Source organism: Mytilus edulis, chromosome 12 (genome assembly GCF_963676685.1).
Source record: "Mytilus edulis chromosome 12, xbMytEdul2.2, whole genome shotgun sequence".
Lineage (NCBI taxonomy): Eukaryota > Metazoa > Mollusca > Bivalvia > Mytilida > Mytilidae > Mytilus > Mytilus edulis.
In genome coordinates, this window is record NC_092355.1 from 63,028,187 (window position 1) to 63,134,115 (window position 105,929).

Here is a 105,929-nt window from a genome sequence, read left to right on the forward strand (position 1 = left end):
TCTGTGAGATATCTACATGGGTTTAACCAACATAATTACCGATACTTTGATATTTTCATTCAGTTATTAACCACACAATAGTTCGTCACACGTTTTTCGAAAATCTTTGCACTTGATTACGTTATATATTGACAAACAGCTTTGTCGCTTTGACATATTCACCATTTCCTTTCTCAATTTTATTGTAGCAATGTGTTGTAAAAAGTAAAATAAAAGAATAACTGAACTCCAAGGAAAATTCAAAACGGTAAGTCCCTATTGAAATGACAAAATAAAAGCTCACACATAAAACGAATGGATAACAACTGTCATATTCCTGACTTGGTAAAGGCATTTTCTTAAATAGCAAATGATGGATTAAATCTGGTTTTAACATGTGGGTGGTTATTTTGATCTGTCTAACAACTACGTTCTTGTCGATGGCAATTCTGAATGACGATTAGTGCTTAACTTAGCGCGACAATGCATACATTCTTGTTTTGTATCGATTACGTTTTTTTATGCGTACAAATTCAGTCATGTACGTAAAATATTGCATTGATATGTATAAAATTTCAATTAACCTTACGATAATATTCTTTTGAATGTGTTTACCAAATAAGCGTGACATGTCTTTAGTTTAAGGTCAATGTTCTAATTAATTTCCTTCTTCCGGATTTCATATTAGCGAATATAATGAAGAATGTTAGACTTTTTAATCTCGTCCTGACGTCTTTATTTATATTGTGTGCTGCAGTCGCAGGTTAGTCATTACACACATAAAATAAGTAATGTTTTACAAGTATATACATTGACGTCTTTTGTAGGCATATTGTCGAAATACTATTATATATTTAATAAGTAGTGAATGTTCGCTTTATTCCCTGAACTACATTTTGAAAGGCGATTTTTGAATTTATATACTGCGTACATCTATGGCATTTGATTCTGTGAATAATCTATGCCATAGCTGCACAATGAAATTTTTTCCAAAGTTTAATATTATAATAAGACATTGGAACGAAATCTAACAGTTCAGTTATTTGAATCTTAGATTGAATTTAAAATTGAGATGAGAAGAAAATTATCGCTCGGTTTATCTAATAGAAAAATGCTTGTGTATGCTATACTTGTATCAGTAACTCTCCGTGGATAGAATAAACACGATTACTGTATTTATATTTTATGTTCATCGTTTATGTTACATGAGTTTTAACCTTGTTGATTACTCAACACTGGGAGTCAGAATTGTATGTGTTTGCACAAAAAATACACAGAGAGGCACGTCTTTCTACCCAGAGACAGTTTAAATTTTGTTTGAAAATGTAAGATATTTTTACCATCTTCTGTTTAAGACATATTAAGATAAGCAACAGAAACCGATGCGTTCAAGTTGGGAACATAATATACGTAGGTAAGGGTTTCCCCTGTAATCAACGTACTCATATTAACACAAACATCTTAAAGAACGTTTATCAGGAAATTAAGGATACTTATAAAAACATCAACAATTAAATATAATTTGCATATTTTAATAAAAACCAGATTTTTAACTTCGTTAGCAAATAAGGAAGAATTAGTTGTTGTTATCTAGCAAGTGATCTTTACCTGTAAAAATACATGGTTTATGTTTCTGACACACGCAATAAACATGACAAAGAACATTGAGTGAAATGCAAATCCTTTGGGTTAGCTGTCTAAACAATTATACAGATTTGATTCAATCACAAAAACAAGTAACTCAATATATGGTTCTTTATTATTTGTTTTTGTTTTGTTACATTGATCAGTTTCTTCTTATTCGATTTATGAAATTCAAACATCGGTAAACTTCAGTCGTCTTCATTTACGATTTACATGAATATAGCTCTTCGTATTTCTACAACTTTGTGGCCCTTTTAAAGCAGGAAATTTGACATTAATTCAAAATGTTAAACGTATACTGATTTATATGTTCGGAAAATAGTTATCAAAAGTACCAGGATTATAATTTAGTACGCCAGACGCGCCTTTGGTCTACATAAGACTCATCAGTGACGCTCATATCAAAATATTTACATAGTCAAACAAGTACAAAAGTTCAAGAACATTGAGGATCCAAAATTCCAAAACGTTGTGCCAAATACGGGAAAACAGTATTAATTAAAATAAAAGTACTTCAATGAAAATTCAAAACAGAGGTCTTTATCAAATATCAAAATAAAAAGCTCAGACACATCAAACAAATTAAAAACAACTGTCATTTTCACTATCATATATCAAATATGTTATTTCAAAATTAAAAATGCAAGACGTGCATATCGATATTAATGCTAATTTAGCCAAAGCTATGGAATAATCATTTTATTTCAGACAGTGATACTCGAGTGACATATGCTGTCAATGGTACTGACATTCTGAATTGTACGTCTGATAAACAGTCGAAGATATATATTGACTCAGTCGATTTTAACTCATCATTGTGCAACATTACTGATACAGCAGTTATACGGCACTTCAGATATATATCCAATGGTAAAACCGTGTGTGGATTTAGTACTATGAATGAAATCAGAGACCTTAATAGTTCATGTTCTATAAATGGGACGGACAGTAATCTACCTGACGTTAACTATCACTGTGTTCGTAAGTATAATTTGTAAAGATTGTACTACGATAGTAGACCTAAGTTATTAAGATAAACCATCTCACATATTTTGTCTGCTGAAAGGCAGAGTTAAATTTTGTTAACAATAATTCATGTACAGCAACTTAGTAAATTTCAATTATGTCTTATTAGATATTTGAACATTTCAATGTATATCTAAAACAATGTTGTGGCTATCTGTATATTGTAAACTGCTTAAGCCTATTTTTTTAAAGACAAACATGTTTACCAAAAGTTAAGCTAACCTGCATCGGCAAGTGAAGCTTTTTATGTTTGTTTGATGACTGCTGATACTAGTATTTTTTATCTCAATATTTTGAAGAAAAGATAAAACCGATTGCAGTCTTTGTAAATAAAATCTTACAAATTCTTTTATACTTGATGCAACCAACACACATTGTCGCTTATGCATTTTCTAGTTTCCAATAGATTTAAATTCTGTTAAAAATACTCTGAATATAGATTCGAATAAAAGTGAATAGTTATAAAAACAAAACTCATAATATATACATTTCCCATTTTCTTTCTTAATTTTATGGTTTCAAAATATAAGTTCTCATGCATCGTAATGTTTTAAAAATCGATATATGATGAATAATGTAATCTGAATTCACTTTCGCTCTTCCTTTTTTTTTTGCCAGTGTGTGAGTGTATATTTTCTCGAAATAAGTAAATGGTGCATAAAATCTTTTTACTTTTCGTGTGCAATTGTTTTGTTTAGGTAATGGCATGTGGTCAAATTGGAGTGACTATTCCATTTGTTCTGTCACGTGTGGTGGAGGTATACAAACCAGGTCCAGAATGTGTTCCAATCCAGCTCCAAATGAAAATGGTCAGAACTGTTCTGGTAACAATGTAGACGGAAGAAATTGTAACACACTAAACTGTTCTAGTAAGTCTCGATACGTTGTTACAGATATGCTGCATTTACACTAAACGTTTGATACAGTTTCGGACATGCATCATTTAGTTCACACCTTTACCAATTTTAGAAGAAAACAAACTACTGTTTTGTAACTGATCAATGTTAAAGTTTTTAGTTAGTTTGTTCATCCTCGTAACGTGTCCATCATGCTTTCCCATTTTTGTTTATCTTAATAGTTACTCAAGAAAATATTTAATCTAAACAGTTCAACTTTCATTACAATAGCTTCTCTTCAATGTTATAGATGTTGCTGTTTTCATGAGACAGAAAAATAGAAAGAAAAGATTACATTTGTTTTTAATATTTCTTGCGAATCGATTTACTATAACTGCTAGAAAATTTAAGATAATTTCAAATTACACTTAAAGTTAATAATTGGGTATATATATGTACGTGATGTATAATTTCAGATCCTTTCACTAAGCACTATATGGAGGAAGAAACAGCTTATCTAACATGCTCAATAGAATTCAACGAAATAATGAAAATAACAACTATCGAATATAAAAAGGGAACCTGCAGTCACAATGATTTATATGGTATCGGGAATATGTGTAATGGAAGGACAGAATGTGCTTTTAATGTAACAAACAGTAATGTTGGTAGTTCGTGTGGTGCTAATGGAACGGCATCTCTTGAAATTACGTATAATTGCATACGTGAGTTATACCTTCATTTATATCTTTTAATAATACGGCAATGTATTTTCGTCCAATACACATCAGATAATGTTGGTTTTTTCAAGACCAAAACATTGAATAATAGTCATGCATAAAAAAAGATGTGAGGCAAACGTTAATAGGAGTACACCCAAACAATATAAAGCGTAAAAATTAGACAGCTATAGTCCACGTTTAAAACAACACTTACCTTTGCATTCATTAAATTTATCTTTACATATGTTTCAATAAACATTAAAAAAAAGGATAGATAAAACGGCTGCTATAAAAAAAAAAATCTATTACATTGAGCGTTTAAGCCAGAGACAAGTCTTCTAATTTGTTTACAAGTTTGGCAATTATCTTATAAACCATTTATGCAGGAATTTAGAAGAAGAGCTAAAGATACTAGAGGGACATTCAACTCATAAATCAAAACTAAGCTGACAACGCCATGGCTTCAAAAGAAAAAAGACAGACAAACAATATTACACAAAACACAACATAGTTAAATAAAGATTAAGCAACACGACCCCACAAAACTGGGGGTGATCTCAGGTGCTCCGGAAGGGATTAGTTTAAACATATTTTATTGTTCAAAATGACAAAAGGATCAGACACAAGTTTTACAACTTAGTAACATCTTCTCCAAAACAAATACAAAATATACACATTAATTAATGAACACATCTATTATTTCATACTAACAAATAATTTAAGAATAAAGACATGAAAACAAAAGGAAACTTTTTGAAGCGAATCAATGGATTTTAATCGAGTGCATCCTTTTACAGTATAAATACGACACAAACACACCGAATAGTTAGTGGAATTACCTATGCGCAAATTTTGTTCTTGTGGACATAACTTAAATAAGTGTGTGTTTTTCTCATAATAAAGCGTGGGATCTTAATATATTATCCAAGTTTTCGACAAGGATGTCAGCTGCACACTGGTAAGTATAGATTTGAAACTTATTCTTATATTCTTTCGTTAAAATCCATTGAATCGTTATTGGTAACAAAACTTAACAGTAAATATTCATCAAGATCATTCGATTATTGTCATTACACGTATATAGAAATATCTTTAATTTCATGTGTTGTAAGCAGAATTAAGGTTGTCAATGCAGAGAAAAACGTTTGGTATTTTTTATATACCTTTGAACAGATAAACAAATAATATCATTTTCTTCAGTACGTAAAGCATCATCGCCAAATAATAATAAATCGATAGTAATATTTACATTAAAGACATTAATTTCGTTAAACATCAGATTTCTCTGAGCTGAAAAATTAATACAATATAATAGATAGTGTTCAACATTTTCATTAATAAAACCACATGAACAATTTGCATTTTGTATCAAATTTGCTTTGAACAAGTCAGCACGCAGTGCGCTACATCTGTTACGCAGCCTTGTGTGTAAAACAGAATATAAACGATCTCCTAAAGAACCAAATCTCGGAGATTTATTATTTTTATAGTATAGTTTGTGCAAGGTTAATTTAAAAAAGGAAAATGTAGGAATATGTCTTATACTTAAGTCTAAAGAGTTCCACAGTGCAATAGATGACGGAAAATAAGACTGTTGATAAGCTGATAAACGATTTACGGGAATAGTAATATTTTGACTGTTACGCAAATTATAATTACAACTATCTGATACAAAATCCGGAACCAAATCGTGTAAATAATCTGGCGCTTGGTTATTTATAATCTTATAAAACATAGATAATTTTTTAACCTCCCGTCTGACGCTTAATTTTTCCCATCCCGTCTCTAAATAGATACTGTTCCGGCTAGCGTAACTTGTTAATCCCGTAACTATTCGAGCAGCCTCGATTTGGATATTTTCCAACCGATCAGAATTTGTTTGTCCACAGTTATCCCATACTTCTGACGAATACTCCAAAATTGGCCGAATAAAAGTCATATAAATTTTTTCCAAATATTCCCTCTTAAGTCTAAATTTTAGTTTTCGTAAAACATTAAGCTGCTTGGAAGTTTTTTCTATCAGCTTATCAACATGCTTACTCCATTTACAATCACTACTAAATATGACACCAAGATGTTTATGCGTATGAACTGGCTCTAATGTAGTGCCATCAAAATCAAAAGAAAAATTACTTTGTATCGTTTTCATACTGAATATCATAATATCTGTTTTATTTGGGTTAAACTTCACTAGCCATCTGTTTGACCACGCATTTAAATAAACAAGATCTGTGCTGATTAAATTTTTTAAAATGGATTCATTAGGAGCAGTATGACCTATTGAAGTGTCATCTGCAAAAAGCCTCCCAAATCCAGAATAAACAGCTGCGCCATGAGCGCATGATACGCCCGACGTCTTGTGTGGAAGTTTTATGCAATGATCATAAATAGTTTCTGAGAAAGTTTTAAGCAATTACCATTTATTGCTTTTGAGACACGGCGGGACATGTGAACCCCCCACCCTGTTTTCTTTTTACAAATATCACTAAAATAAAATTTTGAATCAAACCAAAAAGTATACAGATCTTTAGATTAATATAACAAAGAAGTGTGTACAGTTTCAAGCAATAATCATAAATTGTTTTTGAGATACGGCGCGACATGTAAAAAAAAACCTCCCCTTTTTTACAAAATACTCAATAACTCAAAAATAAAATTTTGAGTCATCACCAAAAAGTATACAGATCTTTAGATTAATATAACAAAGAAGTGTGTAAAGTTTTAAGCAATAATCATAAATCGTTTTTGAGATACGGCACGACATGTAAAAACCCCCTCCCCCTTTTTTACAAAATACTCAATAACTCAAAAATGAAATTTTGAATCATCACCAAAAAGTATACAGATCTTTAGATTAATATAACAAAGAAGTGTGTAAAGTTTTAAGCAATAATCATAAATCGTTTTTGAGATACGGCGCGACATGTAAAAAACCCTCCCCCTTTTTTACAAAATACTCAATAACTCAAAAATGAAATTTTGAATCATCACCAAAAAGTATACAGATATTAAGATTAATATAACTAAGAAGTGTGTAAAGTTTTAAGCAATAATCAAGAATCGTTTTTGAGATACGGTGCGACATGTGAAAAAAAAACACACCCCTGTTTTAGTTACAAAGTGCCGTAACTCAAACAGTTTAAATCTTATTTTCACCAAAAAGTATACAGATCATTTGACCATCATAAAAAACAACTATATTAAGTTTCATGAAATTTAGATAAGTCGTTCTCAAGTTACGGTGCGACATGTTTACGCCGGACAGACAGACGGACAGACGGACGGACAGACAGACGGACGGACGGACGGACGGACACCGGACATTTGTATACCATAATACGTCCCGTCAAAATTTTGACGGGCGTATAAAAACCATCAGCTATATCATTAATATATATCAAAAACAATAACAGTCCTAATACCGAACCCTGAGGCACACCGGCGTTTAATTTTCCAAATTTTGAAAGTGAATCCGGAAGGGATTGCAGTTGGGACATTAGGAACATATCCGAAAGATGACTTTCATTTTTTATCTTAGAAACGCATCTTTTATATATATTCTTCTTAAGGAAATGGTGGTTGGTCAGACTGGAAAAACACAACAACATCTTGTCCCGTCAACTGTGGTGGTGCTTTACAAAATGTAACACGCACTTGTACAAACCCGACACCTAATGAGTTAGGATCCCCGTGTACAGGGACCAGTTTTGATGAGCAAATATGCAATGACAATGCATGTCCTTGTAAGTACAGCTGTCAACTATTATAAGTGCCATTGGCGACGCGTGAAGTGTATATCACGTACCAAAATTTACCATGAAGTTATTTCGGTTAATTTCAGTATTGTGTGTTTGCGATTTAACTACGTTATGTGAGAATAACATTGTCTATTACATTTTTGCTTATCTGTGATGTGTCCACAACAACTATGTGATATCATGTGTTTTAATAGTTGTTACATACACATTGCTGTGAAGACCTTTGTATTTAAATTGTAGAAAATATATCATGTTACCTTTTATGGTGTGTCCTTCTCGTTAAAACTATCAGTCATAAGGGAATAACATTTGTTGACATAAAAAATACTCTTTAGGATATGAAAATAATTTATCCGTTAAGTAAAACTATTTCTTTATTTTATTGATGTAAAGCACATGCAGTCTTAATTACTTTAAAGCACGCGGCAGAACGTTTAGATATAGTGACGTGTAAATATTTTTTTAGACTACTGAAAAATGCTAAATTTTATCTCAATGTATATTTGTTGATTTATGAAAATGCAAAACAGTTTATTACCTTTGACATACATCTATGTGTAAATAAGAACATGTATTTAGTTAGTTACGCCCGTAAATATATTTTCAATTGTGGATTACTTCGTTCCCTGAATACCATTACAGCCTCACCATTATAGCCTGCATATTATTCATCATGATAAGTAAGATATGCCTAAATAAAAGAAAACAGACACAAGCACAGGACATAACACAATGGTTACACAAACAGGCGTAAAACAAAATTTAAGTTCAGAAATAAATATTGGAAACATCCATCTGATTAAAAACAGGGGGTGCTCGTAGACAACCTAATTGAGCATTTCCGGTTTACTTTGTAATACCTTTCGTGTTACCCCATTTATTATACTAAAAACACTTTTTTAGTGAGAGGAACCTTATGTAAGGATTCAGGAATTGTTTGGACATGCCCTAATGGATATATAGAAATGATACGTGCACGGTGGAAAGCAAGTAACGGTTGTGGTGAACCTGGCAGTATTTCAAATGTCGATGTTGTCCGAGAAATGAAAGAGATTTGCAACGAAAGGAAGTCGTGTACATTTACAGCAAATGATAGGACTTTTAAGCTATCATGTAGGCAACAATTTAAAACATGTACCGAATTAGAATATGAATATATATGCAAACGTAAGTTATTTGATTATGAAATATAATAGTTAACAGTCCATAATTGTTGTTGATGAAACATTTATGTATTAATAGATTAAAAAAAATAATTGATCATCGATCATGTACATTTCATATTTATGACGCCGATGCCCATTTCAAATGAGTTGATCGATGCTATTTGCCACTGAAATGTTTTTTATGGATCAGGGCACGTCTATCTGTCGTGAAATGAATTTCCATACCAACCACACATTCGGTACCCCTTGGCATAACCCTACGGCAAAGGACCGAACCACATCTAGCTGATTTCAAAGATATTGACCCGGGTTCCTCGACACTTAAATAGTTTTCTTGTATCCAGGTGCGACTAGCGACCAAAGAGGTTCACAGTTATCCCTAAATAAATTTTTCATATTAGTCACAATATCTACCAGTGCTCCTTATGGCAAAATTCCTTACCAGACCAAGCATATTAAAAAAGTGTTGATTGAGGCTAACCGCCACTTAAATATTTTTCTTGAACCCGTCCCGTCTTGCCACCACAAGAGTTCAAAGTTGTTCAATACTGTTTATACTGTCTGATTACTGTCATCTAATCTACGTGAATATTTGAGCATATAAACAAAATTTATCACAAGATTCCTATTTTTAAAAGATTTATGGTAAATTTATAAATTTTAATATTGCAAATATATTCAAAATTTTAAGATTCATATATTGGGAAATATGTTGTAAAAGACAACAGACCCAAGCATTGATATAATTTGATTTTGGTGTGTTGCAGAAGCAAAATGGAATACGTGGACTGAGTGGTCATCTTGTTCTAAATCGTGTGGTACTGGTGAACAAGTTAGAACACGCAACTGTTTAAACCAGCTTAACACAACGGACGGTTATTTTATTGACTGTGAAGGATCGTCTGAAGAATCAAGAGTGTGCAATACTATTCAGTGCCCATGTTTGTATACATAATTAGAATGCAATCTACTCCCTCACATTCATAAGATATGTGACATTCTCCAGTGAAGTTGTAAAAATACCAATTACTCTTAATTTTGACTGCCTTTAATCAGTGCACAAAATTATTGTTACCTTTTATATTTTTATTGTACGATCCTTGTCAATAAATTAAAACATAAATGTATATGTATACAATTCGAAAGTATTTACAATAAAAAATGCTCGGAGAAAAATTCGGGGAAACGCGAACTTTAATTAATATCTCAATTATTTTTGATAATGATAAATGTTATAACTAGGTATTTTTCAGTTTGACTGCTTCTTGACTGAACAAGCGCAGCTTTTTGGAATAATAATATAGACGGCTTCATGTTATTATCTTGTGTCAGCGTAGAGTTACAGGTTTTTGTTAACTTTAACCCTGAGCAGAAGCACGTTTAAACAAAGCTCAGCCATTCTGTTTAACACAAACCAAGTTTATATTCGTATCAAGTTAAACATTATATTTGCCACAGAACGTTTCATATCAATCAACCATTTTCATCGTTGAATACACTATTGAAAACGTATTTAATAATAAAAAAACATAGGATATGGGGTATATATCCATGACACAAAATCAATACATGCACATCAAACAAACAAAAAACACCAAAGTTGTGATCTACGGCAACGTGGAGGTATCTATTTGATTAATGCTAATAAATCATATGTTAAAACTTTCACAGATTGCAATGGTAATACGCTTCCCAATCAGATGCCAAATAATCGTCAACTGAAAAAGGATGTCTCTACTAATTCTGGTAACATGTAATGTTTTATACTTTATTGTTATTTCACTATTTTACTGCGTTTTTACAGGATTAATATAACCAATGAAAGTTTAATCTATCTCAAAACTTGTGGAATTCAGAAAACGTGAGGAAACAGTTAATAATAAAACAGATTGCTTTTTTTCCAATCAAATCGGTATCACTTAGAAAATAACATAGTTGTTTTCAAATGCCAAAAAAAAAGATATAGCACATACGTTTTTTGATTCCATAAGATCTAGAAGAATATTGCACTAATGCACATATTAGTTTTGTTGTTTTTTGCGATTAACTTGTTATTATTAAGTGTGATTGTATGAATTTTTAAATGTATTTAAGTGTATTTTTACATTATTTTTTGCTTTTGTAATCTCTTTAGTACATTTCTCTTTTTTTTCGACAGTTCCTATTTTTTTTAAATATGAAATCTATATTTTCTTTCAATAGGAATGATGACAGACGTATACAAAATTGGATGTTGTGGTACAATTAATGCATTTCAATTCATTCCCTTAAATACTGGAGATGTCAAATTCATTGTTTGGAGGCGCATGACAGGACATACGTACAAAGCTATTAAGAAAAATGCAATATCCGTTACAGGTATGGTATCAAGTAGTTTGGAAACAGTATGCACCACATTAGATAAATTAGTTTAAACATATTTATTTATTATGGATTGGGAAACAAGTTATTGCTACTTATTTAAGTCCCTTACCATTGTGCGTCAGAATATGAGCTTTTCTTATTAAGAGCAAATGGCATGGAACAATAATTAGAGCTTGCCATACTCGCAACCTTCATACACTTTCTTATACATATATAAACCATATATGCAGCAATCGGTATGATATCCTGCATAATGAAAACGTGTAATACTGACCTCAGTGTGTAAGTAATGTGCTTCTTCAATAATTTTCATAGCAAAACTCAAGTCTAAAGTTGGAATACCAAAAATAGATAACATGATAAAAATTGTAAAATAATAGGTGTAAACAGAACAATCATAAACGTCTGAATTGAGAAAAAAAGTAATGCATGTACAAAGTCAGGAATATGGCAGTTAATTTCTGTTCGTTCCGTTGATGTAGTGATTATTTTTTTTTTTTTTTTATATACTTACCGCTCTTAAAGTTACTTTATTGTTCGTTCTTTTCTTGTTTGTTCATATGGTTATTTTTTTCTTTTCTGCGTTTGAATTAGTCATACTGCAAACGGTACTTCTTAGAACTGATATTCTACAAGCAGTGGTATCGGTTTTCGTCTGTAGGAGTATCACAATACAATGGGCACATGTACATGAATTGTCTTTAAATGAATACATAATCATATTGTTCAACATTTTAAGAAGAACGTTATAATTTGAATGATATCAGTTCCAAGCATTTTCTTTGTTGGACATTACTGCCTGCATACAGAGCCAATCGTCCAATCTTATAATATTTATTTCAGCACAAAACATTGGGAAGTATGTTCAACACAACTTGACAAATTATGAACGCATAGCTGTAGTGCATGACGACATAGTTGGATGGTCAGTTACTATGACTTCGTATTCATTTTTGATATTCTTTCGAAGCTTTCGTATAAGCACATTCATTTGTATTTGTCTTCATCTACACCTCAGGAATGTAACATATAGATAATTTAGTTACAAGTTCATTGTATTATGAAGTGAAATGAATGGGTCTAGATAATCACTGAGATACCCTTTACTTGGTGTTAGATACCTGCCTATTAGATGTATATCTTCTTTTACTAAATCGAACATTACACATGTATTACGCTTATAAATTTGAGTACATAAACTCCATCAAGTGTAAACGACTAATGAAACAATAATTTACAAAACTTACTGCATTTGCGACCATCAAATCTACAATTGACGGTGGCAACTCTTCAAGTACAGTACTGTTATTCCTTTAATGTACAAATTGCGCACAATTTTTCAAAACCTTAGTCGATAAATATCTATCTTAAACAAATCAAAAAACTTTTTATCTACAAATAGTTAAGGTGACGTATACTGTAACAATATTGCCAATTTAATAAGCGCCCTTAGATGCAAAAGAGTAAAGCGCGAAAAAAAAAATGCCGGCCTCCTTACATGTCTAACTTACCTATATGTGTGTGTTCAAACAGAATCCATGTCTTAGTCTGAAAATAAAAATATATTTCACTGATCGTATATTTCTATATAAAGATCAAGACAGATGCATAATTTAACAGTGAACTCCTTTGATTTATATAGGTACGACGGTGGCAAAAATATCATCGGATATTACGACTGTTCTCCCGACAATGAAACCTGCCTTGCATTTTCATTAATGAAAAATCCCGTAAATAATGGCGATGAGATTGAAACAGATGGCTTACCTTCTATATCTGACAAAATATTTGCATGGAACTTTTCAACAACTGAGAGTAAGTTAGTCATATTATGTAGTTGGACATTTCAAAACATAGTTAGTATCAAATTATATTACCGTTAGTAATCTAAAACCTGTACATTGTATCTTTTAAACAGCATTTTGGATAAAATTGGTTCAATATTTTTAACTAAACTTCAATCAAACATGAATATATCACACACTTCATCGGTCATTACGTAAGATTCTGAACAATTAATGTTTGCTGATCTATATTCTTCAGTAATTCATGTTATTTATATCATTCATCAACTCTAAATGATTTTTTTTTTGTTGTAGACACGGCAGTAAAATTAACGTTTACAGATGACTCTTTTGAAATTCCTGACCATTTTGCAATGGACACCTATGTGACCCATATAAGAATCAAAGACCCAGATTATGGAGATTTCATTGAGAATATAGAACTTGACTATGACAATCAGTATTTTTATTTCGATACAAAATTAAGTAAGTGTACGACGTAAAGAAGTACCTGTATTACAAACTGTATTTTATGCATCATAAACTCAACATATTGAAATTCATTAATTTAGCAAACTTTGTTATCGAAAAACTTTCTATTATTTTCTATAATTTCCAATTTTTCAGATTTGAATAAGTATGATAGAACAAATAGAAAACTTGTATAATTAATTGGAATCTGCATTGAAAAAAAATATTTTAACATATTTTCGTTTTCTTATCTTATCAAACGGGAAGATGTGAAGGATTTACATACCATTGATATGACCTTTTTTATTTCTTATTTCCCTAGTTGGTTATGTTTTTATTTACCAATTCCAGGAAATGTTTATGTAAAAGATGTCTTACCACACACAGTCGGACAGAAATTTTACAGCCACAATATTACACTGACAGTCCAGGACTCGTGTTTTAATAGGATCACAACAAATGTAACAATTCTAATATACAATGCTGTAAGTTCTTTAATTTGAAATACATGTATGTCATTATTAGGATTTCAATAAAAAAAAAAGGTAAAAAAAAAAGGAAAAAGGAAATCTCACAAGTAGAAAAAATGCTATTACAAAAAGTGATAAATAAACATGCAACGGTTTCAAACATTAATAGTATAGAGGCGAAAGATACCAAAGGGACATTTAAACGTTTATGTCTGACAACGCAATGGCTGAATTAAAGTCAAACTGCCAAACAGCATTACACAAAACACAATATAGAAAACTCAAGACTGAACAACACAAAAAACACCTAAAACTCGGGCTGATACCAGGTGCTTCGGAAGGGTAAGCAAATCCTGCTCCTCATGTTGTAACCTTCGTATTGCTCATGTAAGTGCAAATCTTGTGAGGATTCAATTCTGTATGTTACGTTGACAATGGTTGAGAGGAAAGGGGACGGGATTGTAGTTACGGCAATTGAAACATATTCATCGTCATCGCATTATCAGCTATTTTATATTTACAGCCTCCAGAGATTAGCGGATTACAAAACAGTTTAGAAATAGATCCTACTACTGTTGAAAAAGATCTATACCTAGCAAAGTTCAAAGTAAAAGACCCTTCTGGTGATAATGTTTCGTGTATGATCAACGACAGTAATGTAGCAACAGAAATGTTTTACCTACAGCTAGACGACATAGGTATGAGTAAAAATAATAGTACGAAAAAGAAGAGCAGTCATAAATTATTTTGTAAACGTAAACAACAGCTGGTACTGTAACATATCACACTTTGTTCACGTCCTGTATATGTACCCGTAACACTTTGTAAATGTACCCTTAAGGTACACTTAACACTTTGTTCGCGTACCCTAGAGGTACATGTAAGACTTTGTAAATGTATCCTTGAGGTACATGTTACACTTTGTTCGCGTACCCTAGAGGTACATGTAACATTTTGTTCGCGAACCCTAGAGGTACATGTAACATTTTGTTCGCGTACTTTAGAAGTACATGTAACACTTTGTTAATGTACCCTAGAGGTACACGACAAGTAACACTTTGTTTACGAACCCCAGAGGTACACGTAACACTTCGTCCACTTATACTAGAGGTATTCGTAACACTTTGTTCGCGTACCCTAGAGGTACAGGTAACATTTTGTTCAATTACCTTAGAGGTACATGTAACACTTTGTTAATGTACCCTAGAGGTACACGACAAGTAACACTTTGTTTACGAACCCCAGAGGTAAACGTAAAACTTCGTCAACTTATACTAGAGGTATACGTAACATTTTGTGCAATGACCCTATAGAAACACGTTAGACTTTGTACCCTAGAGGTACACGTAACACTTTTTTGCGTATCCTAAAGCTACACGTACCATTTTGATCATGTATCCTATATCGAGGTAACGTACCGTTATGCGTAACTATTTGTTCACGTAAATTAAGGATTCATGTGTACATGTTCCAGACCATATGAATATTTGGAGCGTATGCGTACGGTCCGGACCGTATGCGTATACTCGTACGGTCTAATACGAACAAGACCATATATGTATTTTGACAATATGGTTTAATTCTAGATAAACATTTATCAAAATCTGTTCACTGAATTTTCAAAGTTATCTTATAACAAGTAGATGAATAACGTGAAATAATTACATTAGATGTATGTTTCATTATAATACTTTATTCTGATTGGCTAACTGCTGCAATAGTCTGCACATCACGTGTTATTCCTTTAGCACTTGCATTACTCAATAAAACTTATCATTCATGATAACACGTGGTCCCACAAGTCAATAAAGTGCAAAGGTGAATTAAATAAAAAAAATATTCGTGTTTTCATGATCATAGCTAAAAAATGTAATTATAAGTATTGAATGCTTCTTTTTACTTCATAGGGTTGTAAAAGCGGTGACCGTGCGCACATTTTTAGAATGAAGCGCTTCCGCGCTTCATACAAGATGTACTTCGTTCAACGCTTTTACACCCCAATGAACTTACAAAAAAAAGCATTCCATTCTTAAATATATCATCAACCCTACACACTAATCAGGGAAAATGATTGATTGATTGACTGATTGTTGGTTGCCTTACGCCGCATTAGCACAGCAAGGATATATCGCGGCGATCAGGGAAAATGCTATCAACAACTGGTATTATTAGAGAAACATAGCTACAGTACTGTATTCATTCTTTGCATTAGTTTTCGACACGTTTTTATAATATTTTCGACGTTTTTTTTTATAAGTTTTTTTTCCAGTATCTTTGACGATTTTTATGTAGTAAAAGTTCCTAAATACTCCTAAATCTTTTCTACAAACATTCCGATAACTTTAATTTCAGTGAGCATAATTAAATACTATGTATAATTACCGACATGATAAATACAGGAGCTAAGCAAGTTAAATTAACGTGACTTTTTTAAATAGTTCAATTATAAAGTTTTTATTTCATTAACAATTAAACTTTTTAGATTAATTAGAGATTTCCTTTATGTTGATCAGTAATATACGATTTCATCTAAGAAACTTGACCAACATCTTTAATAAGACAACTTCTTGTTCACGTATGTGGAATAATCTTTATACACTTTGCACGAGGAACTAGTACGCCGGAGAATACTAATTGATGAATTAAAGCTACCGCTGTTTACAACATTTCAATAACTAGATTTTTTAAAACTTGTCATTTTAACCCTTTTTTATATTAAACATTGATTTTGACAACAGATCGTGTACAGTAATCTTTGTTTTGTTGTCGACTGTTGCCAATTTTCAAGCGGTATTTACAGAGTTATCTCCCTTATCCAATTCACATTCATTGAGGGTATAACTAAATGATTTTCGTTTGAATTATTTCACAGATGCCGCCGTAGTACTGCACAAATAAATTACCAGTTAGTGTGTCAATATTTAGCATATTGTTTCACGTCCTCTTTAAAATGTTCAAGACTTTTTATTAAACAGAATATTCAATTCCGTGCAATCCGTTCCTAGATTATCTAAATAAAATGGCATTTGACAGAATAGTGTTCATGTACTATAAAATTATTGGACAATTATTTATTCAGTCACATTAACAAACTTAAGCTTTATTTTACAGATGTTTATTTGAAATTGGTGAATAATGTGAGCATTCAAAGTAATACAAGTTCCGAATTTATATTAACTATTACATGCGAAGATGGAACAGCAAACACAGAATTCGATCTCAAAATTCAGTTTCGACCGAAGAATGAGGGTACACCGACCATAGATGAGAACGAACCTACTTATATACCTATGATCGTAGGTATATCAATTGGTAGTTTATTTGTTATTATTATTTTGATCATACTTGCATGCATTTGGAAAAAGCGGAGAAAACTTGTTGTGAACGAAACATCGGAAGACAAACTAAACCACGCCACGTGTTCAATCGCTGCAGGTGTTACGGAGAATCCGTATCATGATATGGGACAAACTGCAGAACAGCATAACACAAACGATTATGTAGAAATGGCCGCCAAACCACCTGCAAAGGAGAAAGCATTTCACTTAGGTACGACCGAGGTCGGCGCCTATACTGAAGCGTGGAGATGATCCAATTGCATTTATGAACATTTCACTTAACACCATAAATATAGTTTCTTTTCCTCTAACTCATTTATTATTAAATTTCAAATTATTCTTCCTCAAAGACAAACATGGACGCGTATAAAGATATTTTAAAAACTGTTTGCTTAAAATTTTACTTCTGTTCGCCTACATTTTTAATTTATTTCAGCAAGGTCTGTACTTATGGGAATTTATTTCATTTGTATAAATATTTGTTAACATTTTATTTGTCTGCATGTATTGATTTTTTACTATATACACATATTAATAAATGTCATGTACTATAATTTTAATTTGTACTTCAGTTGCTATTTATTTGCTTTTTATATAAAAATAAAACTATATCCATGTTAAAAAGTCATATAGTTGATGTTCCATTTTTATAATTACGCTTGCAAAAGCTAGCATTGTTTATCAAGCTGACGTCTTTCGTGTAGTTACTATTTTTATCATAAGTAAAGATGGTCTGGACATACGTCAATGAGACAGCAACTTAACAACATAGAAAATTCTTACGCCAATGAAACAACAACCAAACAACACAGAACATTCTTATGTCAATGCGCCCAGCAGACAAACAACATGGAACATTATTATTCCAATGAGCCCATCAGGCAAACAACATGGAACATTATTATTCCAATGAGCCCATCAGGCAAACAACATGGAACATTATTATTCCAATGAGCCCATCAGGCAAACAACATGGAACATTATTATTCCAATGAGCCCATCAGGCAAACAACATGGAACATTATTATTCCAATGAGCCCATCAGGCAAACAACATGGAACATTATTATTCCAATGAGCCCATCAGGCAAACAACATGGAACATTATTATTCCAATGAGCCCATCAGGCAAACAACATGGAACATTATTATTCCAATGAGCCCATCAGGCAAACAACATGGAACATTATTATTCCAATGAGCCCATCAGGCAAACAACATAGAACATTATTATTCCAATGAGCCAACAAATGTAAACCAACAAATGTGGTAGCACGAGTGTCCTCAACATCTCTTAAAGAGTAACTGTTCTTGCTCAACTAGACAAGTGATATCCGTTGTTGTGGTGCTCATGATAAGTATAAAGAAAATCACAAGTCTTTATAACCTCATAAAAAACATGTCTCATTGGCGGAACCAGAGTATGTTCTGGCGATGTACAACAACCCCCCCCCCTTTTTTAACACCCACATCTTCGATGGGTTTTTAATTTTAAATTGGGGTTGTCTTTTTAGATTACATGGACGCGTTTCGTTTTGTTTTTGGTTGGATCCCAACCCCTTTTTTAAAAATGGCTGGATTTTTTTAAATATAACATTTTTGTGCATGCACTTTCAAGACAACTTCAAGAACTTCCTGTTTCTTACCAAGTGTACATAATTTTGTTGATGTAGAATTTAATTTGATTGACAATTGATTAATTGAATGAATGATTGGTACATTTATGTGTATGATTATTTATGAATTTATAATTCTTCATTTTGGTTTGTTTCTGTTGTCTTTTATGGAATTTCAGCTTCGATTTTAGGTTCGTTTTCCGTCTAGTAAAAACTTCAAGTATGTCTGTTTAACTATAATACAATCTTTGATAAACGAATAAAATTCATAATAAAGGAAAAATATTTATGAAATAAAATATAAAGTGCTAATTGTATTTCACTATCGCAACGTTTGATCTGGGAACAGTATATCTAACTGACAATATATATGTTCCTGGTTTGATATACCTATACAATATCAATTTCTATGAAAGTATAAAATTAACAATATAAATATTATATGTAAATTTGAGTGGTTTACCTGACTCTTACTATCACAGAATATTAGCGATGTTTTTGTTCGATAATATTAGCAAATCAACGGTAATTGGTTACAGAATTTACCTGTAAATTGTCATCTACTTATCGATCTCCAGAAGAACACCTGCTTCAGAAACAAAATGTCGTCTGATAATATCGGTATCATTATAATGTTTACTTTCATAGGAAACAGTCATAAGTCATCAAGCTTCTTACTAATGACAAAACATCATCGAGTATTATTACAATATTGACTTGCGTTTTTAGGTGGATGGTTGTTTTTAAACGAAGTGTTATTAAGATGTTAAATCATTTGTGATAGTATAATTATTTAAGTTAACAATGTCATCAAAACAGTTTTCTGAAGTTCCTTATCAGAATTTTTCTTTGATCAAACGAAACGTTAAAAGTAAATGCCGACAGGGGAAACGTTTAAGTGACGCTGATTTGTTTGTTGATCCATCTTTCCCGCCAGATTTGACGTCACTTACGTACGTCTACACAGGGGATGATAGATATGAAAAAATGGTATTCAAAAGACCCACGGTAAGTCATTTATATTGTTCTTGTATTAAATCACATAATGCATATCTCCCACTTAAATGTCGGAAGGGGACGATAAATGGCTGACCCGTGTTAAGAGAGAGCCATATCTCTTGCGCGTAAAAGACACACTTGTAGATTTCGAAGAAGAGCAGGCTAATGCCGCTACAAGGCAGCACTCGCACCCGCAAAGTGGAAAGGGATTAATATATGTTACAAAACTTGTTTCCCTATCCACTATAAATAAATATGTTTAAACTAACTGTTAGGTGTTGTACAGTTAGAGACGCTCAGGATAACTCATCGTGTATAGTTAAAATAATTATTTATTCCATTCTAAATTAACTGTAATTGAAGAGTTTGTCGTAAATGAAACGTGCGTATTTGTCTTCATGTATAAATATTTTTTTTAATAGATAAGTTTTGTAAATCAATAAAACGCATAAATAGAATTTGATTTTATTTTACGGAAAATTCAAATTTTAAGTCGAGTGTAAACTTATCAATTTATATTTTCAAATAATATGTATAGGAAATATATAAGAATCCAACCCTTTGGTATTTTGAAGAATTTTCCACGAAATAGACTAGCACATGCATATGCGATATAAGCAAACGAGTTGCTGGCATAAGTGTCAGTACACGTATACTAACACTTGTTGATTCTAAAATGCAGGATATTGTACAAAATAAATTCGGACTAAAGTGTTGACTTTATGTTCTTGACCTCTCCACAACTGTTTGTCAATAAAGGTCATGGTTTAAAAAAGTATTTGTTTGTGAAATCTGTCATTAACATCGATCTTTTTTATTCCCCACCTTCATGTACTTCTTAAGGTGCATTGCATTTTTCTGTTTTTGTGCGTCTATGTCTCTGTCCGTCCGTCCGTCCGTCCGTCTGTGTCGTTTTATTTTCAGTAGGTTACCATGAGGTTGGGATCACGTCAACTTTAAACTTTAAAATTACACATGTCCATGATGATAATGTGTTCGAGAAAAAAAAATAGAAATCTACAGTAAATTAGGGTTTTTACCAATTTTCGTTGAACACGGAACTATGATATAGCGCTAGCCTAGCGAGACGAGCATGTATTTTCCTATTATGCATTTTTATTAATTCCATTAAGTAATTTTTAGTGTTTAAATAGTATTGAATTCTCAATCTGAATCATTTCATTTTTGATACAGACTACAGTGAAACCTATTTTAACCGAACCTCTTCGGGACTTGAGATTTTGTTCGGTTTTGGCCGATGTTCGGTTTTATCAGGTTCACAACGCACGAAATTTGATATGACGGTGCCTACGAACATGTTTGGTTTATACAGGATTCGGTTTAGTCAGGTTTCACTGTATATATGATAACGATGTCTGATTAGAATATAGACAACGGATAGTTTTTGTCAATGTTTATTTATAAAATTCATGTCATTCCTTCAATACTTATAATAGTAAAAAAAAAATATCAACCAAATGAAAAACTGATCGTAATATATAATACTTCCAGTGGCGGATTAAGAAATTTTCTCAAATGGGGGCCCAATGACTGCCTGGAAGGGGGCCCGCTTCGGTCATGCTGTAGTGATTCCCTATATAATCATATAATCAACCAAATGTCCCCCAGAAAATTGGGGGGGGGGGGGGGCTGAGCCCCCACTTAATCCGCCTCTACCTTCCTCTAGGCCAAAATACAATAAGATGTGTGTTTCCTATTACATCATTGAATAAATTGAGATGGTAGGGATTTGTTTTTTATTTTACATTTTTTTTTTACATCGAGTCTTTGATAGAGAAATTCTGACTATAAAAACTTTAAGATAGGCTATCCTCAGCTCACAATAAAGGGTAGAGATAGGGAAATAGGAAACACACATATTTTTTTTATATGGCCTAATATATACTTCTATAAAAACTTTAAGATAGGCTATTCTCAGCTTATAATAAAGGGTAGGTAGGGAAATAGGAAACAAACATATAGAATCATATTCAAAACAGTGTAGCTGTGGCCATTGATTGACAACCTTAAATTATCCCATTGACTAGGGCAGATTATGTGAACGTTTGTCTGTAACAACCGCTGCTCACTATGTACTTGTTAAAGGCACTTAAACTGTGGGGTCACAAAAGGTTCTCAACACCTAAATAAAGAAATTAGAAAAACTAATCAGGAATAACACGATGTTTTGATTTATATCAATAATATAAATCAAAACAAAGTTATTCCTGATTAATTTTTCGAACTATTTTAATATTAAAGGCGTTAAGAACCTTTGGTGACCCCACAGTTTAAATTCTATAATAAGTAAGTAGTGAGCAGTTGTCGTTGCAGACACACGTTCACCTAATCTGCCCCAGTCAATGGGATACTTTAAGGTTGTCAATCAATGGCCACAGCTACACTGTTTTGAATATGATTCTATATTTTTTTTAATATGGCCTAATATATACTTCTATAAAAACTTTAAGATAGGCTATTCTCAGCTTATAATAAAGGGTAGGTAGGGAAATAGGAAACAAACATATATATTTTTTTTAATATGGCCTAATATATACTTCTATAAAAACTTTAAGATAGGCTATTCTCAGCTTATAATAAAGGGTAGGTAGGGAAATAGGAAACAAACATATATATTTTTTTAATATGGCCTTATATATACTTCTATAAAAACTTTAAGATAGGCTATTCTCAGCTTATAATAAAGGGTAGGTAGGGAAATAGGAAACAAAACATATATATTTTTTTAATATGGCCTAATATATACTTCTATAAAAACTTTAAGATAGGCTATTCTCAGCTTATAATAAAGGGTAGGTAGGGAAATAGGAAACACACATATATATATTTTTTTTATTTGGCATAATATATACTTGGTCTACACTTCAAACTTTTTTTTTCATTTAATACGTTTAATTATTCTCCTCATCCTTTGTTCCCTGATTAGTTTTACCCTAGTTGTTAGTATGTTTGTTTGTTTGGTTGTTGGTGTCATGTTATGTGTAAGATCAAACAACATTAGAATAGTAAGGTGGCAACAGGTGAATATTTAGGCATTGATTAATCTTGTTATATTACATGTATAACTGTGAATCTAATAAATAAGATATGACCTCATTATAATGTAACTAATTAATTGTTTGATTTATTGATTGATTTGTGACTGATTGGTTGTACCATGGAAGTAAAATGAAATATTATTATTATTATACAGTATTTATAACAGCGCATTATATAATATTAAAATTACCCTAAGCGCTTTACAATATATTTCCATATACATATATAAGTATTAACAATAAAATATAAAAGCCCATGTTTAAAACTTTTAAAACAAAAACATTTGAAAAACTAGCATTGATAAAACAATAAAATTTATACAAAATGGGCATGATAATTTAAGGAGATATTGAATCGGTACCAATAAAATTAAGTTAAAACTTCAAAATATTTGCTAAAAAAAATCTAAAATAACCAATAAAAGTATACTAAGTTAAAAATTCGGAAAAAAAGTATTAGCTTAAAAATTCAAAAATTACAATGATGTAGAAATATTTTAAGAACTAATAAAAGCATGTCTGAATAAATGAGTTTTCAAATTTTTCTTAAAAACGTTCACACAATGGATGTTTCGTAGATCACTTGGTAGATCATTCCACAGAACGGCTGCTGCTTTGTCGAAATATAATACTTCCACGACTGTACTTTCCTCTTTTTTAAATAATCGCAATGACCACCGTTTTCTCGTCCAATATCACAATGCCGATATGAATATATTAAAGTTCAACTACTAATTTAAAACACAAATAAAACTCAGAATGGAAATGGTGAATGTGTTAAAGAGACAACAATCCGACCAAAAAGCAGAAAACAGCCGAAGGCCACCAATATAGACTTCAATTTAGCGACAAGTTACCGCACCCGGCGGCGGCCGTCAGAGGCGTGCTTCAGCTGTCGCATAAACAAAAATGTATGTTACGGTGAAACATGACAAAATCGAATCTTGTATAAACCGAAAACCCGTATAAACCAAACATGTTCGTAAGCACCATCATATCAAATTATGCGCGTTGTGAACCTGATAAAACCGAACATTGGCCAAAACCGAACAAAATCTTAAGTCCCGAAGAGGTTCGGTTTAAACAGGTTTCACTGTAGTTTAAGATTTGTTTATACAGAAACATTTCATTTCATTTAGTTTGAAATTGTTATTGCGAGCAACTAATTATATTTCTGTGTTTTTTGTTGTATATACATGTAGCTTTTTAAATTTAGAATAGAAATACATTTGTACTTTGAATACGGACGAGTAAGGCGAGGAAGACATTTATTTATTTTATGTATTTTGAAGAAATAGTTTCTGTAGAACTAAATACCTCAGATCGTACTGAAAATGATGCATACCTCGATAGTGATTTCAAAGCTCAGCAAGTCAAAGAGGAACTAGATAACTCCATGCGTGTCTGTACATGTTTATGGTACATGTGTAACTAGCAGAGCTAAATTTCTGATCCCAATCAACATACCCTACTTTTCCAGTGGCATTTTTTTTATTTATTTTTTTTTTTATAAATAAGACCGTTTGTTTTCTCGTTAAATCGTTTTACATTTTCATTTCGGGGTCTTTTATAGCTGACTATGTGGTATGGGCTTTGCTCATTGTTGTGGGCTATAGATGTTTATTTCTGTGTCATTTTGGTCTCTTGTGGAGAGTTGTCTTATTGGCAATCATACCACACCTTCTTTTTTATTCCTGGCTTTTCAAGTGACAATCCAAATGTTCTCTCTTCAGCTCGGTGCATACAAAAAAACGAAATTGATATCAATAAGAACAGAAGTACTCTCTTGTACAATTTATTTTCCATCCACATTAATATAAATATTATTCAAGGGCTTGGTTTTCGTTAATCTGTTGGCGGCTTACATAAGTAAAAGCAATGATTTTTCAATATATAGCTTTTAATATTACACGGAACTAGCAATAAAATAAAGAAATAAAAGCTCATAATATCATTTAACATTTCTTCAAAGAAATTCCATGACTTAGATAAACCTCAAACAGTTTCTTGAAGAAAACAATCCGTGTCTTAAATTTTTATTGAGAATTGTCCTTTGCAATAAAATTGAAGTAAACTTTACCTTTCGCAATTTGTAAATTGAAAAGACACGGGAGAGGCTTGTTCCATAGACATATATATTTTGTTATAATATCATCAAAAAAGAAGATTTGATATGATTGACAATGAGACAACTCTCCACAAGAGACCAAAATGACACAGATATTAACAACTATAGATCACCGTGAGTTCATGTTTATGTCAATTCGTTCTTGTAAATTGTTTGTTAATTAGATTTGAGCTAGCTTTGTCGTTCACATTAGGCTTTGACTTCATTAGTAGTTTTGTAATAATATCATGTTTTAATATGTCAATTCGTTCTGGTGAATTGTCTGTTAATAAGATTTGGGCTACAATGTTGCATTGTCGTTCACATTAAGGTTTGACTCCACTAGTTGTTTTGTAATATTAATATCATGTTTTAATATGTCAATTCGTTCTTGTAAATTGTTTGTTAATAAGATTTGAGCTAGCATTGTCGTTCACATTAGGGTTTGACTTCATTTAGTAGTTTTCGATCATAGTTTTTATTAATATGATGATTAGATAAATTTGATGCCCCATTATCATAAATTGTTACGTATTTCTGACCTGATTATAACGTATTTCTGAGCTAATTATTACGTATTTCTCACATAGTTATTACGTATTTCTGACCTAATGACATTTGTCCATTTGATAAATGAGTATCATACTTATTACTTAGTATCCTAAAGTTCAGTAGCAAGTATTTCAGTATGTTCTATTATGTCTGCGTGATTTATCAATATATGGATATTTATTTGCATAACGTTCAGTAGCAAATATTACATTATGTTATCTACTGTCTGTGTGTTTTATTAGTAGATTGATAGTATTTTGATTTATCCATAAAATGGTAGCAATTTGTCTAACGTTCAGTGATAGGTATTTTACTGTATTCTTGAATAATTTAATTTTGGATAAAACGCGTCATCTGGTTGTCTGACGTTGTTTTGTTTATCAGCTCATTGGCATAATTTAGTCATGTGACCGTGACGTCATCAACGTTTTCCCTGGTTTACTCCGGTTTAAAATGAAATTTAGAATTAAGTTATAAGAAATAACTGTAATATTTTTTCGGTCTATTTGAAATAACATAAAAAAAAAGTCGTGCACACTTTTAAATTAATTAACCCGTTATGCGGGTTATTCAGTGTGCACCACATTTTTTATGTTATTTTTTCATAGACAGAAAAAGCATTACAGTTATTCCTTAAATATACGCCTGCTTGATAAGGATATTAATATAGCTGTTTGTCTAACGTTCAGTATGAAGTATTCATTATGCTCGGGAATGTCCGCGTGCTATATCAGTAAATTGATAGCAATTTTGTTAGTGTTCAGTATCAGTTATTTCATTTTACTCGTGTTATATTCCTTCCAAACTTTACATCGGTTCCTGACCAGATCAGAAGTAGTGACGGCTCCGCAAGTGATCATAGGAAAACGTGTGCCCCTACCCAACATACACTCACAATGTGTCCAGTGGTAATTAATAACCGACTTTCTTAACAAGTCAATTAAATAAGCAGAATCCTTTTTATCGTATTAATTGTTCACTTGTATTATTCCAAATTATTTTCATTTTCATATAAATAAGGCCGTTAGTTTTCTCGTTTATTTGTTTTACATAGTCATTTCGGGGCCTTTTATAGCTGACTATGCGGTATGGGTTTTGCTCATTTTTGAAGTCCGTACGGTAAACTATAGTGTGAAGAACTATAGCGTAAAGCAAGGATTAATCAATAAATCGTATGTCTACATTAAATGTTCAGTTTCTGCCATTAGACAGATTTTATGCTCGTTATGTAATCCTCGTTTATATCCATTATTTTAAAATAAGAGGATACACAATAATTGAAATATAAATATGGAAAATCAATAATTAGAGCTTGTTTATAATGTGGTAAATGACGAAATTACCATAAAGCATATCAAATAGCATAATTCATCATTACGATCTAGTGATTGGCATTATAAGTATCCTATTTTCGTCATATGTATGTTTAGTTTACATGAATGATTTTGTCTAACATGTGATTAAATTGTCAATGACTATCTCTTTGATTCTGATATTTAAAGAAATGTAGAATACAGGCGCGGATCCAGGAGGGGGGTCCGGGGTTGTAACCCCCTTTTTTTTGGACGGTCAATGCATTTGAATTGGGACATGTAGTTGGAACCACTGCCCTTTGTCCTGGGTTAGAAACCCCCCTTTTTAAAACGGCTGGATCCGCCCATGGAATAGCCGACTATGCGGTACAGGATTTTTCTCATTGTTGATATCCTGTGGCTGCTTTTAATTGCTCTCAAGCATCCACTTTATATTGGGAGATTTATTGGATTGTCATCTTATTGGAAATCATTCCACATGCATTTCCTTTTTTTTTTCTATATTTACAACAAAAAAGTTCTGCGTTCATGTATACTTACGAACTTATTCACTACTTTCCTGAAATTACCACAAGTTTTCATTATCAGATCGAGTCGTTAGTCGAAGTTTATAATTGCTATATGTATATACATCTGTTGTAGGGTTGTCACTGACTCAGACGTACTTATGAATATAATTATTTTCTGTGACTGTATCTTACATTAATTTGTAGGATCCTTTACTATAGATAATTTAGCTGATCTGTAACAATAACATCTTCATGCCTTATATATCATGTACTGTAGTACGCCGCTAGATTAAAACTGACGTGGAAAGGTAACACATGCCCACCGAAAGCTCTTATTTTGAGAGCCCAGGTGGTCGTGTGGTCTAGCGGGACGGCTGCAGTGCAGGCGATTTGGTGTCACGATATCACAGTAGCATGGGTTCGAATCCCGGCGAGGGAAGAACCAAAAATTTGCGAAAGCAAATTTACAGATAACAGGGTTAGACGAGTTGTATATATATATATATATATATATATATACAACTCGTCTAAACATCAACCCAACAATGTTAGATATATATGATAATTTCTGTACACTAAAAAGAATACTTTATGTATTGTTTCAGAGATCCTTGTTTAATTCCTACAAAACGGTAACACCTCCCGAAACGAAAGCTTATTTGTATAAGCTTAGTAGAGGTTAGAGGAGGGAATAAGGTCTCTGCGCAATGCTAGGCGGTGTCGTAGAAGTTAGAAATAAAGAGACTTAGAGTACAGGTTCCAGCCCCGCTCGGGGAGGAAGTTACGAATCAGATCTACTCTAACATCATAGGTCTCTAGTTGTTTAATTAAAATCGCAAATCGCCATGGATAAATTTTTGATAATAGCTATATATTTCACTACATTGTCGAATCCATTTAAGACAGTGATAACGAAGACCTCCATACCAATTTGTTTTCTTGTGGTATTTAAATGGTTGTTTTTTACGTTTGTACGTTTATTTGCTTATTGTTGAAGGCTATGCAGTTTATACCTTGTGTGGTCTCAGATGCTGCAGATAGACTTAGGTGTTCAAATCATTGACCCATGACCCTTTGGTTAGTAGGTGGATAGTTATAATATTTATATATGGTAGTCATAATCACGCTTTCGTTTTTTAATATCATTGTAAGAACGTTTATCTTCCATTACACATGCACTTCAGTTTTTCACAACTTTAAAAAAAAATGTATTGATAGACTATGCTATGACGTGTGTGCTGTACTAATCATTTTTAATAGAAGTCAGTTTGACAGTTTAGTTTTCTGTTTGAGTTAACACTATACAATACAATACAAATAGTTTATTTACGTCTCACCATTAATATTACAATACATAACATAATACACGAATACATACAATAATATAAAATATTAATGCCATTCTAAAAAGAATTATGAGAGACGGGATTAAAATATATATATATGTATATATATTGAAAATTAATAATTATAAATATCACTGTACAGCTAGATTAAAAATTTCCTTAAAATATTTATATTTACATTTAAGAAAAGGAAAAAAATAAGTTTAACGATATAAAAATCGACGTCTTCTATCTAAAATAAATTTGCAGATTTTGGCACTATAAATAATAATACTATCACAGTTACTGGCTAGAACAATAGACAATTTATCCAGGTTGGAAAAATTTAAAAAGTTTGAGTGTTCTGACAGAATAATTTTAAAAAGTTCATTTCGCAGATCATCGTACAACGGACACTCTAACAAGACATGTTCCTCAGTTTCAACAATGTTTTTACAAGTTTCGCAAGTCCGTTGTTGCACGGGTAGCCTCTCAAATCGTCCAGTCTCTAGGCGGATCGGTGCAACACTACAGTTTCATGGTTGATTCTACTAATTATTTAGATTATTATTACACAAATTATTAATTATTTAGATATATGTTTTACACTTATAATTTAGATAATGTTATTACAGGATTAATTAGATATTTTTTCACAAATTATTGACTGAAACAACACATGGACAAAGTCCGTAAATTCCACTCAAAATATTCCGATAAAGTTTAATGTCATATTTGAGGGTCTGAATTGGTCTCTCTAAACTCTGTATTCTTTAATTTTTAATCCTTTTCTTTTTTTCTTTTTTCCCCGTATTTTAGTCAGCCCTACACGTTGCACTGTTTGTCCATTAATATATTTTCTGCAAACCCTTCGAGACCCTAAGGCCTTATAACACCAACATGAGGAAATGACGTAAAATTACTATTGGTCATCGATTAGTCGTGACTTTGACATTTAATCTTATAAATTTTAATGACACCACACGTAAATCCGTTAATTACATATATACCTATCTATGTCATCTAGACAATCAAAAGATAAAGAAAAAAATAGAAACAATTGTGCGTGTAACTTTATTCTATAATTATAAGTCCTGTGTTTCTATGGACATGTAAAACTTCATCAAATAAGATAGAATCGATATTATTAGTTACACAGTGTGCTAGTGACCTAATACGGTATATACATGTATGTATGGGGTCAGTAAATTCCATATGGGGTGAGAGCGAAGCTCGAATATTTCCATATGGAGTGAGAGCGAAGCTCGAATCCCCATATGGAATTTACTGACCCAATATATACTATATTACGTCACTAGCACACTATGTAACGAATTTAATGTAAAATTTAGACTAATGACCTATCAAAATGAGCAAGTCTTCAATACAGTTAGCATTAACATGATGAAGAAACTACTTCCTTTGATTCTACAAAAACAGATGCCAACAATGACAACTTGTTAGATTTAAATGTGTTTAAGGAATTTATTTTACTGTATCATCACTTTCTTCGTCTGTTGAAACCTTTAAGATTTTTTCTCAGTACCGTTTTGTTTTTCTGAGGGGACGTAACCGCCTCCTTATTACCTTATATGGAATATAAAGGGACGTAACTCCACTACTTACCGTATATGAAATAAGGCCCGCCTCCCAACTAACCTAATATTAAATATACACGGTTTCCACCAATCATATTCCTAGAAATGTATAGGAGATATAAGATAAATATATAAATATATATATATAGAAGAAAATGGGGTAGAATTGCCAATAAGAAAACTCTCCAACCAAGTCATAGTTTGTATTAGTAAACCTTTATACGTCAAAGTACGGTCTTCATCACGGAGCATTGACTCACATCGAACAGCAAGCTATAAAGGTCCAAATGACTAACGAAAATCATTAAAACGGTAAAACCAACGGTCTAATCTATTATTTTATATTTTTTTTAAAAGCAAGAAACGAGGAACACTTATGAACCACATCAACAAACAACAACCACTAAACATGGGGCTCCTGACTTTGGACAGGGCAAACAAAATATTAGAATCATTTATCCTAAATACTTTTTGACTTTGTACTTTATGTGGTGTTTAAGTTTATTTTTAATCCGAACGTCTCTGGTATTTCTTCTGTAGGCGAAACGTGCATCTGGTGAACATATTTGGTATCTAATAAACAAATTGACAAACAGTTGTTCTACAACATAGCAACTACATGTTATATTTTTTATTAAATCACCACGGCGGTCGAAAATCAGATGCATACTTTACTCCTCTAAAATCGACCTATTCCGTTCTCCAATAGAAGGAGAGTATCGTTTACTCGAGGATTGCCAATTGGTGCATACAATGGTGTCTAGCATTCGTCTCAACTCGGCCGATTCCGTACCCTCATCTAGAAGGAGAGTAGCGGATTCTACCGAGGATTGTCGATTGATGCATACAATGGTGTCTAGCATTCGTCTCAACTCGGCCGATTCCGTAACCTCATCTAGAAGGAGAGTTGCGGATTCTAATGAGGATTGCCGATTGATGCATACGACGGTGTCTAGATGCCGCGTATAAGCATTTTATTATCTGCCCTTGGCAACTTATATGATAGTTACGAGTGTACTACATTGTAACTCGAATAATTCTGCGCCCTCTAGCGGCCTATTGCCTACTGTAGAAATCGGAGATTAGACGGAGATCGGCGGAATATAACGACTGACATTATTCGGGTTACGAGTGTGCTGGTTATAATACAAAATTCTGGCGGAAGCCAACAACTGAAAAGATTTGTGATTGTACCATATTTATGTTAATGTTACTAACCCCATTCTTAGATAAAAAAATATAAACTTATAAATAATCTTCTTATCGTAGTTGACCGGATAAGTTATGTTCTTAAATTTTTTTAATAAAGCTTTGAAAAAAGTACACAATGTCATGTTTCTTGTATGTACTGAATTAGTTTTAAATCAGCCTTTGAACTGTCCAGGCAGAAAAGCAAATAACTACACGTGGTGTTCTCTTTCAGTTGGTTACACAACATAAGTTGCAAATGATTTTTTGTATTCTTGTTAATACAGCGTATTGGAACAACCAGATACAGCCGTTTAAAGTACCTTCCAAAAGACAGGTTTAAATAAAGTTAAATTATACTTCAAATTTGACTAGAAAGTTGAATGATATAATAATATTATATATATTTGCATTATTAATATAAAGTTTTCTAACGTGTACATATACTGTCTCGTAAAAGATAATCTTTTAAGTTATCAAAATCTTTAGATAATTATGTTCTACTACTAACATATTGTCTTTCCGTATTCTATTTCATCGACATATATATAGCAACGTACGGAAAAAAATATAATGACGATGGTAACAATAACTATATTATACTTATAGGTTTAAATACGAAACAAAAATATTTTGATGATGACGACGGCTGTGTTGATGAAAAATAAAAGAAAGTCCTCATTATTTTTTTATATTTGAAACGTATGGTGTCTGCAAGACAAATGATTAAATCAATCTAATTTTTCGGAATATATTAGCCTACATATTTTTTAAAAAGCTGAATGCAAAATTGAAATGCATTTTTGTTTAGAAAATGGTTATAGACGACAAAGGGATCATAATGTGTTTTTATTGTAATAACATATTGATTAAAACTTGTATGACGTAATCATAATTGCTCTTCCATCTTTTGTAATTAACCTCGTTTTCTTAATCTAATTCACCAGCTGTGACGTAAAGTGTTAGATGTTTTTGTCTTTCTGGTCAAGGACCTATAAGTGTTCTTCATGTTTATTATTTTCCGGATGGCCTTTCTCTATTTATCATAATAATATACATTTGTAACTGAAAGTAGAAAGATTAAAAGGGAAAATTTTCATAGTCAAATACTATCAAACGTTTTATAGCCGAAACAAACAAAATAATACAAAACGAAAGGCAATATTCAATACTAGTCCATGAATTAATCTTCCATAAATATTTTTCTCATTATAAAGCAACATCCCACAGAACAATGAATACTTCTACTAATGAGACAAAATCTATGTCCAGTTTCTTGTTTTCCTTCAATATTTCTAGTAATTACAGGAATTTACGTAAAATTTGGAGGACAAAACAAACGGTGAATTATGAAGTCAGGGGATGTTGTTACCACGAATTACTTTAAACCTTCCCTACATTGTTGCTTTGATATAAAATATAATGGTTTGGAATTCCGACTGTAGTTGCTGAAATATTATTACAAAGTTTAACGGGATTCACATCAGTAATGCTAAGGTAAAGATTGCATGAAATCAAAACCTTATGGGACTGACTTGATATATAAATCTTCCGAGACTTATCACTACCTTTTTGATACACAAAATATAGTGCATTGATCATAACATTCTATACAAACTATCCATGAACATTTCAAGTTTATCGATATAATATATGTTCAGATATTCAAGGCACAAAATGATGGTACACTTTTCAAGAAAATTACATAAATGTTGCAAGGTGCAGGAATATATAATATCTGCTCTAAAATTATAAATGATGTCATTGTTAAAGTTATCTCAATTTAAAAATTGAAGTTTTCTTCTTTTGTCTAGAATTGCTGTTAAATCAACTACAACCAATGCAATATTTAGTTTTACTTCCCACTGATAAATTGAAGCAATCTTTACCGTTCAGTGCTTACAAACACTTTGATTACAATGATGCTGTTCATAGAGTCCGTAAATTTCAATTCGATCTATATGAACTTATCGGTCCTTTGACGGAACTTAATATGAAAGAATATTAAATTTACACTTTAGTAAGATATTGAACATTGTTTTTTTTTTTCGTTATTAGTATTTTAATGCATAAAAACAACAAAATATGTATGAGTACAACTGTCGATACTTTCAAAACATTTCGAATTAAAAAGGGGAATTTATCAAAGAGACAACGAGCCAACCAGAGAGCAAACAACAGCCCAAGGCCATTAATGGGTCTTTAGTACAGCAAGAAAAATACCGCACCCGTAGGCGGGCTTCAGCTGTTCCACAAAACAATAATGTTTTCTAGTTCATTGAAAATGGACGTCACACTAAACTCTGAAACATATACATGAACCAAATAATATAATATAAAAGACTTACAAATGCTAAAGGCTTCTGCCTTGGGACAGGCGCAAAAATGCAGCGGGATTTTTACATGTTTTAAGATATCTCAACCCTTCCCATATACGTGTATTTCTAGCCAATAAGGAATAAAATAACGAACACCAAAACACACAGTAAAATGTACATTTTGTAACTGCACATGTTCTTGATCACAATTAATTACTGGCTGTGTACTGATTAGACTTTTAGATGTGAAATCATTATTGATTTATAAGTTATAATGAGCGTTAAACTAATTCCCATCACCTCCCAGTACTGTAAGAACTTTTACATCGGAACGTTGTTTGTGTATATTTTGGTCTTATGGTACTCTGCTGCTTCTCCGCTGTTCCAGGTTTAACGAGGACTGAACACTATCACATGTTTAACCACGACTTAGACAAAGACTTGTCATAAGATGGTCTTAGGACACGTCCTAATCATAAGATAGTTTCGAGAACACCACCCCAAAATAACAAACGCTCAAATAACTTTTTACATGATAACTAAAACTACTGTTACCCCTCAAGTAATCTAAAACTTGCAAATTGTATTTCTTTTTATGGAAAATACATCTTGTTGAATTTCATTTATCCGCCATGATTCTACATTCCCTTTATAAAATGCAAATATGTTAGTCATTATAGTTTTAAAAAGTCACCAAACGCATTTACCGTAAAACAAGATAATTAGTAACTTAACAATAGAGAAAACGAATGTGCTTACAATTACACATGGTCGTGTGCGCTATATGTGGAGGTCATACGTTTCCCAGACTGCTAAGCTAAATCTGTTTGATGAATATCGATTGATATTTTGGTCTGGGAAAATTAAGTTGTATATAAATCAAAATTTAAACTTGAAGAACTAGGTATCAGATACAGACTTAGTGTCTTATGACTCTTTAATGATTATTTCATTTGCGTAATAACGAACTCATGGGTCAAGTCTTTTTTCATCTATTTGCTGTACTAGTAGTTGTTTTCTCGATGAGACGTAGTCGACGAGGCAAATCTAAGTAAGTTTGACGTGTTGTTTTACCAGTCAGCATCGTCAGCGTGAACAATGGACGTGTTCCCTTTGCGTTTTAAAAATGGGGATTTAAAAAAAACTCTGAGTTTTTGGTGATTAATGGCTGTTTTATGTCCAGTGGCAAGTTTAATACACTTTCAGGAAGAGAACATACTTACATATGATTATGAACGATACTTTACACTAGACCGACACGAAGAGAATCTCGCCGCTATATAGCCTTTTTGTGCTCATGCGTCGTAAAGCAACCAATAATCAATCAATCAATGGCAACAGCCCACAGGAAGACATTGTCTTTTAACCATTATTCTGACTCCAAGCCGACCAATATAACGACTTACAATGTAGAAAGAAAAACAATAGAGGCAGACAAAACCAACTTGCTATCTAATGGCAAAAAAAAAAACGAAGAACGGACAAAAAACAAGCAATAGTCGACAAAACGCAACATAGAAAGCTAAAAACTGAGCAACACAAACCCCAACAAAAAAAAGCTAGCTTTTCTTTCTTCCTGTGAGGCTAGAACAAATATGTTCCCGAAATTTTTCGTATGTTGATTTTCATGAAGATGATTTATTACAAAAAATGTCTTGTTTTAATTAAGAGTTACTACCAACTTAATGTTGACTAATTTTAAAAATGATTTTTTTTTCTCCAAAGACCCAGCAAATTTGATTTATATTTGATGTCAATTATTTAACGTCGGAAAACATAATCAGCATGGCAATTCATAATCTGTCATATTAAACCAGTTAATATTAAATTCTCGGTTGCAGACAAATTAATACAAATCAAATATTAAACCGGATCTGCTTAGACGAAGATGGATACATTTGCACAGAATCACTCTTACATGTATTTATTTTACGTTGATCAGTTTATTTAACATTTTTCAAATTGTATCAATAATATTTTTTTTCATTATATCATCACACAATAAGTAAGGAACTATCAAAATTCAATGGGGGGGGGGGTTCTTTTCTAAGTCAGAATTTTTGTCTTTCTCACTAAATGTGTATAAATTTATTTTGTTTTTCGACACTATCATTTTTTTTTTTCTTCAAAATTTAACACTAAAGGGTATTGAAAATCTGCATGAAAACATATTTTTGTCATGTGCTTGAACAAATTATTTTTTTCTTCATCAAATCGCGGATCAGATTGGGTGTTTTTAAGGACATTAAACCATGAAGTTAAATGCTCGTTCCTTAATAGTCACTAATGATTATCTTTTGGCATCCTACTTCTGTTTGTGCGAATGATACTTAGTCTACTAAAATCTACGATGACATTCACTTACAGACCTGAAGCAAATAAAAACTAAAAAATAACGATTTTGATAAAAAGTATTTGCTTTCTTTTCTCCTCATATCTTTTTTTTAATAATACGATTTTTGAGGCAGGTTTCGATCAAAAGTAAAATCATTAGAGGTTCGCAAAACAACAACAAAAAAACAAAACGCAACAGCATGCCTATGAAAGACTTTGTTTCAGAGGGTGAAACCGCAAATCCTCGCAAACATCTGGTTTGCATGATTGTTTTTCAAAATTGTCATGTTGTTGTATTGTTTTTTTTTTTTTTTTTAACTTTTTTATCCGGGCTTTTAATGTTACCTTCACAGTTTTCCTAACATTATGTAAGTTTTTCGTGAAATGTAGGTTCATGTATTTTACAATTTTACTACGACTTATTCCGTTAATATACATGTATGTATACCATGATAATGATATACTAGAAATTAAGATTTCTGTAAATAAGTTATATTAAAAGGTATCTGAAAGTGCAATCACGACAAATTGCTCCGAATCGTTATTACATGTACAAGGTTAAAAATGTTTCGTGTTCATGTTTTCCATTAATCAACTAACAAGTGTGTTGTACCAGAAAGAGTATATAATGAAAAATGACAACACAAGATTTATCATTGTCTATATGGATTTTCCTGGATGTGTGGGTATTATTGTATCCTTCTGAGAATAGCGACATTTTTATGTTGTATAATCATGATGATAGGGAAATTCTAACATGTCACTTTTACAGTGCGTTTAAAAAAAAATATTGCTTGATACTTATAACGAACATATGCTACCCATCTGGGTGCGATCATTGCTATACCTAGATGAAAATATATACTAGTAGTCATGATGATAGAGAAATTATAGCATGTCACTTTTACAGTGCATTTTATCTTTAATGATTTTATTGATACTTATAACAAACATATGGTAACTATCTGGGTGCAACCATTGCCATAGTACCGAGGAGAAAATGTACATCAATCAGAGTTAGTAAAGCTACTATAGGGTCTATATTGGATTTGAAGATAGGTGAACAATAGAAAAACGTGAATAATAAAAGGGAATAAGGACTTCGAAAAAATGCTCAATGTAAAGACAAGAGAATAATGGGCAATGGACTTTATAATGATTTGGCATTATTATTCCTAAATAAATTGAGTAGAACTTTAAAGAGACAGAATTGCATAAATATAACACTTATTTGTTTTTTTCTTATTTTAAAACACTTGTCTGTGATTGTATTGTGTCAATAGTCTTGTAGGTGTCTGATCTGCGTCTACAAATATTAGGTTTAGAAACCAAATTAGCGTATTCACTGTTTTTATATGTCACAAAAGCCAGTGAAATTAGACACCTATGAACCATTTTCTCTTGTCTTGTAGGTGTCTGGTCTATGTCCACAAATATTAGGTTTCGACGGCTATATTATGCTATTCTCTGTTTAATTTATCACAATAGCCGGTGATAAAGGGCGACTATGAACTATTTTCTCGCCTGTTTTGAGATGCATGGGATTAACATAAATCTATTAACGCACTATATTTAATTTAAAATTAAAAAAAAAAGTGTATAAAATGATGGGACATGGTGTTCGGTGACGTATTACGTGTCACACGACATAGGCTAAAAACATTAATTCATTTTTTCTTTTATTTTTTCATTTTCTCAATGACGAGAAAAGGCTGACTCTGACTTTATCTTTATGTTGCAATTGTATTATACTGGTCTCAAAACGAGCTAATGGAAACGTACAATATGCTTAAAGTTTGGCAAATGACCATAATATGAAAAGAAAATGGGTGTTATGGGGCAAATTATTTTACGCTGTATCGTAGCAAAAACTTGAACAAGAAGAACATCTGACAGAAAGTCTTTAACCTGACCTAATTACATCCTTAATTGAAGATCTTGTCAAATTAAAACGACATTGTTAAGCGTGCAAACGACCTTGCCGAATCACCAATTATAACCGGTACATAGATATAGGAAGATGTGGTGTGAGTGCCAATGAGACAACTCTCCATCCAAATAACAATTTAAAAAAAGTAAACCATTATAGGTCAATGTACGGCCTTCAAAACAGAGCCTTTGCTCACACCGAACAACAAGTATAAAGGGCTATAAAATTACTAGTGTAAAACCATTCAAACGGGAAAACCAACGGTCACATGCATATAAACTCCTGATTAATAGTAAAGTAACTAAGGTACTATTTCCCCATCATTGTTCTTTTCAGACATACAGGATGTTGCTGAGTCTATGATGCCGTGTATACATATATTGGTTTTACTACTTTGACATTTAATTTCCTTCTATTACAAAGTTGATGAATAACATTCCTGTCTAGTCACGAGACGCCGTAGATATAGTTTTGTATGTATAAACTAAGAGATTTTGTGGTGCTTAGAAATAACGGTGCAATAAACGGTACGTTATTGTCTCATTATAACAGTACATGGAGGTTTCATAAGAATCCGTAATTTTGATTGGCTAAAAACAATTACCAGACAATGCAATATATCAAATTTTATATCCGTATGTATAAAATACATCTTCAGTTACTGCACGGGCTATCCGTGAAAATGCATAGAAAAGAGCAAACGGGAAATTTGATCCAACTCTAAATTTGATGGTTGTAGAATACAATGTTATAATAAAAATTGGATGCTTCATTTTTTCATAATATTTTGGGGTTGGAAAAGCGTTTATTATGCGCACATTTTTAATATGAAACGCAAATGTGCTTCGTTCAACGCTTTAATACCTCAAAAAAGTTATAAAATGAAGCATTCAGTCCTGTAAAATACCGATAGTAGTTGCAATAGAATACGTGACTCGAACGACTTGTTAAGGTTGTACTTGTATTTGTAATTTATAAACAAGAATGTGTCCCAAGTACACGGATGCCCAATCCGCACTATCATTTTCTATATACAATAGACTGTGAAAATGAGGAAAATCTCTAATTTGGCAATAAAATAAGAAAGATCATATCATAGGGAACATGTTTAAGTTTCAAGTTGATTGGACATCAACTTCATCAAAAACAACCTTAACCAAAAACTTTAACCAAAAACTTTAACTGAAACTTTGCACTATCATTTTTAGTTCATTGGACCGTGAAAATGGGATAAAATGTCTAATTTGGCATTAAAATGAGAAAGATCATATCATAGGGAACATGTTTACTCAGTTTCAAGTTGATTGGACTTCAACATCATCAAAAACTACCTCGACCAAAACTTTAACCTGAAGCGGGACGAACGGACGGACGAATGAACGAACGGACTGACGGACGGACGGACGAACGAACGAACGAACGAACGAACGGACGGATGGACGAACGCACAGATCAGAAAGAATAATGACCATAATTGGGGCATAAACAAATTTCACTCACTAATATCTTAGATTCGCGCGTACTGAATGAAGGTTACAATGTATATCGTAGACACAGAAACTGTATTCCTGAGTTCTTCATAAATTGTTCGTTCGATCATCTTATGGTCAATCAGATGGTTAAATGTTTGAAAAACATATGTCTAAATGTGCCATTATGATATCAGATGTTGCTTCTATGGTTTTAGCGATGTTATATAACCATGTTACCTATTCTATTTTTATTGAGTTTTCAGTTTGTGTAATCGATAAAAAAAAAGTAAAATTACAAAAATTAAAAAAATACCAAACTCCGAGGAAATTTAAAATGGCTGAAACACATCAAATATTATGTATTCCTGACTTGGTAAGTAGAGCTCTCTTTAGAAACCTATAGCATGTATATTATGATATCTTGGATAAATAAATACTAAAACTAGAAAACATATAGAACGTCATTTTTGACAATAACAGGTACACACCCATGACTGAATTAAAGTTATATAACTATGCCTAAGCCTTATTTTAGTAATTGGTATTGTAATCTGATAAAGTCATGTCGATTATAAGATACACAGTTTTCTCTGCTTTCAAATCTTTCTGTTTGAACCCGTCGACCTGGAACTTATCAATTATTGGAAATATTAATTATTTGGAAAACAAAAGGTCCAGGCTATCCAGGAATGGGGTATTTTTTAATCAACAGCATTGTCCTATATTAGTTATCTTAGAAAGTCTTGCTGATTGCTGAATAAAGCTACAATAGAGAACAATTTGACAATGATTGAATTTAGTAGTGTCAGCCCTTTGATTATGACCCGTGTATATAGCAAAATCCTAAATACACCGTTTGGTGGTGCGCCAGTCAAATGCGGAACGTACAGATAAGGTAATAGCTAACAGGTGAATATACTATTGGTATCGGTATCGGATTAGACCCGGAACTTGCTAATTATTGGCAATATTAATTATGTGGAAAACAAAAGGGTCTGGAGTGGTGTAATTTTTAATCTACACCATTGTCCTATATTAGTTATATATAGAGTTGAATTCTTTGATTTATCGTTTTTACCCGATGACGGCTGACAAATTGGACCTCGTAATTTTAGTATTATAGATTCTATCCAAGTTTGCAAACATGATTGAAGCTTATTTTGTAAAATTCAGTTTGTATCAAATTGATGACCGAATAAAGAAAAACAATATGTGAAAAATAGATATTCCTACAACTAAAATTTGTTGAGTCATTGACACTTTTTCATATCTAGGGACACGTTGGACTAATATTGAACAACTATGTGTCTCTGTAAACGAGAACCCGGAAGTTCTCTTGTTCGATCGGGTCATTGTTCTTTAGAAAACCAATATATAAAGGCCTGAGACAATAGACATTAGTTCTTGATAATTCACAATACATCCTTATTAATATGAACATTATTTTCTAAATAGTCTGCAAAAAATGCTTCAAGGGTTTGGCTGTGTTTCCAATTTATTTCGAATGAAATTGATGACTGAATGTTGAAAATTATTCTCTACATTATACGTAGAGGTCTTGCTGGGGCTAGTTCAAAAAATATTTTAGATAAATCATAAAATTGAGAATGGAAATTGAGAATGTGTCAAAGAAACTGCAACCCGACCATAGAACAGACACAACATACATGTGACGATATAATACAATGTTTTTGCACTAGCCATTTTTGGGGGCCATTTATAGCTTGCTGTTCGGTGTGAGAAATGTCTGTGAATGAAGAGTTGCCTCATTGGCACCCATACCATATCTCCTTATTGAAAACATATTTAAAACTTAGAAACAAGCAAAATTGTTTTTTTTTTTACAAATCTGTCTCTTAGAGAGACAAACCGGGGTTGACAGATTATTTAAGGTATGACTGTAATATTCTTTCTGTCTATGAAGAAACAACATAAAAAATCTGGTGCACACTGAATAACGCGCGTAGCGGGTTATTTTAAAGTGCTTTCTAAATTCCATTTTAAACCGGAGTAAACCATGTGAAAATATCGATGACGTCACTGTCACATGACAAAATTATGTCATTGAGTTGATAAACAAAACAACGTCAGCCAATTAGAAGACGCGTTACATCCAAAAATGAAATATTATTGACTTATATGCCAATGCTACAGAAAATTTGACAATAAAAACAAATGAGCAAAATTGACAGAAATGATTTAGAATAGAGATTAATATAGGTAAGAAAGAGAATAATAAGAAAACCATTTAGATGATAGAAAAAATGACTTACACACATTAGAGTATCGAAATAAAAGACCCCTGATTAGACCTTTCGTACATAGTCTGCAAAAATAACAGATGCAGACTACATCTACGTATTTGTATATTAAGTGCACTAAAGGGTTATATTTATAGTCTGACGTCGCGTGATTGTTGAACATAGCGATATTTCACTCAGTGCATATACGTGAGAATGCATATTACACGCTAACTTCGGTTAATTTCACCTCTGTTTATTTCCATATCAGACATATAACGGCACTGCCGAAGACATGACTTGTTATTATTGGAAAACAAGATATAAATATATATTTTTAAAGTTTATTAGCTATTAGAAAATTGCGTTCTTTCCCGTATTTTGAAGTTCGATGACGTTCTGAAGTCGCTCATCATCACGAGTTTGCAATCATATATCTTGGTTTCCAGTAATACGTTTAAGTCTTTAGTTCAAGGATATATAAAAATAAAACTAAGAGAACTAGACATCAAATTTGGAGGCTACCTGGCGGACGTATAAAGGCCTTCATTATCTTATTTTGTTAAAGTTATAGCCAGATTTTCTCCATTCTTTTCTGTGTTTTGGCTGATGTTTCTCCTTTCTGTATATCTTCATTCTTTTTGTTGTGCACTTTTTATCCATTATTCTATGTTCTGCTCATCCCACTAAAATCCTCATAGATAAACTTGTCACCGTGGTCATAGAAAAACCTTACATTTTAGTACTAGAATAGGAAAGAATAATCAGTTAAATTTTGGAAAAGAATTTGGAAACCATAATGATGAATTTAGTATAAAGGCAATGCAAATCCATTACTTCAAATACATTTACTGGCCTGTAGTTGCTAATTCTGTGTTATTTTTGACCTCTTTCGTAGAGTTGTCTCATTAGCAATCATGCCACATCTTCTTTTTTTTATATAGAGTCAACTTTACCTGACGAAAGAAAAATCGATAAGTGTTTCAAATGAATTCACACTTATTGATCTGCAGTTGATTTTATGAAAAATACAGACACAATAATATGTCATGTCAAAGCATTGTGTGTTGACTACTGGGCTAGTGGCACGTTTGGTTCATTCCTCCTATTCCCGCTTTTTTATAAATCTAGTAAGTAAAGTTAAAATTTCATGTGGGAATAGGAGGTAAACTTGTGCAAAGAAAGAATTATACCATATAAACATAATGTTAAGGATGTACTTAGGTGAGGTTAGGTAAAAATTAATAAATTAAGAATTTAAAATTGATACTATAAGCTGTAGAGCATCCATTAAGGATAAAAATAAGCTAATAATATTGATAGGTCATGAACCTCTTTTTCGAGATATTTTTAGATTTAAAATATGGCGGAAAAAGGCTGACTCGGACTTTTACCTTATATTTGCATTGGTATTATTAGGTCTCAAAACAAAAGAAAGAAAATTAAGAATCTTCAAATTTTTGTAAATGACCTTTCATGAGCTATTAAGTCTTATATGAAAAAATAAATGGATGTTATGGGGCAAAATATTTCACATTGTATTGTATGGAAAAAAACCAAGGAGTCCGAACATTTGACACAAATTCCAAAACCTCACCTAAGTACATCCTTAACAACTTTTATAGATAAGCGTTTTTTGGATAAGTAATAGGTCATTTATGTGTGTGTGAATTAATTCTGTGTTTTTAGAATAGATATTAATGCCATTCCTTAAAGAATTCTGTTATTCAAAAAGTAACAATTCACCAAACATTACAGCTAATTTCCTAATGCATGTAGAACAAAACTTTAGTTAGCTTGCTTGCTTTGTTTGTATATTGTACAATCATTAGAATAACACCCAATTAAATTCAAATATGATATATACAGGTAAAACCATGCCTATATAAATTGTTTAAAGATGTCAATCTTATTTACAAAGCTTGAATAAACAGTTATACAAACAAAGCAAGCAAGCCAACCAAAGTTTTGTTCGACATGCATTAGGAAATTAGCTGTAAAGGACTAAATAAAACTGTGTACTTTCTAAAATATGTAGCACCAAATACAAAAGAGGACAACGTTTCTTAACTTAAAAACCAAATGTACTGTAACAGAACTCAATAAACTCATCATAGATACCAGGACTAAGTTTTGTATATACGCCAGACGCGCGTTTCGTCTATTAAAGACTCATACCACATAAGGTAATCTTATAAATCAGATGGTTATATATTTGAATAATATACATCTAAAGTTTCCATTACGATCACAGATGTTGCTTATATGGTTTTAGCGATGTTTTATTACCATGTTACCTAAATCTATACTTATTGAGTGACATGTGTGAATATCAGTTTAAAGTAATCAATAAGAAGATGTTCCTTAAGAAAAAATATGTAAAGATATCATGGATGAATAATTATTTAAACCAGAAAACATGCAGAACTTCATTTTTGACGACAACAATAATTCTCTGTCAGGTTTATGAAACTGCTTAAAGCTTTATTGGTTTTGTACAATTCAATTTGTATCAAATTAACGAACGACTAGAGAAGCAATTATGTCAAACATATCTAATACCCCTACAACTGAAATTTGTTGAGTCATCGACAATTTTGAATATCTAAGACACGTGGCACTTATATAGAACAGCAATATGTCTATGTCAACGAAAACCCGGAAGTGCTCTTGTTTGATCAGATTATTGTGTTTTAGAAAAAAACAAAATATATTAATCTAAAAGCATTGGACAAATAGATATTAGTTCTTGATAATTCACAATACATCCTTATTAATTTCAACATTTTTCTCTTTATAGTCTGCTAAAAATGCTTAAAGCGTTTGGTTTTGTTTCCAATTTATTTCGAATGAAATTTATGACTAAATGTTGAAAATTAATATCTACATAGAGGTCTCGCTGCTGGGGTTAGTTTAAACACTATTTTAGATAAATCATAACATACATGTAACGATATAATATACTTGCAATGAATATATTGTATTCAGAAACAAGCAAATGGAGAATGCAAGTTGATTTTACAATCTATCTTCTAGACAGACTGGCTTGGGTTTCAGAATAAAAGTAAATGTGCAAATACTTAAAACATGGGCAAAAAAAAGAAGATAGGAAAATTTCAAAAACATTATCGGATAGAGATAAATAATGTATACTTAATTACAGAAAAGAACAGAAAATAATAGGAAAAAATATTTAAAAAGAAATGGCCTAAACACTTAAGATTATTTAAAGAAATATCCTACCAGATCCTTTACATAGTCTGCAAAACAACTAATGCAAACTTCTTCTCCTTTTTATAGTAAGTGCGTTAAATGGTTATATCTATATTCGGATGTCGCATGATTGATGAAAATAACCATATTTTACCCAGTGCAAGTACGTGAGACTGCAATCATGCTGCACGCTAACTTCTGCTTATTTCCACATCAGATTTATAAAGTACTGCATAAGATATGTTATTATTAGAAAAAAAGATAAAAATATTTATAGTTGAAGATTATAGGCAATTAGGAAATTGCCTATTTTTCCGTAGCTAGAAGTTCGATGTCGCATTTACGTCACGCATCATCACGAGTTTGCGATCATACAACATCAATGATATATAATAAATTTTGATGAACTAGAATGAAATTTAGAGGCCATATAACGGATGAATATGGAGTCCTTCATTTCGTTATATTTTTAGGCATTCGTTTTCTATTCTTTCTCTAGTTTGTCCTATACTTATATTTTCTGTTCCTGTATTTCCTTTTTACTGCATTTTTGTTCATTGTTTTCTATCCTGTCCAGTGGCGGATCCAGCCATTTTAAAAAGGGGGGGTTCCCAACCCAGAGTAAAGGGAGGGGGGTTCCAACTATATGCTCCCATTCAAATGCATTGATCGGCCAAAAAAAAGGGGGGTTCCAACCCCCGGAACCCCCCCCCCCCCTGGATCCGCCACTGCTGTCGCCCCAGCCAGTTGAAAGGTAATACACAGGCATCATTGCAATCCAATACTGCAAAATTCATACTTTTCTCAAGAGTCTTGTGGAAAACAAATTTCACGAAAAAGACAATTATCTTTTATGTCAGAGCAGCAGTGTTGACTACTGGGCTTGTGATACCCTCATGGATAACGTTTCTCAACCTCACGACAAATCAGGGACAACGTTGTTCAACCTCACGACCAATCAGGGAAAACGTTTCCCAACCTCACGACCAATTTTTTAAACAAGAGTCAGAACACACATGTATCATAAATGTTAAGAAAATTGCGCATCACAAAACCATGACCCTTGTATGAAAGAAAAACGAAAATCTTTTAAAAAAAAATGAAGACATGACTACAAATCGCTACAAAAAAACAAAAGATTGAGCAACACAAACCTGACCAAAACTCCGGGGATGTATTGATCTGGAAGGATAAACAAATCCTTGTCCACATGTGTCATACTAGCAACAAAGGTCGCGCCTATGATGAGTTTATTTACAACCAATGGGTCGATGTCACTGCTGCTGGAGTTTTAATTCCCCGAGAGTATCATAAGCTCAGTAGTCAGAACTTCTGTGCTGAAATGAATTAACATTGATATGGTCATATTCATAAATCAACTGTTTACAAAACTTTTGAATTTTTGAAAAACTAAGGCTTTTCTACCTCAGGAATAGATTACCTTAGCTGTATTTTGCAAAACGTTTAGGAATTTTGGTCCCCAATCGTCCTCTTCAACGTCGTACTTTATTTAGCCTTTCAAACTTTTTTGAATTCGGTCGTCACTGGTAAGTCTTTTGTAGACGAAACGCGCGTGTGGCGTAAAATAAAATTTGATCCGGGTGATTAGTTTATATACTATCAATAAAGGTCGTGCCTATATCTATAGATTCCACGTAATGTCTTCAAGAAACTGCTGATCTAGCACCATTATTTCTGAATATTCTCCTCATTTTTTTTGTACATATGTACCTGATTTGAGTCATTGCGTACCACTATCAAGTAAATCACATAAATTAGAATACCAGACTGATAATGAAATAACATTGTCAAAGGTTTCTTTGTAATACGCAAACAAAAAATACAGGATATGTTTTATCAATATCATTTCAGAACGTACTACAATAAACAACATCCACGTATGTCAAGAATCATGTCTATGCAGTAACACTTATGTAATGTTCCTATATTCGTAGTAGAATTTCATTGTTTCTTCGTGCATCTAAGCAACACTACAGCATTTTGGAAATTCAATATAGTCATTGGCATGTTCAAATATATCCTCATTGTGTTATTACTGATGGATGAAAAACATTGTTGAAAGTTTCTTTTATCACAAAAATGCATGAACACCTTTCATTTATTTAAGGAATGACTGTAATATTGTTTCTGTCTATGAAGAAATAACATCAAAAATGCGGTGCACAATGAATAACCCGCGAGCGTGTTATTTTAAAATGTGCACCACATTTTTCATGTTATTTCGAATAGACAGGAAAAATATTACAGTCATTTCTTATAATTTAATTTTAAATTCCATTTTAAAAACAATAACTATGAAAAAACCTTGATGACGTCAGGGTCACATGACAAAATAATGTCTATGAGCTGATAAACATAACAACTTCAGCCAATCAGAAGAAGCGTTACACCAAAAATTAGATTATATTGTTATGTACCTTGATGTATTAGTATGCCGTTCGTCCGTTCAGGTTAAAGTGTTTGGTTAAAGTTTGTGGTCAAGGTAGGTTTTTTTTATGTAAGTGAAGTCCAATTAAATTGAAACTTAGTACTTAGTACTTAGTACACGTGTTCCCTATGATATGATCTTTCTAAGTTTAATTCCAAATTAGTTTTGACCCTAATTTTACGGTCAACTGAAAACAGATAATGCGAGTGAGGCATCCGCATACTTTGGACACATTCTTGTTTTTGTGTATATTGCAAAGATGATTTTTTGAAACAAAGGACAATAATTTAAAACGGAACTGTTGCATATATAATAATTTGTAATTTTTTCTTCAGATTTTAGAAAATGATGCAACTTTTTGCGGAGTTGGTGGAACTTGGGATGCTCCATTTCCATGGAAATCGTTTAAGAAAAGGGACTGGATCCAGGCTGCTATCGTCGTAGCATCCTTGAGCGTACGCTACTTGGAAAAATTGATGCCGGGATACAGGAATTGTGAACAAAGTTTTATCAACGATTATATTGGTTAATACATATATTACATGTATCAAAGTTGCATCAAGCGTCCTTTCATATTACTGTTTTTAACCATAACCTCTTTGATAAAATGGTTCGATTTTTGTTTGTCTATTCTATATGGAATTTGAAACGACTGTTATATAAGTGAGAGATTTAGCTAGCTATAAAACCAGGTTCAATCCACAACTTCTACATAAGAAAATGCCTGTATCAAGACAAGAATTTTCCTCGGGGTTCAGTACTTTTGTGATTTTACTTTTTTCATTAGATTATTCTACGTTAAAACACTTTTTTATTTTTGACACATTCCCCATTTTCCTTCTATTTTATTGAAGTTCTGCGGTAGAACATGTTCTGAAGTTGTCGGATCAGTTAAAGGGTACAATATCTTAGAACAGTTGCATAGCATATATTAAACAGTTCTATGATACAACGTTCAAACAGTTCTGAGTTGAAATTCGATTATAACTGATCCTTACTATACATGCATGTAAATCAATCATCTACTAGTAAGTCTTATTTTACCTAAAATTATTCTTATTTACGACACAGTAGCGGACACTTTTTCTGATTCTGTCATCACGAACTCATCAAAGAATATTATTTTTACTTAGAATCATCGATTTCACGAATGACATTAATCACAATCACACGACCCTACACTATTTTATTCTATTTAATTATATTTGATTCCAATTAAATGATGTACTAGTAGAAAGATTTTAAAGTTTATTGAGTAAAATAATGCACAACTCCTATATCAGACATTAAAGGCGTTTTCTTTTCTTTCCTTTTTACAGCTGATAATGTCTTTAATATATATTTTATTGGATGAAACTGTTATACTTTCATCTTAAAAATCGAACAACTATCTTCGTAATTTGAATTTTGTTGTATAGTTGTTTCATTTGGCAATCATACCAAATCTCCGTATTTCTATATAGATATATTTAGCATTTTTCAATTTACAAAATAGGAATATAATTCTTTTTATTTAATTAAATATTTTGAGCTCTGTAAATGTTATTAATTGTGAGATCATATATATTTGTAAATAACTGTTGCCTAGGAGAATGAAGCATGAATGATGATCTCTTTGAGTCTATTCAATTGCATTTTTTTTACAGTGTGTTCGTATGTTGTGTTGTTATATCACTGTCACTGGCTACGGTCGGGTTGAGTGCTCACTAAAAGATGTAATCCCGCAACTTTATGTATGTTCCTATATATATATATGCGGTATGGGATTCGCTTAATGTTGAAAATCGTACAATGACATATCATATTTGTTAACTTCTTTGTCATTTGGTGTTTGTTGCAGAGTAATTTTTTTCTCATTGGTAATTATTCCACATCTCTTTATATATTTTTTTGCATATTATAAATTTTCAGGTGCTTTTCGGTTCAACATATGGCGGTTTGGTGATTGGTTGGACACTATTATAGATGATAATTTACCTTGTCTACAAAATAGTCTGTTATACTGTCAGGCCTATGGTAGTCCTCCTGAATTCTGGGGACCACTTCTAGAAAAAGCTTATGCCAAGTAAGTATACATTTGTTAAAGATTTCCAATTTTGCTGCATTTGACGTACATGTGACTTTGTCTGTATTACACTGATTAATGTCAAAAGCACAGATAGAAAAGGCTGAATTACAATTAGAAAACATTTCGAGTTATGATTACTAAAAATATTGCAATTACTTAAAGTAGACTGCACATTTCCGAATGCTGCATAACTTTGGAAAATCTTAAAGCTAGTAACAATTTGCCTTCTAAAATTCTTACATACAAAAATATGCAAACAATCATAGAATTTGTTCGAAAAAGATTGAAATATTTTATAGGTACCATGAACATTACTTTCACCTTGTGTTTGTCAATACTTGCGAGTGTGTGTAAATATACCTAAAAAGCAGCACCGAAAGTTTGTGTTAATGCGAATGTTCTTGAGAGTACCAAATTGAACTTTATTGTCTAAGTTCATATGTGTTTCTCAAATTCTTATTGATACTGTTTTCTGATCTGTAGATAAAGTTATAAATCAACGTGTGGTTCGTGTAATTATGGTTATTCATTTGTCAAAATTCGATAATAACGTTAATTTTCTTTTTGCCGATATTCTATTGTGAAGTAAAGAAAAAAAGGCGACCATGTCCGATGACGTCAGGTAGAAAAAATACATCTTTTGCAGATCATTGGAAAAAAGGATTAATTTTGTCTTCATATCATCTAAATAAAGGCAACAGTAGTATACCGCTGTTCAAAACTCGTAAATCTATGGACAAAAACAAAATCGGGATAACAAACTAAAACTGAGGGAAACGCATTAAATATAAGAGGAGAACAACGACACAACATTAAAATGTAACACATACAGAAGAGAAAAAATCATGAGAGAAAAAGATTCCAACACTACGGTCATTATTATCCCCTCTCGGCAGTTGAATATTAAATAAGTTCGCGTTGTAAATTTTAAAATGTTATCTCTCTCGAGTGGATTGAGTTATATTGTTTTACATTCGATGCAGTTATAGAATCGATATATATTTAAAAGCAATTCTTATCATTCAAACTAATGAATTAGTAATGATGCAAAGCTATTACCAAAAACCACTAATGCAAGTTAATAATAATCCTCAATTGTACTTTAATTGTTTTTCGCTTTGGAAAGAAGGCCTTGTTTTAGTTTCAATTCAACTTTGGCGCACTTGATTGACGTCACAATGAAACATTCATGACAAACTAGTTCACGTGGTTGACCTAATAATTAAATAATTAAGACACTGGACATCACGTGATTGACGTCACAATTCAATAATTTATACACAAGAGATCACGTGATTGACGTCACAATCGAAAAATGCATTCCTTAAAATATACTGTAGATCAACATGGACATTTGTGTTGGTGTTTCTGGAATATTTAATCAAATCATTATAAAAGTACGTTTACATAGATCTGTTCATTTGTTAAAATCACGTTTTGGCTTTATCCATCCAAAATGGCGAGCTTTCAAATGTGCTATGCGCTATGGTCATTTTATCACGAGTATGTATTGTATTTGTGAACCTTTTCTCGCAAACACTCGGTATCAACAAAATGGCAAACATATTGCCTACCCATGTTAAAATGGGCACAGAGTTGTCTCATTGGCACTCAACCACATCTTCTTATATCTATATATATAGCATGGCATGACATAATTCGCCGTTTCAGATTCTAATGCATTGTGGGTAATATTTCCGAATGCTAACACTAAAACGTAACAATATTTTCATTTTGGTGCAAGAACAATGAGATAACCAATAGTTCTACTGATTCTGGAAAGGCGAATTAGCACTGACTTATGTTTATACGATTTGCATATTAGGAATTCATTTATATGATTGGTCGCGAGGGCTTCCAGCAGTGGCTCTTGACGTTAGTTATTTTTAGAGGGACGACTAGAATGTAAAGAAGATGACGGCGATAATAACACAGATCAGCTCTTAATTAATAGGGTTTTTTTTTGCCTTGCGTTCACCTTTAGATTAAATAATGAACACAAAGCATTCATTTGATTGATAGTTAGATATATTTTTTCGGGATTTTTTTATCAGATAGCAAATTTTAGTTTTTTGCGATAACCAAAACATGTATTCATGCGCAAGGGAAGGGCATTTAGATGACAGATATATAGATTAAACGTGTAATAGAGGTTTCGGCTAGAGAAAAATAAGAATTCCATATCTCCACTTATAAAGCATTACAATGTATCAGGATTAAGGTAGAACATGTATGGGTGTCTTTCGACATATTAGATCGATAAAAAAGAGATCCTTGAATCTTGATTTTTAATCAAATAAGAAAAAAATAATTAGAAATGTAGATAACTGATGTGAGTTTTCATTTAAATGAAAAAAATTATAAGATTTCAACTTATGAATATTAATATTTTTACAAGTGTAGATTTTGCTTCATTTTCAATATTTTTAAATTGGCATTTTAAAAGGATGTAACTCTGAAGTAGAGCATTTTCTGAAGTAATCTGCATGAAATTTTGCTATTCTATATTTGAATAATTTAATTTTTGATGTAACGCGTCTTCTGATTGGCTTGCAATTTTTTGTTTATCAGCTCAAAGACATAAAACTGGCATCTGCCCGTATCGTTTTTACGTGATTTACTCCAGCTTAAAATGTAATTTGAATTAAATTATTAATATTTGTTCTGTCTATTCGAAATAACATGTGGTGCTACGCGGTTTATTCAGTGTGTATTACATTTTTTATGTTATTTCTTCATTGAGAGAACAAAAATATTGCAGTCATTCCTTTAGTGGAAATAAAAAAAAACTTACTGTTACCTTATCTATTCTTTTGATATTTTCAAAAAAAAATCTAAAAGTTTTCATCTCATATTTTAATATATAACTCTAACATTTAGTTCAGCTTCTAATCCCATTTCCCCCTGTGTAATACATCCAAAAACTGTCATTTTGTCAATACCTGTAGGTTGAGAAAATTCTCGGTGACCTATCATTTTTATTATATTTTTGGCCATTTCACAATGAATATTTCGTTTTTGCAAAGTATGAACATAATTATTCTATCATTTTTAATTTATACCTTAAACGTAGCTCTAAAGAAATGTATTGGTGTATAAACTGGACCAAGTCAATCAAAAACAAATATTTATGATAAAAACTGACGTATTATTTTTTACGTTAATCATCAAAATCAAAATGATTATTTTGAAAATCACCAGCAAGTTAAAAAAAATCTTAAACAAATTCTTCTAGTTAACTTCTCAGGAATAATAATAAAAAATTGTGTTACTCCAAGAAATTTGCATAGCTTAAAAAGATAAGGAAAACCTATGGCGCAGGGAATTCGAACATACTTAAACCCGGTAAAAAAAAGTTCGAATGTAATAAAGGCATTTAGAAGATTCGTCTATTAATTACTGATATGGAAAGTTGGCTGATTCGTAAAACTGACTTTATTGAAAACAAAATATGATTTATATTTAGAATTTTAATAATGGTTGAAGAACAAAAATGAATCAATTATTTATATATATGGCTAGACAATCTGAATCGTAGCATGTCCCTTGACATCATGGGACATGATTTAATATGTCTATATATATGAAAATAGCTCAAACTTACTAATACCATTAAAGGTTTATTTTATTAGAATAACAGTCAGTATAACTAAGGCCTCGTGGTGAAGGCCTTAATTTGACCTATTCTTGTCAACTTTTAATGTTTATTTGTGTATTTCTCTGTCCGTAATGCTCTTGCATTTATTTGTACTGTAGTCCTGTCATATAATGCTATTATTGTAGTGTTATATTTTACGATGTCATAAAAGATGGGAGGTTCGGCTAGCCTCAAAACCAGGTTCAAGCCAATATTTTTTGTTAAAATGATCTGTACCGAGTTAGGAAAATGTCAGTGGATATCTTATAGTTTGTTTCTTTGTGTGTTGCATTGTCGTTTTGATTTTTTGTTGCACTTCAGTGTTTCTGTTGTTTCTCTCTAATTTATAGTTGATGTGTTTACCTCAGTTTTAGTTTGTAACCCGGATTTGTTTTCTCGCAATCGATTTATGACTTTCGAACAGCGGTATTCTACTGTTGCCTTTACTTAAAACATTGTGACTTGGATGTGGAGGTGTCTCATTGGCACTCATACCGCGTCTTCTTATTCATAAAATTGGGGTCTTTTGCGATGCAAAATTACCACCATGATTCGAAAGAAAGGCGGAAGATACCAATTACAGTGAAACCTGACTAAGCCGAATCCTGTATAAACCGAAAACCTGTATAAACAAAACATGTTCTGAAGCACCGTCGTATCAATTACAGTGTTTTGTGAACCTGATAAAACCAAACATCGGCCAAGACCGAACAAAATCTTAAGTCACGAAGAGGTTCGATTTAAACAGGTTGCACTGTATATACAAACGCATTAAACGAAATCGCATTAACAACTCCATGTTATTATGACACGAATAAACAACCTGCAGACAAACAGCAGTCTTAAACGCATCATCGACTAAACTAAAGACTGAGCAACATTTTAATAAACAGTTGTCCATGTCTCACGGTCATGAAAACTTTTATATCAGTGCTCCCGTCCTCAATATTTGTGCTCGAACCGCCATTCCAGTATTTTGATGCCACACGTGGAACATCATCTGCTATCCCTTCCAGAGCTGCTATCCCTTCCGGGTCACATAAGATTACCCCTAGTGTTTGGTGATGTTCGTGTTCCTCAGTCTTTAGTTTTCTATGTTGTGTTTTGTGGTATCTGTCTCCTCTGTTATAAGGAATTATTAAAATTGTATATTTCTGTAAACGAGGGACGAAAGATACCAGAGGGGACACTCAAACTCATAGATTGATAATAAACTGAGAACATTATGGCTAAAAATAAAAAGACAAACAGACAAATAATAGTACAGTAGACAAAACATAGAAAACTAAAGACAAAGCAACACGAACCCTATATACTAAACACTGGGGGTGATCCCAGGTGCTCCGGAAGGGTAATCAGATCCTGCTCCACATGTGGCACCCGTCGTGTTGCTTATTTTATTAGAAATCCAGTAAATAATCTAATTTGGTACGTAACATTCGTGGAAAGGGAAGAGTATTCGAGTTATGACATAAGGAACATATCCGATATCATCTGTGAAACGGTTATTCCATAACGGTCAAACAACTCGTTATGCCTGAAGATATACATTTATTGTTCATTTATATATATAAAGTTTATAATCGGGTTTGCGGTTATTCCGAGTAATCTTCGTTTCAAAGAATAATACGAGGGCACGGTTGGTCATAATATTTTGTTCCACGTTTCGTGGAGTCGTGAGGTTTTTTTGCGGAGAAATCAAATCTTCAGCATTATTTTGTAATTTGTGAATTCTAGCAGTAATAATCTATTTTTCATTCTTTTTTTTTTGTAGAATTATGAAGACATACGAGTCGATAGAAATTGGTAACATGTTGAATGCATTGTCTGATCTAACCGGAGATATCTGTGAATTTTATACACAAGATATAAATCCGCCAGAAAACTTATTTTACATTATGTATAAGTCGTACTCGAATCGATCACTACTTGTCTGTTGGAGAAACGACAAAAGACTTACACATACTGGATTCCACCATACGCTGGAATCCATTGAGGTAAGATTATTTATGGTCAAATAATTTAATTTTGGATGTAGCGCGTCTTTTGATTGGCTGACGTCATTTTGTTTATCATATCATAGACACAATGTTGTCATGTGACCATGAAGTCATCCACGTTTTTTCATGATTTACGCTGGTTTAACATGGAATTTTGAATGTAATTATTAGAAATAACTGTAATATTTTGTCAGTCTATTCGAAATAACATAAAAATGTGGTGCACACTGTTAAACAGGAAAAATTCTAAAATGAAAGTCCCGAATCAAATGGCAATATCGAAATCTCAAACACATCAACTGAATGCACAACTGTTATATTTCTGACTTAGAACAATCATTTTCTTATGTAGAATGGTGAATGTTTGGATATATCAGAATAGAAAAAAAATGCTTCAAGAAAGGTGCTAGATTGGTTCTTGTTTTTAAATCCCAAATAAAAGCAAAGGTGTTAATTAAAGATAAATATATAAAAATGTTGAATAAAAAACAGAGGTGTTAGTTAAAGATATATGCACGGAAATGCTTAACAAAAAGCTAAAGTGTAAGTTCAAGGAAGGTAAATGATAGGAAATGCTAAATGCTAAAAAAGAAGTATGGAAATGATTAATAATGCTCCGTGGTGTAAATTAAAGGTAAACGTTTTAAAAAACTCGATAAAAGGTTCATGCATGTAATTAAACCAGGTTTAACCCACCATTTGTTTCTATATTAAAATGACTTTAACAAAGTCAGGAATATGTCAATTTTTATTAAATACATGTAGTTCGTTTCTATAAATGTTGGCGTTTGTTTTTGTTTCACTTCAGTTTTTATGTTGTTCTTTTGTTTTCCTCTTATAGTTGATGTGTTTCCCTCGATTTTAGTTTGTAAGAAGGATTTGTTTTCTCTCAATCGATTTATGACTTTTGAACACTAGTATCCTATTATTGCCTTGTGTACAATTGATCCTTTCTATTGCTAGACAAATTAAACCAATTAAATTAAGTTCTTCAATCATGTTAAAACAACTTGCCCACTCAAACAGTTTATATTTGTTTTTGTATGCCCCACCTACGATAGTAGAGGGGCATTATGTTTTCTGGTCTGTCCGTTTGTCCGTTTGTTCGTCCGTCTGTGCGTCCGTTCGTCCGTTCGTCCCGCTTCAGGTTAAAATTTTTGGTCAAAGTAGTTTTTGATGAAGATGAAGTCCAATCAACTTGAAACTTAGTACACATGTTCCTTATGATATGATTTTTCTAATTATAGAGCAAAATTAGACTTTTGACTCCAATTTCACGGTCCACTGAACATAGAAAATGAAAGTGCGAGTTTCAGGTTAAAGTTTTTGGTCACGGTAGTTTTTGATGAACGAAGTCCAATCAACTTGAAACTTAGTACACATGTTCCCTTTGGTATGATCTTTCTAATGTTAATGCCAAATTAGATTCGTTACCCAATTTTACGGTCCATTGAACATGGAAAATGATAGTGCGAGTGGGGCATCCGTGTATTTTGGACACATTCTTGTTTTTTGTATTTTACTCGAGTATAGATATATATATGCATTATACTCAAATGATAATGAAGTAACACATATTTACCGTTATAGTTCACGAATAATAGGCAATGCATGTACAATGGCCATGAGATGATTGTTGATGAAGAAGGATTCAAGGATATTCATTTATAATTGAACTGATTAGTACATGAAATATTATTCAAAGTTTATCTACAAATAAAGTGCTATAATATGTATATATGGCCCAACTTAACGATCCATTTCTATAATTGAATCCCACAATAATAGATTAGATCAGGGATATAATTGCAAATACTATATATAGAATGTAAATCACATATGTTGTTACAATATACAAGACCTTGTTAATACTACAATATATAAATGACCTAGATTGTTGTAAGTTCACGTTCAGTTGATTCTTAAAGAGCGACCAAAGATACCAAATGAACAATCCAACTCATAAGTAAAAAAACTGACAACGCCATGGCTAAAAGAGAAAAAGAAAAAAAAAAACAACAGACGATATCCATGAAACGACATAAACACCGAGATTTGAAAATCGAATCGAAAATATACACGCACACACAAGTTTTATAAAAACAAAACAAAATTTAAACAAAGTGAATGGCAAAATAAAAAGATAACATATACAAGTTATAGACTGATGAGTCTTATGTAGACGAATCGCGCGTCTGGCGTACTAAATTATAATACTGGTACTTTTGATAACTATAACCAGGATTGTTTAATCATATTTCTGGAAAAATGCAGCATCGTAGTGAAACGATCTCAAAGCATACGTGGATGTTCTGACACGCGGGAGAACTGCTGAGTTATACTGATGAATTTTGATATCAATTAATTGATAAACCATGAAGATAACTTCGACTTTTTTATTCATCATTTTGAATGTTTCTATTGCATTAGTTTTTATTCTTCCTACTTCTAAAGAATGCAATTTTGAATTTTCTAACAGTTTTTCTTACGACGTATCCGAATCTTAACAGATGAATTTAAGAGCTCTTTCTTTATTTTTTTTTCTGTTTATTCATTTTTGTCTGCTCTGTAGTGCCAAATTACTGGACAATAGTTTAAATTCGACCAAATACATGACAAGTGTGATGCTAGCCTGCCTAGTCTGTTTACAAAAATGGAAATCAACACTGTTAAATAATTTATTGCGTCCGAAGCGCTTTACTGGATTTACCTTCATTAGGAACACTCAAAGCCAAATATTTGAAATCCAAAGATGAATAAGTATCGAAAATCGTTGAACAGCTATATGTCAGAAATACCTAAAAACAAGAATGTGTCCTCAGTACACGAATGCCCCACTCGCACTTTCATTTTCTATGTTCAGTGGACCATGACATTGGGATAAAAACTCTAATTTGGCATTAAAATTAGAAAGATCATATCATAGAAAACATGTGTACTAAGTTTGAAGTTGATTGGACTTCAACTTCATCAAAAACTACCTTGACCAAAAACTTTAACCTGAAGCGGGACAGACGGACGATCGGACGCACAGACCAAAAAACATAATGCCCCTTTACTATCGTAGGTGGGGCATAAAAATAGCCAAATTCATCTAAAGCCAACTTTGCTTGAGGGAGTTTGTCCACCCATTCGTATGAAATATTCAATTGTCATCATGACATGATTTAAATAGTTATTGTCTGACTCTGCCTCGATCACTTGAAGTCTTAAATATATGACGATTGGTAGATAAGTACGGCTAGAATTCACCCAATACGAATACTGCTTTTTTACGTTTATTGAAGCCGCCAAAAAACGTGGAATAATGACATTTGTTATCACGACTGTATAATTATCATTATTAGTAAGGCAAGGAAAAACCACGAGGGCAATACACAAATCTTTTTTTATATGAAACAAGAGAAAAAGAAAAACAGCATGATCGAAAGGTAAAAAAAAAACGAACTAACAAACAACAGCCCACACTTTGCCTGATCTGTTTATTAGTTATACTTGGCTTGCAACTGGCTGTCGGTAACTGCGAGTACTCAAATATTGGTCCTTTTTATGTTTCTTTTTTGTATTTATGACGATCTGATGATTTTTTTAACGGATTTTCATTTTTGTTCTCATGTAAAATTATTGACACCGATAAGAAGATGAATGAGCCTGGAACACATGTTATGCCCGTCCGAAGTCAGGGCTTTGCAATTCAGTAATTATCGTTGGTTGTTATCTATCTTACTTGTTTTTTCGTGAACTATTTCATAAATACATCATGCTTTTAGTTTTTATCGTTTAAACTGGTGTAACTTTTATTATATTGGATATATAAAAAGAACGTATGACTGTCAATGAGACAACTCTCCACAAGAGACCAAAATGACAAAGAAATTAACAACTATAGGTCACCGTACGGCCGTCAACAATGATCGAAGTCCATACCATATAGTCAGCTATAAAAGGCCCGAAATGACAATGTAAACCAATTCAAACGAGAAAACTAACGGCCTTATTTATGTATACGATATGGATCTTGCTCTATGATAAGGACCATGTGGTGACATATATATTTCTTTACTCTACGTCATTGCATCTCTGATGGATAAATGCATCAATGGCAGTTATACCAAATCTTCTATCTTTTTATATATTGCATATATGATTTAGATACGCATACATTAATGGAACAAAATAAAATCTTATGAATAGGTTGTCATGCCCATTACCTAATCTATGGTAACTTTTCTAATTATCTTTATCTAGAACACTAGTTTTGAAGAAGAGAATGAAGACCTTACACGATATCTACACATTATAACGGCTACGACGAAGGTATAATATTTAATTTTGTTTTTATTTATTTTCCTTTTTAATGAGGGTATTTACATTTTTAATTGCTTACCATATCATTTCGCCTTACAAATTCAAAAGACAATTTAGTTGGATTGGAAAAACAATATGCAACAGATGCTAGATTAATAAAATGATATTCAAAATAGAGAAAAAGGATTACAATTTTAAACGCCATGTGAACGAGTCAAAAGAAAACTTGGCAATGGCCTGATCTATATTTACCATATACTAATTCTAACATGTTTTTTTTTAACATAGTTTCCTACAACCGATGGACGATTGATAGAAATGGTCAGATTGAAATGTCAATTTACAGCAGAACCAAACTGGCATGGAAAATTTTCAGACTGGTATTTATATTATTCATTGTATTATCTAGTTCAAACTGGGACATAGTCTGATGTATTCCCAGCATCCTAAATATCTAAATTTATCGGGAACACACACTGGTACTAAATATATTTTTCATTTATTTAACACTACACACTTTGATATAGTCTTAAAAATTATCAGCATCCGTCATTATGTCTGACATTAAATGTCAGGCCCTTATTGGGGGACAAAGACTGGTACTTTCTTTTTCATTTTATTGTATTTAATAAATCATTCATTAGAATACTTAATGATAATTTATTTCTCTTTTGTATACTGAAACACCAGCGTTACCTCAAACATTAGGCTGTATATAATGTATGCCTTTTATCTGAAGAGTTCAACTCACTTTGTACTTTATAAAATTTCAAAGGATGAACATGTGTGCAATATCGTTTTGAAGAGTCCAAAACTGATTCTGCTTTTTTCTCGCACAAAATATGCCTTAGATATATGTCGCTGAGAACAAAAATAAACTTATATTTTACTAAGTGAATAAAAATATTTTAAAATAAGGGAATAACAATTACAAATACAAATTTTAACAGTTTCATCAGAATCTCTAACATGCATGTTCTTTTTAATTTTAACAATGATGATAAATTTAACATTCGATTTTCTTTGCAGTGATCCAATCTCATGGGGGTCTGTATCCCTTTGGTTCATGGAAAAATATAAACCACTCCAGTGCAAAGATAAGGACGAGTACTGGATGAAATATGAAGATTTCAGGTGTAATTTTGGTGGATTGATTATAATAAGTGGAACAGACCCTTTCCGTTCAGAAGGGTTGTCAATAGAACGTATTTACAAGCGCTCAGATTCAAGCGATTCAACAACACGTCCTCCTAGCGGTCAAAGTATAGACGGAGCACTTCCGATAAGTAGTCGCAATTCAACAGCATCATCATTTATTGTTAGGAATGGTCAATCCCAAAATAGACTACATAACTCTCTAAACCCGCCAAATGACACAATTCAAAAACGTCACAGTTTTACGTCAAGTCCCCAAACTGATAATATTATGAACATGCTTTTAAATGGCAGAAATGTGCCATGTAGCAAAAATAACAACGAATATTCCGATTGTCCAGCTTACAAGAAGAGGTGGTACTGGCGCAGAGGTAGTTCGGATGATACTGCAGTTTATCCATTCTCTAGGATTGAAAGTATATGTTCCGAAAAGTCACCGGATGGTGACAGTATAAATGGGGAGACAGATATAACAGGATTTCAGGCAGGATTTGCGTATGCATATAGACGTAAAAGTGCTCCGCTGATCGGAAGAAACTTCTCTTCATCGTCTTTATCACACTTGACTCACAGTAGTTTCCTAGCAACGAAAACAGACTTCTTCCGGTCACGTGGGGGCTGGAAACTTTTAGTAGAACATCATGACAGATGGATAAGTAAGTTGAATCAATATGTTATCTAAATTCTTTTCATTTTAGCTATTATCAAACAATTTGTTTGTACCGGGACAAGTGCAAAGAAGTTTTTATGTGTGTTATCTCTGAACGATTTCCTGAATTTAGTCACGGTTTGATATTGAATGTTATACAGACGTCGTTTTTAAGCAGAAATGCATTACATTAAGATAAACATGATAAACAAAGAGCTTCTCTTAACAAAGTAGTGTGTGGTCAACGGTAAACAACCTGATATTGGTGCATAGTGACATATATTTAAAATGACGTTTGTTTAAAAATTAAAAAAAAACGGATAATTATGTATCTTCCCACATAGCAGAGACAACATTTCCATAATAGTAAAAATAGAGTTTCCCTGACAAAAAAGCAATATGTGTACTTTATGCAAGTCATACACTACGGAAAACATATTTTATATATACGGTATTATTCAAGTTTAAAAAAAGTTGTGGAATTATAGCAAATGAGACTCTCTGTACATGAGACCAAATGACACAGAAATTAACAACTATAGGTCATCGTACGGCCTTCAACAATGAGTAAAGTCTATACAGAATAGTAAGCTTTTAAAGGCCCCGAAGTTACAAATTAAATGTAACAAAATACAAACGACAAAACTAACGGCTTGATGCATTGATCGTACTATAAATAGTATGTTTACTTCTAAATATAAAAAAAAGATGTGGTATGATTGCCAATGCGACAACGGTCCACAAGAGACCAAAATGAAACAGACATTAACAACTATAAGTCACCGTACGGCCTTAAACAATGAGCAAAGCCCATACCGCATAGTCAGCTATAAAGGGCCCTGATATGACAATGTAAAACAATTCAAACAAGAAAACTAACGGCCTTATTTATATAATAAAATGAACGAAAAAAACAAATAGGTAACACATAAACAAACGACAACCACTGAAACTCAGGCTCCTGGCTTGGGTCAGTCACATACATAAATAATGTGGCGGGGTTAAACATGTTAGCGGGATCCCAACCTCCCCCTAACCTTGGACAGTCTTTTGATTTTTGTTTTAGGTGAAATAGGACCGTTTCCCCTGACAGTTTTTTGTTACTGAACTCGTTTCCTTATCGTTAATCTACGAAATACATTATGAAATTTGGTATTATAATCTCCTCTTACAAAGGTCTTTGCACTTGTTAAATTTTATTGTTTCTTAATGTTTGCTAATGGAACGAACAAAGAAGAAATGGCAAAACAATATCATGTTACGAAATATAAGTAACCGTTGATACATTTTCTTTGTACACCTTACTCTAATCTTAGTTGTTAACGATGGGTAATAAAAAAACAAAAAATTACCATAATTTATTATAGCTCTTTTGTTACAAACACAAAAATCAAAGAGATGATAAAAATTTTAAAAAATTGAGGTAGGTCAGTAAAATAAGTACCAAAAAGAAGACAGAGAAAAAACAAACATCAATTCATATAGCAATATACAGATGATAAAACTTCAAAACCTGTATTTGTATCAATATGTATATAAATTTAATAAAGATCTGAACGAAATTCTCTACTTAATGATTCAACAGCGCATATATAGATCACATCCATGGACATGCAAAAGGTCACTCATTGCCTTTCTATTTTAGAGCTAGATGTATCAAACCTATCAAAATGTCCACGTGTATACTTTACGATCAGCAAGCCAGGTGTGATAAATGAAATGATACCACAAAACTACCATGGTAAAAGCCACATTCTCGTGTCACTCCTACAGGACTACCGTAGAGGATCGACCTATGGACAACTTGTTCCTATCGGCTTTGGCCTTTACAAGGTAAAATTTATGCGTGTCTTGTTAGAATTGTCCCTCCTAGAAAAAAGTGAAGTAACCGAAATACCGAACTCCGAGGAAAAGTTCAGATTACAGAGTCAGTAACCAAATGGCAAAATCAGAAGCTCAAACACATCAAACGAGTAAATAACAAATGGCATATTCATGACTTGGTACATGTATTTTCATATGCAGAATATGAGGTATTAAACCTGTGTTAATAGAGTTGAAAATAAAATTTCATTATATAAAGAACGATGTGCGGACAAAACAAACAGACATGATATAACTGTCCTGAATACATTTGGTTAACATAGAGTACTAAATATATTGTTGGTTTTTTTTAAACTTCATTTAATTTTGACTTCTTAGTAATATTTATTTGTTCTAATAAGATTTATTAACATTATGTGTCCCTCGAATTTCCATATAATCGTTATTCTAATTAGGTGTCAATGAGACAACTCTCCAACCAAGTCACAATTTATAAAAGTAAACCATTATAGGTAACAGTACGGTCTTCAAAACGGAGTATTGGCTCCCACCGAAACAGCAAGCTATAAAGGGTTAAAAAATGACTAGTGTAAAAGTATTTTAACAGTCTAATCTATATAATAAGAAAAGGAAACAAAATCAATAAACGACAACTACTAAACATCAGATTCCTGACTTAGAACAGGAGAAGACAAATGACGTGTCTATTATTTAAAAATGTTGGACATATTTCTTTCTTTCAAGCAAGGTTTTGTATAAGGTGACAAATAAAGGCAACAGTAGTATACCGCTGTTCAAAACTCGTAAATCTATAGACAAAAAACAAAATTGGGGTAACAAACTAAAACTGAGGGAAACGCATTAAATATAAGAGGAGAACAACGTTACAACATTAAAGTGTAACATACACAGAAACGGACTAAGCATTAGACAAAATCCAATGAGAATAACACATATAACATCAAAACCAAATATATGAATTTGGGATAGAAAAGTACCGTGACACGTCTTATAGTAATGTGAATTCACACTCAAATATAAGAGAAAACAAACGACACAACGGAAACACAACATTAAAATGTTACACACACAGAAACGAACTATAATATAACAATGGCCATAAACTATCTATGCGTGTTGAAATGTGAAACTATTACAAACTAAGGTTTTAATTAATAAGGTACAATATGATAACATAATTCAAGGAATAGGTCAAAATAGAACAACTTAGTTTGGTAAACTCAATACTATGAACTGACTATAAAGATTATGACTAGAAATAGATATCGATGTAATTCCTCGTTCTATTTTAAGGTGGAATTCATTAGTTATGATTAATGTTGATATATGATCTTAACTGTGAATTATGTTATCATATTGTACCTTATTAATAAAAACCTTAGCTTGTAATAGTTTCACATTTCATCAGGTACATTCAATATGAATAAAAGAATGCATGGCACTAAGTCTGATTAAGACATAAAAGTACAATTAATTTACAAAAACACACCAATTATATACCATGTACTACATTTGTAATCATAGTTTACTGTTATATTAAAAGGATCACATAAGGTGTTTTTTTTAGATCATAGTGCAATTGTAATAATGGTATCCGCGATATTGAAAAATAGATTAACAAACAATCGAACTCCAAGGGAAATACAGATTGGAAAGTCCCTTATCAAATGACAAAATCAAAAACTCAAACACATCAAACGAATTAAAAACAACTGTCACAGTCCTTAATTGTAATTGGTACGGAAATCTCGTTACGTAGAACATGTCGGATTGAACCTTGTTTTGTAGATAGTTTAACATCACACTTGTATGACAATTGCATAATTGATTTTATATATTGACAACAATGTGTAGTAATAATGTTAAAAAATAGGGATACTTAACAGCAATTAACATTGTGTAATTATCTTATTCACTATGAAAAACAAAATGTCATATAGACAAAGCACATATTAGCAACAAATAAAGAGATGACTTCAAAATTAGACCGTAACACAACAAATCATTGGCGGAATGCATACGTACCAAACCATGACAAAAGAATATTACCAAAAATTGGCTAAACAGTATAGGTTCATAATGTATAAAAACAAAAACAAGATCACCACAACACTAACTTAAGATTATACACAATATCAGTACCTTGAATCTAAACTTCAAGACCATCTATGTCAAAGTGGTCTATTGTTTTTACCCTCCGTAATTCAGGAGGCGTTTGCCCTGTGGACGCACTGGGTGTCGATCTTTTGAAGCTCAAGTAATTTTCCCAGTCTGCGTTTGTTACCTTGGAGCGCTGAATTAGTGAATGACATTACACGTATGTTTCATCATAATACGTTATTTCGATTGGTTAACAGTAATATCGTGTCATTCTGAAATGAACTTCATTTCAAATTGAAATGTAACATCAATAATGACACGCGCTTCTACAACAAAGTGCGCATGTAAATACAAGGAAATATTGATAGAAATCGTGTTCTCCATTAAACATGTTAAATGTAATTATAAGTATTAAATGCTTCCGCTTTTAATACCAAACGTACTTCGGTCAACGTTTTTACACCCAAATAAATTTACAAAAAGAAGCATCCAATTCTTAAATAAATAATGACAAAGGTTATAATACAGATACGGTTTTTGTGATAGAAAATTAGCAGACCAATCGTCTGAAATGAGCATTATTTAAAAAATCCAAGTAAAACTGTCGCATCAGAAACTGCTTAACATTCTAAAGTACCAGAATACAGCCTGAATTATTGTAGGTGTTAAGCTCACTCTTTAGTTCCTGTGAAGTGCCTTAATATTTGTTTTGCATTTTTGTATGTCTGCCTTCAATGTATTCATTGGTATCTTCTTATTGTACAAATCTAATTGATGTTAGTCATGTATGAATTGTGCCTTTTTTCAATTTTTGTTTTGTTATTTTAAATTTAAAAGTGCAAGACACCAGAGTGTAAAGATTTCTCGAAATACAAATACATAAACAGATGCGAATCACATAACGATGAAAGGGAGATAACTGTCCGATTTGATCTTGAGGAGGGAAGCTATGTAGTTGTGCCTTACAGTCAAGTTCCACAGCATGAAGGTGAATTCTTACTGCGAATACTCTGTGAGAAAGACGTGTTATGTGGTACAAGAAATGGATGGTGAGTAAATTCATATAACATTCTGTTATTATTCGGTGAGTATAAAAAAGAAGATGTGGTATGATTGCCAATGAGACAACTATCCACAAAAGACCAAAATGACAGAGACATTAACAACTATAGGTCACCGTACGGCCTTCAACAATGAGCAAAGCCTAACCGCATAGTCAGCTATAAAAGACCCCGATAAGACAATGTAAAACAATTCAAACGAGAAAACTAACGGCCTTATTTATGTAAACAAAATGAACGAAAAACAAATATGTAACACATAAACAAACGACAACCACTGAATTACAGGCTCCTGACTTGGGACAGGCACATACATAAATAATGTGGCGGGGTTTAACATGTTAGCGGGATCCCAACCCTCCCCTAACCTGGGACAGTGGTATAACAGTACAACATAAGAACGAACTATAAAAATCAGTTGAAAAAGGCTTAACTCATCAGATGGACAAAAATACAAGTGGTGTGGCCCGGTACTTATACATCCCGACACAAAAAGACACAATGAACAGATCTGAGAGTACTCGCAGTTATGACAGCTAGTTCAAAGCCACTAACTACTAATAAAAAATCATGCATCTTTTTTGGTAAAGGATGGGGTATCGAAACCTACAAATTTCACACTGCCACATGTATATGTGCTTCTCCGAAGTTAATACCTGATCAGTGAATGTCTTTTTGCACATCACACAATTTGTATTGTATCTTTGAGAGATACGTGTAGATCAGCAAAGCCTTTGTGTTAGTTATTCACAACATTTTTCAAATTGGGAAAATTGGTATATTGCTTACATTTGTATTTCTATTGCTATGCTGCCGTTATAATTTGTTACATAAATAGCCTTTAATTGGGAACAGAAAACATGCACAAGTTTTATTCTCAAACATGCTAAATTTGTCATTGATTGTGAAGAGAGTTGTTGCGAAACGAAATTGACATTACACACGATTAACGGTGCAAATTGTTTATAGGAAGTATCCCAGCTGAAGTATAACTATCGTTCATATGTTTGTGTTATATTTTCAGCATTGTGTCATAGACATTTGACCGATTGAATACAGTTTCTTTGAAAGATATATGTTGAATAGACGATTTGAGAATACATTCTGCTGGCGGAATGATTTACATTAATCTCGTACCAAAGTGCTTTAAAAATATACTATTATACAACGTTGTGTCATGGAGTTATTTAGAAGTTTAATATATAAAACAACACATATTCATGTTTATATCATACCAGATGTAATATTTGAAATTTCATTAAACATTGTTTTCTATTGTGTATTCTGTCATCGATGTTGTTTTATTTGGATTGTCATCAGTCTATTACCAATGTTATTTCAACTGATCGGCCGGAGCTGATATTTTAATTTGCATAAGGACAATATATTTGAAGATGTGTGTGATAAGCCGTTATAATTATCATTGATTTCCAATCAACATTCAGTGTCATCAAACGAATTTTACAAAAGAATGACTCAACACTTCATTGATGAGTTTACCCCCAATACACCTATATATTGAGACAAGCGAACCGGTTAAACCCCGCCCAGTCAAGTCAAATAAATCAAGTTATAAGTTACAAAAAAATAACTTCTTTTACTGTACGGGATCACATGCTTTATAGTTAGTGCTCACTTTGCAGATGAGCTTAGGTTAAAGTTTGTTTTGTCAGGATTAGTTTTCATGATTAGGGCTAGTGTTGAAAAGAAAAAGTAAGGGTGAGTTGAGTATAAAGTCCTATACAAATGTACATTGTATTGGTCCCCTTAGGTAAAAGAAAGTTATACATTCTATTCATTATAAAGAAAAACGATTAAATAGTCACTGACAATTATACTTGAAAAATGTTAATCACACAATTAATATTTAAAATATGGTAAATAAACGCGATATATAATATTATGACACTTAAAATCGAGATAATCATAAAAAAATAAAAGTCGATCTACTGTGGATTCATTATTATTCGTTGGCTACCAATTTTAATTGGTTTCGTGGCTTCATGTGAACCACGAATTTAAATGTTCATATAAATTCAATTTTATATAGGCTTTGTATGCAGAGATTGATTACAACACGACATCAACGAAAATTGATACCCACGAAAATAAATGAATCCCCAGTTTAAGTAATTATATCTTTCCTTCAGGTGTTAATAAAAAGTCTTTAAGAGACCTGTCCGAATTGTATGTTTTCATGTATGATTTCCGCCGTTTATGTACCTATTGCCAAAATTGTCTCATTTTTATTCTTCTCAATACTATTTAATTAAGGGTACAAGAAAATGCTTTGAGATATATATTGATGATTGATTTTCATATAAAGACGTTTTAATTTAAAATTTCAGTTCAGTTATTGTTCATACTTAATGAGACCAAATATTTTATAATGAATATCAAAATTTTTTGTCATATATTTATCATATTTATCATTTGTATGGTGTTATAACAAACTCTTGCCAAACTGTATTTCGGAATCATTTATTAATAACTAACCGTATTTTTATAGAATGAACGAGGATTTGTTTTCGTATGAGGGGGATCATTACTTTTATCATACATACCCCTCTTTTTTATTTACTTTGATTTTCTATTTAAAGGTCACCAAAAATACATAAAGCTTAAGTTTGTTCTATATCCCGCCAAAGTGTCCCTATTGTATTTTTTTTTATATTTTCTTGTTCATCATAATATTTTTACATATTGTTATTTCTTCAAATGTTCATATTGTGTCTAGGTGCTTTTGTATTGGTGGAAGAGAATAGATTAAAGTATTTTATATTCAATACCAGATTTTTATTCAACTATATTGTTAAATTTGTAAAAATAGACTTTATGGTTGACAAATAATTGATAGAAATGATTTGTTACAAATCGTTACACCTTTAAGAGAGTTACAATACAGGCGGTCAGATAGCCGTTCAGGTAATAGGTAATCTGTGCACGCATTTTAATCTCTCAAATGATTATGTCTACTTGTTTGATGGACAGGCTTGTCTGAACAAACTAATCTGAATTAATATGGTTGATTGATTATATGTGGGTATAATTCGCGTGAAAATGAGGAAATGAGGTTAAACGAAAAAATAAGCAGGATAAAATTTAGAAGCGACAGCATGACCAGTGCGATCAAAGGCTCAACTTCTAATGCAACTAAAATATGAAATTTTAGAATAGGTGCATTTTTCTTTTCTTTGTTCGAGGTTGCAGTCTTGAGAAAAGAATATGTCAACACTATATTCAAATTGTATTTGCCATTCTTCTACGTTTTATTTGTATACTGCAGTTATATAGACAGAAAAGAACGTAAATTACCATAAGTCATGAAAATGAAATTCTTATTGATAAAATGGTGCAGTTTTATTTTAGCCAATGAAGATTGATTTATATTGTATTCTTTGTTATAAATGTTATATTTTTCCTACATGAAATAAAAATGCATGTGTTATGAAACGTGTTTTTCTCATTCTGTAAGCAATACTAAGCCAAACGATACCCAAATCGTTAGTAAAATATCAACTTTGAATATAAAACAACACCAAAATAAACAAACCAACAAACCGACTCCAAACATAGCAAATACAAAACAAACATCGAAAAAAGTAAAAACACCAAAATACTGAACTCCGAGGAAAATTCAAAAAGGAAAATCCAAAATCAAAAGGCAAAATCAAAAGTCCAAACACATCAAACGAATGGATAACAACTGTCATATTCCTGACTTGGTACAGGCATTCTCTAATGTAGAAAATGGTGGATTGAACCTGGTTTAATAGCTAGCTAAACCTCTCACTTATATGACAGTCGTATCAAATTCCATTACATTGTCAACGATGCATGAACAAAACAAACAAAAAACAATAAAAAATGCTTGATTGTACAGCTTTCACATACTGTTTACACAACAAAATGTACATCTGTACGACTGAAATCTTCATTATATTACATTTTCGCGTACGTCACGTTGAGGTTGGTTATGTTTAAGCAGTCCTCGATCTTCAGATACCAGAATAGTCGTCAATTATTTTACTGATTGTGAATATGCATGGCGAGTTGGTGACCGTAATGGCATAAGTGTTTCACAGATGATATCAGATATGTTCCTTATGTCGTAAACACAATCCTCTTCCCTTTCATGAATGTGACCTACCGAATTAGACTTTTTACCGGGTTTGTAATAACATGGGCAACACGACGGGTGCCACATGTGGAGCAAGATCTGTTTACCCTTCCAGAGCACCTTAGATCGCCCCCATCTTTTGGTTTGGTTCTAGTTGTTTAGTCTTTAGTTTTCTATGTTGTATCATGTATACTATTATTTGTCTGTTTGTTTTTTAATTTTTAGCCATGGCGTTGTCAGTTTACTTTCGATTTATGAGTTTGACTATCCCTCTGGTATCTTGTCGACACATCCGGTTTTGTTATATTTGTAGTTCATGAGATTTTCTTAATTTTTTATTGATAACTTGATCGGCTTTCTTCATCGATTTATAAATTATAACATTGATAAAATACTCTTGACCAAAACTAAGTGTAAAAGAATATGAAGAACGAGACGAGATTTGATATATTTGCTATTGATATGGCAAGGAAACGATACAGTGAAAACATAAAAATAAGCATGCATAAGAATTCAATTCCGGTGTATGAACGAATTTTTCAATATATCATTTGTTTGACTTTATTATTTTTTTGATTCTAGGAAAGTAAAATTTGATACAAAATACAAACTATCTGCCATCAAAATAAATCAAATTCTTAAAAGGACACAATCACTTGAATATAAACGAACATCAACATTCCGTTATAATAACTAAACTTACGATGTTAAAAACCTACCTATTGATTGAAATAATAAAATATATATAAAAAAACCCGAAGAATAGTACAGATTAAAACTTAAAAAAATCAATGAGGGAAAGTTGATTTCATAGTGATTGGCTTTTTTATAGTTCCCTTTTGTTGATATAGCTCTAGATCTTCAACTGTTAGCTTTGTTCGTTCTTTTTGATGCGACCACCCTTTGCACAAATATTCTCCATTCCAAACAATGACAGCTTGACCTGATTTTCTAAACAAATATTTGACATTCCCATGGGAACCAACTGTACGTGCTCCTTTTCTTATCAACTAGTTTTTTATTCAGATCACTCCACACCAGTTATAGTCTGAAATGGCCTATATCTGTACTTATTTTGAATTGGTCAAAGTTGTAGTCAATATCACTCGACCCAATCTTGACCATACTCGACTGCACTGATTTGTTCCTGACCCTTATACATGTTATATTTGCCATCGAAAGGAGTCTAAACTATTCCACGAACCGTCTGAACAGTCTTGAAAATGGAAAATGGAAACGAGGGAATATGCATATGTCAAACAACAATCCGACCAAGAGCAGAACAAAACAGCCCAAGGACACCAATGAGTCTTCAACACAGCGAGAAAATCTAGTACCCGGACACGGTTGTCAGCGGACCCCCTAAACAAAAAATGACGTCACAAGTTACTCTGAATTATATAAATGAACCCATTGTCGAGCTGAACTTGACCAATACTCGACCAGTTCTCGATCTATAACGTAAGTCGGAACCATATACTCGACAAAAGTCAAGAACCAGACCCGACCAAAGTTTGAACAATATTCGACCAATCTGAACCACAGTTGACCAAAATAACAAGTACTTAGTTTTTAACTGTTCATACAAACATCTTTTATTGACATGACAACATCCACAATACAGTAGATATTTTTACAACATTTTTGCAACCTTACAAGATTATCGTATATATCAAAATGAGGTTCTAGAAGAACTTTTGTCCCTTTCAGTCATACAATTCCTCCACATGTTTCAGTCTTATATATCCTTTGTTTCAAATTATTTGGATTTGGGCGGTTCTGATGAAAATAAACACACTTGGGAAATTAATTTCATTTTCATTTAGGGCAATTTTGCTTTGGAAGTACACAAAACCAATGACATGACCTCAGTGGTAAAACGGTATCAGGAGTTTATCTGCCTTATCACTGGCCAGTCAACACATTGATTGCGAGTAGAACCATCACTTTAGGAAGGTGCGATGCGTTTAACTCTACCTCAGGAATATTGTACATAAGCTGTATTTGGCAAACTTTTAGGATTTTTTGGTCCTCCATGCTTCTCAATTTCGTACTTTATTTGGCGTTTTTAACTTTTCTTATTCAAGTGTCACTGATGAGTATTTTGTAGACAAATCTCGCGTCCGGCGTAAATAAAAAAAAATTAATCCTGGTATTTATGATGAGTTTATCAATAATGAACAAGGATTGTCAGTTTTCCTGCCATTCTCTCTAGCTTTCTCGAGCTCCATATCAAAACTAACCGCCACAATATAGCAAAATGTGCTGCTGACAATAATCATTCAATCATCCACAACCGATGAGTCTTTTTTTTAAACAGTCTTTTCATATGCCAGTAAAATGTAATACATTGTATCTTTGTTGTTTAACTCACATATACAAACGAGAATATACGATAATCGTGATGTGTTTAGTGCTATAGTCGACATCCAATTTCTCAATAGCAACTTACAATTTGGCCATCTTCTAGCATCTTTATATCTCATTTTATACATTATACACATGCCTTTTTACATTATACAGATCCAACTAACAAGGGTATGCTTCCAATACAACATATTATTGTAATGCAATATAATATTTCCCACAGAAAGTAACCAAAAGCTAGCATGCAATAAATTCTAATATTGCACTAGTTCAATAAATCTTCAAAATTCATGACGTCACCAACGACAAAATCTTAGTTTAAATCAATTTTTACTTTCAAATATTATATTGCTATACAATAAAAGGGTTATTGCATGAATGTTGGGGAATATTGTCCCTCATAGAACATATATTGAACTCGCAAGCTCGTGCAATATAAAATTCTAGTCGTGGCAATATTCCCCGATATTCATGCAATAACCCTATAATACTACTGTTGCATCTTAATTATGTGAAAGCACCATTAATTTCAAAGCAGGTCTCAGAAATTTCTCTACCTTCAATACGATTAAATGCTCTATTCCGTACCAATGAAACAGGTTAAATAAACAACATTAAGAGATTTTGTAATTTAATTTCGAAAAATATAAATTATCACAGGCAGTTTGATATCTTATATATCATGTATATATTGCACATACTTTGAAAAAAAATATCTAACAATTAGGAATGCAAGGTCAACCTGAAATCTTAAACAAATATATATATATACATAAAGGAACTGTCATACACTACATCAAATTGGTGAATCTAATGCATCTTTCAGAAATTTAGTGTAAGGTTTACACCAAAGTATTGTAATCAGTTCAAAATATAGTTAACTACATGAATAATGGTGAATATTTTCCCATGCAGGTTTCAAAAGGTTGCAAGTGCAATATATTCTATAAGGGATAATTAGTTATATTACATTTAAATCATTTTACCCCTTCATTTTTTCTAAATTGAGATCAATTTACAACCTTTACAAATTTAAAAAAATAGTTTTAATTTCGATTTCAGAAAACACTTAAAACTGTGCATTAGTTGTATAATATATAATATCATATTGGCAAGATATTCTTAAACATTACATAAAATATAATATGATTAGACCTTAAAAAGTAGAATTATAATCCCTCATTTTGTGAAGTAAAAATAAAAAAGTTAAAATTGAATAAGAATAAAGACTAGAACTTAGATTCAGTAATGAGCAATATCTAATTAATGTAATGTTCAACTTTTGACGAAAGAATGTATACTATCAAAGCAAGGTTTGATTTGGGGCCAAATTTGCACCAAAATCAAATTATTTCAAAATTTATATATAGCAGAAATAAATGATTGTGAAAACATAATCCATGTTCAAAAGGACGAATTGTTCAGTTATATGTTAAATAGCTAAACTTCCAAAGAACATTTATATTGTTTAAAACACATTCTTTTCGCAGAATATACATCTAAGTAAGCTAAACAAATATTAGTAAAATATCAAATTATCAAAAAATTAAGTGTCGTGATGCATGCATACAAGACTGAACAAACACTCACCCAAAATGAAATTTACAAAGGAGGTCTCCTTTTTAATCTAAATCATTTTGGATTTTGCTTGTGCAATATCTTAATTGTTTCAAAGATATGACCATCAGTATTCTCATAAGAAAACCTACAATAATGCCACAACTGATTAAACTTAATGAGATGTTGTAAATCTCTAATGTAAAAAATAATATGCGAATGCCCTAAAGAACAAAGTTTAAAAAAAGTCAACAATCATAAATTTGCACAATTTCTTTGAGTTGGTATTTAGGTATTCACTTTGTATAAACTTAATACAACATAATAGCTAGATTACTGATTACCAACTTATTGTTATAAGGTATGTAGTTACATTATTACACTGAGTTTTTCAATTTTGCTGATGATTTGGTCAGAGAGGATTCCAGTGAATCATTTCAAAACAACTTGTATTTCCTTAATTTCATATTCTGGAAACTTTCATAAACATATATATATATATATCAGTGATATTGTTGTCTTTTTTCAAAACTACCTCTACCGTTTTTTATTGGGAAAAATGCATATTTTTTATTGAAATTGGGAAATTTGTATATTTTATTCTAAACACATCTCCAATTTTTTGCTGACCTTTGCTGTCTTTTTTGCACTGTTTTTTCATGTATATTTTGGCCGTATATTTTGGTTGTCAGACATTTTCAACCTGAAAGGTACTTTTCGGAGAGGGGAAAGAAACAGAAGCAATGATGGTACTTTATGCATTGAAAACTACATGTGTTACAAACATCATGATGATTCTGAACAGAAAACCGGATCTCAAAAGTGCTTTCTAATATCAAAATAATAGCATGAATACGATATTTACAAACATTACACCAATGCCATCACTGTTTGGGGAAAATTTGAAACTTTTTGGGAGGAATTTTAAGCCATTTTTTTTAGTAATTGGGAATTTTCTCTAGGGGAAAAGGCCGAATTTCGGCTGTAATTTGAGGCAAACAATATCACTGTATATATATAAACATATATATCATTAACTAAAATAAGTTGGTCTACATTAACCAGGTAATAAGAATCATGACAATTATAAATGTTTAGCAATTGAATGGGTATATAAATTCAGACAGCAATATTTAATTACCTTGAACACACATTTCAAGTTAACATGTTTATCAAAATAAAATAAAAACAAAAATCTCATATATAATCTTAACTATACAACTTAAAAACAATCTACTTGCCAATTACTAATTTGATTCTTTTATTACAAACTTTTAGCATAAGTTGTTTTCTTTCTTTCAAAGGAAGAATTGTTCTAGACTAGTTACCCATGCAAAGTTGAAACTAATTCATGCATTATGACTTATTTTGTATTGAAAAATAACTATAATTTATATCTCATGTTTTAGCAAATCAAAACAAATAAATGTATTACTAACTAAAAGATTTGAAAAAGTTACAGCTAATATACATAACACACACACAGACAAATTTGATTTTTTTACTAGCTCTACAATAGTTTATTTCTTTTCTAAGGAAACAACTCTTACAAATTGATCTCTAATTACATGGTCAATTACTTAATTTTGGCAAGTAGACTATAAGCACAGCATTATACAAATTGTTTTAAAAAATTAATTCTATCGATTAACTATAGCACCATTTGCTGTATTATCTCCCTCTAGCACCGAGTAAGAAACGTTTCTGTTATTACGGAATGAGACGTCTCCATTTGGCTTGTTCCATGACTGTTCTGTTCCTCTTGCAAATAATACAAATATAACAGTACCAGCCACATACACTCCTGCTGATATATAAAATACTTTCTGCCACTGCCCTCGTGTTTCCTGAAATTGAAGAATTTAGATTTTATAGAAATATAATAAAAGCTTAGTATGAGTTTTGTGTTGTTTTTTAAGACTGGGTATTTAATTTTTTCCAGGCATGGAGTGTTACAAATGAAGCTCATACAGAAATTTTCTTCCAGCACAGCCTAAATTTAATATTTGGATATCATTACAAAATTGAAATATTGTTGAACACTTCTTTGTATTTTGTAAGATGACAGATGTTGTTGGCAACTGGCAATGCCTTTTTTCACATGCATTTATTCATGAAAAAAGTGAATTTGATTTGAATGAGGATTAAAGAATGAAAATAATAAATCAGTAGTTACTAGGGATGTCAAAAGATCTGAAATTTAATACTCGGATACACAGTCATGATACTCGAGTACTCGCAAGTACTCGGATGAATCTTATACGTCTATTGAAAAGTTTAGATTGTAGGCGGGATGCAGTATTTTTGTCCTTACTTTTTATTAACGAAAGATAAACGTACTAAAACACAGCTTTATCCTCTGTTTGTTGTGTCAATTTAACAATGAATTACCGACCACTGTTTCTATAAATAACCTATCATAATAGCAATTATTGTTTGTGTACGTGTTCATGAACCTAATTCCAATAAACTCAAAATTATTTGCATATAAAGTCCGACAAAGTAGACAATTTATGTATCATCTGTTCCTGATGATTTGGTATTTTTCATAATACGACTTGTCCATTAATTTGCCAACAACAATATTGGACTTCAAATTACTTGTGCTTTTTCGTGTTGCTCAGTCTTATCTTTTTCTGTTATTTATTTTTTTTTCACTATCTCGTTTGTCATATTTTTTATTTTTTTTTAGCCATGTCCATGATGTTGTCCATTTATTTTATGACTTTTGGGTTTGAATGTCGCTCTAGTACTTTTCCTATCTTTAAATTATAAAAAATAAACAATAATAGTTAAGTTTCAAATACAGAGTAATTAAATTAATTCTAATGTACATCTCATACCAATCACGTTTAAGAGAAGTCCTGATTAACAAACAAAGGTAAGTTTTTACGGCTTGTGATGGGTTAATTATTAATCCATGAAGGTGTTGATCCGTATCCAAACACCGTTAAAAATGTCTCTAATCAGTTGCGTGGGGTTCACCACAGGTCACTTTGATTTTATTCTTGTTTAGAAATAAGATTGTCAACAATTTCAAAGACTGTATGACTTTCTATTTTTTTGTTCCAAGTAGTGCAAATGAAAACATTCCCTTGGAAGAAAGGACGTTGCTGGTACTACTATAACTTAGTAGCATCAGGATAAACATATTATTTTTGTTCACTGATTTTATTTAGTATTAAAAGGGGATATTTAAACGGAACTCAAGTGAGTGAAAATGTGAAGAGAAATATCTCAAGATGTATAACAGGCAAACGAGTATCCGAGTACTTAAACTGTACTCGAGTACTCGGCCTTCCGATCGAGTACCCGAGTACTCGAGTACTCGTTGCCATCCCTAGTAATTACAGTTCTTCTATAAAAGCATGCAAAACAAAACATTGATCAACTTGCTTGATATGTTTGCTTGGTTGTTGGCAAACAATAGGTAGGCAGAGTTTCTGTCTGTTTTTATATATACTGGAATTTGATTGGACAATAAGAATTGACATGAAATGAATTTAATGTTTATTGCATTGTCCAATCATGTTCCAGTTAATAGTAAACAGACTGAAATAGACTACCTACCTGTTGTTAACAAACATCCAAACAAATGTAACAAGCAAGTTTATCAATTATTTGTTTTGTATGCTTTAATAGAAGAACTGTAAAAGATGGATCATACCAACCCTAATAGCATTAGAGTTTATAAGCTATGTAAACTATAGTGATTATACTGTTGAATTGAATATATCTACCTCAAAACAAAATGGAAAAGAAAATACTTTTTCGTTTGGGATTGTATTATATTTGCCTTCAGGTTTATATGATTTGCTCATCCCAATACGACTCTTTCAAAATTCAACTTTTTTTTGTGCAACAGGCTACATGAACACTTTTGCACTGCACATTTGGCAAGGTGTAAAGGTGAAAGACTTTTCTACCTCAGGCATAGATAACCTTAGCTGTATTTGGCAAAACTTTTAGGAATTTTGGTCCTCAATGCTCTTCAACTTAATACTTTATTTGGCCTTTTTAACTTTTTTGGATTCGAGCGTCACTGATTAGTCTTTTGTAGACGAAACGCGCCTCTGGCGTACATACAAAATTTAATCCTGGTATCTATGATGAGTTTATTTACCTGATTATTAGTTAAAACCCCTACAACATATGGTCCAAGAAACCCAGGTATAGTAGCTATCATATTGGTAATGCCCATTAATGTACCTGGAAAATAAAGAGATGTTATGATTATACATGCAAAGGTATTTTCAATATGAGGGTGCACAGTATGAAAGTCAAGCTACAGCATAGCAACTGAAAAACAAAAATTGGAAAAAATATATATAGAGGTCACATTATAATGAAAGCAAAGTTCAAAGTCAATAATGTTTAAGAGGCATTTTAGTGAGATACAATTTCTGTAAAAATTATTGTTTTCATTTGTCAGTGTCAGATATTGAAGAAAAATGAATTTACATAAAAAAGAGTCCTTTTGCTCAATCTATACCATAGGCTCAAAGTAGAGGTGGAAATGTGCTCTTCAATGTGATCTTACCTGAGAAATTAGGAGCTAAATCTAAATGATTGACATTAAAACCTCCCATACAGAATCCTCCTAGTCCTACAGCAAAGGTCAGCATAAGAACTACTACCACATAATTACAACCTACAAGTCCTATACAGGACATTAGAATGGCTGGAGCTAGGAGACCTGGAATATAAAACATGACATTGAATATGTATCTTATTTGTAGAAACAATTTAGACTTTTTTATACTTTTTTCGTTTGGGATTGTATTATATTTGCCTTCAGGTTTATATGATTTGCTCATCCCAATACGACTCTTTCAAAATTCAAGAGTCTATCTTAAATTGAGGCAAATCATATTGTCTTCCAAAATACTGTTTCGATTCCTAACATCACTGAAGAGACATTAATTGTTTTAATCCAGATATTCTGACTTTTGCAGAAAACTTAAATTCCAAAATTTCTAATTAATTCAAAGTCACTAGACCATGAACAAAAAGGAAGGGCCTGGAAGTAGTTGTCAAAAAGTTAAACTGTTATCAATGCAACTTAATACAAACTATCATTGATGTATCACAAGTAGATCCTATCAAAATAACTTAAGAAGAAAACCTAACAATTCTTGACACTGTTTTTACAGCTTTCTCTGGAAAAGCAAACCCTAGGTCTTGCTTTCTGAGACCAGGAGACATATATGTTTCTCTCTGGATAATTTTCTGTCTAACATTTTATTGGGTTGCTATCCCATTCCTTATTTACAATGTATACTCACCAAATGAGTTTATTACTCGTCTAGTATTAAGAGTAGACAGAAATCCTCTGCTCCTGATAAAATCTGCCAAATTACATGATATATTCATACACATCCAGCATACAAGGTAAGGCAAGGCTGATACAAAACCATCCTATAAAAGTAAATAACATACAAGGTAAGGCAAGGCTGACACAAATCCATCCTTAAAAAATTGCAACAATAAATGCATGCAATATTTCTGAATTTTAGAGTATTGAAAATTGGCTGGTATCATATGTTTTAGAAAAAAAAGACACCACCACAAAAATAGAATTTTATTAAACAAGAAAACATATGAAAACCACTATCATAATTTTAAATGGATTTTTATATACATAAGACTTGCTCATGAATAGGTAAACTACTGTAGGCTCTTTAACTGCTTAAGGTGTGTGCTCAATCAATTATTCATTTCCAGAGAGGAACATATTCAGTTTTTCTAAAGAAAGAAATTTGGGTGCTTGCCAGATCTGTCTTGTATTCTTCAATTTCTTGTCTACAATGCTTTGATTTTTACGAAATAATTATGTCAACAATTTACTGTTTCAAAATCTAAATTGGCAAATTGCAGTCCATATCTTCAGTGTTTTTGTTGTGTTGTTTGGCTGTTAATCCATTGAATATTTTATAGAATATTGTCTCATCATAACTACCAGATATTATTTCAAAAATGGATCTTAACAGGAGCAACTTAACTGGATTCACAAATGGAGCAAGGAAAAATTGCCCTTCCAGAGCACCTGACCTTTTACTATGATTATTTTTTTCAAAATCTTAAATTTTCTGTGTAGTTTTTTATGATTATTGTCTGATTTTTTGTTGTTTTATCTTTTGGCAGCATTTTTGCAATATTTTTTTCAACGTATTGTCATTGGTTGACCCCTTGGTATATTCCCTATCTTTTCTAACCATAATACTACATACATGAACTTACAGATTTTATATCAAACTTGAGTACATCCTTCATATAAGTCGGAAGACAGGTCAACATTGTATAAAATCCCCAGTTGTTGGCAAAATGTGCTGCACTGGTTGCCCACACTGCTGGAGAGGTCAAAATGGCTAACCATGGAGTTGGCATTCTCTGTAAAAAAATGTTTCTGATTAAGGTGGTCCCAAACACCTTGATAAAAATTACTTTGTCTTGTTTGATTTTCATAAAATTTTGACAAGATATTTACTCTGATCCTTTGACAGATTTTAAAAATTCCAAAAACTTGAGTCACTCACTTTATTGGAACAGTTCTTTGGATATATCAGTTGACCAAACACACTTATTTTGATCATTAAGAAGCTTTGAAATATTTCTTAAAAATAGAAAGCGATTAAAATGTTAATTTAATTTTCACAGAGTTATCTCCCTGTAGTGTTATGTACCACCTTCATTGATAATTATTATTTTCAAATGTGCTAAAATCATTTGATTTGATCTTTGAAAAGAGGGACGAAAGATACCAAAGGGACAGTCAAACTCATAAATCTAAAACAAACTGACAACGCCATGGCTAAAAATGAAAAAGACAAACAAACAACAGCACAGAAAATGGTGCATGCTTATCATTTTCATTATTAACACCTGGGCATTAAAGATATTGCATGTAATTTTTTATCAAGCTTCCCTTTCAATTGGCATGGCAATATATTGAAAAGTAGATTTTTACAAAAAAAAATATACACAGATTTCCAAATCATGCAAATATCATTGCTTTTTAAATACAAATTATATGGAAGCTACTGACACAAAACTCTTACAACATTTTATTTACTGTGGAATAAGCAAGTCAATATTTTGTTACATAAATCAAGATGAATAATAATAATTATGACATAATTAGAAGCATAGAACAGAATGTGAAACACAAATCAGGAAATATTGAGAGACTTTGGTTAGGATGTTAGAGCTCATATTAGGCGCTTTTGTATAGCCATAAATTTTACCATAATCTAACAGTCTGATGTAAAAATTGTCTTTTAAAGTGTTTTTTTTCCTTCAATCTTCCATCTGAACATGCTGAATGTAATGTGTTTACAATACCCGTGTAGATTTTCTTTTTGAATAATATCAGTTGAAGGAAATATTGAGGAGATTCAGTTTCTTGTTTTTGTTTTTGATTTTTGATGATTACACTAGTAACTCAAATTTAGCTTGAACAGACAAAAACGCCTTACCGGCATCCTAGGATGTTTGGCAGTTGTGTCATGTACAAGTAACATCCACGCTAAAAACTATACACAGCCTAATACATCTGTAATACCTACCTCTTTGACACCTATAGATTTCTCTATATAGTCTCTCTCTACTTTAGATATCCTCGGATGTTTGGCAGGTGTATCATGTACAAGCAACATCCAAGCTACAAACCATACACAACCTAATACACCTGAAATCATAATCTAACATGAAAACAGTATTACTGCATTTATTATTCAATGGAAACCATTTTCATGTATTTTGGTGGTATAGGTAAACAAGTTAAAACAACCAAATCAAATGCTCAACAAAGAACACATCTCCTATTGGCATTGATACAACAAAATCTTTGGCAAACCACGAAATCAAATATCAAAGAAATTGCAACATTTCCCTTATCCACAAAAATAAATTAATCCACTGTACAAAAAATTAGATAATTTTATATGATTGCCAATGTGACAACAAACCACCAAACATGCCAAAAGACCAAATGATACATATGTCAGAAGTAAGAGTCCTCTAATGAAATTTACTAAAATTGTACAATTGTAAGTGAACAGATCAACTTTAAATGAGCAGTGGACTTGTAAAACTGGAAATTTATAATCAAATGTTAAATATATTCAACAGATACATATAAATTCTACCACTGCATCGAGTGTGTTACGATATTTATCCACTCGAGACAGTTAAATTTTCAAATTTAAAACTTGAGCCTCGCCGAGCGTTTTAAATATTTAAAATTTAACTGTCCAGAGTGGATAAATATTGTATTACACGAGATTTGGTGGTGGAATCTGTTTCTCTAATGATTTTCAAACAATACCCAGGCAAACTTATGTGTTCTTTCTATGTGACGTCATCAGGCATAGTCGCCTTTTTTCATGCTGTCACAATAGTAAATTCAAAGGAAAACAAGAAAATTTGAAATCATAATCGGTTTTTAACCAATGCAGAACTGAGATCAAACGAACCACACGTTGATTAAATGTTTTTATACAATGGGTGCAGAAAGGGATAAATTGATGAAGAATTAGAGAAACATGTATATATATAACTGTAAATTAAGAAATAATTGCGTGTATTTATTATTGCAATTTGATAATTTTATACCAAAATGTAATTTTAGTTTTTGCGATATTGAGAAAAAATCCCACCTTATTCATACAAAAACTCCAAAATGCAAGTTTAAATATTACAATTACATCTACTGCATTTATCATATAGTGGCATCGGTGGCCAATGGTCTAAGTAATTTATACTGCAGTCACTATTAGGTCAACACTAAGGTTGTGAGTTAGAACCCAGCTCCTGCTGGTGCACTTGACTCCAATCTTAATTGACTAGGATTGACAGTTTTCCTATGGAAGGTCAGTGGTTTTCTCCAGGCACTCAGGCTTCCTCCACCAATAAAAACTAGCCGCCAGGAAATATTTTTAAATTAATCACAAGTCTCTCTTGGAGATAATTGTTTTGGAAAGGCAAAAACAGAAATTATTGCTTGGTTTTTAATTGTAGAGTTATCTCCCATTGACTTAATATTTCTAGATATAAATTACATGAATTAGAATCATTTCTAAGATAATGTTTTCATATTTATCAGCTGAAAAAATATGCAAAAGGAAGTGACGTGTTATGATTTGGTGGTATGACACCTGCTAGGCTCTCACTCTTCACTGTTCAACACTTACCAAAAACATAAAATACTGATGGCCATCCGCCAAGAAAATCAGAGTCAGCTAGAATTCCACATATAGGCATAGCTATCACTGTTCCTAACTGGGCTCCAGCATAACTAAACCCTGCTAGTTTACTCCTTTCCCAGATAGGAGCCCACTGTCCCCACATGGCATGCATAGCTGGGAAAGTTACACCCTGAAAAATAAAACAATACTTAGTTTTAAATAAAATTAGTTTTTGGCATTAATAGCAGGACTTTTTTTTAATTAATTTTTCATATTCATTTTATACTTCAGGTAATAGAAATTTTCACATTTGTTGTGAATGTTGTATTAACTGTGAAAATTTCAAATTATAATAGAATGAATTTGTCCTTAACTTTGTTATGTGAAACAAAATATGAAAAGAAACTGATGCAGTTGTAAACTTTACAAGTTTTCATGAGTTATGTAATGGCTGCTTCAGTGAATTTCCCCCTTGATGATTCATCATTAAGATTGGAATAAACAATTAATTTCCACATAGGGGACAATGATAGCCTTTTTCAAGATACAGACTTTAGAAAGTTGAGGTAACGAAACCTTGCTAAAATTAAAGAACAGTTATAAGGACAGTATTTTTTGGTCCAAAAAATAAAGGTTCAAGTTGCTTTTCTTAGTGTAATGTGTACTCATATCCCATACCTATCAATTTTGCACTTAAAAATATGAGCCTCATTCTAGCAAAGACAAGACATCTCAGTTCCATTTGGGCTAAGAAAAAAAATTCTTTGGTATAATGCAGAATGCTCAAAGTTTCTTATAATTAATAAGAATGGGCGCACATATCAACCAATCAGGATTAGCTATACGCTTAATTCTGAATACGTTTAATTCTGCGCCCAAAAAATCTAATGGTTTATGTGTTTTTGTAACCTTTATGTCTCCATAGCCTAGATAGATAATGTCACACACCTCCCCAATACCTTCCACAATCCTAAGTGCTATAAAATAACCGAGTCCAGCTCGGGCAGCCAGTGGTGTCAACATTGTCAGTACAGCAGTACACAGTACACCAAAACCAAACATTCTCTTCCCACCAATTATCTCTGCCATCTTTCCACCTATAATCTGTGTACAGATGTAACCGTAGAAAAATGATCCCAGTATGATCCCTTGTGTGTTCTGATCCCAGTTAAATTCTCCCTAAAATACAAAAAAAATAAATATGTTCACACTTTTTTTATATTGTCAAATACAATTTGAAAGTTAAGAGCATTTTGTAAATACTGATTTCAATTTCATGTTCTTTATTGTACCTTTTGTTACCTATAAGTAGTCCACTTTCTTGAATACTAAATAACTTAATTGTAGGATACATTGTATACATACATATCTGAGTCTTTTTAGCTCTTTTTCGTTGGATTATCTAATATTTCACAAAAATTGCATTAAAGAGCTTAACATATATATGTAGAGAGACCTGTCATTTATGAAAGTTTCTGTGTAGACCTCTTGGTTTGGTTTTTTTTTTGTAATTTTTGTTGTTTGGTTGATGTCTCATTTAAGAACGGAAGCATTTAATGTCTGTTTTAACAGCCCTATAGATACTAATTAAAAAAGAGAAGCATTTGATTTCTTAAAATTACATTTTAAAATTTGCTACTGCCATGCAATTAAGAATTATATCCAGGCTTGTTGTTTATACATTATATATAAGCCTTCCAATTGCTATTTTATCATGTGTTTTTCTATGTTATGATGTTAAACTATTGTTTCAGAAAAAGGGAGAAGGTTTGGTACATTACATTATTCTTGTATACACCATGTTTCTTTTAATAAAATCAAGTACATTGCACATGCACATGTTTGAATGAAATGTAAATTTCTGTCTATACAAATTCAAATTCAATAGAAATCCTATGTTTAGATATTAACCAAATCCATCTAAATGTAAATTACAGCTGTATATCTCCTATTATATCAAATGCATGATTATACTACATGAACTTATACTAAAAAGGTTTACTATTCTTCTGATTTATACATACCACTTTGACTGTAGTATTTTGTCCAGAATCAGGGCCTGCACATGCTTCTTCATCAGTAGTATTTTTGGTCGTACCCGTGTCATTCACCATGGCAACCAATCCTACACTCAGGTTGACTCTCAAGCAGTAGACATTTACAAATCCTAGAAAGGCCATAAAGGCAAGGAAATGTCTGGTTCCAAAACATTCTCCTGAAATTATAAATTACCATGACATCCCGAATTAATACAAATGACAACCAAAAAGTACCGGTATTAAAAAAGATAATATGAAAATGTATGAAGATAACATATATTTTCCCAGTGAGACATAATAATTTGTTTCCCTGTTTGCAACCATTGTCAAATACTTATCATAATTATAGTATATACTGTAAATTAAGAAATTTGTGCATGCATATCATTGCAATTTTTGAAGAATGGATAAAAATGCAAGATTTTTTGTGGTGATAACAGAAGAAAGTTGTAGATACTGTATAGTGGGTTTGATTTTCGAAGTTGTAAAATTTCACAATTTTCATTGAATATAAAGTATACAAACTATTAACATGTATTTAAGCGGTTAATAATTTGTTGGATTCAAACTTTTACCAATACCTTTGCATGTGCACCTTTAAATTGGCAGAATATATTTTGGCGATTTTGTGCTATTCGCAGAAAAAGAGAAAATTTACACTCTGCTAAAATAACCAGCTAAACAATATGTACAGTATACACATGTATTCATCAGATGTTAGAATGTAAGTTCATATATTATTGTGATACTCACACAGTCACATTATTCGCATTAATAATACCCTCACTGTCCTCACAATAATTTCTGAATTTTAAGTCGTGATATAATACAATGTATTAAACATGTTAAAATGGTTTCTGATCATGCTAATAGCATAATTGTTGATAATTATTGATAAATTAGTACATGTACCATTAATATTCTAGAATTACTACTGTCGTTTAATTACTAGTCTACTGTCATGACTGTCATTCATTAACTGTCATACATGTATATCATATATACATTGTACACAGTCATCCCAATATGGCGGACACAGAATTGGGTTAGAATAAATATTCTCTGTTAAAAGTGATTATATTCTATGAAAGCATTACATTGGTATGATATTATAAAATTCTTAAAAGGTTTACATGGAAACATCAAATTAATACAGAGAATATGTACATAACAGGAAATTAAATTTGAAAAAAAAAAAAAATCGCCAAGATGACTGTAATTTATTAGGTCTTTCCACTCACTTTTCTGTGGAAAGACCTATTGTTTTTCTTCTGATTATTTTTTTTTTCCCGCCAAATTTTGTTCTTGCGATAAACATTTGTTTCGCAATATGTTGCTTAGATATTTGGTATATGATATCGAACAGTTTATGCGCTTTTGAAATTTACCCTGCTTAACCGAATACTTTTCTTTGTAGGAGTTATCTCTCCAAACACTGTTTTCTTTGTGATCACAACTCCTTCGCAACCGTAAAAGATTACGACAAATTTATTTTATAAAATTGCTCGTTATATTCTTCGCCTGATTGAGGTCCTTGGTCCAAAAAAATGAAAATTAGGTCAAGGTCAAAGGTCAAGGTCATATTCTAAATTTCGATTTGGGCTTATTTTCACTTATTTTCATTAACCTTATAAGATATCGACAAATTATTTTTACTAAATTGTAAGTTGCGACATGTCGTAACTTATAAATTTTGGTTGCAAGGGTGCGTAGACAATAAATGGGAGTTTTCGCCCCTCTTATATTTAGAATTATGCGTAAAGTGATATTACTCATGAACCATACATATTAAGGAACTAGTGTCTTTTGATTCGAGATGTTTAGTCTATGACCTTGAAATTGAGGTCAAGGTCAAAGGTTAATTGGACGTTCTAGATTTTGACCTTTGCTTTAAATTCATATTTATACATCATAAAGCCATAGGAACTGACATTTTTAACTGAATTTTAATATTTTCATATCAAAATAGATCTTTATTAGTTGAAAGACCTTCAATTGTTCTTTGAACAATTGGTTTTTAATTATCATTCTTTTTGTTCAAGATGACCGTAACATAAAACAAGCACTACAAAAGTCAAAAAGTCTGAAAAGACCAGTTTTTGTCTGAATTTGCATAAATTTTTACTTGACATTCTTAATTTGTCTGCATAATTTTAGAAAATTCTTGACATAGTATTAGTTTGTCTAAAAAGGTTCTTGATTTTTCTTGACAAGTGTCTTGACAGTATCAACATTGTCTTAAAATTTCTCGACACTTCCTGTATCATCTGATAAGAGTCTGGATTAGTCTCGACCAATTCTTGACTGTCTTAAATTTGTCTCGATCTGTCTTGACATATTCTTGACATTCTTAATAATGTCTGAATTTGTCTTGACATATTCTTGACATTCTTTATATTGTCTGAATATGTCTTGACACATTCTTGACAGTATTAAATATGTCTTGACACTATCTCAACAGTATAAATTTCGCCTGAACGGTTTATGAAATCTTTTGGGTTTGTGTGGCTAAAAAAAGAGGAGGGGGGCTTTCGTGTTAGTCAAAGAATTTTTTATCAACAAAAATTTGTGATAACGGGCTCCTTCCTGAAAAGAAAAAAAATGTTTAGATCTATATTATGTATGTTTGTTTGAGACCAATGAAATTATTGATTAAAAATTATCAAATTCAACACTCAAATTTGAATAGTAAATAGAAATCATTGATGGGACCCATTATGAATACTTTTTTTATTATTATTCCTGGAGTAGATAATAATTTTCTTTTAATCTTTGAAATGTTTATGGCAGGTCAACTGATAGTTGTATGGCTGATTACAGGTAAATCAGTAATTTCTATTTGACAGTTGCGTGTATTCTGGGGTGTGTTATAACTTAATTTCATGGGGAACATCCTGTCCATGTATAATACTTAATATATATATTCCAACAGATGACATTACACAAATTTTTCTTCTGTTAAATGAATGATTTTATGTCATCATAATTTGCTATTTATATAAACCACATTTTTGTACAATAATTATTTACAATATTAACATTGGATATATTGAATGTAGAGTGAAATATGTCTACCATATGATTGGTTTTAATAATTTAATTAATAATTGAGATTTAGGAATCAAAATTTGTATTTTTTACCAAAAAACACATTTAAATTGTTTTATATCAACACACCCTCATTTAAATTATTTTATACATTAGATTTCGTAGCCGTATTTGCATTTGTGAAACTATTTAAATACCCAAATTTTCAATTGTTTTACATGCCCAACTTTCATATTTGTTGTAAGCAATGTAACTTAAAATCAACAGTATATTATGAAAAAGAAATAAAGATTACAGTTATATTATGAATATTGGTCATGATTTGTAAAACTTAGAACTTTCAAGTAAATTTAAGACACAATTCAAAATGTTCAGAATATGTCAAGCCAAACTGAGAAAGAATAAGAATGTCGAGAATATGACGAGAAATTTCAAGACAGTATTCAAATGTGAAGAATTTGTCAAGAAATTTTAAGACCATATTCAGAATGTCAAGAATATGTCGAGTAAATTTCATACAAATTTGATATAAATGAGAATTTGTCAAGAAAAATTAAGACACGAGTCATACTTTTGGAGAATGTCAAGTAAAAGTTCATGCAAATCAAGACAAAAACTGGTCTTTTCAGACTTTTTGACTTTTGTAGTGAAGGATAACCATGATTCAATAATTGGAGCAACAGATAATGCTCAGCTATAGGTACAAATTAAAAGGGGTTGAAATTAAATCAGCACCTGCATGGTTACTTCAGTTTCTGTAGAAAAAGTCATGTAAGTTAAAATGCAGTTAGAATACATAATAAATGTTATCAATTGGTTTGCTGTTTGATGTATTCAAAGCAGAGGCAGATTTAGGGGGTGCATACCCCCTTGTTTTAAGGGAAAAAAATGGTTGATTATTTAGGGAATCACTGGAGCATGACTAGACCAAACCTCTCTAAGGCAGTCAGTGGCACAGCATTTATGTCATTGTATGTAACTTAAGGTAGCACTATACAAAGGTCTCATAACTCCAACTCCCAAGTTTTAAAATGCTGTTACTTTCTTAATAATGCTTGAAAATTTATAAAAGTGGTAGTTTTGGATAGCTAACAGATTACTCTTTCAAATTAATGCAATGTTAGTATTATGCAACAATTATGTAACCAATTATGATGTTAACTGTGTCTAAAATATTGTTTACCAAATTTCCACTTTCAAATGAAATTAGCTTCTGCATATAGGTATCCCTAGAGGGTTGATTTTATTATATGTTGTTTCTATGGCCATTATTTACAAAAGGGTGTCTCAGATTTCAGATAGAATGTATAGAACAAATTTTACACCTAATAAAACATTATCTTCTTTTATGTGGTTAGGATGTTTACACTAATTACAGATTTATGAGAGAATGGAATCCCATAGGGACAATTTGAGACACCCTTTTGAAGCCCATGATGATAATTGATTACATAATGATTGCATAATAAAAATATTGCATTCATATAAAAGATTAATCTTTAATCTATCTATATATACCTCTTTTATTATTTTTTATGCATTCATAAGAAAGTTACAGCTTTTTAAAGGTAAAAAAATCTTTGTATTGTGCTACCTTAACAGATTTATGAAAACTTGCTACATAACATCGACTACATATATGACATAAATTAATAATTTTACTGTCATAAACCACAGGGGTTTGTTACAATTGCCTGGTTTACTATTACTATCCATACAAACCCATGCATTTTTTTAGGGGTTCGTATGGATAGTAAACCTGGCAATGGTAACAAACCCCTGTGCATAAACTGTGTGAGTATGTGGTCTAGTGGTTAAGACTGCATGATGGCTACAGTGCTGAAGATCCCGAGTTCTATTCTCACTCTGGGTGCTAAAAATATCAGCACATCAGAAGGGTAATTTTCACCCTCTCACACACATCTCTGGTACCCAGACCGGAGTTTAAACTAGAATGAGCACTAAATTGGGGGCCTCGGTTGGTCAAAGTAGGGATCAAAGTAGTCCCCTACTTTGACCTGGAGATCAATCTTCTGATAATCTCTCTGGTTTGTCCATTTCCACCGAGTGGACCAGTGGTCCTCTCAGACTACTTCGGCTTCCTTCACCATAACAGACTTCCCGGTGTCCTAGCATTCCCTTTGTGTTGGGTGGGGATTGATTAATGTTCTTATAAAAATAATTGTCGTATAAATATACAATAGTGAAATTTGTCCTCCATTACTGTGGCATTACATAACATCACACAGGTTCCCGTAAACTTTGACCAGTCTCACTCATTAGCAACAAGAAGAATTTTAGCGTTAAGAAGCGACAAGAAACTATTTAGCGACAAGAAAACATTTTTTTAATTAAAATTACTTATTCCAAATAAATATTAAAAGAATATGCAAAATAAATAAAAAAAAAAAAAATTGGCTAAAAGTAACAACACTTGGCCAGCACCATATTAGGAAAGGAACATTCATGCTATGTTTGATTTCAGTCAATTCAGTGGTTTTAGAAGAAGACTTTTGTATGCATTTCCCATAGGGTCCTATCTTGAACTAAGTCCCCCCACTGGCGGCCATCTTAGATGTTTCAATGACAACAAAGTAACAACACTTGGTCAGTATCTCATTAGGAACATTCCTGCTATGTTTTGTTTCATTCCATTCAATGGTTCACTAAAAGAAGACATTTGTATGCATTTCCCATAGGGTCCTATGTTAAACTAAGTCCCCCGCTGGCGGCCATCTTGGATGATGGATCGGCAACAAAGTAACAACACTTGGTCAGCACCTGATAAATGCCATGTTTGGTTTCATTCCATTTAGTGGTTCTCTAGAAGAAGTTCAAAATGTAAAAAGTTAACGACGATGAAGGACGCTAAGTGATGAGAAAAGCTCACTTGGCCCTTCGGGCCAGGTGAGCTAAAAGAAACATAGATCTAATTCAGTTGCTTCATTTATTTACATGATATTTTATTATGTATAACAGCAAGTATTACGTTTACCCTGTTGTATTATGATATTACTTTTACTTGTTTTTTAAAACAATAATATATTATCTTATAATTTGTTTTTAAAACTATCTTTGTACAATATTTAATAAACTTGCAAAATGCATCATTTGTGCATCATTGTCCAGAAAATACATACACAAAATGTGAAATACAAAGAACTGAAATAAAACAAGAGGAAAACATTAATACTTAAAATGTGAATATTTTTTCATCTTTTTATTTAGCATAATTGCCTCATTTAACGATATTTATCATGTGTATGCATATTTTTTAAAGATTAAAGGAAATCAATGACAATCTTGAGAATTCAACAGGTGTTCACTATTTACAATAATTGTATATTCTGGCATGTGTACAAAGTTGAAGGTGTTAATTGGATGTTATTGTAGCAATAAAACATTAGGGACACTCGCCTCGTTAATCTCATTTGATGTTCTATTACCTTAGGGTGAAGCCACAGCTAACGTTGGTCCTATCAGGAAAAATGAATTGTACAGTTAGAAAGGAAATAATATGTCATGTTTTTGTTTCAATAAATCCTTCAAAGGAAAGGTGAAAAATCTTTGTTTTTATTTTCATTTTATAGCGTGTGCATTTCCTTTGCTCTTACAAATGTTTAATTTTTCATCTATCAATATAATAATAAAAAGTACACAAACATTTCCTCACAAATGATAAATTTCTTCATCTATCAATATAATAATAAAAATTATCAATTTATTTCTGCCCTTATATTAAAAAAGACTAAATGCCTATTTTTTTTTAAATTTAATAAAAAGAAAAGTTTTCTTGTTACTAAATGGCTTCTTGTCACTAAAAATATTCTTCTTGTCACTTCTTGACGCTTCTTGTCGCTTCTTGACCCTTCTTGTCGCTAGTTAGTGAGACCCAACTTTGACTTCATAATCACAGGCACTTGTCTCAGAATATTTTTTTTCTATATACCTTAATATAACACAAGGTACTTAACTTGCATTTTTCAAAAAAATGTCAGGCGGTGAGGAAATTCCATTGTATGCCGCTTTCTAGGCTGTCAATCCCACTAAAACTTGTTATAGCGTAAATCTAAATTGGTTTATCTTTACAATGGTGTATAACATGTCTACATTTGTTGTCGGAATCATCCGTAGCAATCCTACCCAAGTATGTCAATCGTAATAATTTTGCCAACCGCTGATGATTTGGCAATAAACGCGTCACATCTACTTACATATGTATATATCTTGGTTGCCGATTGGTCAATTTATGGGAAAGTCTAAATAATTCTCGGAGTTACCTGATCTTGTTTTCATTTGTAAAATCTGAAAATAAAGTCTGAATGACATTGACGTCATGGGAAAATTTGAATCTTAAAAAGGAAACTCATAACTTATTAGACATACCACAAATAAGACTTGTAAGGTTTTTTCACGGTATCTTATATATTTTAGTAACTGAGTGATAAGTTCTTTACAGACAAAAAATAACAGTTTTTTTCTGAAACAGTTTTTATAATTAATCATTTACTGCAAGACATGTATTGCCAAATTTTCAGCGGTTGGAAAAGTTAATACGATTGACATACTTGGGTAGAATTTCTACGGATGTTCCGACAACAAATGTAGGCGTGTTAAACACCATTGTAAAGATAAATCAATTTAGATTTACGAATATATATATTATAAGTTTTAGTGGGGTTGACAGCCTAGAAAGTGGCATGTAAGGGAATTTCCTCACTGCCTGACATCTTTCGAAAAGGCAAGTTAAGTACCTTAATTGTGTTATATTAAGGTATATAGTAAAAAAAAAATCTGAGGCAAGTGCCTGTGTTCATAATTCAAAACATATGACGTCACAACTAAAAAGTGATTGCAGGCCTCGACAATAACGCTTGTCCGATTGTCCGGTACCAGAGGGAAAAAAGGTCGGACAAGTAAAAGCTGTATCAAGCTTGTCCGTCGGGACAAGTACAATTATTCAGCAGAAAATAACTTTAATCCAACTTTGGCCTTTGTTAGGCAGCAACCATTTGATTATTTTCTGGGGGGGCTATGGTTTTTTTTTCTGTACAAACTTTTTTTTTCGCCTGCGGCGAAAGACAATCTATTTTTTTCGCGACAAGTCAAAAACAATTTTTTTCTTTCAATTTTAACATTACATATAGTGGCAGCTGAGGGTGAAACAAACAATTTTTTTTTCTCAGAATCAAAAACAAATTATTTTTTTCTCCAAAAACTGGAAACAAACTTTTTTTTCCAAAAAAAACCATAGCCCCCCCCCCATCCCCCCCAGAAAATCAGGTAAACGGAAAAAAAGTCACAGGAAAAAAAGTCACAGGATAAAAAGTCACAATACCCCTAGGAAAAAAAGTCACAGGAAAAAAAGTCACAAGAAAAAAAGTCACAGGAAAAAAAGTCACAAGAAAAAAAGTCACAGGAAAAAAAGTCACAATTTGTTTAAGTAAACTAATTTGTCAGAAATATGTTGGAATGCATGTGAAAAAGTCACTATGTACATGTATGCAATAAATAATTAAACTGGAGTTTTTGAATGCATTGAAAAAAAGTCATAATATATTTGTACTGGATTACTTATTTAAGTTATGTTAGTGGTTAATTTTTAAAAACTATAAAGGAATTATATATATACTTATAAAAATGTATTGGAATAAATAATGTTCTTTTTTTTCAAAATTGACTTTTTAACTAATTGTGTCCTTTAATTTGATATTGAGCGTAAGTTGTATTTCATTGATATGGCTTCATACGAAGACAGGAAATGAAAGGTTTATAAGGCCAATTAAAATTAATTGCTAGATTTTCATCCCCGCCCGCCCCTCTGAAATCGGCCCGCCCCGATTTTTTTTATTTAACAAAAATACGATTTCCGGATTATATCATGTCCGTTACCGGGAACCATCGATAATTTCGTTTCATTCAACACTTCCTGTTTCAAATTTCGTTTGAGTAATCTAATAACGATATGATTGAGTCGACATATTCTGCTGCTCTATTATGACAACATCTACCGAGAATAGAGATTGATAACGAGAAGGGCATGAAATATTCGAGTAACGAGTAAAACGCCTTGTCATTTAACGCAAATTGCGGTAGTCACAAGTGAATCGAAAACAGTTTTTTTTCTTTATTTATACGATGACTTTGTGTCAGGAAATTTAGACTGTGAATGATATCCAAAGCGCAAGAATCGTAGAACAAATTGGTACAAAAAACATGACTGGATTAAAGAAATTGACACAAGCACGAATTTGTTGGATTTATCACCGTATATTGAGTAAAAAAGTCGACAAACACGCATTTTAATTCCCTTATATTTACCCATGGCTGTTGTTTTTGTTGACAAACAGCAAACACCCTCTGTAACTGTCCCAACACCCTCAATTTAGTCATTAAACAACTACTTTTTGGTTAAGTTCATGTTTTACATCATAATTACTTTCCACACTGAGTTTACATTTTATTTTGTACTCATAATACTTGTGTTACATACAATTGTACCAATACATTTTATTGATTTTATGTGGACTACAAACCATTGCATAGAAAGCAAAATAAATTTGGTGTAGGTCTAGTCCAACTGAAGAGAGCATTTCTCTTCCCTTTGATGTATACTATAAATAGGTTTCTAAAGCGGCAATTACATGTATAATCAGGGATTTTTATTTAAGAGTTTAAAAAATAGTGTCAGATTCCTTATACAACATGTATATACATTATACAAGCTTGTTTTCCACTAGCATATACCCCGCGGTATGCAGAACTTGTGACAAGGGTTTCATATGAAATAAAATTTAAAAAATAAAATCCTCCCACCCACCCCATGTTTTTCAAAAATTTGGATGAAAATCTACTAATTAATTTTAGTTGGCCTAAAGGGGGAAGGGCACCCGGGGAAAGGTGCCACAAGAAGCCACACATCAATATCAACAGTCCCTAGACATATAAATTTATATATATGAATACTAAGCTATTATTAATGGCAATGAGTTGTTTGTTTAACACTAAATTACAGAATACTTATCTTTATAAAAATAAAAAAAACATGTGGTCAAGTTATATACTGTATTCAAAATGAAGAAAATTGTTGCTGTTAAACTCATATCTCTTTCATAAGAGATATAAACAAAAATAATTACAACAAATCCTTGAAAACATGTATCAATAGTACACCAGCATGTACATGTTCCATTTAAATGTTTTGAATTTATATCTAAATTTCCAAAGCTAGTCGTATAAAATGAATTAAAAAATGTCTATTTCCAAATAAAATATCTATTGGGAATGTTTCCCAATATATTCATATATATATATGCGGCCTTATGACCATTTCCATAAAAAATACAAATTGGGAATGTTTCTCCTGTTTATACATGTATGTGCAGACCATATGACTATTTCATACAAAAATATATATTGTGACTTTTTTTCCTGTGACTTTTTTTCCTGTGACCTTTTTTCCTGTGACTTTTTTTCCGTGACTTTTTTTCCGTGACTTTTTTTCCTGTGACTTTTTTTCCTACATTCGAAAATCAAATGGTTGCTGCCTTAGTCTTGTATTATTTTAATTTTAGTTTCTTGTGTACAATTTGGAAATTGGTATGGCGTTCATTATCACTGGACTAGTATATATTTGTTTAGGGGCCAGCTGAAGGACGCCTCCGGGTGCGGGAATTTCTCGCTACATTGAAGACCTGTTGGTGACCCTCTGTTGTTGTTTTTTATTTGGTCGGGTTGTTGTCTCTTTGACACATTCCCCATTTCCATTCTCAATTTTATTTGATGAACAATAATGATAAACAAAAAACAAGAAAACAAACATTAGTTTGACATGTTTCTGCATTCTGTTTATTCAAATGCAAAACCTTTTTCTTCAACATGTTTACTTGTTGCAATCGATAATTTGGTTCTTTGTCAGGTACTTTTTAACAGGTAAAAGGTATACTATTCTCGGAAACCAGTCTTACTGATCCGAATCAATGATGCGCTTTGTAGATAAGGTAACTTTACAGGACAATTCGTCACCTCGACAGGTTTAGCTCCAAGTTTAATAGACAGTTGACTCACAGTTTGGCATCGTAGGAGACATATTTAGTAGACATGATTGACATGATTGATAGACAGTTTGACAAGGCAGGAGACATTTGGGACCAGGACAAATCAGTACCTCGTTTTGCTACCTTATTCTGTTCCATATAACAAATACCATACTGGTAATTTTTTCACAAAATTTTTGTTTTTTATTTACCATTAAATTCACAAATTCATATTTGATTATAAGTAGAAAAAAACAATACTGACAATATCGTGACCTATAGTTGTTAATTTCGGTGTCATTTGGTCTCTTGATGAGAGTTGTCTCATTGGCAATCAGACCTTATCTTCTTTTTATTGATTGCATTTCAATAAACTTTTTTCAACTGAAAAAAAAAACCAGGATTATACAAATCCAATGAGTGTACAGGCCTATCAGATGATGCCTCATGTTTAGAGTCTAATGAGACTGGCATTGATGAAAAACTAGAACCTAAGTCCTGTGACGTGACTAGATTCAGTTGAACTTGACTCATATTTTTGAAAAGAATTTCAAATCAAAAGAAATACATCAAATCCTGTCTTTTGTTTGAATTCGGTTTGTTCATTTAATCAACTAAAAATATAAAAAGGTTATTTTTAATAGAAATTTTTTGGACAAGTAACAATTTCATTCGGACAAGTAAATTTTGGTATGTACTTGTCCTACAGGACAAGTTGAAAAGAAAGTTATTGTAGAGGCCTGGATTGTTGCTCGACGTCAAAAGGTCATTCGGAGGCAAAATACAGTTTAATACCACAAGCGAAAATATGTTTATAGTCGCCATCACGTAAAAACTGGCACAATGGTTTTTGTCAAAATTTTCTGACCGCGTTTACTAAAGATCATGTTTTTTAATTAGCAGAATCAAATATCATTCCAAAAATCAAAAATCAGCTACTGTCCTACCTTTTATTGTGTTTGCATAGGTGGATCCAGGGGAGGGGGACCCTGGGGGGCCTGGGCCCCCCCCCTTCCTTGGGAAAAATTTGGTTGATTGTATAGGGAATCATTGAATCATGACTGGAGCGTGCCCCCCCTTAGGAAAAAGTCTGGATCCGCCACTGGTTTGCACTGTATAATCCTGACCTTCATATAATCCAAGATCATATTGTATGGTGGAATCAGACATTGTTGTTACCGGAAGTCACTTGCCGTGGAGTTCCACGTGCTCTCCATTTTCTTGTGTCTCTCAGAGCTTTTCGTCATCTTTACGTAAAAAGCATGGGAAATTGTATCATCAATGGCAATGATATTACCAGAGAGTAACGAATGTTAGGGAATAAGGGACCCTCATAGAAACCAAGATGGCGGTTATACAATGTAAATAAATCTTGAAAAATGTGAAGGTCAGGATTATACAGTGCAAACACAATAAAAGGTAGGACAGTAGTGGATATTAATTTGGACAGGATTTTTACTTCCGCTAAATAGAAACATCATCTTGAGTAAACGCGGCTGATATTTAAATTTTTTTTAACAAAAAACATGGTGCCAATTTTACGTTACGACGACTATAAACCGATAGGGAGTGTACACATTGATGCCACAGTAGTCAAAATAATTATAACGACTTGAAAGGCCTTTTAAAATTTTTGCTTTAACACCTTCCTGCGACGATGTATGTCAATGACCAAAAATATAATAGCCTTTCAAGATGTCATAATTATTTGGACTAGGATGCCACTGTACTCGCAGCTTTCTAGGGGTCGGATATCGCAGGCACTGATCGCCACGGGTAAACGTTTTGCTTTGATTACCTGAAGGAGGTTTCAGTACCGCTCCTGTTCCTTTAGAGTAGTCATTTTTTACATGTGATTGGGAATATATTATAGGGGTTTCATCGGAGACAACAGACATCGTATTAGTGTCATGTGAGGATGTACTGCGGAGACCATCTGCCTTGTAAACAAAGAGGAGACAACTTGATCACATGACAAAAACAGTCATAAATTGGCGGGGAAATAGGTCACACTAAATACCTGTTTTAGTTATCTTGTTACCAAAACTTCAAGCCACCAAAAATCAAAATTAGTTGATTCAAACAGGAACATATATAGTATCTCGAAGGAAAACGGGTCATTTTTAGCCATTTTACTGAGAGAGAAAAATCGGCGGGGGGGAGGGGGGGGGGGCGGGTCCGTCCGCCCTGATTTCTGTTCGCCCTAGTTACTGTTCGCCCTTTCGCCCTGAGACCGTTCGCCCTGATACCTGTTCGCCCCGGGTATGTTCGCCCTGATTTTTATTTTTTATTATAGCGTTGTGTTGTGTGTATTTAATTGAATATGTTGAAGTCAGGCTACAATTTCGCCGAATATTTACGATGTATTATGTTGTCTACAGCTAGCTGCTACTAGGTTATAAGTTCCTGTAAATTTCAGGACTACTATATTGTGACTACAAAGTATTTGACATGAAACAACTAAAGACTAAGTTATTTATATAGTTAACTTTAATTGATACATTTTAACAATATAAAAATATTCACTAACAGTTATAACAAGATCAATTCCGAACTGCACTTCGCACACATATATTTCCTAAATGAATATTTTAAAGCACTAAATTGAATTACTATATTAGTCCATCAAAGACAATTCATACACCAATCAGTGATATCAAAAAATTTAAATTATACCTAATCAGAAATCAAAATTCAATCAACATGCAGTAATTAAAAGTAATTATAAAATAAAGTGTAACAATGCAGCCAAGAATTTTATTTAATTAATATTCTGTATTTAACTTTTAATAGATATACATAAAGTTTCATATATATAAATATATATTTCTTTCATTAATGTAACATATACATATCATAAATGAAAATAGGGCGAACGGATTGCCAGGGCGAACAAACTCAGTGCGAACGAACCTAGGGCGAACATGTAATCAGGGCGAACGATCCCGATACCGGGGCTGCGCCCCCCACAACCCCTCTCTTAGGGGCCTCAATCGGATGCCCCAAAACCCCTGCCTCCCCTGAATTGGAACCCTATTTACGGCCCTGCTTAAAATTATCAAAAACAAATCCGGAATTACGAAGTTATAATTTTTTTTTTTAAAGTTTTAATGTACGCTTACATAAGTAAAAAGAAGGAAGTGTCACTCTGTGCGTGTTACGGCCTTCACATGCCAAGAAATTGCCTCCGTTGAAATTCTGCAAACACCCCATAGAGCAAATTACATGGATGATTAATTTTGATCATTTGGTATATGGCCGTGTTCTAAGCGACACGTACATGAATTCTACGTACTTTTCTTATATTTAAATCAATTCCCTATCTGCTCAGATTCGATGTGCTGTTTGTATTTTGTCGAGCCTGTGATTTATGTCCCAAAAGCGAGACAAAGCGGCGTCAATATTTAGGTTCCAAATGTGAATAAAGTCTTTTGAATGACTCTCCGTGAAATTTTACGAAAGTTGGACAGAAACTGTTTATGATCAAAAGAGTATTCAGAGCAATATAATAATGCAATTATATCTTTAATAGTTTTCCCGCATTTTAAGGACAAAATGTATTTCTTTAACTAATAAGTGGTCGCAGTTTGGGCTTTCATTTTGTTATTTCTCAATTACATTAACTACTTGTCGAACCTTCATCGAATTTTATGAAAATGCCGAAGAAGCTTTTTCTATGACTAATGTCTAAAGCTAAAATTTTGAAAGCATTTGTTTTCGCTCATTCTTTTCTGATAGACAGAGAGCCGGACTCTTCTTTACGCAATTAATTGTTTTACATGCTCAATTTATAAACCTTCATCGATTGTCGTGAAATCAAGATCAGGTCAAGAAAAAAATATCAAAAGCAAATTTTAGATTTTTTTTTTAAATCCCTTTAAAGGAATGATAAATTGATTTACTTTTTGTTGGAAGAAATCCAAAGTATTTTTTTTATATTGCACCTCTTAGAAATATGTTTTTGTGTTCATTAAAAGGTGCTTTTGTCGATTGTACCCTCACTCACGGCACCCTTTAAACTTATTTAAAAGTAATATTGGTTTGGACGTTTTCTCTAAAACCAATGACCATTTGGCTAGCTTCCAGTTTAACACGATGAATAAGTTAACATATTACAAAATTTAACCAAAACAAATAGATATAGGAAGATGTGGTGTGAGTGCCAATGAGACAATTCTCCATCCAAATAACAATTTATAAAAAAAGTAAACCATTATAGGTCAATGTACGGCCTTCATCACGGAGCCTTGGCTCACACCGAACAACAAGCTATAAAGGGCCCCAAAATTACTAGTGTAAAACCATTAAAACGGACCCACTACCCGCAGGTGCTTCAACTTTTAGCGGTTGGTTCAGTATATATATATAGACGATAACAACGTTATATTTAAACTAACTTTTTTACTAACTATAATGATGAATCATTTTGACACATTTCTTTCGTCTCTTGCTAAATATAAAAAAAGAAGAACTGATGTGGTATGACTGCCAATGAGACAACTGTCCACAAGAGACCAAAATGACACAGAAATTAACAACTATAGGTCAGCGTACGGCCTTCAATAATGAGTAAATCCCATACCGCATAGTCAGCTATAAAAGGTCCCGATATGACAATATAAAACAATTCAAACGAAACGTAACGTAACGGCATTATTTACATAAAAAATGAACGAAAAACAAATATGTAACACATAAACAAACGACAACCATACACTGAATTACAGGCTCCTGACTTGGAACAGGCACATACATAAATAATGTGGCTGGGTTAAACATGTTAGTGGGATCCAAACCCTCGCCTAACCTGGGACAGTGGTATAACAGTACAGTGGCGGATCCAGAAATTTTCATAAGTGGGGCCCACTGACTGACCTAAGAGGGGGCCCGCTCCAGTCACGCTTCAGTGATTCCCTATATAAGCAACCAAATTTTTTCCCAATAAGGGGGGCCCAGGCCCCCTACCCCACCCCCCTAAATCCGCCTCTGCAGTATTACTAAAGTCATTTCATTTGACTGGGCGGAGTCTAGCCGGTTCGCTCATAATAAACCAGTCCATCTTACCATAGGTGTTTTAGGATAAACTCATCAATAAAGTGTGCAATCATTGTTTTGTAAATTCATTTGATGACACTGATAGGTGATTAGAAATCAGTAATTATTATAACGGCAATCATCCTTATCACACACATCTTCAAATAGACTGTCCTTATGCAAATTAAAACATAAACTCCGCCCGATCAGTTGAAATACCATAAGAACGAACTATAAAAAATCAGTTGAAAACGGCTTAACTCATCAGGTGGACAAAAATACAAGTAGACGTGGCCGGGTAGTCTTGTGATAAAGCTTTTTTTTTCAAAGTTAAAGTTTAAAGTTGTTTTAAATTACATTGACAATCTAAAACGGATCCCCAAAACCGGCAAAATTAAATATTCATTCCCGTCCGATAATTACAACCAATAATATCATACAATGATTGGCATGTTAAACTAGATGTTCACTAAGATAAACATGATAAAGTAAAGTATACTTTAAACGTTGGGACTGTGCCAAACTTAATTTAAATGTGTCGATTTTTAAAAAAACCGGCAATATAATTCTTATGAGTGCTTGGTTCATTTAAATTATAAAATATTTAGTACTTTGCATGTTTTAGTGTATATCCAACATGTTCAGCATTTTGTCAATTCTTTGCTTGTGATTATTGGACGGAAAATGTGTACGATTCTATAGGGAAGGTGGGGACAAAGGGGGATATAAGTATTTAAAGTGCCTTATTGCGTGCTCAACATATACCCAACACTCCTATAATCTCCAATAATAATTTTCTTTGAGTACATTTCTTTCTACTCGTGGATATACCTCTATTTTTTAATTAATTTTTAATGAAAAAGATATACTTATTAGTGTTTTTGCTTTGTGTCGAGCTGATGAATCAAGCCATTTCTAAATGATTTTTTAGTTGGTGCTCACGTTGTGCTTTTACACCATAGCTCCAATAAGGTGAGAATATTTTTAACCCAGCCTCATTCTTCACTTGCTTATCCCGAGTCTGCATGGGACGTGTTATTCAGTAGTTGTTGTCTGCCTTTAGTGTTTTATTGTAATATCTTCTGAATTATTTTCACATTTTGTCCTCATAGGGACTATTTTGTACGGAAAGTGTCAGTATTGTTTATTTTCATTTTTTTTACTGTTGTCGTTCAATGTATATAAAAACTTTCACATTGGCAATGTAAGCATACAGGGCTAAATATATAGATTTAAAATAGTCCAAACGTTATATAGAATTTATAAGAATCCACAAATAGTTCATTCCACTACGCGATTGAATAAATTTGACGTTTGTGGTTCAACGTATTTTCTAATTCAGAATAGAAATATATCATATTAATGACATATAATAGCAGAATATCTTACTGACGTTATAAAAACCAAAGAAACACAAAAAGTCTCATATACAAAACACACCGGCAAAAAATGAAAGATACTACAAACACATTGACGAGATGTTTAAATACCGAGACACGTTAAATGGATATCACATAAAACAATCCCACAGTAAAAGTAATATTAGTAATAAAACAAAGACAAATGAAAGAACAATATAACATGTTGCTAAGATGAGTAACAACATCAGTACTCAGAATCTATACATCAAGACCATCATGTATTATTTGTTAAGTTGATTTGGGATATCTATCAACAAGGTCTTGGTACCGTCCGATGAACTTTTTTTTAGAAAAAGGACGAGATGTTCTTTGACATACCCCTGGTTCATCAACTTTCTACTCAGACAATGATGACGTTTTACAAAGTCTGAGTAGGAGCTGCAAGCTCTTGAATATCGAATAAGTTGGGAAATATATATCCCATATGCAGGTGAAGTTGTTATATTGCTACTAAGTGGTAAGAAATATAAAATAGAGAAATTATGTTTTGCCTTGTAATTAGAGACATTTGTTCCACTCATAAAAATCTTGGTAAGGTTTTTGAACGTTTATAGATTTATTTTTTCTTTTTAAATATTGACCACCCACTAACATCCAAAGTTTCAAGTTCGTTTTTTCTCATTATGACCCGTAAAATAGAATAAGATTGGTTTAAAAAGTCACACGGAAACCCAACTTCCTGGTCGAGATAAACAGTTTTATAGAGCATGCATAGTTGAAAATCGTGAGTATTTCTACGTTCAAAAATGACTTTTTTAAACCACAAGTTTTCTGTAGACTGTAATATTTTTTTTTATGTGCAGTCAATGTTCTATTTTATTTTTTAAAGATAGAATTGAAGGGTAAATATTTAGGAAAATTAATGTCTTGTGTAGATGTTTAAAATGTAAAATGAAAGAAGAAACTATCCGCGGTAACGATAAAAAAATAATTCATAACGCCAAACACACGTTTCGTCATAATACGATTCTTTCCGTTTCACTCGAATTAAAGTAGTAAATTTGAAAAAAAATGATATTTCAAGTATTTATAATTAACCAAAAACACATGTGTTGCTAAGGACAAATACGTTTAATCAATATATATGAATCGCATAATTGATTTTTATTGAACTTGGACTTTAAATTGGGATTATTAAGTCGACAAGTTTATACTTATTCAAAACGATTTTTGAATAATCACTTTTAAAACAACATAACAAACGAAATACAAAGAAAAAATATACTAACCAAGCAATTGTGTTTTTAAGACATAATCGAGTACTATATTTGAAATGATTCTGCGTGAGGCGATGGACAAATTTCTGGCCACAAACTATAACCGAGAGAGTCACATCAACTATAAGATGAAAACAAAGGAACAAAAAGAACACTGAAGTGCAACAAAAACAAATACCAACATACATAGAAATGAAGTATTTTATAACAACTGACATATTTTTGACAAATAAAAAAAATGCCCAACATTAAAGGAAATTCAAAATGAAAAAAACAAAACAAAACTTTATATAATGGTAAAAATGAAAGAAAAAAAACCTTTATATAATGGTAAAAATTAAAAAAAAACCAACAAAACTTTATATAATTGTAACAACGAAAGAAAAAACAAAACTTTATATAATGGTTAAAATGAAAAAAAAACTTCATATAATGGTAAAAATGAAAAAAAACAAAAAAATTTATCTAATGGTAAAAATGAAAAAAAAAATTATATAATGGTAAAAATGAAAAAAGAAAAACTTCATATAATGGTAAAAATGAAAAAAAACAAAACTTTATATAATGGTAAAAATGAAAACAAAACTTTATATAATGGTAAAATTGAAAAAAAACTAAACTTTTTATAATGGTAAAAATGAAGAAAAAAACAGAACTTTATATAATGGTAAAAATAAAAACTAGAGGCTCTAAAGAGCCTGTGTCGCTCACCTTGGTCTATGTGAATATTAAACAAAGGAAGCAGATTGATTCATTACACAATTGTGTTTTGGTGATGATGATGTGTTTGTACGTCTTACTTTACTGAACATTCTTGCTGCTTACAGTTATCTCTATCTATAATGAACTTGGCCCAGTAGTTTCAGTGGAAAATGTTAGTAAAAATTTAAAAATTTTATAAAAATTGTTAAAAATTGACTATAAAGGACAATAACTCCTTAGGGGGTCAATTGACCTTTTCAGTCATGTTGACTTATTTGTAAATCTTACTTTGCTGTACATTATTGCTGTTTAAAGTTTATCTCTATTTATAATAATATTCAAGAGAATAACCAAAAACAGTAAAATTTCCTTAAAATTACCAACCCAAGAACGGGTTGTACGATTCATCTGAAAATTTCAGGGCAGATAGATTTTGACCTGATAAACAATTTTACCCATGTTAGATTTGCTCTAAATGCTTTGGTTTTTGAGTTATAAGCCAAAAACTGCATTTTAACCCTATGTTCTATTTTTAGCCATGGCAGCCATCTTGTTTGAATGGCCGGGTCACCGTACACATTTTTTAAACTAGATACCACAA

The 105,929-nt window shown here is 32.1% G+C and overlaps 3 protein-coding genes across 4 annotated transcripts; 2 read left to right on the top strand and 1 right to left on the bottom strand.

The window, feature by feature from the left end:
* Positions 1 to 622: 622 nt before the first annotated feature.
* Positions 623 to 17,920, top strand: LOC139498889 (uncharacterized). Its single transcript, XM_071287478.1, has 15 exons — positions 623 to 742; positions 2,332 to 2,604; positions 3,348 to 3,518; positions 3,962 to 4,210; positions 7,777 to 7,950; positions 8,869 to 9,132; positions 9,899 to 10,072; positions 10,803 to 10,877; positions 11,334 to 11,489; positions 12,339 to 12,420; positions 13,138 to 13,310; positions 13,595 to 13,765; positions 14,102 to 14,235; positions 14,744 to 14,918; positions 17,332 to 17,920. The coding sequence occupies exons 1-15, from the start codon at positions 676 to 678 to the stop codon at positions 17,808 to 17,810; spliced, it is 2,817 nt and encodes a 938-aa protein (XP_071143579.1). The 5' UTR covers positions 623 to 675; the 3' UTR covers positions 17,811 to 17,920.
* A 1,959-nt stretch (positions 17,921 to 19,879) lies between these two features.
* On the top strand, positions 19,880 to 70,055 carry LOC139498917 (uncharacterized). 2 transcript variants are annotated; one of them, XR_011658045.1, is made up of 11 exons: positions 19,880 to 20,181; positions 48,115 to 48,304; positions 49,691 to 49,844; positions 55,259 to 55,481; positions 59,733 to 59,801; positions 60,081 to 60,172; positions 60,822 to 61,603; positions 63,242 to 63,429; positions 66,379 to 66,590; positions 67,627 to 69,725; positions 69,780 to 70,055. XR_011658045.1 is itself a non-coding variant. In XM_071287507.1 (10 exons), the coding sequence occupies exons 1-10, from the start codon at positions 19,978 to 19,980 to the stop codon at positions 67,637 to 67,639; spliced, it is 2,127 nt and encodes a 708-aa protein (XP_071143608.1). In that variant the 5' UTR covers positions 19,880 to 19,977; the 3' UTR covers positions 67,640 to 70,055. The 2 variants fall into 2 exon arrangements, 1 of the variants encoding a protein (XP_071143608.1); XM_071287507.1 differs by having other exon boundaries at positions 67,627 to 70,055.
* A 5,697-nt stretch (positions 70,056 to 75,752) lies between these two features.
* On the bottom strand, positions 75,753 to 98,908 carry LOC139498918 (sialin-like). Its single transcript, XM_071287508.1, has 10 exons — positions 98,753 to 98,908; positions 85,856 to 86,046; positions 84,780 to 85,010; positions 83,838 to 84,021; positions 82,212 to 82,333; positions 80,887 to 81,036; positions 79,932 to 80,064; positions 79,187 to 79,342; positions 78,770 to 78,855; positions 75,753 to 76,493 (listed from the first exon to the last, which is right to left on the bottom strand). The coding sequence occupies exons 1-10, from the start codon at positions 98,850 to 98,852 to the stop codon at positions 76,287 to 76,289; spliced, it is 1,560 nt and encodes a 519-aa protein (XP_071143609.1). The 5' UTR covers positions 98,853 to 98,908; the 3' UTR covers positions 75,753 to 76,286.
* Positions 98,909 to 105,929: the final 7,021 nt, after the last annotated feature.

Coding starts and splice junctions, on each gene's coding strand:
- LOC139498889 (XM_071287478.1), top strand. CDS start 676: ATGAAGAATGTTAGACTTTTTAATCTCGTCCTGACGTCTTTATTTATA. Junction 3,519..3,961: donor TAACACACTAAACTGTTCTA/GTAAGTCTCGAT, acceptor GTATAATTTCAG/ATCCTTTCACTAAGCACTAT. Junction 10,878..11,333: donor GGATGTCTCTACTAATTCTG/GTAACATGTAAT, acceptor TTCTTTCAATAG/GAATGATGACAGACGTATAC.
- LOC139498917 (XM_071287507.1), top strand. CDS start 19,978: ATGTCATCAAAACAGTTTTCTGAAGTTCCTTATCAGAATTTTTCTTTG. Junction 48,305..49,690: donor TTTTATCAACGATTATATTG/GTTAATACATAT, acceptor ATAAATTTTCAG/GTGCTTTTCGGTTCAACATA. Junction 60,173..60,821: donor CATGGAAAATTTTCAGACTG/GTATTTATATTA, acceptor TTTTCTTTGCAG/TGATCCAATCTCATGGGGGT.
- LOC139498918 (XM_071287508.1), bottom strand. CDS start 98,852: ATGTCTGTTGTCTCCGATGAAACCCCTATAATATATTCCCAATCACAT. Junction 85,011..85,855: donor AAAATACTACAGTCAAAGTG/GTATGTATAAAT, acceptor TTTGTATTTTAG/GGAGAATTTAACTGGGATCA. Junction 79,343..79,931: donor ACGAGTAATAAACTCATTTG/GTGAGTATACAT, acceptor TTTATATTCCAG/GTCTCCTAGCTCCAGCCATT.